This window comes from Tympanuchus pallidicinctus, unplaced genomic scaffold (assembly GCF_026119805.1).
Source record: "Tympanuchus pallidicinctus isolate F22 unplaced genomic scaffold, pur_lepc_1.0 scaffold10, whole genome shotgun sequence".
NCBI lineage: Eukaryota > Metazoa > Chordata > Aves > Galliformes > Phasianidae > Tympanuchus > Tympanuchus pallidicinctus.
This window is the reverse complement of record NW_026294619.1, coordinates 5,075,252-5,219,430: the sequence shown is the minus strand read 5'-3', so window position 1 is coordinate 5,219,430 and position 144,179 is coordinate 5,075,252. Positions and strand designations below refer to the sequence as shown.

At 42.6% G+C, this 144,179-nt stretch overlaps 2 protein-coding genes across 4 annotated transcripts; one reads left to right on the top strand and one right to left on the bottom strand.

The window, feature by feature from the left end:
* The first annotated feature begins 41,607 nt into the window (after nucleotides 1-41,607).
* Nucleotides 41,608-55,178, top strand: ATP1B1 (ATPase Na+/K+ transporting subunit beta 1). Its single transcript, XM_052665487.1, has 6 exons — nucleotides 41,608-41,916; nucleotides 43,843-43,971; nucleotides 50,254-50,409; nucleotides 51,187-51,371; nucleotides 53,069-53,149; nucleotides 53,783-55,178. Exons 1-6 carry the CDS (start codon nucleotides 41,817-41,819, stop codon nucleotides 54,047-54,049), a joined length of 918 nt encoding a protein of 305 aa, XP_052521447.1. The 5' UTR covers nucleotides 41,608-41,816; the 3' UTR covers nucleotides 54,050-55,178.
* On the bottom strand, nucleotides 54,813-142,307 carry NME7 (NME/NM23 family member 7). Of its 3 annotated transcripts, XM_052665375.1 has the most exons (12): nucleotides 142,144-142,306; nucleotides 129,171-129,278; nucleotides 125,965-126,131; nucleotides 120,565-120,675; nucleotides 116,402-116,452; nucleotides 115,679-115,886; nucleotides 112,501-112,606; nucleotides 98,900-98,964; nucleotides 97,982-98,050; nucleotides 94,473-94,574; nucleotides 71,769-71,876; nucleotides 54,813-55,249 (listed from the first exon to the last, which is right to left on the bottom strand). In XM_052665375.1, exons 1-12 carry the CDS (start codon nucleotides 142,171-142,173, stop codon nucleotides 55,217-55,219), a joined length of 1,158 nt encoding a protein of 385 aa, XP_052521335.1. In that variant the 5' UTR covers nucleotides 142,174-142,306; the 3' UTR covers nucleotides 54,813-55,216. The 3 variants fall into 3 exon arrangements, with proteins under 3 accessions (XP_052521335.1, XP_052521344.1, XP_052521353.1); XM_052665384.1 differs by lacking the exons at nucleotides 54,813-55,249; nucleotides 71,769-71,876 and adding an exon at nucleotides 92,045-94,410 and having other exon boundaries at nucleotides 94,456-94,574; nucleotides 142,144-142,307; XM_052665393.1 differs by lacking the exons at nucleotides 54,813-55,249; nucleotides 71,769-71,876 and adding an exon at nucleotides 97,018-97,051 and having other exon boundaries at nucleotides 142,144-142,307.
* Between the last annotated feature and the right edge of the window lie 1,872 nt (nucleotides 142,308-144,179).

Genomic DNA, 144,179 nt, shown 5'->3' with positions numbered 1-144,179 from the left:
CATTACAACAGTCCCATTAAGGCACTTTTTGTCTGGATGTATGTCACTTTTGAAACAGGTCTAGCTTTACAGGCAGGACCAGATTTTTTTTAAGCAATACAGCAATGTGAAGACATAGGCATTTAATAGGATTTTAATGCTACCAGGCACTGCAGGGGAGATAGATACCTTAGTGGCACTAATCCCTAAATTGGGATGTTGCGTAAACGTGATTGCAGTTTGGATTTGGTTCTCTCACTGCTCTGCCTTTATGTATTTTGAATGGATTCTATCGAGTGTTTCTTTAACATGCCAAAATACAGGTATACATTTAGAAGCTAGTATTCATTCCAGTAATATTCTTTATCATCTCATGGTATTTTAGTGTGCGCATACTTCATCAGATATGAATGACATCACAGAGAAAGCAGCTCTGCCATGTCCCATTTAGCAGGAGCACTCTTTTCCTCTGGATACACACCCTGCTGGAAGCCATCACTGCACCTCACTGCAATGTCTTCCTGACTCCGCACATGGACTGAAGCTATACAGACTGCTCGTGCCAAAGCAAAGGGCCAAGCTGAAAATGGGCAGAGGCTGTATACATATGGGGGAAACCTTTCAGGCATGACAGGAAGATTTGTATGTAGAAGATGCTGAATGGGCATCCATCAGTGTCCCAGTGAGAAGTGTGCTCGTATTTATTTTGTGTGTGTGGTTTTTAAACAGAACCAGAATGCTTTTACTGAGTTACCATTTTTCAAATGTATCGTTTAGATTCAGCTGGAGCATTCAGAGTGACTCAGGGTGCTTTTTCTTCTCGTTGTTGACCTTTAGCTTCATAGGAAGTTTAATAATGGAAAGTTCTCTCTTTCCATTGAAAGAACTGTCACTGCCATCAATGTCACTGCCATCAATGTAACCTAGTGAAGGCCTTCTGCTGAAGTGCGCTTGGGACTTTTCCTGGGAATGGTTTGTGCAAACGCTGTGAGGAGCTCAGAGGATGAAAGGAGCCTGCAGCAGCTCCTTATGTAAAGAGCAGTTTTTTGCACTGTGAATATTTCATGTGATTTAATTTACACTATTCTATCACTGGTTTCTATGTAAATACCCCTAAATAAAACTTACTGCTCAGAAGGGGTGGTTCATCCAGCACTGGAATACTCTGTGCAGCCCAAGCTATGTCACAGTGCTGATCTTCACAGACAGGCACTGACTAGACCCTGCCGCTGTTACAAAACTGGCAGAGTTCCTCAGCTATTCCCAAAACTTTACACCCCAGGGAGCATAGCCTGTCTTCTTTCACCAGAAAATGGTTTTCAACCTTTCTTTGATTTGCCAGTCACTAAAAATTCCTACAGAGGTATGGGCTTCTGTGGGTCAAGTAGATTTCCTTTTCTTGTTCTTTATCCATGGATTTTAAAATAATTCATGGACCCTTGGAATCTCACGTCCCGTGGCTTGAGAACTGCAGTACTAGGTCAGTCTCTTTAGATCATTTTAGATCTAGAGCGATTTCTTTACAGAAAGGGTTGTTAAGCACTTGAATAGGCTCCCCAGTGAGGTGGTTGAGTCACCATCCCTGGATGTGCTTAAAAGCCATTTGGATGTGGTGCTCAGGGACATGATTTAGTGGTGGGTTGTTGGAGTTAGGGTAGGATGGCTCGGTTGCAGTGGGTCTTGATGATCTTTAAGGTCTTTTCCAACCTGAGCAATTCTATGATTCACCGTGATGAAATGAACAAGTCTAAGACCAGATGCAAGTACAGTAGAAATAGGGTGCGCAGTTAATCCTGCTTTATTTGTTTATAGGTAGGTAATGCATTCCTACAGATAAAGCTCTGATGTAGCAGCCAAAAAACTGGGTAGCAAAACAGAACCTGTATTGTTGTGCAACGTGCTCTGCAAAGTAGAAAGTGTGGCTGATGGTTGTGGAGAAATGGGATGGGTATTTAGCTCAATATAGAAGCAGTACTGGATAGAAAGCTGGCTTCCAAAAAGGGCAAGTAAGCAAACATGGTAGTTGGTTGCAACAAGTTCTGAAAAAGACTTTTCCTGAGGTACTCTGTTACAACAGAGAGACTTTTTCTGGGACATTACTAGAAGCAGGTTTCCTACAGTGCTTAATGTTTCCCAGTGCTTAAAAGTTTGTGACAGAGAGAGTCTGTCCATGTCCTGGTGCCATGAGAAGGAATTTTCACTGTGTAGAAGACCCAGATCTTCTGCATGGCAGGACACAGTGGGAGTATAGTACTTCATTTAAAAGTTCAACACATCTCCAGTTAAGATGATGTGAGCTGGCTGCAATTCAGCTTCCTCTTTCAAATTGCTGTCATAATCTTTGAACTTTGTCAACAGGCTTCAGAAGACCATCACATTCAACTTATAAAGTACAAGGACTCAATCTTCCATTCTGCATCCAAATTGCTGTCTGATAGCAACCTGCTGGTAGGGCATCATGTAAGATACAGGGTCGTACACCTCCTCTATGAGTTAGTGGGGTGGTGAAGCAATCTGAGAGATGTCACATAAATTTTTGCCAGAGTTTGGTGGAGAACTGAATACAGGGGAACAGCAGAATGTCTTGTTTTCCTACTAAATGTGCCTTCAGCCTGTTGGGTAAAAATACAGGAACTGTCTAGATATTGCTTTTTCTAAGCTGGGTAAATGAGGTCTATACTCTTGCTGTTCGGATATGCCCCCAAATACTGAGGAGGCTGCTGCAAAACTGTGGCTAATTCTTCACGTTGTACAATACTAGAATGTTTTAAGTGGCTCTTGCTGCTGTTCTTGAAGCTGAATGTTTGGAACTACTGTGTTTGTTTTCAGTTATCAGTTTTAACCAAGACTAAATAGGAATTTGTCCCAAAAGGAGATGCAGTATAGGAAGTTGTTATTTTCATGATTGCAAATGAAAGCTTCCAAGTTTTTTCAGAATGCATCTTCTGAAAAGAAAATCTGTACAAGGAGGAGAAGACTACTCTATTTTCTCAAGGAGTCAGTCCTAATTTGGTGGATTAAGAGAACAGCATGCTTGAAATTTAGCCTGAGCAAGGTCCAGAAATAAGATGCAGGAGCATCCATCCCTTCTTTTGTAAGTACAAAAAGTATATTAAGCACGATGTCTGCATTTTGGTTTTCCTGTGCTAGAATAAATCTAGATGATTTCTACTGCAGACAGAGAGATAGAATATCTTGTGGCTTCAGAGTCAATTTGGGACAATCCTGGCCAACTGCCCATGACCCACTGCACTTGTATGCAGATTTTACTCTATATCTGACCTCTCATCCCCCCATCTATCTGCTAAACTCTGCAGATGTCACATGGATTCCTAGGACTTGCAAGGACAGAATACTTGTTCAATAATCTTGTTACTCCTGGAAAGCTTTTCAGGAGCAGAATGAATGTGTTGCTTTTCAGGTGTGCCACAGCCTTTAAGTGTCTGGCTCCCACCTCTCTTTAGTCACAGGTACTGCTACACCATTAGAAAGCTGCCTTAGAGCCACTCCTCTGCTTTCACTTTGGTATATGTCTTTGCCTTTTTTTTTGGTTCAGAGATCAAGTACAGTGACACTTGGCATTTGCAGAACACTGTAACCTATGCAGAGTGTTGCCTGGATAGAAAGCTGCTGACCCACATGCCATCTGTATGAATTAGGTCACACTGGCTGTGTTTTGTCTTCATGGTACAGATAAGAGATGTGATTTATCCTTCTGGAAAGTGGGCTGAAAGTCAGTACTCCCAGCAGTGCTTGTGGTGCTTGATTTACTAGCCCTAAGTAGGGATAATAAAAACAAAAGGCGAAAAAAATCAGAAAGTGCAAGGTGCATATTGTGTCCCAGCAAGAGCATGGCATGTGTGTGAGCCTGGGCACTGCCCAAAGGGGAGAATGTCTCTGCACTGACTCTGAATAGAAGTCTGTATTACTGTAGTGATAGTAGGAGATCCCAGTAAGAAGCAAGCCTTATTTTACTAATCTGCAAGCAAATGCACAGGAATATGCCATCCTTGCCCCACAGGCATTACAGTACATTTGCCGGGAGGGAAGCAGGAGAAGGATCCCGCTCACAGAGAACTGAGAGGAGGTATGATTTTTCCAATGTCATATTAAAACTAGTGGCAGAGCCAAGACGTAAACCCGTTTTCCCTCTCAGTGCTTTACCATCCTTTCTTCGATTGACCTTCTACCACTGTGCCTGCAAAGCTGTCACTCTGAAGAGCATTAGGATCTGCCTCCAAAGTGGCTTCGGCACGGTTTCTCTCTTCCTCACCCCCGCACCCCTTCTCATTAATTTCAAAACTCCTATTTATAAACCTGCTTAAGGCTGCTTGTTCAGGGAGGAGGAGCCGAAACACTCAGCACACAGCCTAGGAGACTCAACAGCGATGCAGGCAGAACTGCTTCTCACTCAAAGGGTAATAACCAGATGGAACAAGTCAGCAGGAAGAGTGCCTGAAATGTCACAGAAATGAGATCAAGCAACAGCTAGAGCTTTTTGTCTGCAGGCAGAAGGGGGAGAATCACAGCATACCAGGAAAGAGTAAAAAAGAAGGGTTGAGTGGAAAGAAAATATTTAAGTGGGTAAGCAGATCGCACTAAATGGGCTAATCATCTCCCCAGACCTTCATACTCCTGTTACACATTTTTGACACTCTGTCCCAGCCTCTCTAGCAGTGATGAACAGGAGGCCTGAGGAGCTGGCATGCTGCAAAAAATGTGTGCCATGCTGCTGACTGTGAGCGACTTGTCACCTCTGTTGTGAAACAGATCACTCCCTCCCTGCATCTCACTGAGACGCTGTTCTTAAACGCAACGCTTGTTTAGCTCAGGCCTGCTGCACCTGGTGACTTTGTGCGGGCAGGCTGGAGAACAGACTGATGACAATGTGAACTCCTGTGACGGGAGAAGGACCTAAATAGCTGTCCTACATTGTATGGCACTGTATGCAGCAACCTGACTTCCCTTAACTTTCCTCCTGATGGTGTTTCACAGTAATGATCCAGGCACGACCCAGCTATCTCTGCTGTGCCAGAGAACCATAGGACAGTTTTGAAAGACAAGTTCATCTCCTGTGAAGAAATTAAAAAAAAAACAACCTTGGTTCCTAAGGTTTATGTAAAGAATAAAGCAACTACAGTGAGCCATAAGGCGTCACATTCATGGGTAGAAACAGAACCACATTGTTCACAAAATCAGAGGAGAACAAAGAGGTTCAATGAGAATCCAAGAGCCATTTCTGCCAAGGGACTGGCATCAGTGTGCAGAACATAACCTCACCTCTTCCGCTTCCGGCTTATCAAGTGATTTCATGGGGCTGCTGTACAGGCATTTCCACAAGCTGCTCCTCTTTCCTGGGTTTGTGCCACGGAAGGCAAAGGACTTGCTGTCACCAGCTCTGCTCCACTGGATTCCTCTCCAGCCTGGATTCCTCCCATCAGTCTTGCTAATACCAGATTAACTCTCTTTGCTATCTATACTATTAGGTGATTTCTCATTTGATGCATTATTACATTACTTAAGAAAAACATTTTAATGCCCACAGTCTTGCCAAGCTAAAATCCCAATGGACTAAGTGACTTTTTATAGATCTACTGAAGGATAGTCATTCCTACAAGACATCCACAAGGTATCAGAGACACAACCAGGGGATGAAAAAGTCTGAGGTAATGAGACCAAGAGATAGAGTAACATAAGGAATATAATGTGCACAGTTACAGTTCATCTTGATGATTTTAATAATTGTGTACTGGACATATCAGGGTACTGAGATACTCTCATGATAATACCAGAAAGTTTCTAAAAGTTACTAAATTTACCTACATGTAATTGCTTCCTTTGCTGGAGGAAATCTAATCCAGTTTATGGTACATTCTGACATATCTCAGCAGAAACTCTCTGCTACTATCAGAGAAAAAACATCTCATCTTTAGCATTTCTGTGTATGAGGCACAAATGGAAATGGCATTATAAGTGAATAATGAAAATGGTCACAGATCTAGAAAACCTGGTGAAAATGGGAATGACTGAAGGAATTGGGTTTTCTGGGTTTAGGATAAAGAAGATTGAGAGGGAACATAGAAAACTGTCTTCTGATGATGTTCTGAAAGGAACGAGGATTAATCGCTCCCTGCTTTTGTGACTGAAGAGTTATACAACAAATAGTGGGCAGTTCTTTTTGTATAAACAAAAAATTTTGGTTAAGTATGGGAAGTAGATTTATACTGAAAATGAGAAGAGTGAAGCAGCGCTGGAGGCTGTGAGGTCTGTTCATGGAGTCTTTTAAAAACAAAGCTAGTCTAAGCATATTTTCTTTATTGTAAAGAAGGGATCAGTGAGGTTCTTATCAGTAAACGGTCATCTCCATTGGGTTCCCCTTCCCTCTGGAAAGGAAGACAAGAGGTTTGGGTAAAACAAATATAGCAAAAAAACCCTTTATATCTCTGTATGTGTAACTAGGCCCTTAAGTTTCAGAAGCATCTGTAAAGCGGGGCTTGGGTGGAATAGGCCACAGAGGTAACAAATGGGCTACTCCTCATCTTCAGGGATGTGAAGGGAAAGTAAGAACTGGAGGGAATGAGTTTGTTGTGTCACTAAATAGAAGGCTTCAGGGATGCCAATGGGATTCTGCCTGTATCTCAGTGACTGCGCTTACATATGGACAAATAAATAAACTCATAGTAATAAAAGATATTGATGGAAATATCCTGGCATAGCCAAAGGGGTTCACTATTTCAGAGGTTGAATAGGAGAGAAATTCTGTGAAACTCAGATGCCTCTATTCCTTGCCCAGTGCCCGGAGAGAAAAGCTCAACAGCACACAGGCAAAACAGATTTTAAAATGCATCATCAGTAACCTGTAGTATAAAGCAGTACATTTTTAAACAGCATCCACCAAGCTTGAGTTAAAACATTAGTTTTTCTCAAGTGTATGTTCTCTTAATAACACTACATGTGAGTTGCCACTGTATACATAGAAATATAGTATGTTTGCCTTGAACTGGGTTGATCTAACCTTGATTAGTTTTTTTCTCTTCATCCCAAGACACTTGCTGATAATTTATATTTCTGTTGTGTCAATGTTTTTGGTTTTGCCTTATTTTTTTAAGAGTTTTATTTTATCAAATATAGAGGTTCCTAAACAGTGATAGATCATGAGTCATGGCCCTACCTTAAACTTTTCAACATAACATGTAAAACTGTGGGCTTAACTCTGGAAGATGACAACAAACTGCACTCGTTCTGGACATAGTCTGATTCAGCTGAACTACTTGCATGCTCCAAGTTAAGCGCTAGGAGGGAGAATAATTAAATCAGAACCTGTTGGGATAAGGAGAAGCACTCTAGCACTGATCATAGCAATGGTAACCCCACTGACTTCAGTGCAGTTCCTCTGAAGGTAACTGAGATAACAGGTATTTATCACAGGTTTATGATAGTAAAACGTTGCTTCGGTTCTATAAAAATTATTTGAGTTAACAGAACCTAATTAATATGCCTCCTCCAAGAAGATTAAATTTGGAATAGTCCTGTCTAAAGTTCACCATGGTGACAGGAGCAGGCTGTCACACTGCCATTGTTAATGGCATGGAAGGATGAGCTGTTGGGACTAGGTTTGTGTGAACTGGCAAGACCTGGTCCAGCTCACAACAGATGTGGCTGAGCTCACAGCTGCTCCAGATGAACACCCTGGCTGAGGGAGGAACTCCTTCTGGAAACCTTTTTAGGTAGGGAGATGTAAAACTGAGGCTGTGTGTAAGGCTGCTGGCCTGCTAAGGATGGCAGCTTCAATTCCGGCTTCCCTGCACCCTGTGTTGTCTAATCTGTGATTAGACAGATAATCCTATTTTCTAAGAACCTCCTGAGATACAGCAGATTGATGTGACTTCTTACCTGCAAAGGCATAATGAGGAAAGTACTTCATAATGGAGATGTTATTAGCATAGACATGACTATGTAAGGATAAACTACACTATTTATAACTATGTTGTTTATAAACTGTGCTGTTTATCTTCAGATGCCATTTGTTGTTACTGTTGCTCCCTGCTACCTGGTTTCTCTTTTTTGTTTGTTTGTTTTTGTTTATTTTTTCCTGTTCCTTCCATCCCCATCCTGCTCAGATCTGAAAGCTGTACATTGTGACCCAGCAGTGCCTAAAAGAAGCCTTTCTGCAACCACATTCAAATCAAGTATGTCAGCACAGCAGCATGCTGCAATGATGTTCAGGAAGCCGTGGCTCAGCTCAGCACTAACATGAGCATCTTTATCCCATTTACAGCACAGAGATGCCCAAAACCTGATGGGAAATGCACAGACCAGAGTTAAATCCGTCCTACTGTCTAGATGTTCATCAGCACTTTCTGTCTTAGTGTGGCCCAGAGATGAATAATGCAAGAGACTAGTTGAGTCATGTGGCCTCTGTTTTCTCTCAAGTTCCTTGGATGAACAGAAGTTTCCCATAAAATGCTGTTGTGTCAGAAATGCATTTACGGCTATCTTTCATCCCTTTCTTGCTTCAAAGTAGCAGTGCTTGGACCACTAAACGTGATTAATGAAAATGAAGGGTAACATCAAATCCAGAGCTCCTGGCTTAGGGAAACAGACTTTTCATCCTGTCTTTCCTATGCAAACTGCAAACTCAGTCAGGAAGCTGCCCAGCCATCCTCCCAAACGACCTGCTCTTTGCAGTCACCAATCCAGAAAGACCGAGCTTGGTGCAGAGCTGCAGGCCCACGTTCAATTGTCTACTCAATGGTGCTTCTTGGAAGTTGACAGGAGAAGGCAAAAAAAAAAAAAAAATCCCCCAAAACCCTGACTAACACAGGGGTGTTGAAACTACAAAATAATAAGAAAAGCACTATTCTTTCACATACACTTCTGGTTTTCTGCAGTTTGCTCTCCTTGCCGTTCCCTGCCCCTTCTGTAGTCTCATAGTATGTAAAATATTCTTCATTGCATAACTTACAGTGTTGATGTCACTGTGAAATTCGGTGCTTGGCTGATGGATTTTTTTATTAGATGCAGTGATTAGAATCTAAGCAGTTATGATCACTGTAAAACTTCTATAAATCTGTACTTGTTTCCAGTGGGATTTTCTCTGTGTTTGTTAAATATCTGTCTGATTCAGAACATTTATCGTGACATGGGAGAATGAGTGTGTATGGAGAAGCGTGGGGGGAAGTTCTGGATTTTAAAAGCCTCATCAGATGACTTAGAAGTGGCAAATCTATATTGTAGAGTAAGGTGCTTTATTTTTTAGCATGCTGACAACCGCAAAACAGCTTGCAGAAGAAACATGCAGACTCAGAAATATTGGTAAGGAGGTACAAAGCGTATTTTCATTGCATTTGTGAATCAAATGTAGCCCAAGGCCGATGCAAACTACTCCTCTTGAGCATGCTGGGAACTCTAGGAGAAGGACTAAAAAATTCCAGTGCCTGGATTCCTAAATGCCAGGCCAATTGTAAAGGATCAGGGATCGGTATTCACCTGGAATGGTGAGGATGGGTCCATGAATCTCTTGTGCTGTCACATACAGTCAAGACATAAAGAGGAAAGGGGAAACTGCTCTTCAAGTGAACCCATGTCTGTACATCTTCTTTGTCTGCATATGTGATGACTAACTGGAGTGTCCTACTGAGAACGTATTTTCCATCAGATGAAGAGGGAATCCTGTCCTGCTGTATGCATCTGATTTGCTCAACTGAGTGATGGGCTCGCAGGAAGGGCAATCTTAAAGGAGGTGTTTTTTCCCATTAGGCTGAAACTAGTGTTTTTCTTGTTCTATTTTGGTGTTGTTTTTTTTTCTTGGCACATCTGAATGTACCTGCAGGTGTAGTTACTCCTGATAATGGAGTGCCGTCTTCTGGTTTCAGATAATCCACTTCTGCTCTAGATTGTAGGTGCTGCTCAGCGTTGCCTAGACTGTCCCTTCAGTACCATTTCCTTTCCTTTTTCATGGCCATCTTGTGTCCTCAGGTTGACAGTTTTTCTGTCTCCTGCTCTATGTCTCTACAGACCTTGGAAGAGCAGAGCCTCTTATCATAAAAAAAAAAAAAAAATTAGAAAATGAATGTTTTCAAGCACGTGTCCATGAGCACACGCAGTAAGTATGTCCTTGGGAGATACCAACTCAGATTCAATGTTTAAACATGTGTTCTGGGACACACTGTTCATTCTGGGGATGTCATCCATAGGTGTTTCTGAGGCACTACACCTCATTTATCAGTTCAATGTCATTTGGCATTTTCCCTCGCCCTTTCGCCAGAAGGAAAAAAAAAAAGCCATAGGGTCAATGTTTATAAAAGGTCAATAATTCCAGATTAAATGCAAACATAAGGCATACAAAAAAAAAAAAAAATTCTCCATTGAGCAATAAAGCACTTAAAGTTTGACTTTGTTATGCAAGAGAGAGACTTTCCAGTTGGCTGGCAGCTGTTCCTAAGGGTCTTTGCGGTTATTGATTAATTAAATCTATTGTTACTCACTTCTCTCATTAATCCAAGTGTTTTCTCTTCACTTGTGTCCCTGCACAACCTTGTTTTAAAGGCTTGGAATCTGTGAGAGGCAACTCCTCTAAATATCAGGTTGCTTATTTGAATTGCTAACTCTTCCTGTTCATAAATCTCTAGGTGTGGCATTTTATACCTCACAAGAATAAGAAAGCTGCTTAAAGGTGGCTCAGCCCCCATCTCATGTTCAGAGGTGGAACGCTGTGTCCGTGTGTAATGGAGAGGAGGATGCCAGAGGCTGGGCTGGATGCACAGCCCTGCTGTCTGCAGGGCTGCACTCATTTCCAGTGCCAGTTGTGAAGAGGACCGGAGAGCAGTATCAGCAAGCCATGTAATGGTTTGCTTCCACATAGCCTCCAACGGACCATCCTCTGGTTGTGTTCCCAGTTGTTAAAAGGCCTGAATGACACTACTGCCCCAGCACTGGAAGGCTATGTCTGAAAAACCAGTGAAGAGCCCAACTCTTGCTAAGCCACCCAGTCCCTGGCATCTCTGTTTGCTGTACTGAGGGTACTTTGTTCTCAGGTTGCTGGCCCCAAGCCATGATTCATGTCACACAGGAAGCTGAGCCACTGCCAGCTGGGAGCAGCTTCTGGTCACTGTCTCCAGTCATTGGTGCATGGCTGCAGCCTGTCAGCCTGGCTCCTGACTGCTCGCCTCGCAGGTCCAAGCGTTTGCTTTCCGTTTAGAGCCTTTGAGATAGCAGTCTGTGCTATGAGAATTAATGCAATTAGAAAACACCAAGACTGAACTAAGCACCTCTGGGTACCAGGAGCTTCAAGACATCACTGCAGGCTGGAAGCAGTCGTCAGAAACTAAGATGGACTGAGTTCAAGCCCAAGCACAGGACACTCTTCCTAGGCTATGCTTCTCCCCAGCATTAATGCTCATTACGAGATTATTTATCACAGCAGCCACAAGTCAGTCATGCTTCCTTCCTGCGTGATGCCAGTATTATTTCCAGTGAAATACAGGGATCGTGTCATAAGCGAAATGACAGCAAGCGGGTCAGGAAGGCACTGCTCCACCCCTCTGCAGCAGGGGAAGGGAGGAGACAGTCAGTTTGTGACCACTTGGCTGCTTTATAGTTGTGTTTGGGAAGACATGAAAGAGGCCTGGAAATTCCAGAGGGCTATTTTAGGAAATCGTTTGCAAGTGCCTCTAGGAAATGGGCTTTATCCCAACAATTCAATTAATTACAATTAATCAGTTGATACTGAAAGCAGAAGGAAATTGTATCTTGCATATTACAGGATTTACCTAAGTATTCTGGTTTTTAGCTCTTTGGCACCTGCTGTTTGTCCTTCTGACAGTACTTTCAGCTGGCAGCACCAATACCTTTGTACCAGAAAGGTGGGCTTCCTCTTCTGGGAATTTCACAATAGTGCCTGCTGGCGTCAGCAGCACCGCTGCAAGCTCAGTCCTTGTAAAGTGCAGGTACATACACACAGTGCATAGGCTGGTCTTCCAGCACACAGAGATACACGGAAATGTCCATTTTCTCCAGCTGCACTGAGGGAAGGTGCAGCCAAATTGATGTAGACAAAACAATATATTTAAACATAATTGCACCAATTATCCAAGGACACTGTTTTTAAATCAACAGCCTGTACCTTACTCTGATTGAATTAAATCATTACAAACCTCAGAGGCTGTTTAATACTCTCTCTTCCTGTCTTGTTTAAATCCCTTTTCCTATTGTCTGCTTTATCAATCAGTGAGTGTGCCTTGTTTGAGGTGCCTTCCTCTCTAAAGCCTTTCACACACACAGCGATTGTCCAGCAGAAGTTCCTCATGACCTCTCCCAGCCTCCAGAGGTACGTTTGCAGTTGTGTTAGAGGTGCCACAGCCAAAGCAGATGCTGGCAAACTCATTTTACTCTGTTTTTTAACAGAAGGATTGGACCCTTGAAGGCCACAGCAAGCGGTGGTGTGGGTGGGTCATCTTATCTGCACTCACCCTCTTTTTGTTTTCCTCACTTCGCTCTTCAAATATTTCTTTGTCAGTGTTTCAGATCATTTCAGTGAGGTGGGAAGAAAAACTGTTTTTAAAGAGCAAAGTGACAGCTGGATGGCCCGAACCTTGTGCGCTCTGTCTGCTCCTCCAGGTTCCCTGGAATGCAAGTGCCTGGCCCCATGCAAACTGTGGCCCCAAGCAGTTCTGCCTTTCTTTTGCTTTAAAGTTGCTGGAAATAGGTTGCCACAGGACCATAAGAAAAGAATCCTAAACATTTTAATTAGAAGGCATTTCTGAATTGGCAATACTCTTGACAGTGCACAGCAGAGTTTATAAATAGAGCTTCAAGTACCCATGATGTCACAGACCACAGGAGCTTCTGACTTGAGATTTACTACATCAGATCATGGCTTGCTCACAGGCTCGTAACTTGCAGCATATTTACAGTCAGTACACCCTGTATTATTCCTAAACCACCCCCGTGTTTAGTCCATACGTAAATGCTGCCTGGGATTGAAACACTAAACAACCAATTAAAAGTTTAACCTCATCCTTTCCAGTTTTGTCCTATATTATTAGCTGAGGATACTGTTGCCTAAATTAAGGTGTTTAAGATAATAGAAGTTATTTAATTTCCTGTGCGTGTTCAGATTGATTAAGTAACGTTCAGATTTTAAGTAATGTGTTCTCAGGAATGAGGGTAGGATCTCACTCACTTTGGCCATGTTTTGGAAGAGCTCACAGTCAAGGCTGAAAGATTTAAATACAGGCCACTGTAAACCTCAGCCATTAATGAATCCTGAATTTAACAACTTTAAGATTGGAAAAACCCATGTCCCTCTCATATCCCCTACTATTTCTGATTTCCAAGGACTTCAGGCTGAGTATTTGGAAAAAATTCCTCTCAGAAGGAGAGGTGAGGCAGTGGCATGGGCTGTTTAAGGAGATGGTGGAATAACCAACCATCCCTGGAGGTGTTCAAGAGCTGTGTAAATGTGGCACTGAGGGATATGGTTAGTGGGCATGGTGGGGATGGGCTGACAGCTGGACTAGATGATCTTAGTGATCTTTTTCAACCATAATGATGTTATGACTCTCTGACTCTATGGCTTGGTCTCCCATAGTCCAGAGAAAGGCATTCAGCAAGAAATCTACTGGAAGAGCCAAGAGACCTGTCAGCCTGTGCCTGTCCAGCTTGATACACTACAAAACAGACAAAGCTCACTCTAAGTAAAATGCTATGTGATGATATCCAGCTATCTAAAAACTGATATATGCAGGGATCTGAAAACAGACAGGAGATAACTGCATTATTCAAAAATGGCAAAATGGGAAATAATTTATGGGGCTGCTCTTGGATGAATGTCTGTAAATATCATTGGTACATTGGTATATGTTCTCTTTCAAAGCTTACTGTAAAGCACTCCTAAATCTATCATTGTGACTTACTCTTAAAGAAAATAATAATAATAATAATAATAATAATAATCAGAAGTCTAAGTCTACCAGAGAACAGAAGTAGTTAGTAGTACTAACAGCCTGTCAAACACTTCAGACTATGCTTTGGGGTTTCAAAGTCTGTGATCTTAAAAGCATAGCATAGCCTGTTCTGCTGGAAAGACTGCCACTGTCCTAGGATCAGAAGCTCCTTTTGTGTTCTTGTGGGACAAACTACCCAGAACAGCGAGTAGAGAAAGATCAAATACTACATGTCAATGTAATTTGCAAGGGAACACACGGGAAATTTTTCTCTAGCTAACTGGTTGTTTCTAAATGTTCATCTGTATTAATGGAAGGGCTTACAATGTTAGCAGCTCCTTGATGGAGTTGGGACCGAGTGCAGGTGCATGAGAAATCTAATTTACTGCAGTCTTCTCTGTGGAGAGTTTACATTTTGTTCATAACAATGTTTAGTAAATAGTGAGTTGGCTAGTTATTTGGTACTGGTGGCCATAAAAGAGATGTATACTGCACAGTATTTCAGCAATATTTCTTGTAGCAAGGTTCAGTAAGGTAGACTGGCTGACTGGTAGAGCTCAGAGGGTTATCATCAATGACACAGAGTCTGGTTGGAGGTCTTTAACTAGTGGTGTTCCCCAGGGGTCACTGCTGGGCCTGGTCTTGTTCAACATCTTCATCAGCAAACTGGATGAAAGGATGGAGTCCACCCTCAGTAAGTTTGCAGATAACACAAAACTGGGAGGAGTGACTGACGCACTAGAAGGCCATTCAAAAAGATTTGGACAGACAGGCAGGAAGGAACCTGATGAGGTTTTAAAAGAGTAAATGTAGAGTCTTGCACCTGGGGAGGTACAACCGCATGCATCAGTACAGGCTGGGGGCTGACCTGCTGGAGAGGAGCTCTGCAGAGAAGGACCTGGGTGTCCTGGTGGACAACAGGTTGGCCATGAGCCAGCAGTGTGTCCTTGTGGCCAAGAAGGCCAATGGTATCCTGAGGTGTATTACAAAGAGCGTGGCCAACAAGTTGAGGGAGGTGATCCTCCCCCTATGTTCTGCCTTTGTGAGGCCACATTTAGAATCCTGTGTCCAGTTCTGGGTTCCCCAGTTCAAAAAAGGGATCTTCTGGATGGAGTCCAGCAGAGGGCCATAAAGATGATAAAGAGCCTGGAGCATCTCCCAGGTGAGGAAAGCAGAGTAACCTGGGTCTGTTCAGCCTGGGGAAAAGAAGACTTGAGAGGGAATCTGATTAATGTTTATAAATACCTAAAGGGAGATGAGAGGCATATGGATGAGACCAGGCTCCTCTTGGTGGCGCGTAGAGATAGGACAAGGAGTAATAGCCTAAAACTTGAACATAGGAAGTTCTGTACTAATGTGAAGAAGAACTTCTTTACAGTAAATGTGGCAGAGCACTGGCGCAGATTGCCCAGAGAGGTTGTGCAGTCTCTCTCTATGGAGATATTCAAGACCTGTCTGGATGCCTACCTGTGCAACCTATTGTAAGGAACCTGCTTTAGCAGAGGGGTTGGACTTGATGACCTCTTGAGGTCCCTTCCAATGCCTGCAGTTCTGTCATTCTGTTTAGTAGATGGTCTCAAAGCTGATTTGTATGTTTTTACTTATGGGTCTGCTTTTCGATATCTGGTGTGTTCTCAGACTCTTGCTAATGATGTAGGCAGAGTGGAAGTTGTGGGAGTGCCAAATGCTTTCTTTCTCTAAAGAGTAGAACCAGGGTACTGTCAATGTCAAAAAAAGCACTGTCTTTGTACAAAGGAAAGTTACCTGTGAGCACTGCTACTGATCTCAGGTGTTTAATCATCAAGGAAGCGCCCCCCAACATTTAGAAATAAAGTATTACTAAATACACAGAAAGACCTCACTTTCTATGCCTCCTGGATATGGATGTCCTTAGTGTACAGGGCAGTTATGTCTCCAGGCTTTTTGCTGGTAGCCATGACAGCTCAAATCCCATTTTCCTTCAATCAAAGCACCTGTGCAATCCCTTGACACTGGAGACTGCATCTTTAAGGAGAACATCAAATATTGAAAAACTTCCCTTTATAAAAATACGCAGATTATTTGTAACATCCATCAACCAGACACTGACACATTGCCTCTGGTTCAGGGTAGTCCTGGAGGCTACCAGGGGACCTCCAAGAGGTGTCACTGTGTGCGTTCCTGTCCTACTACCACTCACAGCACTGATAGCAGTAGTGTGGACACTGAAGAGTTAATGACCATTCAGATTCATTTTTCTTCCTTTCTAATTAGATCCCAGAGGAAAAATGCCACAAACCTCAACCGTGTCCTTAATCTCCTGAACAAGAGAAGCAGTATTAAAAGAAAACAGCTCCTCCTGGGAGGGGTGGATACTCCTCATTGTTCCAGTGCCAGGTTCCTGGTGCAAGCCCTGTGGGCTGGCTGGGGCACACAGGTCCTGCTCACCTGGTCTGGGCTCCTGCCAGCATCGTGTGTGGCTCCAAAGCAGCCTGCACTGTGGAGGACAGTGGAGAAAGGGAAGGAGAAGCCCAGATATGTGGTGAGGACCATGCTCGCCTCTTCGATACAGCTTCTTTCCAGGCTGGCAGCACGGTGGCAGAGGGATAAGAGGACAGGTGTCTTGTGCTTGCTCAATGGAGCTTGGGAGTAGCGCCTTCCCTCACCAGCTCTGTTGGCTCCCTGGCACCATAAATACCCTATGAAGAGTGTGCTGTTCTGAATCCATGGTGTAGAAAGCTTTGGCCAGCCTGGCCAGTCTGCCAGTGGTTTCTGTGTGCATCGGGAAGACTGCATACAGCTGCCCAGACCATTATCAAAAGAATTGGGACACAGAAGTGCACTCACTAACCCACCCTCTCCTCCTCCTCCCTGTGACTCAACAAGTGGTGTAAGCTGCAAACAGCAACCTTATCCCAGCAAGCGAGTGCTTTACTTCCATAATGAATTGAGGTATTTTGAATTTTAAACCCTACATGTTTCTCTGAGTTATACAAACACAGAGGCATCTAGATGTTCATATACTGCATCGTTAGAGCAAGTGGGAAAATCCCTTCAATAGTATGTGCCTGCTCCATGGCTACATGGCTGAGCAGGGTTATTCAGAGTGTGCAGCAGGCTGACATAAAAGCCCAAAAAGAATGCAGAGAAAGGTGCAAAAGTTTCCCAGGTGAACCTTGGTAGAACTAGAATGTACTGGAGTCCTGGCTCCCAAATCAAAAGTCAAGTGCTTCTGTGAATGAACTGATGCAGAAAGCTATCTAGCAGGAGAAGAAGCAAAGAATATTGAAAGAAAGAGGGTGTAGCTAGACAGGTAAATATTGCATTCAGTGTTTTCCAGTGTACTATATTTCATTTTCCTCTTCCTGCTTCCTTGTTGAGACAGAAAGTTGTCATCTGGACACAAGGAGAAATTTCCCATTGATTTGTTATATTAAGGTATATAGGGGAAGTCTGGTGGTATATAGCTTTTTCCAGAAGATGTTCTACCTTTAGAACTGTCACAGACACCAAGACTAGCTGCTGGAGGTGTCCCTTGGTGGACTTAATTTATAGACTTCAGGTCTATAAATACCTAAGGTGTGGGGGGCAGAATGGCGAGGCCGGACTCTTTTCAGTGGTGAGTGGAAACAGGACAAGGGGAAACAGCCAGAAACTGGAGCATAGGAAGTTCTGCACAAATGTGCACAAGAACTTCTTTACAGTGAGGTGACGGAGCACTGGAACAGGCTGCCCAGGGAGGTGGTGGAGTCTCCTTCTCTGGAGATGTTCAAGACCTGCCTGGATGCCTACCTGTGCGACCTGCTATAGGGAACCTGCTTTGGCAGGGGGGTTGGACTCCATGATCCCTGGAGGTCTCTTCCAACCCCTACAATTCTGTGATTCTGTGACTTGAGATGTTGATGAGGAGGTCCCAGAGAAAGTGGCCATTTCCTTCCAATAGATTTGGTATTTTAATCAAAGAGGTGTTAATGAACTCAGTGTTAAAAGCAGCTGCTCATGCCTCATACTAGAGCTCACCTTCGTCATAATAGCTCTGCTGAAAAGAAAAGAGTGATTTCCTGGTATGGATTCAGACCTGCGTAGGCTTTGTCTCTCTGGTTTTCTTCTGTGAGGCTCTGCCCCTTCCATGGAATGGGCAGCCTGCATCTGTCTACTTCCCACCTACCTTGGGATGTCCAGAGTTACAGCAATCAATGACACGACCCAACCTTATCATCTACTTGGAAATTATAGAGCTATTAGGAATGCGGAAAATACATTTTCTCCCCCTCTTCTCCCTCTAGGCAACTGCAATCAGCAAAAGCTTTAATGTAAGTGCAGTGATTCAGGAAAAAGCAACAACAGGAGTTGTTTTGGTTTGGATGGGTTTTTTTATTTTTTTTAATTTTTTTCCTGGTATGGCTCATCTACTATCTGGGAAAATAAACTGTAAATGCAATACTGAGCTCTGCTAGCTACAACACTACACCGATAGCTGTGCTTTGTGTGAGGAAGACAGTGAGATCTGAAACTGTGCAACTGGTGAGGCAGTAAAATATTTTGTTAAAAACTGCAGCACCCTGAGAGTGAAGGAACTAAGCTGTAGGTAGATAGGAAAAGTATTTGACAACATTATGAGGACATTCACATGCACACATAGCCTTTCTAAGGAGAGCTTCCCAATACCACTATGTATGTGGCTCCTTGTCCCAGCTTGCGTAGGCTGGGATGCCAAAAGCAGCTTGGTATGAATATCACCAGGTCTTTCTGGCTGACAGGTATTGACCATAATACTAAGTGGCTGACTCAGTTTCAGCCTAGTGGCCTCCTAAATCTCTCAATTTGTGCCAGATATAAGGAGATCTCCATCACGCGGGTATCTCCAAAGCACCAGATTGAGGCCAGCACATCCGGGCACGCAGAGTACTAATCAGTCCTCCAAGGCTGAATCATCATCCGTTCTTACCAGGCCTGGTTTTGAATCAGGTCAGAGGATCAGCTGTTTATTGCAAAAATTCTTAAGCTCTCTATCCTTCCTTGCCAGTAAAGCTATTCAGCTTTCCACTGCTGTTTCACAGTTACTCTATGTGGCCTGTGCTTGACTTCTCCTTAATGCTGCTCTCCAGAGAGAAGCAAACATAGCGTCACCCTTGGTCAGGGCAAGGTGCCCTCTGTGCATGACCTTTACCATGTTAACCTGCCCTCATCTTGCCTGACAGTGTTAATTGCCTCTTAGGGCAGCTTTGTCTCCAACCCCGGGAGCTTAGGATAGACAGCTCATGCTTCCAATATTTAGTTAGGAACTAGTAATAGCCACTTGGGATTCCAGTATGAGAAAAGGAGAGGCTGATCATAGCCCTGTTTCAGAACTCCATTAGAGCAAAGGAATACCATGATGCACGTTAGTTTCAGCTGAACCCTCTCCCTTGCCAACACAGGCTCTTCCTCTTCTCCTGTCTCAGCTCTGCAGCACAACCCACGTGAGGAGGCCATGATGCAGTCTGTTCTTGTTTCTTCCTTCTCTGGGTTCTATCAGAAACACCACGCTGAATCAGAGGCAGGGGCTGTGACTGAAATGAGAAAACTCAGAAATGCACAGATTTTAGCCCCAGCTCTGCAGAGGAAAACTAGGCCTCAAAAATTTGTGAGATACTGAGCAAAATAGTGGCTACAGAAACACTGTATGAATTAGAAACTGCCTAGCAAGCAGCAAAAAAGGAAACCGGAAAGTGGCCAGCTTAACAGAGGTAACAAACAGGAGTCAGGGGTGCTACGTGACCTTCTATGCTCTTGGAATATCTGTTGTTTTTGTAAATTTGTTTGAGAAGAATCCCTGCAAGATCTCTCTTCTGTTCCATTGGGTGGTGATGGCTGGGTTTTCCAGCACAAACATAGCTGTTCTACAGTGAGAAGTTTCCAGCAGGGATACTCTTTTCACATGCATTTGGATGAGAAGTTATTTAAAAGCCCATGCTCCACATTTGGTAGTTAGAGACAGAGTACCACAAACCAGCAACACGTGTCGAAATATTCTAGTTCCAGACATGTAAATCTAGCTGCTGGCAATATGTTCCCATTGTATATTAAGCAGCACAGATCTGGAAGTATCTGGAAATACTTCCTGCATCCAGATCTCCCCAGCAAGAACCATGTCTTGGGCAGGCTGTGTTTTTATTGCCTTTACTGCCTTGCTCAGATGATAGCCCAGTGCTTAAAGTGAGCTGTGTGAGTAATGGGATTTCAGCATAATGGAGCCATTTGCATCTGCCCAAATGAAATGGTGTTTAATGGTCTGTACAGTTATATGACCTCTGGTTGCAATCTGATCAGATATTGCAAAATAAATGGAGTCTTACTGATAAAGGGAGAGGAATGGAGGATGGTATAGGGGGAAAGATTGAAATCTAGGGTATTGCCCCTGTAGGGGTGATCACTAGGTGGCAATCTTATATCTGAAGCAAGAAAGGCCCATGACAGTGCTAGAAAATTCCATGCTACCAGCCATTTTTTCCATGAGATGTGTAATCATGAGGTCTAGACTCTTTGGGTACCAGTTCTAATTGCACTGATTTATTTTTTCTGTGCAGTGTGTTAACCCTGCACCATTGCCAAGTTCCAGATATTATAACTAGGTTTCCTTTCCCTTGATTTTTCCATACCTGCGGGCTGCACGTCAGATAGGTCATATAGTCTTCTCCTCAGGTAGGGAGCAGTATGTGTAACCTTGCTATTTGCAGTTAGAAAGCTGCTATGAAATAGACACACTGTGCAAATATAAGTTGTAGATTATCATGAACCAAACCTGCCATTAAGACATATGAGAGGTGGAAAGCTTGGTGCTTACAGCAGTGTGTGGCCACCTTATAGATCTTGCTGGCCTGGTTTGTCTGTGCAAAGCCAGTCAATTGCTCCAGTTTGATCAACATTGCTTTTAACTCAACACTGCAATTTAGGCATCTTCGCTGAAACAGTGCTGACTTGAGAAATGCTTTCATTTGGAGCTTTTTAATATATACAGAAAAAGTACTGCAAACCATTTCCAGAGCATTTGACCTCATTTGCAACCTGTCATGTGGGAAAGAGGCCATGAAGCAGAAGGAGAGTGGTTGTGACAAGTCAGGAGAGCACAGCAATGGAAGCATTTGTGATATGTGTTGTCCTAACAACAGCAGCTTTCTCTAACCTAAGATTTCCTGTTTAACATCTTGAAGAATCTCTGGGTATGGCCTGTTACCTGAAAGGAACTTCAGGAGAGGGAGGAGGTGAGAAAAAAAACACACGCTGCTGCTTTAGGGTGAATTTAGCATCGATGAGAGAAATTGTTCACAGCCTGGAGCCTGAAGCTTTGCTTCATTCACACAGATGTGGAGGACAGGCAGAGCTGGAGCAAACACACCTGTCATACCTTTGCCATGAGTGTGCAGGTCCATGGTCTTTCATGGGGACCCTTCTGGGACCACAGTCACTTGACATGTCACCAAACTCTGTACAAGCCTCAGAACCAACCTGTGCCCTGATTCAGTGAAGCAAGGCGAGAGAGCTAAAAGGTGGCTTGGGCATGGTTACATATCAGGTTGTGGCAAGGCCAAAGCCTTCCAGATCCTTGTCCTTCCTCTCAGGTTAGAGTAGCCTCAGTTGCATGTTCAGATCTTAGCCTCACAGCTGAGCAGATAATTTGGGTCCATTGCAACCGAGATGTGAACCACTGAAGCCTAAAACTTGTTTCACTCAGCCTGCCAGCAACCACTGACTGGAATTTGACAGCTAAGCACTGCTAGTCTGTGTTTGATTTACACTGGCGGCCTTCTCACTGGGAGTCAAGGTCAACAGGAGCAGCACAAGGAGGTGAAGAGACTGTTACAGCACACAGAAGCCACCCAGACACTCACATGCAGCTTGATTTCTCACTCTTTTTCATTGCTTATTTTTCACAAAGCATACCCACAGATTTAGGTTGTAACCCCAGAGGTGTTGCAACAGCTCATGTCGCATTTCATCTTTGACGCTTGCACGGTCTGCTTTGCAAGCAGCCTGGGCTTTCCTGGGCACACCAGAAGGCAGTTGCACAACGGCCGATACTAGGTGAGCTGCACGCTGAGGCTGGCGCATTGCCACAGCAGTGTTGCCCCACATGTTGCAAGGATGAGCAAAGCATACTGGCATTTTGGGAAAAGTTCTCTCTTGTGTCTAAGCCAGAAGTCTCCCAACTTGAGGAGCCAGTTTGAGCTCACAGAATCACAAGCAGGAGTGGAGGAAAGGCTGGGATATATAGGAAGGCCTTGAGCCTTTCATGTGGCCTGGTCTATTTGTGCTTGTTCCTTCTCACCTTTGGTGAAACACTGTTTGCTTCTCTCTGAAGGCCGTTTCCTTCCCAATCACCTACTGTGTCAGTCCTCGAGAAAGCTTGCTCTGGAGTAAAATGCCTGTCAGTCAAGCTTCACATCTCCTCTTCTCTCTCTTGACCTTGTCCCCAGCTGTCTGCCCCATCCCCACCTCTCAGCTGCCTGGAGGCCTCCCCACGTCCCAAAGAACTTGGTATGGGGGCTGGGAGGACAGCAGTGCTGGTGTAACTGGTTTGGTCAGCACAGCAAGCTGCCCAGACTGCAGCAGGTGCTCCTCAGGGCACGACAACCATTTGTACTGGCATCCTGCACTGCCTTGTGCTCCTTGTCCAGGGAAGTAAGAGCCTCACAGGCCAGGGAGCAGGCTTCTGCTGATAAATGATCCTGTCTGACCTATGGGTGGTGGGAAGCCAGCAAAGAACATTCACTGGTGCTGGGTTCAGCAGCGGGGAGTTAGGGATCTCCATGAAGCTAAGAAAAAGGATAGAGATGCTCTACGTCCCCTTTAGCCCCGTGTGCACATCCAGGCACAATCAGGTGCTGCCTGCTGGTTTGCAAGGGAGCAGTGTCCTTGTAGAAAAATGACTCTCACCAGCACTCTTTTGCAGTCCTGAGTGGTTGCCCTGAGGGAAGTGGAAAAAGCCAAGGGGGGAGTCCTGTTCTGCAGCATTTTCTCCTTGAACTCCAGAAGGATAGGTAAAGTAATTGTAAATGGCCGTGGACTCTAGCAGCAACCATGTCTCTGTTGGGACATTTCTGCCTAGCTGGCGGGGATTTGCATGAATGTACAACAGGCAGCCCAGGGCAGCATGTTGGCTGGGCAAGTTGTGTTGTGGCATTTTGCTGGTACTGTTTGCCAGTGTCCAGATGTTCAGGAAGCTGGAGGTGTGCACTCCTGGCCTCAACAGGATTTTTTTCTGCTCCTCCTCCTCCAAGGGCTGATATCCAACAAGCAAAGAGCATAAGGCAAGGACAGCTAGCCCCTTTCTTCTGCCAGTTAAGTTTTCAGCAGGAGATTCTTGCTCTGGACTTCAAGCTTAAGCCAAAGAAACTTCACTGGAGCAAGCATAAGTATCAGATCCCAAGCCCTGAGTTGAGACTCGGTCTTCACTTCTGTCACATCGGAAGGGCAAAGCCAAAATGGGTTATTTCCCTTTCATTTTTTAGTTCCTTTTGCCTCAATGCTGTGGACAAGTGCAAAGAACTTCTGGATCTCCTTTCTTTGGACTTTTTCAGATACTGCTGGTATCCCTGGAACAAGTGATCTTCCCACTCTCTTACCAGTGAGTTTATTTTTTAACCCTATTCTCTGCAGTGAGTTCCAGTGAGAGAGGTGGCCTGTAAGCCTGAGATCACCCTGCTCTCAGCGAGCCAGGACTTGTGGAAAGGAAATCTTTTCAGGCCAGGAATGTGTTAACTGTTCGGCATTGGCTCTCCCATCTGTGTGTTGTACTGGGGATTTTCCACCGGTTCTGCCTGTTCCAAGTTCTCAGCTGGGTGCATTTTCCCACAAAGATGTGGCCTCAGAAATGCCATCTTCATTGTAAAGTCACGCAGGTAAAGAAAATGGTCAGAGCATGGTTCTCATACTCCCTCCTTGAGAAGGAGGCACTTTGCTTTATCTTGTATTATAACTGAGGCTGAGCCTTTGAAAAACTACATGTCAGGGCTGAATTATTTATAGTCATGTCAGACATTCCTGAGTATATGGGTAAAACCCAGGATAACGTATCCTGGTATGCAACTGATGAGAAAGGCGTGTTCTGCTGACAAAGATGGTGTTTGCCAATCAGAGATCTTTGTTGTTTTAGTAGCAACATCAAACAACATGTCGTATTTTATGATTACCTTAATAATCACATATATAATAATGCATTTTGTCAGCAGCAGACTTGCAGCAGGAGACAAAAGCCAAATTACATTTGTGAATTTGACTGGAGGAGGTCGCAGTCTGTTCTCAGGCCATGTTTGCACTGCTCGCCAGAACAAAATATTACTTAAATAGAAGGCTGGAGACACTACATTGTAGCTAATATATGACCCATTGGAAATGCTTGAGAAACCACAGTAAAAAAATCTAATTATTTCTAATAATTTCTCCCAAATAAAGCTGTGGGGAGGGGAGGCAGCTGTATCGATGAGTCAGTAGTGAATCTAGATCTTGATATGTAGCTGTTTATTTTCTTCATAGTCTATTTGCCCTTTTTAAAAATAACACAGGCTTTACACACGCGCGTGTTAACTATACAATGATACACTGTTGTCCTGCTTGTCCTTTAAATAATTTCCTACTTAAGAATATTCCAGCACTTGTAATGCTATGCCTTGTATTCAAAAAGTGCTTAGGTTTAGTGTCTGTGCTCACCTTTTCTTAGTGTAATAAAGACCTCCACATCTCTAGATTTCCATGTATGTGGGTATTCCCATTGCCCCCCATGAGAGGAAACTGTGGTAAATCATATCATTCATTAGAGAATGTCTGAACAAGGGCATTTGGGAATTCTTACTCCCTTCTTTCCTGTTGAAATGGGCTAGAAGGTTATTCAGACTGTTGAATCTGAGCAAGATCTGAAATGGTTTAAACGGAGTGTCCAAGAACAAATAAACCATTTTGGTCTTCTCAATCATACTGTACCAACATATGCTTTGCCTTCAAAAGCAGGTAGGCTTGCTAAAAAATTAGATCCTCTGATTTGCTCTATGCTTATGCAGAAACAATCTTGATTCCTGAAATACAGAAATATTTTGACTTCCACCTTTCAACTAAGGAATGGAGAGGACAAAGAGTAAAGCAAGTTTGCCTATAATAATGTAATGCTTTACGTTTCTGTTTAATAGACAGCTGCAGTGGAGAGAACAAGCTGTTTGATCTGTGTCTTCATCTTGACCACCAAGCCTGTCTCTCCTTGGGAATAAATGTATGCATCCCTGACAAGCCATTGTGCTGGGGAATCCAAGCACTTTGTATTGTGTTTTGAAGGCAGCTCAGGTTCTCTGCTGTCACACAGAGTATGCAGATTTGATTGTTATTTATTGATGGTTTTAGTTCAGGGGCATACATTTATTTTCTGGTAAATCTCAGACAGAGGTAGAAGCTTCCTGGCCATAAAGGAAGCATTGACATCCTCAGCGTATTGACATCTGCAAAGAGACGACTGAATGGAACAGTTCAATGAAGTGTGGGAGAAATTGAGTTAACTACTGTTGGCTCTTTGTCAGAGCTGTGTGACTTCTCATACTGGAGTGAATGTTTTTCCCTAGGTTTGTTTTTCTCTTAGTGACTTGGTAAAGTGTAATGGTGATACTGACAGTGTGCATGCAAATCACTCTGCCTTGAAAAGTTTTGCTGTCTGGTCCGAGATATACTAGTTGGGAGAATACACATCCAACTCATATCTGTGCTGGCCCTAGTATAATTTCATCTGTGCTTGCAAAAAATAAAAATAAAAATGCACAGCTTAGTCTATTTAGGTAGCTAAGAAAATAGCTCCTCCAGTGGTATGAATGGAATCTCTATTACTGAAATATTTTTGTCATGGCTCTAGCAACGTATATATGCTGAAAAATCCCCTCTAGTGTAGACACACCCAACAGGAACATATGTTCAGCTCTGTGGGAAAGTCAACTAGGTGGCTAACTCTCATAGACACATTTGAAATCAACACTGTCTAAAGCCTGTTGTATTTTTATTCTTTTTTTATCCGAGAGTTTATACTAACTATTTGTATTCCCAGTGGGAATGTGGCATCTGGCCAATGTGGCATCACCTTTCCTCAAACCCGAATCCAAGACCAACCTGCTGGTCACCCTGTCTTCAGCGTGGGCTTTCAGCCATCCCCAGGCAGCAAAGCCAGGCCTGGAAGCCTGGGCTGGGCTGTACTGGGATGGAGAGAAAGTGCCACAGGCACTTGGAAGGGATGACTGAGCTTGTCAACAGCAAGCAGCAAAGCCTATGTTAGCTTAGCCGTGGCCAATCAAGGCACATTCCCATCTAGTGAATTAGACCTGCCCCCATGATGCAAAAGAAGTGGAAGATTTGGAGTGTTACACCAGTGGGTGTAGGTTTCACTTGTTTTAAGATACACAAATCCAAAGCCTATTTTTCTTTTCTGCCTCTGGAGCTAATGCATTTAACTCTCAAAGAAGAGACAGCTGGTTGTTAGCTTCAGCTTGTCTTGATGTTCATTTTCTTTGTAAACGAGCTTGCATATTATTCTAGCTTAATGAGATCTTTCTACAGATAAAATCCTTGGAAGGGGTCCACAGCCCTCCCCCCACTCTGCTAGGTTTCTGGTTTGATTCCTTTCACATGTCCCTTCCCCAGTGAATTCATCTGAACGTTACGTGGCATTAATTAAGGATCTCAATTGCATATTCGCCTTTGCAAAGTCGTGACTGACTGACAGCATGAAGAACAATGGAGAAGCCTTAACAAGGCCTGGCAAGGCACGACATTGAAGGGCAATCAAAGGGGAAGAGCTTCAGCAGAGGCCTTCAGGTAAATCTCTGTCTGGCAACTGTTATTTCCTTAATCATCAACAGCAGGAAACCGTTCAACCCTGCTGCAGCTGGTGATAAAGTGCTCCCCCAAGGCCCACCACAAGATGAAATAACTGTGTGGCTTGAGGTAGAACAAGCTGTTCTGTAATACAGTTGTTTGGTTGTTCAGGGAAATCTTGAGAAACTGTTTCTTTCCAGCAGGGGAGTGAGACTGGGGCAGATTGGTGCTGGGCTCTATAGCTATGCCAAGATTAGATGCTTGTGACACTGATGCAAACAGTCTTCCAGATGGGAGGTTGAGTGTCTCCTCTTCTAGGCAAGGTCCTCGTCAATAGGCTAGAGTTCCACCAGGTCAGTCATCCCTTCTGCTGCCCTCCTGGGGTAAAGCTTGACAAAGCTTGCGTTTCCTCACACAGGAGGTCCATAGGGTCACTAAGATGTCACCTTTTTGGTTTCCTAAGCAATGTGAGAAGATCTTGAGGCAGAACAAGTAATTAAACTTGAGTTTCCCATTGGTATTCCTCAGGGAATTACTTCTGGGATTTCCTGCCTGCAGACAAGATCACCACAGCACGTAGCAAGAGGGCACAGTAGCAAAGCACTACAGCAACATGGTGGTCTGGGATCTGTTCAGTTTGGGAGCAGCAGCACAATACAGCAGCATTAAAGCCTTTCCCTCCATCTGTCATGCCTGAAATGGCATTTACGCAGGCAGATCTCTATGCCAAGGAGTCACATTACAGTGCAATTCTCTGTTAACCATGTTACTGCATGTTTTTTCCTCCAGTCCGTGCAAGTCCAGTCTGTGTTACAACTCAGGGGACAAATTCCTTGCTAAAACAGAGTTTGCCCTTACGTGTAATAACCAATACTGCAGTAGGATTCTCAGGCACCTTCACTTTGCAGCGTGGCGAGGACTCTCACACCAATGAAGGAAGACTTCCAAAATGAGGTGTGCACTATAAAATTTGTGGGGAATGATTTACAGATCTGTAGAGGTTGGCAATATCCTTTTAGGCAATGGTGCAATTATTATTTTTTTCTTTATTTCAGCATCTCCTCCCTATTGTATGCTAGTCTCCTGAGCTGAAAAGTATTACAGATTGGGTGTTTAGGTGCTGGCAGAGCTCTTGAGAGACCTGGAACCAGGATCATTGCCTACTGCAATCTTTTGCATCTGGGCTGGGAATGTCCCTGAGGATATGTTTGTATCAGGTGAATCAGGTGAACTAAGTGTCTGAGAAGCTCTTCCTTTTTGCAGGCCACAGCTGGCTAAATTAGCCCAGGGACAGCAAGGCATGACTATCTCCCCACTGATTTTATAGCTTTTCTCTTTAAGAGGCTGAATGGATTGCCAAGCTGGCTCAGCTGCTTATGAAGCAGTTACTGAAGCACTGTGGTTAACAACTCTCAGTATTGATGTATATTAAGACCAACATAAAAGGTTTCAGGTGAAAAATGGACGTACTGGCTCACTCTAAATGTTTATCTGTTCTAGTTTCCTCTCTCTGTTGATTGGTAGCAGATGCATAAAGCAAAGTGCATGAAAATGGTGAGTCTCTGGTACACTGTATGCACGAGGGTGCGGGTTCCTGGAAGCTTCCTAGAATCTTGCTGTTTAATAGCCCCTAATAGCTATACTAGTGACTTTGTCAAATCACTTTTAAAATGTCTTTTTGGCATCCACAGCACTATTGGCAGCAAGTGACAGAATTTAACTATGCATTTCATAAAGCATTTCCGCTTGTTAGCTTTGAATCTACCACCTTGAACCTTTGTTTTGTGCTGTGTAGTCCTGTCGTGTGACAGAAGTGCATGGCAGCCTTTCTGCAGTCACCAAGTGTGTCAAGAGCAGGTTGTTTTTCCCTTAGAACATAGCAGTATAACTCCCAGTTAAAATTCCCTTAGAGCAACCCCAGCAGGTCTGTCATTGACACGCCTCTTCTCTCTTCACTTTGCAGGCATGAAAGCTTTGCCCATGCAAAGCACCAGTGCACAAACATGACTATGCAGCAGCCCCACAGGCAGAAGGCAGGGCTGTGCTGCAAGAGGGAGGCGGGGAGGTAACGTGTGCCTGTGCTCCCATGAGCAGTTGGTAGGTCAACAGAGCAGCAGCTGTAGATTCAGCCCCTGGGGCTCAACCAACCTGACAGCACACAGAGCTGTCCCTCAAGTCATTTGAATGAAGAAGCATAAACATTATGAGGTCCCTTCCTATATTAAGGAGCTAGCTGTACTAGCTATTGTGGCTATAGCAATACTTATGACACAGCATTCACCAAAGGCCTATGCTTCTGATTTGCTTTCCAAAGCTATGTTCCCAAGTCCATATTTGACAATTTGATAAAAAACTTGATTCTTCAGGAACCCTTGAGTTTCTATTAAAAGCAGCGAGAGAGCAAATTTCTGCTCATTAGAAATTCAAGCCATCTACTGAGGAATCTAACTATGGAATTGGACTTTCATTTTATGATGTACTGTCCTCTGTCTTGGGTTGTCATAGAGCAAACATGATAAGCTAGCGACTGGCATAAAGTTTTCAGTCATTTGCTGAATGTTACAGCAGCACAAAATGAAGTAGAATTACCAAAGGGTCAAAGGCATAGATTAGAAGTGGCATTAAGAAATAGCAAGAATTGCTGATAAGTCTTAGTATCTTTGTTTTATTACTTCCCTGTCTCTGTCAAATCTGCAAACACATTGAATCATGTATAATTGAACAACAGCTTCATTGTGAAACCTGCCATTCTTAGCTCCAGTACAGAAAATATCTTTAAAAGCCACCCCCGCTTTCTGGCATTGTGCAAAGAATTACAGGTCGTCTGCCATAGGTATGCACCACATGCAGCATCATCTTCCTTCAGTCCTGCTCTTTGCCCTGCTGCCCTCCAGCTCTTTGTGCACCTTGCACGAGTCACCAGCAGTGTCCTCTGGGCTGGTGTCCCACAGCTGCAGGGCAGGGCAGGCAGCGCTGTGAGGACATGTGCCAAGGTGACCTTCAGGTTCCCGAAGCCCTGCCCACACTTGGCACGGCACGCAAGCAGACTTCCCTGAAAACACTTCACAACGAAGTGCGTTCTGCTTCCTTCTCCTGTGGGCTATTGAAAGTTGCATCTGCTACCTGTGATCAATCTTACATTGTTGATTGCTCTTACGTAAGGAAAAAGATTAGATGTCTTGGAGCATTTGCCCTACATTTCACTGTTTTGCTGGTCAAAGCTGAGCTGGGCAGGAGTGTGAAAAAAACAAAGCTTGTGAAAGCCCTGATGTTGACAAGAGTTATGTCACCAAAAAAGCATTTTTGTCCAGATAAGTGATTTCCTTTTGGAGAATGCATTCTGTCGCTGCTCTGAGCTGTGGCTGTACTGCGGTACTGGCAAGCCTCATCTGGAGCAGATCACAGAATCATCTAGGCTAGGCAAGAACTTCAAGAATCACGCAGTGCAGAGATGCCCAGCTACACAGTCCAGCTGGGTGGTGACTCAGTCTGTGTGGTTCTGGCAGATACTCAACCTACTCTGATGACCTTGGTGCACCTCCTCAGAATGGTATGCACCTATTGCAAAGTCTAGGCATGAGGAGGGTGTGCAAGAGCCTTCTGACCTGCCTCCGACTTACGATTTTTAATCGGTGAGATACTGCAGCTGTGGGCTCAGAGGTTGTTCACCTCTGCTTGTTTCAATTCCATCATACTGGACACTCTGCAGCAGAAGATGTAATGGTTTGGAGGAGGCTGGGTGATCCTTTAGGTCAGATGACAGATTCATGTACGTGAGATGCCCCATGCTATATAATACATCCCTCTGTCTTCCTTAGAACATGTAAGGGTTTGCAGTGCTGATGTTGCCATAATTTAAACTCGCTGGAGTGACCTAAACTGACCCAACCAAGGCTAAAAGGGACAGTTTCAGTTTAGATAAGCCCTTCATTGGGCTATTTACATGATATCAACCATGTGAGTAACAGTCTCAGACCTGAACAGCCCCTCAGACCTGAATAACCCGCTGTGTTACTTCAGTGGGGATTTCTTGGGCTCTTTTTTAAAAAAAAAAAAAATTATTTTTTGCTGTTTTAAAACTTCTCATGCAGTCAAGATCAGGCTGGAAATTTCTCTGCAGCAGTGGTGCATTCCCATTGCCTCTTACTCTCGGTTTTAACCTTTACTCATTTTGCTTTCAGCCAAAATTGCTGAAAGCCCCTTCCTTCTAATCTGCACACTAAAGATTATGAAAAGCTAATGAGAAAAGCTTAAACTCATTTGATCAGAAAGAATAATTCCATCTCTCTTCTGTGGCAAATGAGAAAATCAGGCAAACACAATGCATTTGTCAAAGACAATTGAGTATCCCGTGTTTTATTCAGCTTCATGTAAGGGCACTATAATAAAGGTGAGGGCTTAAATCCCTGACAGGTTGTCTGTATGACTGAATGACTCTAATGTTGTTTCTTCAGGGCTTGTTAGAGCTCTGTAGCTCTACACATAGAGGACTGAAAGCCTGAGGAAAGGGCTGGGCTCAAGAGATCCTGGTAGTACAGAGAGGGTAGATAGCATTGCTATAGCAGGTTGTGTCTGCAGATCTCAGCCTAGCCACTACATCCAGCTTTGCTGTTGTCCCTGTGAGCTCTGGCCAGATAGGTCTATGGATCAGGGTGCCAAACATGCAGTAACTATTACTTGACTTCTAAGCATTGCTCCAACTGCTCTAGAAAATATCTATCTATTGTCACCAAGGTAGAGTCACATTTCCACTCCTCTCAGTTTCTGCCTCAGGAAAAGGTAAGCTTTAGTGCTTCCTATCTTTACTACCATTATAAGATGCAGCACTGGAAAACTTCACATATAATTCTGAGCTTTACCAATGATCTCGGGATGCTGGCTCAGCTTACCAGTGCTGTGTGGCTACACCTAATCTGGCAAGATAAAAATATTTATAGGAGTGAATTATCTATTCTGTAGAGGCAATCCTATGTTTTTCTGCCTTGCTCAGTTTTATACTTTGTTCCACTGTGTATTTGAATCTTTCAGTACTGCTCCATCTCACCCCACTTTTGGGATAGGTAGAAAGATGAAATTTATGGCTCTCAGAACTGCCTTGAACTCCTGTGGAATGCCTGTGCCTGCAGCCACCTTGTAAAGCCTGAAGACGTTGATGTTTCTGTTTCAGCTGCACTGCTGACATGGGGAGGGAGACAAACTGAACCATTGTACATCCTCAAGAACTTAAATATAGCAGCAGTGTCATGAGAAAGGTGTTGAGACTCAGAGAAATCTGCATTCATGTTGGTGTAATAATTTCAGGCTGAAGAAAAGCAATGGCTTTCTGTCCTCCTTTTTCTTAAGCTGCTACAGACCAGAGCTGTGTTCCCAAGAAAGCAGTGACTACAGATTTGCAGAGAGAAGCATGTCTGTTAGAGGGGAAAATATTATTTAAAAAAAAAAAAAAAGTTTTAAAAAAAGTAGTTTACTAAAAGCAAAAATTGGTTTCAATGGAAAACATGCATCCAACAAAATGCCTGGAACAATCTGACTGCAGCAAATATCTGACTTCATGCTTCAGTCAAAGATAAGCTATCAGGCTGACTGAAGAAGTAACAGAATGAAATTATACTGTCTGTGTTACGCTGGAAGGGCAGAACAAATGATCCCCAGACTTTCCAGTCCTGAAGAACTGCAGCATTTTCATGAATTTTCTATGCAGTGTTACTTGCAGCCAGACAAGACTCTTGCTTGCTTGTGCTTCCTGCCTTGCCTCTGCCCTTTGGGTCTGCTGCAGAGCATGATGTGGTGGGGTAGGTAAAGAGTACAGTAGGGCTAGATCCACAGAAAACCTGTGGGCCATTCTGGCACTCTGGAATGATCCTAAACAGGGCCCTTCTACTCTGGGAGGGCTTCTTTACAAAGGATTGCTCAGGAAGAAGTCATCTCAGTGAACTAAAAGTGTGAATTTCAAATAGGTGAGTTAACCATATTAAAGTGGACACCTTCAGTAAGAGTTAAATGGTGGGTTAAATTAATTTGCTTCAATTTGCTTTGGAGGTGGAGTATACTGTAGAGAATAAACACACCTCTAAGTAAGAATGCCCACGTGGGGCTCTAATGTGATTTAATTATGTTTACAAGTTTTGTTAGCTTGCCAAAACTCCATTCAAATGAGGTTTCCAGACCACCTTCATGCAGTCATACCCGTAGCCTCTCCCGCTGATGAAACAGGCAGCTCTCTGCCTTAGAAAAGCAGTAGTGCTGGGCTCAGTTCATTAATATCTGGAAAGCATTTTGCTGTGTGGGAGGCACGAGGCAAGATGCACCTCATTCTCAATCACAGGTCCAGCACAGGCAGGCTGTGGGCAGCTGCCTGCTAGCTACAGGGATGTGACTGTCACCTGCATGGAGCTGTACCTGAGGCAACAAAACACTGGTTCTGTTTGCTCTTCTGCCCCCAGCTTCCTTCCAGATACCTCAGGTACCTGCTTGTTCTAACAGGGACCACAACAGCATCAGCATACTTTAAAGAGGAGAGGGGAGAGAAGAATTTGCAGGCCTATTGTGAGCACCTAATGCAGGTGACTTTTCCTGTGGCATTTTGTTACAGGAACTCGACTGCAGCAGATTCCTGGAAATCTGATCCCTGGGATAAATGTGGAAGAACCAAAACAGCAAAATCTGTCCAGAGCTTCGCACTTTCAATTCAGAGGCAGGTCAGAGGATCCCTGGCCTGAAACAGGGCTGTTGGCATAAAGATAGCCATCATCATCCATATGCATCCAGTGGGCTTAGGTGGAGGCAAAAGGTACACTGAACAGCTCCGCTGCTTTCAGAGTCACGGCCTGCTAGCATGCATTTTCTAAGAGACTGATGACATTTAAAGCTCTTTGAGTAAACTGTTTGCTTTCCATTTTAAACAGGAAACTCATTCTGCTGTTTGTCACAGAATGAAGCACAGCGATCACCGTTCCAATCAAGAAAATGTTTGCCATCTCACAAATGCTGTCTCAGAGAACAAATACACATCTTTGCTTTTAAATACAGTCTCATTAGTTATGCTGGGACAGATTCTCTTACAAAGGTATCAGATATAACAGAGCATCCATCTTGCTAACCTCACCAGCCTTTTTCCAGATGGTGTTTTGAGTACAGTATAGATGAGAGGCCTTGCTAACCAACCCATTATTCAATTAATTAGCACTTAGAAAGTAAGGATATGCCTAGCAGCATGTCATTCCGTGTGGCTTGCTTCTTGTAGTGCAGCCAGATAGGATGGAGAGCCACTGTGCCACCACAGGTAACATGCTGACCACTTCAACTGAAATACAAAAGGCAGAGTAGTTTGTATGTGCTGAGAGTCCAAAGAAGAAACTCAAAGATTCTTATGCTACAGGCTAGAGTGCTCTTTGAGGTTGTTGACATGTAGGTGACTGCTCAAACACAATTGTGAAAGTAAGATGAAGGTGCAGGTAGGCACCTCGCTCATCAGATACACTAGCACATATCTACAGTGTGCCTCTTACTGCTCAGTCTGCAGGAAGGCTGATCTCTGGGCACCCTGAGCTGATGATGGCTTATATAGTGACACCATGGACAGCTTTAAACACTTCTGCATGAGCTGTGATGATAGGTAACAGTGCAAAGCCCAGCAAAGGCCGTAGCTGCTCATGTGTAGCTGTGAGACCTGCTCTCACATCTACACAGCTGCTGGCCTCTCAAGTTTACACAGTTGAACAGAGAGGCTGCTGCCACATCACAGAGCTGGAGGGTGAGGTACAGTGTGCCAGATACAAACTGCTGCTCCAAAGTGAGAAACAGATGAGGTTTGTGACTATACCCATTTTTCTTAGCTGTTAATGTATTCCCTGGCTTGGGAAACCCTAAGCTGTTTACACCTGGGAGGTTGGTTGGTCACTCTGCATTTGCCCTGCTCTTAGGAGATTCTTTGAACTATTTGTTACTGGCCACAGCTGAGGAAGAAACTGGCCTAAGTGGACTTTGATGTGTTCCAGGTGTGTCCAGTCTTATGTCCTTAAAATTGACGTGACCAACTTGTGATAAAACTGCCTAGACGAGGCTGTTTTGGTAATGAGTGTTCATTTGTGAAGCACTTTGAACATACTCTGATAACAGCTGATCTTTGATTACCAGTAGAGACAATTTCAAAAGGAAATACAGATGTGAAGGAAAGGGAATTTGCATTAAATTCCCAACCCTGGTTGCCGGGGCAATACCTTAAGATACAGAGAACTACATACTACTTTGTATTTTGAGAATTTTTCCAGCAAGAAAATAGCGCGAGTCCAGGTCCTGGGGTCCTTTGTCTTTTCACAATCATGTGGATTTACATAGCAAAACGAAGATGTTGCCTCATGTCAGTAACAGCAGCAGCACATGTGCTGTCCTCCTCTACTTATCACTAGACCAGACATGATGGAGTGGCTTGTTTATGGTGTTCACTTCCTTCTGCGTGGAACTTGTGGTTTCATATTCAACAAGAAGTTCCTGAAGAAGAGCAGAGAGATCTGCAGACACGAGTGCCAGGTCCTACTCTGCCTTTGTAGAACAGATTAGCTTTGTTGTGGGCCAGGCACAAATGTCCATGTGAAAGGTAACTGAGCTAGATGAGCAGAAAGGCTGAACCACAGAAGTCAAAAGCAGATCTTCCAAGGTACACAAGCACCTAAAAATACAAACTGAGGTCCATCTGGCTTTTCCAGTGCTCTACGTAGATCTGGCCCTTCATCTTCACTGATTATAATGAGAAAGACTTCAGCACTTTTTAAAATCTTATTAGGTACATGTTTGCCTCCACTGACCTGTGTACTAATGACTCTCATATGGAGCCTTTCTCAACCAGAAATGAGGTTGTGTGACATGCTGTGGACTGTGTAGGACTAGTTAAAAGAGAAGATTTCAGATTCAAGTGTGGTTACAGCACTGAACTTAAGCCAGGGGAATGAAGACAGATCATTTCCATCACAGAACTGAAGTGTGTTCTGTCACAATAACTGGACGTCAAAGAAAACCTCAAGACAGATTCTCCAGTCAAAATGTGGTCATTTTTAACATGTATTAATTTACTGTGTTTCAGGTCAGGGTGCAGTGTTGTTATCGCAATATGCTGCAGTCATACCAAACAACCCAAACCAAAGGCCAACAAGAGTTCAACAGAGGACAGCAGGCTTTCCAGTTGCTAGAGTGAGCTACCTTCATATGGTAAGAACTTACAGTGTGAACAACACTGGAGCAATCTTTAAAATTATTAAAGACATTTGTCAGTTGTTTTAGGGAAAGGATCTCCCATGAGAAGGAGGAGAAAGGCCTCAGACAAGCACTGCAAATCACGCAGCATCCCACTGTGGCCCTGACAGAACAATTAAAACAAGTTGTTTAGGAACAAGTTGAACCCTAACTTTCCCATTCTGATTGCCAGTTCCTGTGTGGGGCTACTTAGATAAGTCTTGCTCCTGATGGCTAAAGATAGAAATGTTTTCCACTCAGATTTTTGTTTTACTTTTTAAACTGTGTTAGAGCAGTCCTCAGAATAGTTTTGGAGTTTGTTTAGTTCTCGTTCCCTGACTTGCTTTAGCGCTGGCAGTCCCAGAATGGCCAGTCCTGGAGTCAGCACAGGTCTCACTGGGGCAGCCAAGCAAGCTGGTGCCTAAATACAACTGCCATCAGAAAACCCTGTCGGGAGTGAGCAGGAACTGAAGCCTTATGATGTTGCTGCCAAGACAGAAAACTAACAATGGCCTGTTTCAATGGTGCGTATTGGAGCCAAACAGGAGCCATTTTGTGTCAGCCAGCAGGGGGTGAGGCTGAAGCAGACCTCTGGAGTTGCAGGCTCTGTATCTCCCCAAGCTGTGCAGACACTGAGCGAATCAGGAGCTGGTGTAGCTGTTGGAGCTCGGTGGACAGCTACCAGACAGCTGACTGCCGCTCCAGGAAGGGCTCCGGGTGCCCGTTGGCACAGGGTATGTGCTGTTCTTGCCAGCTTCATAGCTGGTTCCTGGGTAATACTTCTGCCCTGTGTGAAAACAGGGTGGATTTCCTGCAGGAAATTATTTTCATATTATCTTTACTGAAGAGATTAATTTTCTCCTCTTCAGCCAAAAGGAGAAATCCTGGCAATATGGCTTGACTTCTGCTGCCTTAACAAGTTGCTGTTGCATCCATCAGTACCATGTTGATAGCTGGCAGGTTCCGTTGCTAGTGGGTGTGCTCAGACAGGGTGACTCTGTACTGTCCACCACTGATATTTATCTCGGCTATCAAACACCAGGCACACAGCACGCTGTCTGTCACGCATCCCCCTTTCCTGTCTCCACTTTCCTGCCAGCCAGGCCACTCCAGAAACCACCTGGTGTCCTGCACCTGGTCTCCAGATCATCATGAAGTGAATGTTTTTTTCTCTGACTAAGCACACGAGCCTTTGCCTGCCAGGGTTGGTGAAAAACTTATACCAGTTGGTCATTGTTGCAGAAAAACAGCTCAACTTGCATGGGTTAAATCAAATCAAGACTGGGGTTGGTTTACTGATTTATTAAGGATATGTGATTAACTATCAGTGAACTATATATTCAAAACCAACACTAGCAATACGTCAGCTGACCCACAGCGTTAAGACAACTTAGGAAACACAAATAAATTCCTAGAAGCTCCTAGGCATACTTTTATAACCAGTCCCCAAAGGTTTTCATCCCTCACACACATACACCCACCCCAGTCTCTCCAGAAACGGGGTCATTTCTGGCAGTGCAGGTCCCTCCCACTCACATCCTGCTCCAGCTTCAGGGCTGCCCATGCTGCTCCCTACTGATGCACCCCATGATGCTGGGGAAGGCACCCCAGCAGGTTATTAATGTGCACTTAAAGTGTGGGACCCTGCCCGCAGGGTTAGGTTGCTGCCAGCATCCCAGACAGGATGCACCTAAGCTGGGAGAGTGTGATGCCAGCAGGGCAGCCAGGGTGGGTTTCCACTTCTTCTCTGTCCCTCTTTGAGGTTTCTCCCCACTCTGATACATGTTTTTGGGCTTCTTTTCTATATCTTTATGATGTCTTTCAGATGGATGTCTTGTCATCTCTTGCTTACCACTTAATTCAGCTGATGGTAATTCTCCCCTTTACCCTAGTGGCTGTTTCCCCCTCCAGCAAGATCATTTTGGTGTAAATGCCCTCTCAGAAACTTCTGGATTTTCCATTCACACGTGCTGTTTATGCTGACTTCTGTCTTAGCAGCTGTTGTTGTCCACACCATCTCGCCAAGGGTGAGCTGTGCAGGCACCCCCACAAATAACACTACACTGCCATAAAACTGGTATTAGAGAAAGGAACAGTGGCTTCACAGCTGAATTTTCTGTTCTATATTTACTTATTTTGCCAGTATCTACCAGTTCACAACATTTTAAACGTTGTTAACTCACATAGCTCTGTGTGTCAAATCCGTTCAAATGCATTTGTCACATTCATTGGACCAACCATGTGTGTCTATAAGCTAATCCCTCTTGATCCCACATCTGTGGGGAACAAGGAGGAAGACCTGGAAGCTATTTTTGCCATACCATGCTCTGGGACGCTACAGGTCCCACCTGAGCCAATGTGAGGCTGAAAATCAGAGGACAGTGCCATGCAGGACCAGGAAGCTGTGTGGGAACCGCACACTGGCACTCCCCTCCTGGGGAGACAGAGGGTGATTCTTGAAGGTCATTCCTCTTCCCTCAAGGCTCCATGCAGCTACCAGGGGGGTGTAAAAGGTTATAAAATGCCTGTGTGCCACCAGGTCCCTGCTTTCAGCAGGAGAGGCTAGGTTGTGTGCTGCAGGGCTCCACTGCCCATGCAGTTCCTCACCCCCTCTCACCTGCTGTGTGTGGCTGCAGGCCCTGTGCCAAGCTCTTGAGCAGCTGCCCTTTTCCAGCTCCAGGCACGCGAGCCTGAAGAGGCCTAGCCCTGTTTGTTGCTGGTGGCAGCCTATGAGCAGTAACTGTTTAATGTCATTTTGCCCACTTCTGACATCTTATAGTAGCTCTCAATCCCACAGCCTGTGAGCTCCTCCTCACAGCATGCCTTGCCTCTTCCTCCGTGGCATGTCATAGCACAGACTGCAGCTGCCTTCAGAGATGGTTCTCACACTTTACCTATACTTTCTGCCCGTGACCGTCAGCCACAGCGCCTCATTTCCTAAGTCACCACGCTAGACAAACCATGGCTTTGCTCTGCTCTATGCCATGTCCTTCTCTGTTGCTGCTGCATCAAATGTCTGCCCTCCATCTGACCTTCAGTGGGACACCTTTGCTTTCTTCCAGTCCCATAATGCAGGAAACTGCAAGGAATATCGTTGTTGGACAACTATGGCCAAACCCACTGGAGGAAACCAGAGTGCTCTTCACAAGCCAGCTCCAAAGGGTGGAAAGATAAACCCTAACAAAGTCCATCCCACGGGTTTTTCTTTCCTAGGTGCTACTGCACAGCTCTCCCCAGCCCCGTCCTTCCTCCCACAGCTAATCTGGATGTGGATGCCTTTGCACATTTTGTTCTTTGTTCTTGGCAGTTTCTAAGTTGCCTCAGGCTCTTATCACCTCGAAAGATCAGATCATATACTGGTGGCCTTAGAGACGGCCTGATTGATATCTGAGCAGTCAAACAAATGGTAAATCTGAATAAAATATGGCACCCTGTTGCCTATTAGTTCTGCTGATTCAGGGAGAATAATGTGCCGACATCAAGCAAAGCGCATGTTTTGAGCGTGCATGGGATGGCAGCTTCAGGAAAAGGTTTGCAGAAACCCTCATGGAATGCCTTCTGCCCATCCCGGACCCTGCATGCCCTGTCCTGTGCAGTTATGGGGATTTGGTGCTGCTGCCAACCTAAAAGGGATTCTGTGTTTGCCCAGAAATACAGACTCTTGCAGGAAGTTTCCCGATGATCCTTAAGCAAACAGCAATGAAGCCAGGCTCTCCTGCAGCTCAGCTTCCACAGGCACCATCAGTTCTGGTAGTGAGAGAACGTGCTCAGAGAAAGATCATGTTTCCGAGTGGCCGTTTATGCTGTAACCGTGATATGGCTACTCAGGTTAGATGGATCATTCATCTTAGTTGCTTTCTCCAGACTTACTCTCAATGGCCATAAACCTGCTGTTTTCACTTTGGGTGTCCCTGTTGCTTGGACAGAAGGCAAGGAGGGGAGGGCTGCATTAGTTGCTGCCATTCCACCAGCCCTAAGCCAACTTGTGTGGGATTTTCTTGGCTTGTAGACATGGCCAGGCACAGCGTAAGTGGACAGGCTGCCTCATGAACACATTTATGTGGCAACATCACACATCTGCACTCAGTTCCCAAAGTACTGGCTGAGGCAGGGCAGGGTACTGAGGCCATGAGGGACACCCAGGATATGAGAGGGAGCAGGTTTTGTTACCAGGCAGCCAGGCAGAGTGGGCGGCCCACAGCTGAGGATGTAGCCTTGCTGGCTACAATAGCTATAGCACTGGGATCTGTGCAGTGGACATGGGCAGCTATTCCTCCCACAGCGTCTTGTTTATTGGCTTGATTGTAATCACAGTCCTCTTAACTCGTAACCGATACTCCTCCCTACAAGGCACACGATGTTCACTGGGTATCAGATCCTGCTGTCTGTGTTTGCTCTTGTTATCGCCCACCATCAGCAGGTCTCTTTAAAGATGAGCTCTGACAAACACCACAGAGAAAAAGAGAGATGCCACTCATCCTCTTCCCCCTTGGAAGATCAGCTGTCTGAATGCCACTGGGAGCAAGTTCCCCTAACTTACCTAGGACAAAAGTCCATGTAGCTGGCTCCTTTCATCACCTATAAGGTGCCACAGAGCTGGCTTCCTCTGATACCCATGTTACGCCATGGATATCCATGGAGCATTCAGCAAAGCGGCTCTCCCACTTAAACACACTCAAACTCCCCATTCTCCTGCATGATGCTTCTAGCAGACGAGCCTGGGAGGCTTTGGGAAGCACCATCAGGGTGTCTGTCCCCACGCAGCCTCAGCAGGCCAAGGCCCCATAAACTATCTCAGTATTAGTTGCCTCAGGGGCTTTGGCTGTGCTTTGGCCACGGGACCTGTGAAGGAAGGCTGGGGGAGCTGGGTTTGTTCAACCTGGAGAAGGCTTCAGAGAGACCTCATTATGTGGCCTTCCAGCACTTGAGGGGAGCTGATTAACAGGAGGGAGTCTGACTTCTTACACGGGCAGATGGTGCTAAGACACGGGGGAGGCAGTCTTAAACTCAAAGAAGGGAGATTTAGGTTAGATTAGAAGAAATTTTTCACTCAGAGGGCGGTGAGAGGCTGCCACAGCCGCCCAGAGGAGCAGCGGTGCCCCATCCTTGGAGACGCACAAGGCCGGGTTGGATGGGGCCGTGGGCAGCTGAGCCGGTGCGGCTCACGTGGAAGGGGCACCCCGCTCACCGCTCTGCGCCGCACGGCCATCCCCGCGGCCTGAGCTCCCGCCCCGCCTCTCCCCCGCTCCCCGCGCCGCAGCCCCGCGCACACCGCCGCTTGCCGCAGCCCCCCCGCGGGTCACCTTGCCAGGGCGGCTGCGCCCCGCGCCCTCCCTCCCCCCAACGGGGAAACAAAAGAAGCTGCAGGCAGGTGCCGAGCGGCGGGGGCGGCGCCTGCATTGCACGGAGCGCCCCGCACGCGAGCGCGGCGCGAGGCCGCTACCCGTTCGCGGCGCCACACCTGCGCGCGCGCCCGCAAGCGCGGGCGCGAGCTCCGCACGAGCCCCTCACGAGCCCGACTCCGCCCGCCGGGCACCGCCCGGCCCGCCTCGTGCCCCGCCCTCGCGCCCCACCGCCGGCTCCCATTGGCCGCGCCGCCGGGGGGCGGGAGCCGGCGGCGTATATGAAGGGGCGCGGCGGGCGGGGAGCGCGGCCGCTCCGTGCCCGGTGGGCTCAGCTCGCTTCTCTTTCGCCCGTCGCCGCCGCAGCTCGCGGTAGCGTCCCCCGCCGGGCCAGCGCCGCCGGTCGCCCCTCAGCGCGGGCGGGAGCACCCACACCTCCTCGAGCCCGGGGCGCGGAGTACCGGCCGGGGCCCGTCCGATCCGACGTTCATTCTCTCCCGCCGCCCCCCGCCCGCTCACCATGGCCCGCGGGAAGGCCAAGGACGGCGACGGCAATTGGAAGAAGTTCATCTGGAACTCGGAGAAGAAGGAGCTGCTGGGCCGCACCGGGGGCAGCTGGTGTGAGTGCGGGGCTGGGGGCGGCGGGCACTGCAGCGCGGAGCGCCACGCCTCCCTCCCCTGCGGCGGGGCTGCGGCGGGGCCGGGGGCTGCGCGCCTACCGCGGCGGGGCGGGCGTGCAGGTGGGGCGGGGCGGGGTGGGCCGACCTTGGCGAGGGCGCCTCGTCCTTGGGGCGCCTTCCCCGGCATCGCCGCGGCGGGCGGGCGGCCTCCCGGCTGCGCCCCGCTTCTTCTGCTCTATCCTTCCCCGGAGAAAGGACGCCGAGCTGCCTGCGCCTCGCCGCGAGGAAGCGGCTGTCCGTTTCCGCGCCCGCGAGGACGGAGAGGCGGCTTCTTGCGGCGCCGCACGAATGGCCCATAAGACCCTTAAAGAGGGTTTTGCCGCTTTCCTGCGCACGCGACGCGGGTGCCGCAACCTGGCGGCGGCTGCGGACAGCGTGATGTTGGGTAGCGCTGCCCGTGCCTTCCCTGCGGCACGCCTGTGTAGCCCGCCAGGTGCCCGTGTCCGCTTCAGGGTCACTCCTTGAGCTGCTGGCCCTGTGCCCAGGGACCTGCCGACCTGTTGCGGGCCGCTTTCTCATACGGTGCCGTGTGCTTGGGCCCGGACCTGTGTGTTTTTTGAAAGCTTGACCTTTAAGGTGCCTTTGGTGCTAAGAGCATCCTGCCTGGGAAGCTGATTAAATGTGCTACCTCCCAGCACCGGCCTTTTGATGTTACAGTGCTCAAAGGCATCGTTACGCTGCAGACAACGGCGTTAGTGTTTGGTTTGTTACAACAGCACCTCCTATGACCGTGCTCTGGAAAAAATTTCCAAATGCTTCTGACGTCACAGCCACTGGCTTTACGCTGCCTGGATACCAAAGAGTGTTTTTTAACTCGTGGAGAACCGCGCTGTTGCACCGAGCTCTGCCCACCAGCACTGGCTGTGGTACGCACCAGGAGGACAAGAGAATGGAGTGCCTGCTCACCGCATCCCTCAGCCTCCATTGCTGGCAGTTCCCCCTGGTCCTGGTTCCTTAGCAGATGAGGAACAACCAGCCAGAGACAGCTGTGTTAATCAAGAGGCTTCTCAGCTGATGGAGGCTTTTGTGCTGGGGCCCAGGAGAGGAGGAATACTTTCACCTGCTGCATCCTCCCCTGCCCTTGTATCTGCTCACCTTGAGGCCTCCAAACAGGCCTCTCTTCTCCCTGGCCTGCAGCAAGGTCAGGGCACTGGGATCAAGTGCTCAGCGCCTGCTGCACTGCCTGGCTTGTCCCTGCGGCCCCATTAGCATACAGTTGCTTGGCATGGGCTGGCTTATCCTGGTGATGCCTAGTACAGCATGTTACCGTGCAGTTAATCAGTTGAGATAATCTCTGTAAACCAGTAACCGATACCCAGAGTATGAGCTGCGCTGTGTCCGAGGTTATTTTAGTCATCTCTGTTCAGACCAAAACTGAATTCAGTCATAATTAGAGAATTCTTTTTAATTGGAATTGGCAGTGCTGAACTGCCTTTATAGATGCAAGTGATTGGCAAATACGGAGTGCTTTGATGCACGTAAGTCCTTCCCTACAATTGAGATGGAGCATCAGTGATTATTTGTGCCCAATTCCTGCTCCTGTTCTTGGATAGAAGCCAGATTCTGTATTACTAGATAAGGTCAGACTTTACTGGTGCTCATAAACCAGAATCTAATAGCTCTTTAAGATTCCCTGGAAGCAGCTTTGAGGCTTGGAGAAATGTGGAATGAGCGTCCTTCAGAAACCTACTGTGTGCGGCATGTTTTCTCTGTGCTGGGCTTGCGCCCCACCAAAGCCTGTCACCTTGTGGTGGCATTGCTTAGCTGAGGGATCCATGGAAATAGAGAAGAACACAATTTAACCTTTGTGCTTTGGAGTACTGAGAGTCTTGGGGCTTGATTCATCTTTCTGTTCTTCTCTTGCAGTTAAGATCCTCCTCTTCTATGTCATCTTCTATGGCTGCCTGGCAGGGATTTTCATTGGGACCATCCAAGTGATGTTGCTTACCGTCAGTGAATTTGAACCCAAGTACCAGGACCGTGTGGCACCCCCAGGTAACTGGTTGGAGGAAAGTGATGGCTGGTGCAGACTGTTCTGGGGGCACTTCAATTACTCACCTCAGGGAGGAGGATGAAAACAGCATCTCCTTGCTGCAGTGCATATTGCTGGGGGTGGGTATGTTCCAGGCCTTCTGTGAGCAGCACTGGTGCTAGAAGATAGTCCTGTTAGAGCTCAGGCTTGCAGCACATTAGGCTTTCTTCCTGTCTGAGAGAAGCCTGAACCTGGATTAATGCTCTCCCTGTAAACTGAAGCAGTGGGATGAGGTTCAGACTTCACTTGGGAATGAGCTGCGCAAAGAGCGTGGGTTCAGATTCTTTCATAGCCACTATGTTCCCATGGGGAAAATGGGGGGACAAAAGTAAAATGCTTGTCAGTAAAAGTGGGGTGCACAAGGAGAAAGGGGAGAAAGTCCCAGTTCTGGATGTGCTTAGTGAATCGCATTGGTTAATGCTAAGTTGTGAGCTCCTCCTGCAGCAGCGAATGTGCAGTGGGAGGATCAGAGGTGAGTCTGGTGTCTCCCGATGCACAGCTTTTCTCTGCTAGATCAAGCAGGGATCTGCCAGAAATGCAGGTATCTGCTTGAGTTGTGCCCAGCCTGCCTTCTGTGCCCGCTGCCGCAGGGTCCCTGCTCTGCCTGCTGCCTCCTGCGGCAGCTCTGCACGTGGGGGGAGCTGCGCAACTGCTGCCTTCCTGTATCGCGGGTGACCTTGAGGCTGCTTGGCACTGGGTATGGTAACGATCTGTCTCCAGTTGCTCTGTAAAACAGCTTTTAATAACGGTGGTATTTAAGTGACAGTTGTGAGGCTGATGGCTTGTGGCTGCAGAAGCTGGCTCTGGTGTCACACAGCGTCTTACTGTGCTGCTGTCCGCAGAGCTGTTCCATAACTGTTCCCTGCTCCAACAACGCAGGGAGTGCTGCCTCACCAGATCGTGCCGGTATCTCGGCAGAGAATTGTCTCTTTTGGATAACTGCTTTTCCACCAACACTTTCAGAACAGAGAAAGGAACTGCTGTCAGCGTGTGGCAGTTCTTAAGGTACTGGAATGGCTGGGATAAGCACGGCCCTCAGTGCTGATGCTGGCTGTTCCCACCTCTGCATCAGGCTGTAATGCTGGCGGTAAGGACTCCATACTGCTGACACTGACCAGAGCTGTTGTCTGCATTTGAAAGACAAACATGGCTAATGGGGAATAGATATTTCTTAAATGTAGTTTTCCTCAGTTGAAGCCCAGGCGTGAAATAATGAGCAGAAAAGTGGATCTTGGGTCGCATCCAGACAGTCTTGCTGCTTAGTCCGGTGTCACCTAATTACTCATTCTAGGTAAACTGTTAGGATCACAAACTGCTGTTAGGCAGAGCTAATTGCAGAGCAACTCTGTAGTAAAATTTCTTTGCAAGATTTCAGCCTGCAGGATGTTATTTGTCTTTTAATTGCCTACCGCACCAGTGAGCTTTATCTTCTCGTAACAAAGGGAAATGAATTTCAGGATGCTGGCTTAATGTGTACTATAGAAATTGAAAAAGGAAGAAATAAAAAGGTTCTAAGGGATTTTCTGAGTTTGAAATGGGCTTTGGGACTGAAATCAAGCAGTATAAGAGAATCCAACAGTGAACAAATGGCAGCATGCAGCCCAATAGAGAAGGTTTAAAGAACAGCTGTAATGGCATATGCACACAACACAGCCCTTTGCAGGGCGTCACCTGATGTTTTTCTCCATGTGTGGACAGGTGAAGGGTGGCTCTTACTGTGATGTCTGTTCCTTGTTCTGTAGCATGACACCTCTTAGACCACAATATATCATAAAGCTTTCATAGAGACTGAGCTTGTAGTGGGGTGCAGGGGATGCTGTGGGCAGACAGTAATCACTGTGTTCCTGTAGTATGCAGAGGGCTCCCTGTACTGCTAACAGAACTGCACCTCTGGCAATTAGCACGTGTTCACTCACATGGTGAGCGTCTAACTCCTATTTTCCATGAACTGACAGCCCTGCAGCCTATGAACTATGTTTTAAAAAGTGTTATGCAATTCTAGTTCCTGGTTCTTGTAGGGGGAGTTGCAAGCAGAGTACGTATAGTGGCAGCTTGATAGGTCCCAGATGTCCTGGAAAGCTAGAAAACCTGATTTTGTGCCTATTAAATCCTTTGTCCTTGAGCAAGACCATTTTGTGATCCCATGTGGTTGGGAAGGGTGAATACTTGACCCTCCTTCAAGGTTTACAGGAGGAAGTGCTGTAGAGGCTGCTATAATGTCCTTCTAGTTCTGCAGTATGAAAGGTTCCAAACAGCAGCAGAAGATACAGGATGTTTCCTCAAGTTACTGATGTGGGAATATGGCCTTAAAGTGCTCTTTGTAGCCAAATGTCATTTGTATGCTAATTGATTTGTGTGCTGAGCACAACGGGGATGTGATGCAGCTTTAGGGCAGCTGACTGCCATACCTTCCATGGTGCTTTTTGCTCTTTCTCCCTGGGCTGGGAGAAAAGGGGCAGTGTGGTCACCTTTTGTCCAGCCTTGCTGCTGTAGCAGTAGGCACAGTAGGCTTCCATGCGTGCTGTGCCTCGGACTCTGCTCTAGCCACAGCACTCGCCCTGCTGGCAGGGAAGAGCCTCTTCAAAAAATGAAGGTTTAATATTCTGTGTTGAAGTCCATTTTTTCTTCTTCCCCGATGGAAATGGGGCTGTGTATCCTGCCATCTCGTGGCGCTCCTGCGGACCATGGTGTGCCTTGCAGACAGTGCTACGCGTGCTTTGAAGTGGTGGCAAAAAGGAGGTGGCCTTTTCTAATTGGGAGAGCTCATGTCTCTGCTGTGTTAAATGTTGCCTGGGCAGCATCTGCTGGGAAGGGCTGCTCTGCTGTGTGTTCTCCATTTGGTTTATTCAGCTCTGATAGCAGCAGGGAGATGGAAGCCAGGGTGATAGGAAAGCCCCAAGAGGCCTGTACCACCTCCTGTTGGGTCACACTTCTGCTTCTGTCTCTTATCTCAGCACCTAAGCATGAAAAACATCTGAATCTCAAGCTCTAGGGACACCGTCTGCGTCCTCCAAGCCAAGCAGATTTACTGCATTTCTAGAAAACTTGCACCTGCTTTCTTGTGCTTCTGGGACAAGATAGAGGGTGATTTAGAGTTTGGAAGGGCATCAGTTAGCATGGAGACTTTGAAAGCCCACCCTCACTTAGTGTGTGGGGTGTGAAGTAGGATTGGTGTAGTGGTTGCTAAATTTGTCATCTGTGTCACCCAAGTAGTGTTTAAACTTATTCTGAACCACGGTGCTGGGAAATGAGCACTGCATGATGAAGCAACTGTAGTTCCTGCAGGCTTGCACAACCTCTGCTACTAACAGCCCTGACCTACTGCTTCTAGTTTCTTCTCCTTCACCTTCAGGACAGTGCTTTTTCTCAAGTGGTGCTCCTGGAGCTTAGAATGCTAGAACACCGAAAGTTCAGTTGGAAATGAAATGGATTAAGTGCACTTGTAGTCTGCGGCAGTATTGTGGGAGTGGAACTGTGGCTGGAAAAAGAATTAGGGGCTTGTCAGACTTGTCTGGTTTGAGGTACTTGAGCACATTTGGAATTAGATACAACCTTTCAATGGTTTCTGTTACTGAGGTGAGGCACCATTTGTCTCTTGTGCAGACAGTGTCAGTCAAGTGAAAACAGTGATCTTACTGCCTAGCAATGCACTCTGCGAGGCAATTACAGAAATAGTATGTCAGAATCAAAAGTGGTTTTGTCTCTGTTTTCCTGGAAGTGAGTGCCTTGATTCTTCCACGTTATGAGCAGCATCACCAGATGTGACTGGTAATGACACGAGGTGACCTGTGGCACACGTAATTTGAAAATGGAGAGAGTTTTGTTTGGACTTCTGGCCGTGGGAACACGCGAGGCTTCATTTCCGTCTCCCAGTTTGTTGATGAATGGCTTCCTCATGAGCACGAGTCCCTGAGAGCCTTTATGCAGCCTTGAACTTCCTTATTGCCCACCAACCCCTGGCAGATAGCATTGGGACGATTCAGCCTGCACCCTGATGCTTGTTTCAGTTCTCCCTGTAGGGATGAGAAGCTTTCAGAAAGATCACAGTGTTTTAGAGAGGGTTCCCCCTCTTGTCTTAGCAAATCAGCATTAAACAAAGTTGCTCAGGAAAGGTTTACCTATGGTGCCACTCTGATAACAGTACTGAAGTTTTTGTTATTCCTTCTGTGCCATCTGTATGTTCATGCTCAAAACAAGGAAATAAATGATAGGCCTGTGCTTAGGGCTTGTGTGTGCAGTCAGTCACGTGCGTGTGAGTACGGAAGTTGTGGTGGAAACCACTGATAGGTTTTTCAATCGGCATCGAGCACCTTTTGTCTTCTCATAGGTTCACTTGTTTGTCTCTGAAGTGGAAAAGCTGATCCCTACTTTGTTCTTGTCTCGAACAAAGCGAGCCCCTGTGCCACCAAAGCATGTGCTGGGCTGAGGGCAGCCAAGCTTTGCTGTGGCTGGTGGCTGTGGTCAGGAAGAGCTTTCTCTTGGAGCAGCTGCACGAGGTGCTGCTTGGACTCTGGTGCTGCTCTGCAAAGGTTTGCAGGATGGACTGGGAGCCTGTTCTCCAGGTCTTGTGGGTGGCTGGAGGATTGGTGCTGGGCTCTCCTGGCAGCAAGCTCAGGGCTTTCATGGGGGCTGCAGGGCTCGCTCTGCCCTTCACCCTCACTGTGCCTGCCTGGGTGGCTGTGGGTGCGATAAAAAGCAAGTGGGGGCTTCCTTGCTGCTAGCAGGCCTGAGTGAGCTAACAGCCCAATGGCCTGAGCAAAACTTAGCAAGCCTGGCCAAGCTTTCCTCAGTATTATATTTACTCACTCAACTGATAACTGTAACTTGAACTCTGGAAGAGGCAGGCCCAGTGAGTCATTTTGAGTAACTCCACACTCACTGCTTCCTGGTGGATCAGTAACGTGAGGAGAGTTGCCGGGATAGGTTGAAGTCCTTTACTAAAACTAAACCCAACTTATTTTATGCATCTGTAACCATTGGTAGGACAGGAAAGCAAGGAGTTGCTTGAAAAGAGGTTGAAAGCTCCACTGACTTTGAAGGGTGCAACTTAATTCTGCTGATGGAATGGTGAATTGCTTCTGAATATGTAATGCTGAGCATGGGCAGTTTGTACCAAAGGGAGCTTGGAGTGGGCAAAGCTGCTTCTTGGAATAAAACCTGAAATTGCAAGCTGCTCTCCAGGTGTCTCACTATCTTCAGCCACCAGGAGCTGCCTTCAGAGGGAACAAAGCTCGTCTTTGTCCCAGGTTACAAATTCCATCTAGTGGGTAGGGGGAGCGGTGAGCTAGCCAAGCAGTGGCTGAGCAGAAGCACAAGAGTGGCCTTAGGAAAACAGCTGGAGTCACAAGCTGCTGCCAGCTGGGGCCAGTCTGCTGAGCTGCCTGAGCCTTGCTCTGAAGAAACTTGTTGGCAACAGACCTCTTCTGAGCTGTCAAAGGGAATACTGCTCTCCTGCTTGTTTGTTTTTGTTCTTGCTAAAGTGAAGATGGCAAACTGAACAAAAGTTGAGACCTGAGTAATTACAGTGGCAGCCACGAAGGCAGCATGAATTCCAGTTCCCATTGCTTTAAATTTAAGTGTTAGCCATGCATCAGCGCATTCAATTAAAACATGACCTAAACTTCACACAAGAGCAGCTATTTCCAAGTCCCATACTGACAGACAAAGGGCTTTGTGTTTTTCATCATCTACAGACACTGCTTCTATCTATTCCACGCATTCTTTTTCTACTTGTCCTCCTGAAGTCAAAACTGGAGCCAGTCAAACAGCCCAGGATATAGGGCGGCCTTGAAGCATCTCTCTTGGTGGAGTGGTGTTTCCCAACTCACAGCATTGCAGCTTTCCAGGTCACCCTGTGAGGTATGCATATGTAGGAGCCAGTGTCCCTAGGAGCTCACAGTGTGGCTGTTCTCAGGTGCAGTCAGCTTCCTGCTGTTGTTGGTGAGGAGGCAGGGGCCTGCAGTTGTCTGCTTTTCTGGAGGAAAACCTTGACTTGTAGCCTTCTTTCTGGAGCTGTGATTTTTATCTGTGCAGTGATGCAAACCTAATGACAAATATTCCAGACTCTTGGTGGAAACTGGAGATAAGAGCCCTTCAGAACCTCCCCTGTAGTGAGCTTAAGTTGTTTTCTGTGAGTCGTGAGGCCTGAAAAATACAGATTAGTAATACTGCTTAGTGCTTTCTGTGTGTAGTGCCCACAGGCCATGCAGCTCTTCATGTTTTCTTCCTGATTTTGTTTTCCTTAGGACTGACTCAAGTCCCTCAGGTACAAAAGACAGAAATTTCCTTTACTGTCTCCGATCCCAAAAGCTATGACCCATATGTGAAGAATCTGGAGGGGTTCTTAAGCAAGTACAGTGCTGGTGAGCAGACTGACAACATCGTATTTCAGGACTGTGGAGGTAAGTCCTGGTTATTTCCTACATTGAGGGTTCTGACCAGTGCCTTTGTTGGGTCTGTTGGCGCATGAGGGTCAGTAGTGGCATTTTCTGTCTTCATCTGTCCCTTTTCTCATACGGGCACCACATGGTAGACTTTAACTGGTGGGCTTTGGTTCCAGTTCTGTCAGCTGCTCATTTAAAGATGAGTTTGGACAGACTGGATCTGGCCGGGAGTGTACCAGAAGCTTATTGCAAAGGGTATGTGGCTGGGGACTTGCAGATTTCTCTTGGAGAAGATTGCAGCTGATTCTCCACAGCATATAGCACTGACCTTACAACTTCCATGAAAGCCGTGGGAGGTTTTACTGCTGACTTTGCTGGGGACTGTGTCAGTAGTGTTGATGCAGTTCTGCAAAACATCTGGAAGATTCTAGAGGGCAATGAGACAATAACCTGTTAACACATGCATGTAAAATCTGAGGGGATCCCTCGGTTACAAAAAGTTACCAAAAAAATCTCTGTGCTCTTGTATTGCCAACGTTTGCTCTCGTGTAGCCCATAAGAACTCTCAGTTAGGCAGACAGCCCACAGACGCACGGGGCCGTGATCAGTCTGTGTAGGGGGAGGAGCAGCTGGGCACAGGCCTGTGCCTCAGGCCCAGGAGGTGGTGTTGGAGGTGATATTGCCCATGTGGGCGAGTGGGAATCCTGAGGGCACAGGGATGCAGAAACAGGGCTGTCCCTGATGAGAAGAGGGTCGCACTGCATGTGATTGTTCTTCCGTTCCTCCCCATGGTAGACACTCCTGCGGATTACAAAGAGAGAGGACCATACAATGATGTCCAAGGTCAGAAGAAGGTCTGTAAGTTCAAACGTGAGTGGCTGGAGAACTGCTCTGGGCTACAGGATAACACCTTTGGGTACAAGGAGGGCAAACCATGCATTCTCGTCAAGCTCAACAGAATTATCGGCTTCAAACCTAAGGCAAGTACCTCCTCCCTTTCTAAATGAAGCTACTGATGAGGATGGGAAGCTGGCTGCGGATTAACTGTGGTTCTGGAAAAGTCTTTCAGCTTGTGCCTGCTTTTCTGTCTCTGTAGAGAGAGATCAGTATTAACCCCGTTCTGCAAAGGAGAGACTGTGGGTACCACTGTATGGCCAGCTTTAAAAATGGTTTCATTAAAAAGCAACAGAAAATGCATACAGCAGGTTCACAGCAAGTAGCCATGAGCGTCATAGTGCAGACTCCTGCTCAACTCTGGTGACTTACAGAGCCTGCTAACTGAATTACTCCAATGAGGTGTTTTCTTCAAATGATAAAAACCCATGTTACCTGTGTGCTGCTACATGACAGTCCCAGACCTATGGTGTCTGCAGTAGGATCAGCCAGTTGTGTTGTGCCTCAGACACCTTCCCCAGGTGCTGCAGAGCTGCCTGCCTTGCTAAAACCACTTAGTTCAGTGCAGTAGTGCTGTATGAGGCATTAGACTATGAACTGTAAACTACATCTGGGAGTTTGGTACAGCTCTCACAGCAAGGAAGACAAGATGAGCTCTGGGTTACTGAGTGCAGACTCAGAAAAACCATGAGTGTCTGCTGTTTTGCCCCGTGCTTGGTGCTGCCCTGAGAGACAGGTTTGTGGCAGCTGTTGAAGGAAGTTAATCTGGGCAGGAACTGCTTTTACTTTATTTTTTTCCCCAGCCCATTGAGATGCCAATAAATTCTACGAGAACTCAGAGGCAGAGTACAAGTTATTGAATGAGGCAAGGTTCTCAGCACACCGCTCCATTTCCTGGATGGAAAGCCACGCGCTGGTACATCAGGCAGCCTGCATCACCATCAGTAGGCGTAGTTGAGAGGAGGGGGAAAGGCTGGCTCACTAATGTGGTTGGAGGCAAACTTGTCTAGGAAAGGAAGGCTGTCCTGTGCTGCAGGAGATCAGTTGGATCTTGAATCATCTGATCCCAGGTGGAAACTGTGTGCAGGAATTTCCTGTGCTGTGGCAGTTGCAGGGTGCTGTGAAGATGCACGGCGTGATTGAGGAAGAGGAGGGTTTGGTGTGTATTGAAGAGCAGGGTCTGGGTGCAGTGTGACTTAAAGTGTGTGTATCTGAGGCGGTGTTCATTTGTTCCTCTATTCCATGCTTTGGCAGAAGCCCTACAGCTTGCAGTATAGGGAATGGTGTTTGCCAGGCTGATCTGAGCTCTGCACACAGAGCTGGCACTGCCAGCTTTTCTGGAGTCCTTCCACATGGGTGATGTCAAAGTTCAGCAACGTTGTCCAGACCACCTCTGTCGTTCTTTGCTGTGTGTTTCCAGTCCTGACTGCATTCACCTGGCGGTCGGGTTGGCAAATCTCCCAGCACTGCATCTCCTTCTGCCACTGGGTGACATTTGCACAAGCAAACAGGAGACGCTTTCTTCAGTGACTCCGTGAAATGAAAGTGTCTGTAGGAGTAGATAGCAGCTGTACCTGGGTGCACTGCAGTGCTCACAGCTGTGTCACTCTGCCTGCCTGTCCCAAGAACTGCCAGTGATGGCTGTGGCCTCAGGGGCTGAGCCAAAGGGATTCCTGTTGGCTGTGGTTTGGTGCCACTGAGCTCTGCTGCTGCGCAGGTACCCCAGTCTGTGCGGATGCATCATCCTGTGTGTTAACGTTGCACTCTTGTGGGTTTCTTCCAGGCACCAGAAAATGAGAGCCTCCCTGGAGGTCTTGCAGGAAAATACAACCCCTATCTCATCCCTGTCCACTGTGTTGCTAAGGTAAGTGAGATATAACAATGGAGAAGTGGGGAACTGCAGGCAGAGTCTTTGTCCAATAGTAACTGCCTCCTGCTGCCCTTCAGCAGGTGGTTGGGGTGGCTCTCTCGTGGGAGCTCTTTCCTCAGTAGAGGGAGCTTCTCAGGTGCCCTTGGTGATGAACAACAGCAGTGCCATCACCAAGAGGGTGAGGCCAGAAGTGGCTGTAGGGCTGCAGAGAGTTGTACTGCAGTTCTTAGCAAGGATGGCAGGGAAACTGCTCTGGTGAAGAGATATTTACTTAGGATGCTAAAGCTGCTGAAAAGGAGCAGAGGCTTTTTTGTTTTGTTTAACCGAAGACAGTGGTCACACAAGAAGCTGTGCTGACTTCTGAATGTACAAAGAAATGGTTGTGTGAAGTTTTTAAATAAACAAGTTGTGAAAAATGCTCTTCCTGGCTGCGCGTGCTGGGAGGCACAGCTTGGGAGCTGGTGGGTAGGCAGCTCCCTGGTGCCCTTCGCGGTCCTGGTGAGGCTGTGGGCGAGGAGCAGCGGTCACCAGAGAGGGGGCACAGTACTGATAAAATAAACCAGCCAGTGTGAGAGAGCACAGCTACAAAATGGGTGTTTTCATCATTTGCTCTTTTTCCCATCTCAGAGGGAAGAGGACTCGGACAAGGTCGGCGCGGTGGAGTACTACGGCATGGGTGGTTACCCGGGCTTTGCCCTGCAGTACTACCCGTACTACGGCAAGCTCCTGCAGCCGCACTACCTGCAGCCACTGGTGGCAGTGCAGTTCACCAACCTGACCTACGACGTGGAAGTGCGTGTGGAATGCAGGGCCTATGGGCAGAACATCCAGTACAGCGACAAAGACCGCTTCCAGGGACGCTTTGATATTAAATTTGACATAAGAAGCAGCTGATTGTAAGCACAACTCTCTCTCCCCCCCTCTTCCTCCTAGCCATTTAAAAAAGGTTTAAAAAAAAAAAAAAAGAACAAAAAAGAAAACCTACTAGTCTTGAACAAACTGTCATAAGTATGGGACCTACACGTAATCTATATGCTTTACACTAGCTTTCTGCATTTACTAGGTTAGAATGTAAACCAAGTGTAGCAATAGCGACAAATATTTATTCTACTGTAAATGACAAAAGAAAACAGAATTGAGCCTTGGGACATGCCCATTTTTACTGTAAATTATAATTCCATAACTGACTTGTAGTAAGCAGTGTTTCTGGCCCCTAAGTATTGCTGCCTTGTGTATTTTATTTAGTGTACAGTACTATAGGTGCATACTCTGGTCATTTTTCAAGCCATGTATCGTATCTGTTTTCTACTTCTTGTGAGCAAAGACTTCTGCTGTCCAAGGTGTAAATACTCAATGGGACTAGAACTGGCATGATACTTCTCATTATTTTGTTCCTTTGAAAAGAAAGGCCCACCTGCGAGACTCTATTCAACAGCACTCCATAAGGCTTCTGACTTTTCTGTGGTGTTAGGATGTTTTCTTTGGAGGGGTGGCAGGCTAAACTAACTTAAGTGAGATTAAAGAGAATAGATGACTGTGTACTGTGCTCTGTAGCGAATGCTGTCTCTCTCTCCACCTTTTCCCTCATCCTCCAGTGTGTCTGTGAGAGACCTGGGTCAGGCTATTGCTGTCCTCAGTGATAGGCACAACTCTTTGCTTTGTATATTTTCTTTTTTCTTTTTTTTTCCTTCTGGAGGCATCGCACACTGTGGTGCTAATGTCTTTATTGAATGTTTTAACCATTTTCATGGTGGATGAATTTTATATTTATGCAGTTGTACAATTTTATTTTTTCTGCAAGGAAGTGTAATGTATGAAATAAACCAAAGTCACATGTTTGAAAATAAATCTTTATTTTAAACTTTATAAAAGCAATGCAGTACCCCATAGAATGGTGTTAAATGTTGTCTAAAGTGCAAAACTCTATGTTCTAACATGTAATACTTGCCAGGAGTACAGTGCTCTTGTTGATCTTGTATTTCAGTCAGGTTGACATATTGGACAAATAAATGAATGAACACTGCTCTGTGCCCGTGCCTTCTGCTTTGAGGGTGGGAGCTCTCAGTTGTCCAGAATCTTGAAGAAGTACTGCACCTGTTTCAGAAATCAAAGGACATCATTCTCATTTCCAGCTGAGCTTGAGAGGGTTGACACATCCATAACATCCACTGTCAGTGTCATAAACTGCTGCTGCCACCTTTGACCAGATGTCACGCGTCTGCTCTAGAACAAAGTGACCTAGGATGAAGTGGCTTCCCTCTCTCAGCTAGTTGCTCCCTCAGAGGCTGCAGCAGTACCTGCAACCGTGCTGTTCCACAACCACTCAGTTGAAAGGTGCAGCACTTTTCACTTCACGCTCTCTGAGCCTGGGGTGCCAGCTACTGGCTAGTAATAGTGCATCCTTAGCGTGAAGCAGCCACCAGAGATGAGTGCTGTGGGAGCAGGGAGGGCATGAGTCACAGCAGCAGGAGAAGGGAGCTGCAGGGCTGAGAGCGGGGCTGGGTGCCGCGCTGAGCACAGGGTGCTCCTGGCAGGGCTGCCCAGAAACTTGATGAGGTTTGGCAGCCAGTGTCCTGCTGGAGCCACTATCATTTCATTCTGTGTGAAGCGAATTGCCAGGCAGAATTTCTTTGTGCTGAAGTAACAAAACATTGATATTCCAAAGCAACCTCTTGAAAAAGCCTTCATAATCGGAATGCAATATATTAGAAAAGCGGCCTGCTGAACTTTTTGCCATCTGCTAGGAGGACAAGCACAGCTATTGCACGCTACAGCATTTAGCGTAAGCATCTGATCATCTCCAAGCAGAGCAGGAACAGCCTGGAACACCACCTTCAGCTGTCTGATGTGCTGCTGGGGCTCAACAGAGACATGGTAATTGAAGCACTAAAATCCTCCCCTGCAGGCGGGCCAAATGCGCAGCGTTAAGAAGGAAGTGCAGCCATTTGCTCCTAGAAGTCAGTGGGCTGACACTGTGATCAATCACAGGGGTGCTTGGATCACAGTTGCCTTAGACACGGCCTCACCCCTACAATTCATGCCCTACGTGCATGGCATTAGAGAAACAAAAAGCTTTCATTTTCAGAGCACCAAGAGATCCAGATAATTTATCTCCTAACTTATCATGTGAGAGCAAAGTCCAAGCATGAACTACTAATAAAAATAAGGTCTTATTTCAGGGTTTGGTCTAACATCATAGAAACCTTACAGCACCTGTCGTCCTTCAGGAAGCACGTGTCACAGCGCACTCGTAGCATACGCCCTGATTAATACACTATAAAATAATACAACTCCAAGCTCCTATCCTCAGCTCACACCAACTCAGTGACCTCACGTCACCCATGGATGAGGTGCCCACACACCTGCCAGCCTCCCACCGTGGGGACCAGCAGGTGCCATGACAACCCCGCTATCAGCAGGCTGCTCCTGGCTCCAACCACAGTGGTCTGCAGCCTGTTGGACTTCTTGTTTTTTTTTTTCAGTTTGTGTTGCCTATGTAAAAGCTGTTCTCTTCAGGTTATCTCTGCCTTACTGCCCAGCAGTAAATCACCCTATAAACCAACCACCCACCTGAACACTTTGTTCCCTCTGCCAGGTTGGCTCAACACCGTTAAGTACAACTATAACCATTAACGTGAACTTTATCACCGTGTTGATACAGGGCACCTGTGTTTCTGGGTTACACAGAGATGCATAAAAATACTAATAAAATAAATGGCAGCGTAACACATTTAATGACAAGCATCTTTAAGCCTGTGCCAGCACTACCACTTGCACAAATACACAACAGCCATCGGTGTTAACAGTGCCAAATCTGAGAACTTTTGGACTGGTGCTGCCCACTTGGCCCCAAGCACCTGAGCTACCACGGCTAAAGCCTGGTGCCACAGACACTGGGCTAGGCCCCTAACAGAGATGCTCACAAAGCTGTGGGTAGCACAGGTCCCGTGGCTGTGAGAAGTGGGCAAACTTTGAGGCAAGGAAACTACCCACCACTCCTTTGGACAGCCCTGTCCCTCCACGCCATAAGATGCTGAGCAAGTGTCTCCTGCTCGCTATCTGTTGGCACCAGAATTGTTTGCTCTGACCCCTTGGGTTCTTCACTGCCACTGACTTTTGGCAGGCAATCCACCCAAGCCTGGCTGAAAGCGTCAGCTTACTTATGACCTACAGGTGACATGAGAACGAGCACAGCAGTTATGCATTGTATAACGCGAAAATGAGGGCCACTGTGTTCTCTTCGTATATAATTATGATGTGGGTCAGCCACCTCCCAGTGCCCATTAAAACCTATTAGCATCTGAGACGGCTGTGCTACACGGAAGGCTCTTCACCCCAAGAGCCTCACCCTTGGGAGAAGCTCCAGGCAGCAGGGTAACAGCTGTCCCGCTCACATGACAAAGCATGTGGCGCTTTGCAGAGATGAGAACCAAGGCCAAAGACTTCAGTACCACCAAGAGACAGGGGATGCCTTTCCAGTCACAGGTCACAGCTCCAAGAGCCCAGCTCTAGAAGCACCACGCCATGTCCCAAGGGGAGCCAGGGCTAGGACGTACCCATACTGAGCTCCGGCCAGGGTCAGGCTTTCCACAGTGCTCGACATTGCAGGAAATACAGCCACTCTCATTCCCAGAGTCCAAACAGCATAAACCACAGGAAAAGCAGCTGTGCGTGTATAAAGCCTCTCAGCACACCTCACGTTTGACCCAAGGCAAGGTCAGCTCCTATGAACCACACACGCCTCCGGTCTCTTCACAAGATGAAGGGGTGGTAGGGGAATTCACCTCTGCACACACCAGGGATGGGTCTGAAACCAACTGACTCCATCTCCTGACCTTCAAACAGTGCTGATATTCAGGCGTGCTCATTCTTTCCCAGGGATGGAAGAGGATTAAATTTAAGATCAGCACTCTCCTTGCAAATCCCAGAAACCATCTACCTGCTTTACAGCATGCCGCTATGCCCGCTCCAGTTCCTGCTCAGGGACTAATAACAATAACGTTCAGGAAGTAATAACAGGGATGAATAACCACGACTTTCTGGCTCTGACCTTACAAACTGCTTCAGCCGGGAGGAGCTGAGAGCTGCTTCAGTTCCCTGAAGATTTGCTTCCGTCACAAACACATCTTGCACAACTCACTGTGATGGGGTCGGCCGCTCCCGCTGGAAGCTTCCAAATGTTACCACAAAGTTTCAGTAGTTAATAAGGAAGGCGATAATGAATCCCAGTCTAATGCCATGGCAGAGCACAAGTAATTATCATTTGAACAACGTGTGCATGGAGCATGGAGAGACAGGAAAAATCAGGAAAAGAAGAAAAAAGGAAAGAAATCAAATGAGGCATCCAAGGGAGAGTAGCAGATCTTGGTAATAACCCAGGACCCAGAGTGGTCACCAAATGTCCTGAAGAATTCTAGCATAAGTGGTACAGACACCTACCATTTACTATTTTTACTCAGTAAACAAAGCAAAAAACAGTGCTGATGACAGGTGTTGGCCCAATGATGACATAGAATGGCAGAATGGTTTGGGTTGGAAGCAACCTCAAAGACTGTGTGGTTCTAACACCCTACTGCAGGCAGGGCTGCCACCCACCAGCTCAGGCTGCTCAGAGCCCCATCCAACCTGGCCTTGAACACCTCCAGGGATGGGCATCCACAGCCTCTCTGGGCAGCTGTGGCGGGGACTCACCACCAAGTAAGAAATGTCTTCCTTATGTCTAATAAAATCCTGCCCTCTTTTAGTTTAAAAATGTTACTCCTTGTCCTATCACTACAACCCCTGACAAAGAGTGCTTCATCTTTCCTGCAGCCCCCTTTGGGTACTGGAAGGCCACCAAGTCTCCCCACTAAAAAAGGAGAACAGCACAGCTCCCTCAGTCTGTATTCAACGAAGGGATGCTCCAGCCCCTTGATCATCTTCACATCTCTCCTCTGGGATGGGAGCAGGACCTCACAACTTGGCCTTGGTGAACCTCATTAGGTTCTCACAGGCCCACTTTGCAAGCCTGCCTCTGGATGGCATCCCTTCCCTCCAACACATCAACTGCACTCCGCTTGCTGTCACTTGCAAACTTGCTGGGTACCCTTGCCTGTGCTGCCAACAAAGTTGTTAAACAGCTCTGGTTCCACTATCAACTCCTGAGGCACATCACTCTCCCCCTGGACACTGAGCTGTTCACCACACTCTTCGTGCAGCCAACCAACCAATTTCTTATCTACTTTGTGGCCCATGCATCAGATTCATCTTTCTTCAATTCAGAGACAAAGATGTTGTGCAGCACTGCATCAAACGTACAAGTCCAGGCAGATGACATGAGCTGTTCTTCTGCTTTCCTCACTGTCCCTCCCAGCTCAGGGTATCCTATGATTTGCCATAGAGACAAAGCAAGGCACACATTGAACACGTCTCACAGCACTGTGAGACACGCAGCAATCATTATGTCTTGCCATAGAGAAAAATCCTGGCAATTAAAGAGTACCTTCGCAGTCATGGTCCATTCATACTGACCCTTGGGCTGGCAGTTCTGGACAAGTATTAGAATGATGAGGAGACACATCAGTAAAAAACACGCTGAGATCACAGATTCAATTCACATCCATCATTCAAAACATGCCAGCAGTTCCAGTCCTTCTTCATCACTGCCAAATCAGAACTGGCAGCCGTGAGATGGAAAGCTTTCATCCCTGTATTAATTTTGAGCCATCAGTCATCTCAGTGCCTTTCAAGCAGCCAGACACTCATCAGTACCTTCTCCGTGAAATCCCTGTGAAACTGCACCTTCTTGACTCAGTGCAGGTATCTAGCAACATGATCCAGAGGGATGTTTGCTAACCTCAATTTACAGCATCACTAACAAGTACCACTCTCCCAAAACACTGAAGTCTTATAATTTTTATAGTTCATCACACCTTGAGGTCACTAGTAGGAAACAAAGATCTTTTTGTTCATTAATTTTGTTTTGAACATCAACATGAATTTGGAGCCTTTAGTGCATGCCTGCAGGCTCTCAAGGCCAGGTTGGATTAGGCCCCTGAGCTGGCAGGTGGCAGGGCTGCCAGCCCTGCCCACAGCAACAGGGTTGGAACTGGGTGGGCTGTGAGGTCCCTTCCAACCCAATCATCTGTAATTCTATGATTTGCTAATGCCTAAAATGCCTTTCAGCCACACTTCACTCAGCACGTCACTAAATTGTTAGGTTAACACACCCAAAACACGTAGATTCCTACCATCTTTCCAGGCAAAAGCAGTGTAGAAATGAAAACTGTTGTCAAAGAAGAGCATCTAATTCACTGACCATAAAGAATTATTTTCACATACACACCTGAAGAGAATTTAATCCTAGCAAGTGTGTTTAAACTAAAAGTTACTCATTCTTGTCTCTCTCTAAGGCATCAAGCACTGTAAGAAATAAGGCTCCTCAGGCTGACTGAGACTGGACACACGTGCTTCAAGTGTCCAAATTAATGTCTAAAGTACAGCTGGGAAAAAAGACCCTATGCACACAAAAAAATCCCCACACCTTTGTAAGGAAAGGTTTTAATAAAGAAAGACTACTGAATAACATAGTGCATATCTCCTGCTTTATGCTGTGTGCTGAAAACAGCCACCTCAAACATCATGTATAGTTATGATCAATTCAGAAAATATGGTGAAAGGGCAATGGGAGATACACGTTTTGAAATTTTACTGTACATTAGAGAAATCTGGACTTTAAACAGGATGTAAAAGAATCACTACAAGACCACAACCAAAATACAAAGAAAGTGAGTTTTATGCTATTTGCTATGTAGCAGCACAAGAAAACAAGCAAAACAAAAACATGACAGCAAGCACTGCTTTCACAAGGATCCAAGGTAACTCACTGAGTCCCCAGAACCACTGCCTCTATGCATCATACACATCAGTAGGGTCACTTGCCTGCTGTAAAGGTGGAGACTCTTGTGCATCACAGAATCATAGAATTGTTCAGGTTGGAAAAGACCTTAAAGATCATCAAGTCCAACCACAACATACTACCCTAACTAACAACTCTCCACTAAGTCATGTCCTGAGCACCACATCCAAACGATTTTTAAACACACTCAGGGATGGTGACTCAACCACCTCCCTGGGGAGCCTATTCCAGTGCTTAACAACACTTTCTATAAAGAAGTGATTCCTAATATCCAATCTAAACTTACTGTGGCGCAACTTGAGGCCATTTCCCCTCGTCCTGTCACCAGTGAGAAGAGACCAACCCCGCTCTCATTGCAATCACCTTTCAGGTATTGGAAGAGAACAGTAAGGTCTCCCCTCAACCTCCTCTTCCCCAGACAAAACAGCCCCGAATGTGCCTACAATGCCCCAGAGCCAGGCAGCTCAGGTGCAGACAATACACAAGGCCCAGCATCACAGGTGTCGGTGCAAGTTGCAACCCTGAAAAAGCACCTGAGATTTCTCAGTAAAGCTGGGTGTGGATGTGTTCTCACAAGCCACAGGCGCCACTGGGGCTTCTTGCCAACAGTGAGTTATGGCTCTCCAGCCTACTCTCAGAGTATGGAAAGTCACAGTTCTTCTGATTAATGCAAACAGGGTGGAAGTTATCACAAAGAGAGGACAAGAATGTGTAAAGCAACAAGTATGTAACTGAAATAATGAATAAAAGCAGCCACCCATTTAAGCTCTTCCCGAGCAACACAGATGCTTTGCATTTGGCCAGGGGACCTAACAGGATGCCCCTGGCAGCAGGACAAGTCTTATGACACATAAGACAGTAACATAACATGCTGCAAAATAACAACAAAACAGAAACACCAGGCAGTCCACAAGCAGTGGTCTCCCAGGCACCGTCATAACTCCTGTGCAGACCGTAGCTCTGTGTTGATAGTGCAGCAGCCAAAAAAAAACCACCTTCCATGTAACGTCAGTAGATGTGGAAAGCTCCGTTCTCCTCTGAGACAGATCAGCGTTGGGAGCCCAAGAGCTCTTTTCAAGTCTCAGCAATCCTCACTTGTTACAGCACTTTTGCCATGGGCTGAGCCCTGAGCTGCCACATCAGGACCAGGCTCCTGGCACATGGATGACCATGCTCCTGTTCAACAGCTGAAATGTATGTGATAACTGCCACAGGAAGCCCTCAGTTCCTCAACACAAAGTCCCTCAACACAGTGTCCCTCCCCAACAGAACAGCAATAAATGCCACTGAGGTCAACACAGAGAAACTTGCCCACATAACCACGAGATAAACTTGTAGATAGGTCACTCCCCATCTATATGTCAATGCACTTAAGAGTCGAAGAGGAAGAGGGAGAATTTTACTCTGGCTGGTGACTTCAAGGAGCCCGTGACAACAGCCAATATCCTTATAGGTGATCACCACCATTTTGTTCATTCTGCTCTCTATTTGCACAGCTGCCAGCACAGGATTATCACACAGGCCCTGAGCCCTCAGTATTACCATAACAGAACACAAAATCAGTACACTTTGAAAAATTGGTTATTATTAACTGTGCAAGAAGAATTGGTTTATAGAGATTGATAACTCTTAAGATTGTCCATGTTGTTAGCATCTACGCTAGATAGAAAAACCATGTTTGCAGTCTAGTCTTCCGTCCAGATTAACACAATCTGGCTTTGTTCCCTACCCTCCATGCTTCAACATGATTTTCAACACATACACGTGTTGAATGACGAATGACTTCAATTCTTTTCTCATACATATACAGTGGTCAGTCACTGACAAAAAAAGGGGTTAACCCAATACAGAAAGTACAAATGCAGCTGATCATTTGCCTATCTAACCTCTGAGGCAAAGCTGGGAGGTGCAGCTAGTTGAGGACAGGAATAGGAATTCATGTTAAAATATATTTGCAATGTGCAGCCATGTGCCACAGGAAAACAGCGCTACTATTACAAGAAGAAAAGGTGAAGGACTCTGTGCTTAAGAAATGAAAGGAGATTCTGAGCTTCTACATAACAAAACCCACTTATTGCTTTTGCTGTAGAAGGCAAAGTTTTTTTCTGTTCTGGCTTTAGTCTGCCAAAGAGCTATTGAGTTGCAGCTTAATTGCTGTTGTGTTTCAAGTGGAGGAACATGGAGGGCAAGAGGAAGCAGGGCCGGGGATTTTGGGCTCAAAATGAGGGAACAAAGGTAGCAGTCGACTCAAAACCACAAAGTGGGCCTCAGATGAGTCACAAAGAAGCATCGTGCCTTCTCTCTGCCTTGACCTCCCCTCCACAAAACGACCTTGCTCAGTGCAACCTGGACAGGTGCCAAAAGCCAAGCACACACAAGTTACCAGGAGAAGGTGAGTCTCAAAGAGCTGCTTGATTGACACTCACTGGCTGCTCCTCTCTAGCACTCAGAGAGCTCCGGCCTGGCAGAAAGAGAAGGAACCAAACCTTGCATCTCACCCTCAAGAGGAAGTACAAGGGCTGAACTATTTCACTACTCTGTTTAAACAAGGTTCTAATTTGCCTGTCTAGCCCACAAGCACAGTAATTATACAACTGATGGTCAAAATTAGGCTGCAAGTGACCCAGTATCATCATTTAAAAAAAAGAAAGAAAAAAAAAAAAATCGATCATCAGCAACGTGTTCAAAATGCATCTACTGTTATTTTACATTTTCCTTTCTCTTCATGTAATGATCTAGTGGGCATGGTGGTGATGGGTCAGTGGTTGGACTACGTGATTTTAGAGATCTTTCCTCATTCTTTGATTCTATAAGCCTATGGAAAAAGCTTAATTTGCTGTACAGCTGCATATACAGCCTGGGGAAATGTTTGGAGACAGAATTCCAGCGCTAACATTCTCTGATATGCAAAACCATCACCAAATGAGAAGAAGTTTTCCTGCACTCCAGATTCTTTCCGCCTTGTTCCTGCGGCTGTTGGATAAAAAGTGTCAAGAAGTTAAAACAGAGAAGCACTTGGAATCATAATAAGCATTACCTGACAGTCCTCACTATAGAGCAGAGAGACTAAAATTTCCAACTGCAGCCAGAAAAAACTATTGCTTTGATGAAAACTTGCAAAAAAAGAAACAACAACCAAACCTTCATATTTTTCATTTCTGTTCACTGCAGATGATTAAAAGCACCTTACCATGGATTATGCAGCTCAGTGTGAGCCCCTAATAAAAGGCTTCATTGCAAAATTGCCGTATGACTGAGTGAAACAATGGCTGCTTTATTAATATTTTAAAGGCTCCCGAGGGAAATACTGTACAGCTGAAATGCCCTCAGTGAAAGGTTCATTGCCATGCTATGCACTTCTGCTGTGTAATGTTTTACAAGACACGCTGCCCTGTGAATGGAGAGAGTTAGTTCTCAGCTGGTAGGGGCAGCTTGCATAATGCCAGACAAGTTAATCGGTAACAAGCAATACAGGAGACCTTTGTTCAGAATGTGACACACACGAATTCCACACTAAGCACATTGACGCCTCTGAGAGTTACTCATTGACATGCTGTATTAAACCGTTTGGACTATACCTTGGTGCACCAAAAGATGAGTTTAACAGAACTTCATCCCTCCAGTGTCTTCTGTCCTAAACCGCTGTGTTACAACCTAAAGGCAGCGACCAGCTCGCGGTTGGTACAACAGCATTTCCACCCTGCAGCACACCCACACATAGAGATAGTGGCAGTGAGGAGGAAGGAAAGAAGCAAGCAGAAAGAAGGCAGGTTGGCAGGGAGCAAGGCTGCTCCTGTAATAGGACTCCGTTCTGATGGAAATGGTTATGGGAAGCATTTGTCATGTCTCCCTGCTGCAAGGTGAGTGCCTCCTCATTCACTCTGAATGGCACATGAGATCAGCTTGCTCCTCCTTGACCTCCTCAAATAAATGCAAAGGGAAAGCAGGAACAAGGCGTGCTTCTCATGGCACTGCTTGGAACACCAGACCAAGGTACAGCTAGCTTCTAGCAGGTGGAATGCATGCCGCATCAAAACCCAAGGGCAGCTCTTAACCCTTCAGAGCATTTAATTAACACAGAGCCTAAGGAAAGCAATACTGGTTTGCATCACCCACAGCACCGGTGTGGACTAAGCACAGCTGTGAACTGGCCCATCTTGTCACTGCTTATTGTCTGTCATTGCCTCCCACTGTCCTGAGGCTGGATTCAGCCAGCTGAACTTCCTAGTTTCAGAACGTGGGCAAGTCTGTTCTGCAGGTCTCTGCCAGTAGTTTGTACAGCTGGCTGATACCACGTGTGTGTTTAGAAACAGCAAGCCAGGAGAAAGAGCTTCCAGCAGTACAGACTACCTGCACAGCCAACATTTAAAGTAATAGGAGAAAACATCACACCACTATGGCACAGAATAATAGAATTGTAGGTTGCAAAGGACCTCAAAGCCCACCCGGTTCTAGCCCCTGCCATGGTTAGAGCTGCCATTCACCAGCTCAGGCTGCCCAGGGCCCCATCCCATCCAAGCTGGCCTTGAATGCTCCAGCAATGGGGCACCCACAGCTTCTTTGAGCAGCCTATTCAAAAAGAAACCATCAAACAATCAACCAACCAACCAAAAATCATCTCCCAGAAGACAAACACATCCCATTCTTCCTGATAACAGCAAAACCACCCCATCTAAAAGGTTATTGTCATATCTGCAGAAACCACAAATAGCTCAGAGGCAAGGGAGAAGGCCAGCAGATGATCCTGGAGGAGGCACTCACTACTGCCCGGCTGGAAGGCTGCCTGTGACACTAAAAGCTGACCCATCTGCCTCCACAGTCCCCCGAAGGAAGTGCCTGATGGCAACTGGCAGCCACATGGAAACATGCACATCCTCCAAGAGGAGTCAGTGGAAAGAGCATCCACAGATGCAGGCACAAGGCCAAAAAGAAAGCTGGCACATTCTCCATAAAAACTGGCTTGACACCTCAGTCCGCTCTACTGTTTCATACGTAGCCTAGAAGACACACACTCCCACAGCAAATGCAGTGTTATTGTCCACTAGAAGAATTAGTCATCTAATAACATATCTCCCTCAGCAAAAGCAAGGTTATCCCACCCAGATCTCACACACTACAGGACTTGGTTTAGTGGGGAAGTATTGGTGGCAGGTGGACAGCTGGACTAAATGATCTTGGAGGTCTTTTCCATGCTTGGTGATTTTATGGCTCTGTTTTGAATCATTTTATTATTTCTCTCACTTATAGCAGCATCCTCTACGTGTACACATAGACACACATGCCTATTAGGCATTCTTCACTAATGCAAAGAAGCTGCAGGAAACCGACCCTACCCAAACACCATGACATGGGAACACAGAGCTTGTGGGGACAGCCTGGACATGGCAGGTTGCACCTCAGTGGAGAGACCTTTCAGACAGCCCACAAAGGAGTAACCTATAGTCCTTAGTGTCTGGCTACAGTGCAAATGCCCTTAAGGAACCACTCACAAAAATACCTTGAACTGCATGGTATGGGTAAAAATTTACAGGCAGAGCATGATAAAACCCAGAAATACTTGTTCTGTAACAACTGCAGGTTTAGGATAGCAGATTTTTAATGGCTGCAGATGAGTGGATTCCTGCATAATCTGCAAGGTGTTCTGCTTGGTGGAGCTGCAAGGAACTGAGGTGTGCGCACAGCACCACCTCCTGTGGAAAGTTGTACTCATTGGACTTCAGCAATGTGAGATTTTCACAGACTGATTTTTAATTTTCTTTCATTCTGTAAGGGGGCACATCAATTGTGAAGCCCAGGAGCCACAACACGTTCCAGAGTACTTCAACTAAACACAAACCAGGAATAACTAATTTCAAGGAACCTTGTTTGTCCAGGGAATGCTGATTCATTGGATCTGATAGTTTGCCAACACACCTATTTCAACAGCACTTTTTACCAGAAATGATTCTCAGGTCCAAGACGGTGAGTGGAGCCAGAGCAACCTTTTCACTGCATGCACATGAAAGAAACAGATGCAACACTGTCTCTGGTGTATCGCTCAGATTCAGAAAAAAATGTGAATCCAGGTGAGCACTGTAACTGTCTGAATGGTTGAAATAGTGCCTGCTGTTTAAAACAGAAAAAAATTGCCAAGATGTAGACTGGCACCTGCTTTGCATATGGAAAACAAATACAAACGCCTGCTCTGAATGAATATCCTAAGCAACATTATCAGTTCACCTGAAAAATAAAGAAATTGAGGTTTTAGCCATTACCTGTGAAACGCCAATATTTCATGAACACTCCACGTCTCACAGATTTTTTTCCTTACTTCCTCCTTTCTCTGCCCATTCAAATGGAAGATTTACAGGAGAGCTGTGAAAACGGACTGTGCTGAGCTATTTGCATCTATATGTTGTCACTTATGACAATACATTTTGTACTGATACAAGGACACACAAGTACACGAAATCAATAAAAAAGTGCCTGGCCCAGTAAGTCAAAGTGCTCATCTAAGTGGCTTCAGGGCTCACTCCTCCTGTATCAGCATACTAATAAAAACATTAGCTGCTAGAGCTTTACAACTGAAAATACACTGGTTTTTCCACATGGCCAGTTGTATTTTAGACTCACTGCATCATTCCTCATCTGCGGAGCCCAAGCAAGTTATTCATTAACTCTCTGATATGTTTCAGTCACTGCCCAAAACGTGGAGTAGAACGTAGAACAAAGATAGGACTGAAGGGTCAAACTAGTGGGAGCAAGTGCTGGTGTTTGATTTTTAGGGTTTGGCTTGTTTGTTTGTTTGTTTTTTAGATTAAAAAGTGAATGTTCCTTTTTCCAGGTCCATGGAAAAGAGGACCAACAGAAAACACTGGAAAACTACTGCACTACATTAATTACATATAGTGTTCTAAAACTACGCAGGTAAGCTGACCCTTCCTTAGCTAATCAGCCCTTGTTCCTGAGAGTGCTGCTCCCTTTCCTCCCCAAGCATATGCCTTTCTTGATCATGATTCTGGGGAGAAAGTTCACTGCCTTCCCTTTCTACTAACCACTGAGTATATGAACCACCAAGGACATAAAGAATCTGACTATTAACATCAGAAAGCATCTGATCTTCAGGTACCTCTCGCACCTCCCTGAACAGTTAAAGGACATCACTCCATTTATGGGCAATCAGCCAGCACTATAAGCACCTTTAAAACCTCAGCTAGATCTTCAGCCATGGTTGATAAAAACTGCATAGGGTGGTGGGAAAATATTAAAATATGCAGTATCTGGCACTGAGGATACCTGAGTCCTCAAGAAAGCACTGGTATGTTCCCTTCTACACAGGAATGCATCTTTATTGTGCTTTAATACGCACTTCAGGTACACAACAGGATAGTGAGTTAGCCAGGCATCTCCCCTTTCCATACTCATTTTGTTCTGGAAGATCAGAAGTTCCCAGAAGAATTAACATACACACATCAACCTCTTCACCTTCCCAGCGACAAAGCAGCAAGAGCAGCAGTCCCTTTTGACCATTTTGCCCTCAAACTCTTATGGGCAATGCTGATCCTGTGGATGTGTGCACAGAACATGTGACCACGACGGAGTCTGGATTGTGGCAGGGACCCCCAAAACACTGCATTAACATTAGCAGTGTAAGTACTCTGTGCTGGCTAGCTCTTTGTACAAACCCACAGGGCTCTCTGCAAACTCAGAGTTGAGGAAAATCCACTCTGCAGGCCCTTCAGCCTGTAAGATGAGGCAGTACTGGAAATGGGAGCATCTGGAAAACGGTGATTCAGCCATAAAACATGGTCAAGGTTGCACAGAAGCTCTGAAACAAATGTAGCAAACACTATTATTCACTGTCTATCAGACTGACTCCGTCTGCTTTTGGGGCTGCAACAGTTGGGTAAGGCCCTCCTCTCTGGCTGACCAAGAGTTTCGGAAAGATTACATCACAGCATCCTCTTTCCAAAAATACTTATCGGGTTTAGGGGTGGTGCAAAACCTGACAGGATTCAGAAGAGAAATTACACCATTTCCTGTTCTGCAAATTAAAATAGAATATAGAAGGTGTATGTGGTAGGAGACAGAGAAAAAAGGGTTTTAACAACTTAATGTCATTATTTGCAATAATGATTCTGCAATTTGCTTTCTAAAACTAGTTGCACTTATTTTTGCCTCCTCCAAAATGGAATACTAAGTCAGCACATCTACATACAGAATAGGAGAGTCAAATAGTTTCATGTCAAAATTTGAAAAGGGGTTTGGCCAAACTCACATAAAATCAGCACCAGAGTTAAAAATGAAACTCTGAAGTTCCTAGCTCTTGTGCCTGACTTCAGGTTGCCAAATTTACCTTTTAAAACAGCAAAAAGGAGTGCAATTATTTGCGTGTAGTCTGGGGTTTTGAACTACACTGGATGATAGCTGTAACAGAGTAGTAATCTGGTACAAAAAAAAAATGCCACCTGAAGAAATGCTAGCAATTATATGCTTTCCTTTGGGATTTTTAAAAGGTTTGTTCATCTTTGTACTGTACACCTAGTAGGATGGATTTCTTTCTGCCATTTCAGTCAATGAAGTAACAGCAGTACGTTTACTCCAATCTCCCCCTCTACTAATCAGTTGTCCTACAAGGATACTATAAAGTTTTTATCAGAACAGCAGCATTAACATCTCAGTAACAGTTACATCTTCCAGGACACAGACGTAACAAATGCACACAACTACACTGAAAGAAGCAAATCCCCACTGCTACATTTGGCCAGGGAGCCAAGGTAAGACTGCCAAGCTCATTCTCCTCTACAAGTGTTTTATCTATTTCTGGGTTCTCTCCCTCCGAGGCTAATCACTCTGTTCAGTTCAATATATTAAAACATTCAGTTATTCATTACAGAATGAAAATATTCTCCACCATTCATTGAAAACAGCATATTTCCTATAAATGTTAGCCTGGCCTGGTGCCTTTGGCTGAAGTTTTCTTCTGTAGTTGTCCTCCACGCCACAGCATCATTTTGCCCAGGACATACAGCACCATTACAGTTAAAGGGGATGGGCAAGGGGAAAGCCTGGCTTCTGCTTGCCAAGTAAGTGAGACCTCCGTGACTGATTTTAAGTACAAAAAGCTTTTTCCCCAAGAATCACCTCTGAGCACACTGGATCATTTATTTTTCATAATTCGTGACAAGCTTAAACAAATTCAGATGCTTACCTACATTTTCAGGCACCTCCATTTCTTACAAAACACAAAAAACAAGATCTGAGGAAACACCATAAAGTACAGTTCTGACAGTAAAAGGCTTCCATATAATGCTCATTTGTCAATCAAATTTAAGCATTCACTCAACTGATGTCCTTTACAACTGCTGTAGCCTTGACTATATAGAAGAAACTAGAAACATGAAGAACCACATTCTGTACACAATTAAGCCTATATTAGCTGTAAACTCAATTTAAAACATCAGCAAAATGGAGTTATAGCGCCCTGCACCACCAAACAGCGTACACGAGACCAACAGTGAATATGAAAGAGAGAATTCTGCTGAAGTACTAAAATGCTGTATCAGTGTTGGTGAGATTCTCTTCTTTCTTGTGGATTACGTCTTTTTTTCTACTGCCATTTAAAAGAAATAACTGATAGATCTTAGGCACATGATGACAAATACCTGCTTGCTTGTTTAAATCCAGACCCATTGCACAGAAATTAAAAGTTGACAACTTTCAGTGGCAGCTTGGAAATGGTTTAAAAAGCTGTGACTTTGTTGATGTTGGCTGCAATTTTCAATTAACACTATACTATTTTTTAAGTTAGATGCAATTTCCTGTCAAACAGCACTTTTAACCCACACATCTAATTTTACCTCACATTGGGAGATCATGACGCAGTTAGCTTCCTCCCTCAATGAAAACACTTTTGGCCATATAAAGTTATCCAAGCTAGGAGAACTCTCACTGCTTCATCATGTTGCTATAGTTTGACAGCAAACCACTCATAAATGCTTGTAGAAAGTACAGTAGAAGCTATGTACACACTGAAGAAAGGCATGCATTGATAAAAAGATCCATCCAAGATACACTGACACACTACTTCAACATCTCTTGTCCAGACCTCATTTTTGGGCATGGCATAAGGTGACTGAGCTTGTTCTGCCTTTACAAATTCCTTTAATTCACTATTTTCCATTTTATTGGACTTAATGAAAGCATACGAAGCCAAACTCTCAGTAAGTTACTATAAAACATGGTAAATTCCATACGATATGCATAATTATGCCCATGTATCAATAAAGCTGGTACCTATGCAAAGAATTTGAACCTTTAGTGCCTGAAACATCGCAGGCCTGTTACAAGCTCTCTGCTGGGACATACCAGATTGGGTGTTATAGTGGCCATTCAAGTAGAGGCCATGAAGGTGGCCTTGCAGAAGCACTGCTAGATGTTGGTGTCCAGTTCAAAAGATACATTCAGCCAAACAAAAGACTCAATTTTCATTTCACTAAGTATTCTAGCATACTTTGTGTTCAAGAAAAGAGCACAGATCAAGTTTTTACGGTATCTGAATTAAATGAGTTTATTGCTCTTTATAAACTTTTTGCTTTTGCTTCTCAGTGATCACTGGAATCCAGCAAAGTTACTCTACAAATAAAACACTTCAACAGCTTAAAATAGCGTCAAGTGCTGTTTTTCACCTTAAATTTCCTACGATATAAAAGCATATGTTTATCTAACAAGTCTTACCTCCAGAAGTCCATCTTCTGGTAGATCTGTGCAGTGGACAGCATTCTGAATCTTGTTCTTCCCAAAGATAGCACGCAGAGTTCCAGGTCGGAGATAACGGGCTATCTCCTATTAAACACAAGAAAATCAAAAGACCTTGTGAACTACATGGTGCAGTAGAATCTTATAATGCAAAACATTACTGTGTTATACTAGCATATGTGGTGCGCTAGAAAAGAAAACAAAGAGGGTAATTTCAGTTTGAACTACGCAGGGACAACTGCTAACAAGTCAAGATCAAAATCTTGAATGTCTGCTTGAAACTGGGCCAATTGAGGCAGCTTAGTTGGAATGTAGGATTCTCCACATTACAGATACTCCTTCCTAGCATTTGTATTATTATAGTTAACTTGTGTTAACAATTTTGCAGCTCCTGAGCACAGAATGTGCTAGTACTTAGTGAGCAGACACCAGCACAGAGCCTGTAGACTGCCTCCATGAGCAATGCACTCTTCCTCAGAACCTGACATTGGTGACAATGAACTACTGAGCAGCGTTTCAGCTATCCAATGCTGCTGTGCTTCTATGACCCTGTGACTACCACCAGTATGGTTCTCAGCTACGGAAAGATGTTGTATTTGGTTTGATCCTTCTCAGTATCACTCCAGATTCTTTACATCTCTCTGTTCTTCGTATTGACATTTCAACCCTCTTTCTTTATCTATAGTACCAAACTTTTTCTTGGCCTTCAAGAGTACGTTTGATTATTGTAGCAGATACCGCTCAGATCTTGAGACAACAATCCTCTCTCATCTCTACTATGGTGAATTTCTCACCTGATACATCACAGGACTGCTTTCGTTGGCTCTTACTCCCACTATCCTCCTCCTTTCAAGGCATACTTCAACCCTGCTGTACTTCTCTGCACTATCACCTTGCAGACTTACCTTTTGACCTTTTTCCTATGCTAACCACACCAAAACTTGTTGATCTGTCCTCCCTGCATTATTAGAGAGTAATCACTTTGGAAGTGGCTAGCATAGTTTTACTGTGCCCCTCCCAGGTGATTGCTTTGATGTCTCAGCTGGTCATTCCTGACCCTACAGCCAAATCGCCACACTGGATTGTCCAAGCGTTCCTTAACTTTTTGGGTCAAGGGGTTTCAAAGCAACTTCAGTAATGGCTCCTGGCTAACGTGGAAATCTGTGCACAGGTACAGATGAGAACCACCTGCATGACGCATGCTTTCCTCTGGGAAGAAATGAGTCCCACAAGAACTCAGAAGAGCGTATCTGCCAGCACTCTTCAGCCACTTTCCAACTTCTTTCATCTGTCACATCTCCTTCCTAAACTAAGACAACTGGACTTTAAAGGCAAGATTTTCTCTTAGCCCAGCAAGCCCTAGCTGTTTTCCTGTAATAATAATTAATAATTATTTCCTGTAATAATAATCTCTTACCTAATAAATCTATCTCTGTTTCCAATGCTGATCTGATATACACCTAAAAGACAGAATGCTTTAACACTTGAAGCATGTCTAACATGGTAAAAGTTTCAGTTCCCCACTGCTACATTACTGATCATTCAACATCTTTGAATATGGATGCTGAGGATATTTAATAAAATACTCTTGACATCAAGCAAGTTTTTCTTTAAAGGTTCATAGTTTTATATTAAAAAAACAAATAAATGAACAAAAAACCTCCTTACACTCCTCACTAAAGCCATGCGATGAGAAAATCTGCTGGAGAAATGGAAGTCATACCAGCTATGTAACACCTCAATCAATCACTTCCTTAAAACAACTGCTGATTCCAGTAAGAACTAACATGTCAGAAAGCTGGCAATAAGCTTGGGAATATTACAAAAAAATGTTTGTGGCCAAGGAACGTTTGGAAATACTTCAGTAAAAGATAGCTTAGATCTCAAAAGCTAAACAGAGCACGAAACACCTAACTTTATCTCCTATCTATCAAACTCTTTGGCTGAAACTGTTCCCTCCTCCTACGGGTCCAAAAATGATAGTTCTTAAGAAACTTTCCCAAGTTTTTCCTCTTTTCTCACAAGACTCATTTTCGCTTTTTTTTTTTTTTTTTTTCTTTAAAAGCAGCAATGGCCATTTCATTTACCATTTGCCCTTAGCTCCCATTTCTTTACAACTTCACGCCAGAAGACTTTGCTTTTGTTCTTCACTTGGACTCAGCTCACTCTCACTTGGACTGGCAAAAGCTCCCACTTTTTGAAGTATATGACCTATTCTTCCTCCAGTTTTCCTACATGGGATATGACACATTCTCCTGCTCCCTTGAAATTCATGAACCTTCCTGCACAAACAGGGACTGATTCTGTTCTGTCTGCCATCGGATTAGATTAGGAGGAGCAAAAGGTAGGTGTTGCAGCTCTTTACGTTGTTAGCACTTGATTAAAAAGAATGTAACAAACCTTTCTGGCCATCAGTTAATAAGCAGAACGAGAGGTAGGACATTCTCCATTTACAATTACATAGCCAGAAGAAGAAAACAAGCATCAATTCCAAAGTGTTATTAATCTATCTCTTATAACACACTGAAAAACCTCCAGTAAACAAAGTAGCAGTAAAGGACAGGGATACAAACACCTGTATAGGACCCATGTACAGGTATTTGCATGTATGTATAGTTGGAAATCTTGGGAATGTTTCTGAGAGGTGGGAAGAAAGTTCCTTAGAGAATTTAGTCCTCACAGCACATCTTAATATACACTCTTCAGCTCTATGACAGGATACTTGCTGAGTACTTTATTTATAGTGCCTTATATGCAACAACAGAGACACAAATATAATAGTTGTGGGTTTTTTATGTTTTTTCTTTTAACCATTTTTATAAGTTTGCTGCTGAGCCTAGTTTTAGGAATGCATTTTGCATAGTAGCCATTTTCAAAAACTTTCTCAAAGGCTTAGCTAAGGCAATAGCTTCAAGTTGTGCCAAAGGAAGTTTGGTCTGGAGGTCAGAAAGAATTTCTTTACGGAGAGGGTGGTCAGGCATTGGAACGGGCTGCCCAGGGAGGTGGTGGAGCCACCATCCCTGGAGGTATTTGAGATGTGGTGCTTAGGTTTAGCAATAGACTTGTAGTGTTAGGTGAATGGTTAGACTTAACAATCTTCAAAGTCTTTTCTAACCTAAATGATTTTATGATTCTGTGAGGGTAGAATGATGGAAGAGTTAAGAGCAACTCCAGTTGTTCTACCATATGCCTAAGAGAGGAAGAACGTGTGTGCGGGAACTTCATGCATGTGTGCAAATGAGAATGCTACAAACTCACTTCTCCCATGAAAATTACGCTATGTCTGCAGCAGAGCCAGCCATGCTAGGCTACATCTTCTTGGATCTCATGCAGCAGGTTATTTCATCACACTTTACAGACTGGGTGTTGTCAGCAACGGGCGCGTACTGCAACAACTGGGCTTTGATTTACAGCCCTTTGAACAGCCTTATCCTCTTACACAAGCTACAGTCACCTATATTTCATGTTTCTATCCGACTTTGCCCTATGAAAATACTGCTTGTATGAAATACAACATGCTAAAATCTATCTCTATATGAGCGGAAGGAAAAAAAATCACCAGTGATATTGGTAGAGTAATATGTCAAAATCAGACTGAAAAATCATAAACTGAAAAATCATGAGCAAGGCTTGTGAACCACTTGTCTTTCAAACAACTGATTTTTCATGTGCTGGAGAGAAAGTTATTATTTGAACTGTTAAAACATATTCCAGCCAAAACTGCAGATTTCAAGTAAATTAGCCAGATTGTTTTTTAAAGCATCTACTTTATTTGGATGTCTGGAAGGGCAGAAAGGTCTGTACCATGCTTTACTGTTGTTTAAATAGCATTCAAGCTAAAACCAAAGCTGCAGTCACTGGCTCTGTGTAGCAACCCTTTCCTCCTTCCTCACCCAAAAACCACACAAACCTTGAATGTATCAAAAGCACACTCAAAATTTCATAGCCTAGAACTGTGTTCCACTTAAACATCAACTGGAACAAGGGAACCTTGACAATCTGTTGCTAGTTCTGTAGAGTGAAGCAAAATAAAAGTAAGAGAACTCATGATCCATTCCTCACCTATTACAGTGTGCTGCCAGAGCAGGTTCATTCTTTTAGGTTTGCTTTCAGGACAGCAGCATTGAGAGGACTTCTTGTGCTGCAAGAAACCCTGCACAGTCCCCTCTAAGCTTCAGCAAAACATCCTGTTTGCCTTCTTCTGAGCCCTAGCTATGCATTGGCTCCTTGCTGCTCTCAGCACTCCTCATTCATCACTCTTCCTAAAAGCTTTATGATGACCTAGTCTCCCACTCTGTATACTCTGGGAGTTTCTTCCTTCTCTGCTTCTCTATGCTCAGCCACGGTCATGAAAGTGATGGCCTGTGAGGGTGCTGTATGATCCAGAAGGCAGGAGGCAGAGCCACGCAAATAAAATAGATGCTTTTCTCTTTCTACTGACCAGCTATGCCTTTTTTCAAGCGAACAGAATTCATATTAACAAGGAATAAGGCAAATTTCAGTACTTGCAGTGGAATTTGTCTGATCTAGCCTTAATCACCTGAAAGCTGATGGCAACTGAGCTTCCGCTATACTGAGTGAAGGGTGATAAGCCCCTTCAGAAAAAGATTCCTTCACAGCACAGTTTGCAAGGCAGGTAGGATAACTGTCTTCTCTTCCCATCAACACAGCTTTTCAGTGGGCTCTCCTCAAGGGAGATTTTAGCACCAGCCACACAGCACAGGTTGCAGCAGGGAGCTGCAGAGAACAGTCATTCTGACACAAAAAGTAAAATAAAAAAGCTAAACAACCTCTGCTATGCAGAATGCAATGCTAGACCAGTGTTTCCTGTAATGGTTATTCAAGTGGAGGAACACCAGAAAAATACTGTTACAGTGGGAGCAGGTTCACTTGATCGGTCTGCAGGTATCCTTCAGCTTTCATTTTATAAAGCTAATCAGAATGCAAGTCCCTTGACACATTGATTCATTTTCTTTTTCTTCAGGAGCTGCAGCAATGTCATGTACATATATGGACTCAGTATCTGAGGCCGTACACACACAACTGGGGGAGTCAGTGTTATCAGAAACTCTTTTGTATATTCTGTGTATCATAAAAAAAGTTAAACCAAAACAATCCTCTCTGAACACACATACATACCCTTCACCTCCTAATGTTTTTCAAAAAATGAACTGATGTACAGATCCTCAGGAGTCTAGAAAGACAACACTGAAATTCTTAATAAAATTTAGCTTAACCTTCTATCATCTGAGCACTACACATATGACCTAGACATCCAAGCTGTCTTCTCCTGATGGATGATAAAATATTTACATTCCCGATCACTTACTGGATGTCATCATTAATTGAGCAAAGTCTGTATGCATACAGTTACATTTTTGAAGTAGTATGGTTGTAAAGGTTTGTTCAGCAAACTCAATGTTCAGAGCCAGTCAACAGGAATGTTTTCAGTTGCAAGGCTATAGAAAGTGCGTCAGAGACTCGTCTTCTGAAATCAAATAGTTTTGCAATGATAACAGCAAGTAATCAAATCATAGTTTATTTTGTTACAAAAGCCCACACTAGCTTGGGTAAAAAAAATCCATCTGCTCTTCTGTTTACTTTAAAGTCAGCCTACCTCTGAACTAAGCGCTCTGCAGCCCAGTATCTTCTGGAGGTTTTGTTAACAGCCCTAAAATTATGTTCTGTACTCCAGTGTTGGCAGGTTTTTCTGAAGCTCACAAGTCTGCAGAAGTTGTTATACTGTCTGCTTCTCACCCTGCATCCCCTTGAGGCACTATCACTCTCTCCACTTCACTCCCACACACCCTCCCTGCGGAGCCTCCTCACTGGTGGCCCAAAGGTGCCACACCAACTCTCCACAGACTTCTCTGTGGGCAGCAAACGTGGCACATTTGCCAGCCTGAGACAGCATTTTTGCTGGTCTTAGCATTACCGATTGATGTATGAGCAATTCGAATGATAACCGCCCTGCTCAAATTTATTTACTGTTGTATTTATGTGCATATCTGACACAGCTTACGGGCTTAATTTAGATAAGAGTAAGAAGCCACACTTTGGAGTTAAGTCTGAGCTAGATTTGATGATGTTTTGAGGATAACTGACGTACCAAGTGTTAGTTGGCCACAAATTAAAGATAAAATACCTAGTTATCTTACTTTACTGCCGGGGTGGAATAAAATATTACACACATTACTCAACAAGCTGGAAAAAGCATTTAGTAACGAAAAAGCAACTAACTCCACAAGACATCAGAAAATATAGTATAACTGTAAACTGAGTTATTAGTTACATTACTTCAGGCTTTAAAGATGAAAGGTTGGTCCTACTGATCCTTTTCCATCACCTTCAATGCATCCAGAATTTCATCCATTTATTAACTCACATGTAAAACAAGGATAAAAAAAAAATACTAGGCTGCAGGAGATATTCTAGAATATTAATCCATGTTAGCAAAACATACAGAGAGTCTCCAGTGAAAGTCACTATGAAATTGCAAGACATTTTTAGCCTGCAGATATCTTGGCTAAGTTTTCCCCCCCCCTAAGAATAACTGCAAAATACCTTTTTTCAGAAATTAAAGAGACAATTTCACATTGCAAAAGCAGTCCAGACATCTGACTGAGAAAACTGCTTCTAAGCTTCTACCAAGATTTCCCAACTTGAACCATCCACTTCAACAGAACACGGAGACCTTTATCACTTGGAGCTTAGCAACAGAGAGTGATTTCCCTTCCACTCTGCGCCCTGAAGACTCTCCTAGCCAATAGCCAGCTTTTCCTTGGATGCAGTAGTGCTGTCATTTCTTCCCACACAGTTGTGAACAGTCCTGTTCAGATGGAAGAAGCAGTCATTATTTTGTGTAACAACTACATTCTCTAAAGCTCCTGCTGTGTTCAGGACAAGTTGTACTAGTGAGCGTTCCTATACATATCAAGACCAAGTTGGATTAGATGGGATTAGAGTTGGATTAGACCAAGTCTGAAAACCCTGCCATATGAACAGACATGAAGAAGAACAGAAAATATGAGGAAAACAGAACAGGAAGGCAGAGAGACAGCAATTTCCTAGAAGCACAAAGAAATACGTACTTCACAAGCATCATAAGCTCTATGTCTAGTTCTTAGCTCAGATTTTCCCAATCCAGTTACTCAACTATTCTCTCCTTGACTTAATGCTGCTTTAATTGCAGTGTAGCACACTGTTGATAAGTCACGGTCTGCAAAATCCAGACCATTCAGGTCACCAAAGGAAAACAGAGAGTTACACAGGAATACAGCATTGTTCAATTGGAAGGGACCTTGAGAGATCATCTAATCCAACTGCCAGATCAATTTAGGGCTAATTAAAAGTTAAAGCACATCACTGAGAACATGATTCATAATGACTCTTGAACACTGACAGGCGGGGCATCCACCAGCTGTCTAGAATGGTTTCCAGTGTTTGACCACCTTAAGAGTAAGTAAATCTTTTCTGGCTCTTCCCCCAGCACAGTTCTGTGCTGCTCCTATCCTGTCACCAGTGACCAGGAGCAGAGCTCAGCACCACCCTCTGCTTCTCCTCCTCAGGGAGATGCAGAGAATGAGGGCCTCTTCTCTAGACTGGGCAACTTGAATGCCCTCATGTCTCCCAGCCGTGCTACCAGCTTATGGCCCTTAGTGAATGCTTTCAAGTACCTTAACATCCTTTTCATATTGCGAAGCCCAGAATACGCACAGTATTCAAGGTGAAGCAGCACTGATGCAAAATATAGTGCAAGAATCACCTGTATTGATTGGCTGGGTGTGCTATGCATCTCAAAACTTGATTTGTCCAGAAAGATGTTGTGAGGGACAGTATCAAAAACCATACTACGTTCTGGAAAGATTACATGCTGTGCCTTTTCTTTCATCTACCAAGCAAGTGACCTTATCTTAGGAGATCAGATTACTAAAGCAAGACTTCTCCTTCATGAGCCCACGATGATCTGATACCAGCTTTGTTCTTCAAACGTCTTTCAGTAACACCTGAGATAATATAACTTGAGGACTAAGGTTAGACTAGCAGAACTGTAATCTTTCCTGGGTCTTCCTTTGTGCCCTTCTTGTAATTAGCATCCTCCATGGCCTTCCAAGACCATCAGTAAATTGCTGGAAGGGGTCTACTTCAAACATCTCCCAGAAAGATGAGGGCACATGATCAGACATTTCTCCTAATTGCCTATAGAGTGACTCTTCAGTGTCGGTGATCTATAGACGCCCATGACAACATCTGCTTTGTCATCCATCCCTTTAATTTTCATCCAGAGGTTCTCTACTGAATCATCCCTAACAACAATGCCAGCACAGTTTAAACTATCCCTTACATACAGTGAAACAACTTCACTTTGTATGCCCTGCTCACCCCTCCTGGACATTAGATAGTTTTCCAGCACTCCGGTCATGAGACTCATTGCACTCACTCTAACTAATTTCCATGTCAGAGCTCTGGGAAAGGATCAGAGCTTCCAGTTTATCCTATCTGTTCCTCCTACTGCACAAGTTGGTAAATAAGCATTTCAGATGTGCTCCTGAGGCCTCAAGGCTCCCTAGAGCAGCGCAAGTGCTCCTACGACCCTTGCTGTTTTCAGATGCTATCGTTCCACCCCAAGGCTTAGCTTCAGTGTTCCTAACAGTATCCTACTTTCTCCATCACTCCTAGTTCAAAGCTTTCTCAATTAGTCCTGCCAAGTTACAAGCCAAGAAACATGACCTTCATCAAGATGACTGGATTCTGTACCTAAATGATCTAAGTCCTAAGGAGGCAGAAAACTTTTCTGAAAAGAGGGTCTGATCTGCAGATGGGATATTTCAGGAGGGAGTCACCTCTGACTATAACGTGCTGTTGTTTCTTTGCAGCACTGTCTTGATATTACACTGGCTATGTGGGGTATTGGTTCATCTGACCTTAGTGGGAGAACACACATAGATTCCTCTTTTTCTATCTTTTCACATCACTTGCCAACCATACCCAGAGCCTCATGGTTATCCCACAAATATGAAGAACTCTTGCTCATGCATCATCTATCCCAACCTCATTATACCCTTCAGACCAGTAAGTACAATAGGTGCAGAGAAAGGGAAATCTAGATAGATATTCAAGAGAATTTGTACATGGACATCAGATGCATGCCATCACATTGTAAATGAAGCTGCTAAAAATTCTGCACAGGTGGCTCTGTGTAGTAAAACAGAGTCAGCCTAGATCAAACAGACCAGCAAACATAGCCCTAAATTCTTCAGGTTCTCTGCATTTGAATTACTCATTTTATATCCAATTTTCTTAAATACCTTTGTTAATAACGCACAGAGACAATAAGACCAGCTAAACACTGAAAACTCTGACTGCAGCTGTTTTCAAAGCTGTCAGCAATTGCAGAGAGGAGAATTTAAAGAAAAGTAATAAAAAAAATAAAATATCCATCATCATCAGAAAAGTCAATCCAGACTACCTATTTATTTCTGTTACAGAAGGGAAGACTGAGATCCCAGATTTACTTTTGCCCAGTTTAAAGCCATCATAATATAGCTCAAGCAGAAAGTAAATTCAAATGCTTTCTGGTCACAGCATGCACATCTCACAATAATTTAATGGCATACAAAGCACCTACAGAATTTCAGTCCATATATACCTTGCTGAAATGACTTACGCCACCTACAAAGCCAACCAATCCATTTTAGGGGAATTTCACCTGAGAAACTGATACATCTCCTTCCAGCAGTGATCAGTCTCCCACAGATCAATTTATTTTGCGTACTCTAAGATCACTTTATCACCAAATTTAAGACCAAATTATCACAAGAGCACATAAAATACACTATGATTTGCATTTCTTTTTCTGTTTCGTTATGATTAGGTCTACCACCTATTTATTAACCAAGCAGAGCTTGAATAAGCATTCCTCTGGGATAAGAGCTTTGACAGACCTGATCTTCCTCTCCAGCTGTCTATTCCAAGTGCTCTTAATAAAAGAAAAAAGAAAAGTGATGGTCATCCAGGAATTGCCTGCTCCTAAGTTGCCAGCTGAAAGACATGAAATCTTTTGGGACAGCTACCGTCAACTCCAGGATACACAGGCTCACACCATTATCATGGTGATATGGAAAAGCAAGGGTACTACTGCCTTTTTCTTGCACTTTTGTAGTTTGCTCTGCTGTGCATTTTCAATGAGCACCTGTGTGCACTAACCATAACTGCCTTCTATAGTATTCCAGAAAAAAAAGCCCTTGCAGCGTGGCAAAATTCCAGCTTGGTGTATGATTTTCTTACATTGTTTTTTACTGAAGATAAAATTCATATTACTTCATAAATTGGAGTATACATAACAGTAGTACAAAACTACCGTGTTCCAACCTTCAGTTCCCTTGAACTCAGGAAGAGTTCAAGGGAAGGACAAGCCTATCTACAGTCAACAAAAGCCTGAATCAGGCATGTGAGGCAAATGCTTTTAATCTATTCAAATCAAAGATTCTGCAAAAACACAAGGTCACTGTGACCAGGACGTATATCTGTTCTACGCTATGAAACTAGAGAAGGAAAAAACTGTTGTTCAGTGCATAACAATAACATATCCTTCCCCACACAGAGTGACGTCAGCATTTCCCACGTCTTCTGAAAATACTGCTCCTTTTTTCCAAGAAAGGACTAAGGTTATATGGAATTTTATTGTTATTATTATTATTTATTTCAGTCCCTCTTTTCAGAGATTAGCTTTGTATATTCAAAAATATTGCTGTTCAACATAAAAGAATGATTTGCTGCCTACTATAACCAAACAGAACACAAGGGAAACAAAGGAAACAACAGCTTAAGACTGAAACTAACCCAGAACCAAGCACATTTTCAAGGAGGCTCTTACCTTGTGCTTTCATGGACTGAATATTTCAATAAATCTATTCTCAGAAACATCAGGAACTAGGGAAGAAACCATCACAGAGTATTTCAAAGGAAGAAGTTTAAAAAAAAAAAAAAAAAAGCAATCACTAAAGAAGTTGGATCTCCCATGACTGCAAGAGAAGACTGTAGCCTGTGGCTTCTGATGGCTAGATTTGATAGAATCATAGAATCAAATCACAAGGTTGGAAATGACCTAAGATCATCCAGTCCAACCGTCTCCTCATCACCATTGCCACCACAAGCACTAAACCACATCACGCAGCACGTCGTCCAGACACCTCTTGAACACCGCCAGGGACGGCGACTCCACCACCTCCCTGGGCAGCCATTCCAGTGCCTGACCACTCTCTGAGAGAAACAGTTCTTCCTCATGTCTAATATGTGTCTTATTGTCAAAGACTGTATATGGACGAGGGGAAAGAATGTTCTCATTTTTAGAACAGAGTATTTTAACCCTCCTGTTGGCATGGTAATCACATTTTAACCCTGTCTAGCAGGGAGAAACAAGCCCTGGAGAGAGAATTCTATAGGTCACCTTTGATCAGTCTGCCTGTGATAAAAGTACATTGTGTATTTGTTGGCATCAGGCTGGTGTCACACAATCATCTGGCATGTTAAAAGCCTACCTCTTTTTCTACAGCAGTGAGAAACAAAACATTTCTCCCCAGTCCATCTACAATACGCAAGGAATGAGAGACAACTAAGATTCTGCATTTTGAAAGAGCTTTTTTCCTTAAAAAAAAAAAAAAGCAAAAACAAATGCTAAATGAAACTAGATAAGAGAAGCATTTTAAAAAAGTTACTTGCTTTCAGAAGTAATATATAGTCCATCTACATTACATAGGTTGCTCCAAAAATAATGTCTCCTATTTATTCCCATGGAAACTACAACAGACACAAAGAACACAATAACACTATTTGACAGAGCGAATTCTCAGTTACAAAACACTTATTTCAACATAGTCACTACCATTAGCTCTGCATTTTCACCAGCGATGAACAAGAATCTGCATGCTGGACTCATCAAAATCTGCCACAGTGGCGGTGACCCACTGCTTCACATGGTTACTATTCACATCACTATTACAACGTCATTTCTATGAAAACTTTGCCTACGCAGTCCGTCCATCTTTCGTTGGTCCAAACAGATGGAAGCCAGAAGGCACCAAATTCAGACTATACAGTGGGTGTGGTGGGTGGGACAGTCAGCCAAGATTGGCAGTGACTTCCAACTGGTGTGGGCCTCAGCGATACCATGTTGCAGAAAAAAGGCTGTCTTCTTCTCTGGCCTGACTCTGGAAGATCAAGCCTTCAGCTTAGTCAGTGTTGTGATGCAGTGGTCAAAGTTGACTGTCCAAGCTCCAGGAAATGCAGCAAGATCCGAAAGGACAGCACACATCACTTCACCTGTTCAGGGCCTTATAGCCCTGAACTTAAATTTTTTTCTTTATAGAAAATTCATGCCGTTAGTCCATGGACTGCCATTGACACCAGATCATAGTGGTAACACCAGATCTCATTACCAGTAATGATGTGACCCAGGAAAACATCACCTGTAGTTTCATATTATTCAATAGATCCTGACAATATTCAATAGATCCTGTCTGTTCCTGTGTGAGAATTTCGGGGAGTCACCTGGTGCAAACTTTGTGATAATTCAACATTGCCACTATCATTTCCAACATACTGAAGATGATATTCAGCTCTGTACACAGTTCCAAGGTCACAATCCATTGATATGCACCTGATTGAGACACTCTTCATTTTGTGATGTGACAGCTGTGCACAGCCATCCAGAACGCAATTTGTCTTTCATGTCGCTGTTGCCATGCTGAAATGCACCACCCACTGCTTCATTGTGCTTACATCCACTGTTTGATCTCTCTAAATATTCAGCAAGCATTGATGAATATCAAGGGGAGCCATTTTTTCTTCACAGAGAAATTCAATTCCACATCTATGCTTCATATACACTTCCGTGCCAGATGCCATTTTGTCAGACTGCCTCTCTACTGCCATCTGTGACATGACAGCAATATGTAATGAGATACTGGTGGGATGGTTCAGCCTCTACTGCCATACCAACAACATCCGCCTTTGAGATTGTGGGCCAACATCATAAAATAGGAGGCATTACTTTCAGAGTAGCCTTGGTATATACTCAATCCATATTATTCTCTGAAACATAGCGTACAGTGAAAACTTACTGAGACTCTAAACAGACAAATAAAATACAAAAAGGTGGTGGAAAAAATAATTTTCTAAAAAAGACCTACAGATGGAGAGTTAGAATCAAAATCCCCCATGATTGAAAAAAAATTAGATCTTAAAGGCTGAGTAGACAAATTTATATGACTCACAACATTTGTAAGAATCTTGTGTTCATCACAGAAGCCTAAAATACCATATTTTTAATAACACCCACCTATTGCTTTGAGACGCACACAGTCTGAGTGTAAAGGGAGCCTTTACAATCCCTAAGACAAGCTTTAAGACTTCCTTCACACTGATAGACACAATTAGTCTGTGCGATTTCAGATCAACCTGAATGTCTTTACCTTCGTCTGTGAAACATCTATTGAACGGCACAAAAGTTCTTAAGCAAGAAATAAAGTTTTCTTAAAAGTAAATATTCTAAGTATAGTTTAATTCTTTATAAAAGGGTTAGGCCTAAGATGTGTTGTAAGGAAAAGTCTAGAAAACCTAGCTTCAGCATTCTTTCAGAATGTTACACATACTGGGGCATAGCTAGGAAGTCTCTGTGGCAGCACAGCAAGCCAATGAAGATGGAACTGAACTTGGCAAGGTATTCCATAGGTATGTAGGTCAGAAGAGACAGGCCAAAGAGAGCACACCTCCTCTGCTAAGTAGCCAGTCCTTCTTTCCTACAAAAGATACAGAGAAGGCTGAAGTCCTCAGTGAGTGTTTTACCTCTGTCTTCACTAGCAGCCAGGATTCTCACATCCCTGAACTTCACATCCCTGAACCTGAACCTCTGTGTGGGAACTGGGGGAACAAAATCCACCTCACTGTAGGGTCAGAGCAAGACCGAGACAGACTCATGAGACTGAATGCGTATACAAGTCCACAGGGCCAGATGACATGCATCCTGGAGTCTTAAGGGAGCTGGCTGATGTGACTGCCAAACTGCTCTCCATCATGTTTGAAAAGTCATGGCAAAGTCCTCCAGGACTGGAAAAATGGAAGATATCACTCCCATTTACAAGAAAAGGAGGAAGGAGGACGCAGGGAACTACAGGCTGATGACTCTTACCTCTGTGCCCAGGAAGATCAAGGGACAAATCCCAGAAGATGCGTTAAGGCACATGCAGGACAAGCGGGTGATCTGAGATAGTCAGCATGGTTTCACCAAGGGAAGGGTGTGCCTGACCAATCCGTGGCCTTCTATGACAGAGTGATGGCATCAGCGGACAAAGGGAAGGCAAGTGATGTCATCTACCTGGATTTCTGCAAGGCCTTTGACATGGTTCCCCACCACATCCTTATCTCTAAATCGGAAAGAGATTGATTTCAAGGATGGATTGTTCAGTACATAAGGAATTGGTTGGAGTTTCGTAGCCAGAGGGTTGTGGTCAATGGCTCTATATCTAAGTGGAGGCCAGTAACAAGCAGTGTCCCCTAGGGTTCTGTTTTGGGTCTGGTATTCTTTAATTCTTTAACATCTAATGACACAGATGATAGGATTGAGTGCACCCTCAGCAAGCTTGCTGATGACACCACACTGAGTGGTGCTGTTGATATAGCAGAAGGAAAGTATGGCATCCAGAGGGACCTTGATAAACTCAAAAGATGGGCCTGTGTGAATCTAATGAGCTTCAACAAAGCCAAATGCAAGATTTTGCAGTTGGGTCAAGGTAATCCCAGATATGTTTATAAACTTGAGTAGCCCTGCTGAGGACTTAAGGGTTGATGAAAAACTGAATGTGAGCCGCAAGTGTGAGCCTGCAGCCTGGAAGGCCAATGGCATCCTGGGCTTCATCAGAAGAAGAATGACCAGCAGGGTAAAGGAGGTAACTGTCCCCCTCTTTTCTGCCCTTGTGGGGTCCCAGCTGGAATACTGCATTTAAGCCTGGGGACCCCAACATAAGAAGGATGCTGAGCTACTGGACTGGATATGGGGAAGGGCCACAAAGATAATTCAAGGGCTGGAGCACCTATCCTATGAAGACAGGCTGAAGGAACTGGGCTTGTTCAGTCTGAAAAAGAGAAGCCTGTGGGCACACCTCACTGCAGCCTTTCAGTTTTTAAAGGGAGCTTATAAATATGAGGAAAATCAACCTTTTACATGGGGAGATAGTGACATGACAAGGGGAAATGGTTTTAAATGAAAAGGAGATTTAGATTGGACTTCAGGGGGAATTTTTTTTTTTCTTACTGAGTGGTGAGGTGCCCAGAGAGGCTGTGGATGCCCCATCCCTGGAGGCATTTAAGGCCAGGTTGGATGGGGCCCTGAGCAGCCTGATCTAGTAGCTGGCAACACTGCCTGTGGCACAGGAGTTGGAACCTGACGATCCTTGAGGTCCCTTCCAACCAAATGCATTTAATGATTCTATCAGGATCAATAATCAATGCTGTTAAAGCCTTGTGGCACATCCTTGTTTTCCTTCAGTCTCTGGCCTTATGTTCAGCTTCCTCTTGCTAAATGCAAGCCATTTATTCCAGCCTGGGACCATGCACAAGGAGCCCAGAGCAAAGTCTGATATAAGGGAAATACAGGGATGCAGATGTGTTTGAGGCTTCTAAAGCTGATGCTGATTTCTGAGAGGTCATACAGAACCTTTGATAAAATGTTGGTAGCTTCCTCAAAGTGTCCAGAAATTTCAGTTAAGGGGCCTTCATTGTCATGGGATACAAAAACATTGTCTCCCAGAACCTTCTCTCCAGTGGATGCAAGCAGCAGACTGCCCCCCAGTCATGCCTCTGTGGTGCTGGTGGGCTTGATATCAAACCAGACAATACTTTTTATTATCTACTATTATCTATTTTATCAAGTGACTGCAATTTTTGACGACTAACACTAAGTCCAACAACTTCTGATCTAGCATTTATTTAGGCAGAAAATGTCACACTGTTGACACTGTCAAGTCTTGTAGTTCTGGAGCATCAAATGAGGAGTGTCAGATCTGCAACCTTACCAACACAGCTCAGTCACACCGGATTAAAGGCAGAGCTCAGTCTTGAGAACTTTCAGCATTTAGTCTCCTGATGATGACTGCCAATCATGACTAAAAATAGCAATTTTTTAAATATATCCATTTACTTACTGAGAATCAGTGTGCGCCTACAAACTCCTTTTCCACACTAAATGGTCATCATATGACAGTGATCTTTGGGCAATAATAAGTAACATTTAAAGCAGCATCTAAAAGCAACAGTCTCTGCCACCACTCTAGTTTTCTGATTTCCCCGCAAAGATGTATTTCAGTGAGGCTGAAGTCCCTTTCCCTGTCAGAGGACCATCACCATTAAAGGTGATTTTCAGAAGTCAGTATGTAATAAACAAGAGCTGAGTCATCTCAAAACTGTAACCAGATTGTGCATCCTGCAGCTGTAAAACATACATACATATGAAAAAGCCAGGTGTCAGGGGGTTGGCAGACTTTGTGATACCCTTGCAGAAGCAAGAGGACACACCGGGAACACTCTGAACACTGCACTCATACCTGTAAAATTTTTTAATCAGATTCTTAATTCTCAGCTGCTCCTATGTCTACGACACAGCTTTGAACAGAAGAACAAACATGACATTTATGAATGGCTGTTTTCCAGTACAACCAGTGCAGACTCTGTCCATTTTAAACAAAGGAAAGCAAACCGCTACCACAGATGTGGAGTTTGACATCCACAGAACCACAAGACCTAAATGACAGCAAGCTGTAACACTTTTGGAGGCAAATGTCACACCATACGCCAGTGTATCTGACATAGTCTAAAGCAGCAATGGCAGCTCATTACTACAGCCACATTATAGCCATGGTCCATTAGCATACAGCAGTCTTAACACTTCCTTTCTTCTAGACAGGGTCTTAATAGGTCCCCTGCTCCCCCTGAAGGTAGAAGCCCTAAACTTACTTTGAGCTGTGTGAACCAGCAGCATCAGCTCAGCCAAAACACCACAGGGAAGAATCTCTCTCCGTGGCCTCTTTCTCAGAAAAAAATCACCAACTAGCAGGCCTCAGCACTGTCTGTATTACATTTTCATTAGACCTGCAGAGTTTGATGGGGAAATTAAAAACTGAAAGGACAGAGTCAGATGACTGACCCTGGATAACATCTAAGCAATTCAATCATGTCTTTCCCATTGCAGGCTTAGACAGCAGGATATCGTAACTCAAATCGATCTGTTTGCTGCTCTAGCTGATAATGGTCTGGCGCTGAATGAAAAATTTTATTATTACTACATGACTCAGACTCTCTGAGCAGGCAGTTTAAGATATGAGAGTCTTCATTAGAGAATTAGATTAATAAATCGTATTTCTCTTGAGACACATTGTGTATTTGATTGTCAACACCCTGATTGAGGCTCACCAGGATACAGGGAGATCTACGCTGAAACAGGTCTGAAGGTATCACCAGAAGACACATACTTGGCAGCTTGAAAATAACCTTTATATTTCTTTATACTTTTCTCTGAACTCATGTGTTGTAATAAAAAATACTGTGCTTCTAATACACGGCTGAACATAAACATTTTTTAGCCTTGCATGTAGATCATTTCCAGTGCTAGATGTTCACAGGAGGGCTATCCAGATAAAAATCTTACAGCAATAATGCTCTTTGGCTCATACTGTTATCTCTATTTAACTGATGTGATAACTGAGGCAGAAACATATTGAACCTTTTGTCCAAGGTCGCACAGTGAGGTCAGGAATGGAGCTAAAGCAGACTCCCACTCTTCCAGTTCACTGCTTTGCTTTAAACCAGCCAATCTCTCTTTCAGCTCTTTGTCACTGATGCAAAATTACAAAAGAATATTAATACGCTGTTACAATTAAAATTGCAAATCCCTTATGTAAAAAGAACGCAGGTTAGGATCAAAACCAAATATATGAAAACCCCCCAGCAGATCCAGCCCATCAGATGCAGAAATACTGCACCACATCATCCCATCACGTTAAAAATATTTCACAGCATAAGGTACTTGAATAACTTTCAGTGTACTGCCACTCCTAACTAAAAGGAGTTAAGATTACTATAAATTACACAATCAGCCAGAAGCATGTAGCTTACACAAATTCCTTCAATCACGTTACAACCAACCTTTTCATTTGTGCATGAAGTTCAAAAGAACAAAAAAAGCAATAGATCCAATTTCTACAGTATTTTTCAAGTGTTTTATGAATAGAAAGTAATCACCTCAACAATTCCATGACAAAACATTACAAGCAGCTAATTCAACACAAGATGATGTGAAATGAAAGCTGTATCTTCAGATCTAAGTATTAGCAAAAGGCTTTTACATGCTTCAGAGGCCAAAAAACCACACAAACACCCATCAGTTGAAACATCCATCCAACTGAACTCAAGCAGTAACAGAATCCAAAAGGCCAATGGCTTACTGGGATGCATTAAAAAGAGCATGTCCAGCAGGTCGAGGGAGGTGACCCCCCCCCCTCTACTCTGCCCTGGTAAGACCTCATCTGGAGTACTGCATCCAGTTCTGGGCTCCCCAGTACAAAAAAGACAGGGATCTCTTGGAAAGAGTCCAGTGGAGGGCCACGAAGATGGTGAGGGGCCTGGAGCATCTCTCCTATGAGAAAAGGCTGAGTGAACTGGGTCTGTTCAGCCTTGAGAAAAGAAGACTGAGAGGGGACCTGACCAGGTCTATAAATATCTAAGGTGTGGGGGGCAGAATGGCGAGGCCAGACTGTTTTCAGCGGTGAGTGGAGACAGGACAAGGGGAAACGGCTGGAAACTGCAGCATAGGAAGTTCTGCACAAATGTGCACAAGAACTTCTTTACAGTGAGGTGACGGAGCACTGGAACAGGCTGCCCAGGGAGGTGGTGGAGTCTCCTTCTCTGGAGATGTTCAAGACCTGCCTGGATGCCTACCTGTGCGACCTGCTGTAGGGAACCTGCTTTGGCAGGGGGGTTGGACTCCATGATCTCTGGAGGTCCCTTCCAACCCCTACAATTCTGTGATTCTGTGATCCCCTGGACTATTTATCCTTGCTATGAAGCTGAGGTTTTCAGTGCTAACCTTTGCTTCCAGTTACATGTGAGACAACAAACACCTAAAGGCTCTTCACTATTTGCAGCAGTCCCACCCACATTTTCTTCCCTGTCCTCAACTCAGCATGGAATAATCTTTGGTGTTTTTGGATAAGACACGCTGTGCTACATTTACCCCATGGTGCACTCCCATTTCTCAAGAAGAAACACAACTTCTTTTCTATTTAACTTTGGTTACAGTTAGCAACTCTTATTTCCAAGAGAGTGTGCACTGAAGTTCAAGTTAATTGACTTATCAAGTCCTCCTACCAGCTTTCTAGATCAGCTGCCTTTTTACCACAGGTGTATTTTTTTTTTTTCTCTCAACTTCAGAACCACACCAGTGAAGAGAATGAGATAACAGCACCCAGCATGAAATATACGGTTTGATAATCTACTTAACAAGATTTGATAAGGTGGCATGATTTTGAAAAAGGGCTTAGTTAATTCAGAAACCATAGAAAATCTGTGGAACTCGGTCATTTCAGAAATCCCATTCCTACTCAGAATTCAAATATCTAAATAGAAGTGTTCCACTGCTCATAGGATCTTGATATCTCACACCTCCTCACTTTTGGGTCTTAGGAGAGACTGGGGCTTCCCTGAGAAGTTTAAGACTGGTGTGAAACTGAGACTTTTTTTTTTTTTTTTTAACAGCACATGATAATTTTGTAAAGAGCAGTATTTTCAAGATAGGCATCAGAACAGCCTGTTAACTTTTTATAGAGTTGCTGCAACAATATGTAAAGCATGAATACTTATTTATAATAGCAGATGTGGAGGGTCTTCCATTTCTGTGCCCTCCACACCAACTACCAAGAAGCCTTCCAGAAAAGAGAGATAAGGTGCAGAGGGATGTTGAGAGTAAGCTACATGATCCGTCTGAGGTCTGGCTGCAAAAATAAACTACAGGCCTGCAACCAGAAGACAAGACAACCACCACAGCTGATCTGAGAGTACAGAGAGGCCTCAGTTGAGGCCAGCATAACCAGAAAAAGTCTGGCTGTGCTGCAGAAGGCTAAGCTATGTATGATGAAAGATTCTGACAGTTCACCAAGAGTGCAACAGCCCAGACAGCCATTCATCAGCAATGTACCACTGTAAAATGAGAATACAGGAAGCAGCAGGATCTGCAGAAAAACATTTCTCATTGTCCATTCACTATCCAACAGGGACACACACACATACACACACCAAGACCACGAACTGTGACACCGATCCGCTCAATCAAGTCAGGGACAGTAATTTCGAGAGTAAGAACAGCTAGCACAGCTCATTACAGACAAATATCTTTACCCAACTTTCCAGATTTCTTAGGTTATTCATATTCTCCTACAAAGAAGCTCAGAACAGGTTTTTGGTTAGCAGCCTTCCCCTAATACCACCCAAGACGTTTTAATAAAGAATTTAAAAGCTGTATTATAACGAAGGATATTTTTGGCAGAGAGCCTTACTGACCTGCGGTGCTAACAAAATATTACCCAGTTGTAGAAAATAGCACAAAGTTCCACTTCATTTTTAGCATTGTACACTTGGTATAAATTGCTAGCTTATTAAAGTCTAGTGCTCAAAACGGAACAACTCTGATTCTTTTTTCAGCCTTAATGAGAGACTTGGACAAAAAACTGAATTTATTTCTAATCAACATCTTGCTTTGATTTAGCAAAATATGGATCACATCTCTTTGGATGCCTTTTATAAAAGAAGCGTGTCCCAGCCATCTCCCTGCAAAACCAAGAACAGACTTAGAGTGCTGCTGACAATCAGATCCAATTGCAACACATGACTTGCCACAGAGTGGTTATTACATTTGCTACGTAGCTGAGATATAATTCACAGCACACGTGACTGAGAGCAATTCATTACGTAAGTCAAATTCCAGTTCCTTTACTAACTTTAAACAGGACTTTGCTTTGAAAGTAATCACTGTGATCTCAATACTACTAAATGGAAAATACTTAACAGGAGCCAGAATGACTCAGATACATTCTGTACTATAGCTACAAACTTTTCTTCACTTGTATTTCTAAATAGGTTGTACACACACCAGGACTTAGCATATATAAACAGGTGAAAAAAAATACAGATAGATCCAGATCTCCTAGTCACAATACATTATTTGCATGACACTTACATTTACTTTAACCACTAGAACATCAAGTGCACTGTATCTTAAAGGTCCCTCCATCACGGTCTTTTTCAACCTCGGTGATTTTATGATTCTATGATAACCTTGCTTCATAATGCAACTCCAATGTGGCTTCTGATACCTTTATTTGAGACAGATATTTTCACTGTAAGTTCATTGGGGAGTTTCACTGACTACACAGGTTATGAATGACAGAAGGCCACTGAAATACTCAGTCACTTCTTCCTCAAAGACAAGCCAGTAACACAGTCTGAAGAGACACACATTTCAGGCAAAGATCACTCTTGAAAACAGGCACAGTCACTGCACATGCACTTTACATGCTTGAAGAGTCAATTAGCTTGAAATTCTGATAGAAAACAGCATACAGAAATACTAAACACAGCTGCCTATCTTCCAAACATACATTAGTGCAACTGCTGTGAAGATGGTGTCCAAAAGTTGCAGGTTATACTCTGTTTACAAGATGCTAACTGAACAGAGGAACATTTGTAACATTCAGTGTGATCAAACAGAAGGGGAAGACAGGTTTGGACAATGCCTTTAGCTTATACTTCTCCAGATCTGAAGAGAAATATATCAAATTACAGTACCAGTAAAAATCTTCATGATTCCCCCCCCCCTCCCATATGGAAACTGTTAAACTCACCCAGCCTGCAACTAAAACATGAAATGATGATATCTATTTATAATTATAATATCTAATTTCATTGCCTCCATCTTGATATTTCTGCTTGTGGCTTCTGTGTGGTACGTTAGCATTTGCTATTTAACAAAAAATGGCAAACCCTTTGAGACAGCGTTTATGCTTGTTTTATGCTCATCTCCAGACTGCTTACAGTATCATGCATATCCAATTACATACCTCAAGAAATTAAAAATAAAAGCTGGAACGATTAGCATAACAAACAGCTACAGTAAGATTTGCATTTTTTTGTTTCCTTACAAAAGCCACAGAAACTGTTTCTTCTTTTGTAGTTTTGTCTTAGAACAATGCTACAGACTGCAGTGCACTAACAACTGATTTACACTGGCATACAACAATAATAACCGTTTGTTCCAGCTTTCAAGACTTGTGCTAGAATACTTACACATCTCTAACCGTGATTTATGGATAACTTTATTTTCACATAAATATCATCATAGTATTTTATCATCTGGTTTAGGTAAGACTGAAGAAATCACTAGAGAATTTGCAAACTGATCTGAAGTCTAGCATTTCACTTCCATAATAATGTGACGCTCCCATGTTTTGAGGAAATGCAGCAGGTATATGGCAGTCATACCACACTGTAATATTTCAGTTCACATAGATTTCAATTCATAGACACTGCATTATTATTATTTATTTATTTTTAGCATTCCTTATCACTCAAGCAAGTACTTACAGGATCAGAAGGACCACAAAAGTCTCTGAACACTTTTGGAAGTTCAGGCTGTATAATCTCCATTGCTATGCAAGGGCCTGAACACAACTCTGTAACCATCTCCTGGAAAAGAAAAAAGACCAAAACAAATCTGAGCTTTCAGCACGATGGAAGGTTGCATTCCCCCAAAAAACTTGATCCAATCATACCAGATAGGAAATTAGAAAAGAAATACTGGTTGATTTAGGCAAGCAAAGACGTGAAGCAAAGATATCATTAGTATTCATAAATACATACATATATATACATATATATATAGCACATTTTGTAACTTAGTTTACATGGTGGAGATGGAGATAAATTGAACATTCTATCTCTGGGATACTGAACAACAGGCAACAGTATCCACAATACCTTAAATTCTTTTACAGGTGCATTATTACTAATCTTGACTTGTATTTCACAGAACTGCCTCCTAACTTGTCAGTCTAAACTGAATCAATACTACACTTTGCAAGGCGTAAGTCTGAAAAATGACACCATGTTGAGCAAGTTCCACAGACATCATGTTTAACAACATTCCCTATAGGAAGCACAGGACACAGCCTATATTTGATGGCTTAAAGTCAAGAAAACATCTCTTGGGCTTTTGGTTCTGTCATTTCTTTGTATATTATGGAAGCTGAAACACACAGGACAATAAAACCAGGAATTTAAATTGAAAGGAGTGCATGGCACATCATTTCAGGAAAAAGATCCTTGATCTAGCAGTATTTCTTGTGTATGCTCTTACCAGAATCTTGGTTACACTGAAATAAACCTTTTTGCTGGAGCCTCCTGAAGTGTAAAGAGATATCCTCGAGTCCTCAGTAGATGATAAATACAGGTTTTTAGTTTTTGCAAGCTTAGGCTATCTCCAGACATTAGTGCCAATTTAGAGTTTGTCAATTAGAGGCATAGATTTCAGAAGCAGAAATATGCCACCTTAGTCTAAATTGATTTAAAAAAACAAAAACAAACAAACAAACAAACAAAAAAAACAAAAAAAACCCTGCCTTTGTAATTTCGTTCTTGTCCACCAGAAATTTGGGCAGGCAAGTTTTAAAGAAATAAGGGCAACTAAAAGAACTAAAGTCACTGAGGAAAGAGAAAAGAAGAAAACACTCACGAGAAATCAGAGAGAATAGGGAATAATGCACAAGGTGCTGCAACCAAGCTCACCAGCTCTGCACAGGTCAAGGATGAGCAGAGAACAAGAAGAGAAGCAGAGAACAAGAGCATCAAGAGCAGGCAAAAAGCACTAGGAAAACAATGGAGTCCACTTCTGCATTTTATGAAATATGACAGAAATGAAATACTCAAAAGAATCCAAGTCAAGCAACACTGTTCCGAAGAGTTGCTATCTTTATAATAAATACCATGTTAAGAGCACGTGCTTCATCTTAGCACTGTGATATGAATAGACAGAATTTTAGCCAAGTGTCTCTATCATTAACCTGCTCCTAGCAAATGTAGGTAGAAATATTCTTGAGGGCACATGAGTAGAGTGCAGGCTAGTTTCATGCTTTACAACAAAATAATACATATTTCCCTTCCAAAAAAGGCCTCATCACCTTTTCCTCTTTGGTAGGACTTGGTAATTACAGCTAAATTAATTTTTCTTTAGCAAATGATTTATTCATCAGATAATGTGGCTAGTGGTCAACCAAGACCATTCTTGAAACTGGATGAAATTCAAGCATTTTTTATTAATAAGGTGAATTTGGAGCTAGCACAGAATCTTCCTCCTTTTTATCAGTAAGCAAAATCCTATGTAGGATCTATTGATTAGAAGAGATACCAACAAACGTGTTTTTTTTTCAACTTAGCAACTGTTCAGCATTTTCTTCTAACAGATATATGTTTTACGTACAATACATCAAGCCTTCATCTGACTGTAGAAGTGTAACCAGAAGAAATGAGAATACGTTTTCTGAAGAAGACTTCTGGGTGATGAGTATCTTCCTCTTCTGCACCGACTTATTTTAAAATGATAAATAAAATTCAGATCAAAACAGACGGTTCTGAGTTACAGATGTAAGAGGTCATATTCTTTCTTTAGTTCCTTATTTCAAAATGTACTTCTTCCTATTTGGCCTGCACTGACAATACCTACTGCTGTTTCCATACGTGTCTTTTCTGGAGGTCTTTACCATCACAATCAGCTTTCCCACATTATCCTGTTTCACAAATAAGCCGAGCGCGTGAAGATATCCCCTTAATTTCAACTAAGTGTGTCAAGCACATATGGCTTTCAGGACGAAGCCCCAGATTCTCACTTGAAATCCCATCTGAAACAGATTTCCTTATTTACTTATCCAGCTTAAATGTCACGTTCCCTTCTGAGTAACTTTTCAGACAAAGTATGTAACTTTACCACTTATCTGAGGGTCAGAGCATATACCAAACAGCAGAAAATGATAGAGACTATCAAATTTGGTTCAATTTGTATTTTTATAATACCAGAGGATTCTCTGGGTCTTGAAATCCCAGTCAGGAACTACCACATTTGAGTTCTGTAACTCACCTTCAAGTCTGTCTGTCCAGTCTTATATGAGTTCCTGGCACAAAGGATGTTAGTAGAGGAAATTTTGTAAGTATTCATCAATCTGACAGCAAACAAACAGTGTCCCTAAACTATATGAAGAGGAATCTATAAACCCTGTTGAAGTTGACTAAACAATCATAAAGGAAAGAAAAAGTCACATTGTCGGAGTACTATTAGTAATTGTCTGGAACAATAGAAGTAACTGAGTAGAAATCTTTTAATAATTTAACCATTTATAAATTAAGGATAATTTGCATGGTACATATCATGGCAGTGAAAAGAAAATCATTACTAATTGTAAAATGAATAAAGGTTATAGGGAAACACCAAGTTGTCTTCCTGATTCCTGTTGTTCTATCTGCCATTAGGAGGCTTTATATTGCAATACAACAAACCATAGTAATATCATGTGATCTTAGATGCCCCTAGGATTACACTATATCTTAAATTTCTTAAATTTTCTGAAGGTCCACAGAAGCCAGATCAATAAACTGAAGAACAGCTCAGAACATCACTAGGAAACATTCCAGTATAGCAGCCCCACTGTAAACAAAACAATACATGCTTATTCTGGTACAAGCTACAAGCAATATCAAACTGACCAAAGATGTATATGCTATATATAAATATGTATATATACATAAAATGTGTGTGTGATACATAGTTCTACCACAATAAAATAATTTACCTGAGGGCTTCTTTCTCTCTGTTGTATTTTACAAATTACTTAGCTCAGTAATTCCCACAAAGGATACTTCTTTCTTACAAGATAGGCAGCACAATTTTGGATATGACATACATTTTATTTCAGAACAAGTTAGAATTGGACAAAAACAAGTTCCTAGAGGAAGTATTATCACAGTTTCAAGATGGGCAGATGTGACCACTTCCTTGTTTAATCACGTTTTATTTATAAATAGAGACTTTTCAAATTTATGCTTACCATATATTCAGCAACAACACCTTTGTAAATCTCATAAAATTCTTCCACATTTGCACGCTCCATGTTGAACTACGAAAATAAAAAGTGTTAGTCATTCACATTAAATGGAAAAAAATAGATAGCCCTTCATAACCAGCAAGAATTCAGAATACTATTCTAAGTTCCACCCAGTAAAAGAAATGGCTTTACAATTGTAATATGTTTATCATCCTTTTAGCCAATGGTCCCACACACAAAAGCATAAAGTACCTTCTTCTACCTTAAACATCAGTAGACAATGTACTTCATTTGTAGTGTTGGCTAATGCCACTAAGATCTACAAGAGGATCTGTTTGTTGCATAGGAAAGAGAAGAAACCAGTCTTCATTTCTGGAGTATTTGAATCACAAGGAAATTTCAGATCTGAAGACTTTCAGAAAACACAAAAGGCAGTTCTTATAGGGCTACTCTCCGGAACAATCTCTGTCCAATTCCCTTTAAATTCTGCTGGTGATGAGGATGTCAAACTTTGAAGTGTCTTCAAAAACTCTCCTATAAGTTCACACTAACTGTAAGTTTAAAGACTTGTAGGATGTTAGCAATCTTTTCCCTAATCCTAACTAGTTCAGTTTTCAAAAGATATCTTCAGTGTTCCAGAAAACATCAGCATCACCATGCCCTTTCTAGCCATGTGAAACTGAAACACAGAGATGAAGTCTCTCCAGTCATGGTTGAACAGCAAGGGGAAACAGATCAGCTGATCAACCAAACAATAAAATACAAATATAACAAAGGCAGTACTGATCCTAAAACATAACTACACAGCTGGTACGAGGGTTTTGTATTTCAGGAAGACTGAATCTCTGAATTGCTGTCAAGTGCATATAGCACAGTTCCAGCCTCTGTTTATAAAAAAGATAAAGACAAAAGAAAACCTACCATCTGCAAAGCCGAGATCTGAAATCCTTCATTGATGATGGCTTTTATAATCTTTCCAGCTAGTCCTGAAAAAACACACAAAGTACAGTACTCAAACAAAAGAAGTTAGAATTCCAAAGTATTTATGCTGCCATAACAGTTAAGCCAGTGTCTATGCAAAGCTATGAAAAGAAGCAGGGGGCAAAGCTCCCTATCTAAATACTCTATATTTATGAAATTATAATATTTTTATTGTCTATCTAAAATGATGCAGTAATGATTTTGAACAACTAAATTCTATTCAACTGCTGAAAAATGATTAATTAGGCTCTAGCCAAAAAGGTTGCTGGTGAAGTCTTTTTTTTTCTGAGATACCCAGTAACTTCAAAATCAAGATTTACATCCATACTGAAGTTCCAATACCAATATTTGTAGCTTAAGCAGTAATCAATTCAGGGCATAGGCTACCTATTTTGCAGTCTTACACAGTGTTCACCAGAGCTGGATCCAAGTTTGAACTAGAAACAACGCAGAACAATAATAAACATCAGCACAGAAGTTCATGTCACTATGTGAAAAGCACAGTGAAAAACAGCCCACTGCTTCTGAGGTTCTAACTCACAAATATGTTACTGCTGATCATACTATTTTATGCTATGAATATATGCTCAAAGACTCAATGACACTGAAAAGGAACAAAATTAATTTAATAAAATATTAATATAGGAGAACAAGAACCACTGATTTTCCACTGAATGCGCGTTTCAGATTGCCTGCACTTATACTAATCATGCCATTTGAAAGATCGTGGCAGCTAAGCACAGTACTCTGCTATTTGAGAATTGTAGAGCATTCCTGTTTTTACATAACAAAACTGTCTGCCCTCTAGTACAAACTGTGAGCAACTACAAATTTCTGGACATTGATTCAGAGCAGAGTATTCTGTAATGAATTACAACAGCAAAATTTGACTCTTAATCTTTGAATCCTTTTATTAACTAGTCTCTAAGCTGAAAGTTTTGTTTTTTTTTTTTAATAACATTGCATAAATTCAGTAAATGAAAATAAAATAAAGCTGATATCTAAGTCCTAGCACACTCAAGACCTGAATTGTATACTGTCTGCTAATACCTGCAGCACACAATTGTAAGCTTCCTACATATTAAAAGGTCAGAAGAAGTTCTGAATAAATAAAATAGATACCTGGAAAGAATCATAGAATGACCTGGGTTGAAAAGGACCACAATGATTACATAAGTTTCAACCCCCCTGCTATGTGCAGGGTCGCCAACCAGCAGCCCAGACTGCCCAGAGCCACATCCAGCCTGGCCTTGAATGCCTCCAGGGATGGAGCATCCACAGCCTCCTTGGGCAACCTGTTCAGTGCGTCACCACCTCTGTGTGAAAAACTTCCTCTTAATATCTAAGCTAAACCTCCCTTGTCTCAGTTTAAAACCATTCCCCCTTGTCTTACCACTATCCACTCAACAAACAAACATTTGTTCCCCCTCCTTTTCATATGCTCCCTTCAAGTACTGGAAGCCATAATGAGGTCTCCCCAGAGCCTTCTCCAAGCTAAACAAGCCCAGTTCCATCAACCTTTCCTCATAGGAGAGGTGCTCCAGCCTCTGATCATCTTAGCTTTTAAAGAAGTGTTTTTTACAAATGAAAAAACTTGTGCCTGAAGTATTCATCACAGCATTTTTTAAATCAAGGCTCATGTAAAACCACCTTCCCCCTATAAAATGGCACAATTTTTTTTTTTTTTTAAATATTTAAACTGCTAAAGGGAGTGCCTGAGATTTGGGTATGTATTCAGTGCACGCAGCTCTTGGGGCTTACAGAACAAGTGGAGGTGAGTGCAATTCCTGTTGTCAAAACATACTGTTACATCATGGCCCACTTGCACTGATAAAAATTTCCTTTCAACGCTCACGTAAAGCTAGAAAAATATGTTTTCCCTACTTTTCAAAGGAAGTTTTTAAAAAATGCAGCAGCAAAATGAAGAGACTAAGAAATTTACACAGTAAGCACAAGACTATATAAAAAAGGAAAAACACCTCTAGTTTCTTTTTGTCCACGCTACAGAAAAGGTTGACCAACCCAGTGCATCTACACAAAGGTCTCAGGAAAGCAGCAAGCCTATAACTGTGAACTCAGAAATGAAAGGCCAGCTTGGGAATCCTCCAGGAAATAAAGATATAAATAAGTAATCTGCAACAGAGCATGAAAACTTCCTCATTCTCAGTTTTCAGATACAATATTCCAGTTAACAGCCACTGGCTTATGAGAAATCAAAGACGGAAGAAGGGACAGTGCCAGGCAAAGGGCACTCAAGGTTACGTTGATATGAGAAAGCTGCTTGGCCCAACAGCTGCCCTTCTCCATTGTACACTCTATCAGTAAAGAACAGCCCGCTTGCACAGGCCTTCACAGCTGGCAAGAACACTAAAATACTCATCAAGTATCAGGTTCTGAGGTACCAGGGGGATCTGCTTTTTTAGAATTTTATCCTCAGCCATTTTACACACTGTAAGCAAAATTCCTCTTTTAGACTTAAACATTCAGTTTTCTGGGCTGCTCCTCCACTGAAGTGTTAAGATTTTTCTTCTCTGTAGAGATGGGACAGGCTCCTTTAGTGATAGAAGTCAAATAAAGTAAGAACGTTATTTGCAAAATGGTCTTTAATACAAGATTAGTTTAATATTTAACTGTGATAAACCTATTGAGATTGTCCAGTACCTTGATTTCTGACTTCACTCTCACTCAAAGACACAAAGCGCCAGAACTGCTTAGAACTGCAGCATTAAAAAAGCTTAACCACAAAAATCACTGTCACCATTGCTCACAGACAGATGTCTCTCTCTCTCTCTATAGAGATATGTAAAGGGGGAATGGCTGTTAACATACTACCTATATTATATACTACAAATATTAAAATACATAAAATATAAATACAATAGCATACATAATGATATATATTATATATAATACATAATTATATAATGTATACTTTTAATATATATTTTACATAATTTTTTTATCTATCTATTTACAGGGGTGAATGGTTTTAAATTGAGACGGGAAGTTTAGGCTAGATATTAAGAGAAAGTTTTTCCACACAGAGGGTGTTAACACACTGGAACAGGTTACCCAAGGAGGTTGTAGATGCCCCATCCCTGGAGGCATCCAAGGCCAGGCTGGATGTCGCTCTGGGCAACTTGGTCCAGTGGTTAGAGACCCTGCATGAAGCAGGGGTTTGAAACTAGATGATCATTTTAGTCCTTTTCAGCCCAGTCCATTCTATGATTCTATATGAATATGTATATACCATATAATCTCCTTGAGAGAGTCATGAGATTTCATTTATGCTTGCAAAACAAGATGTTAGCTCCACTTCCCAAAGGCAGGAATCAAGGCACAGGAGGATATATGAGCTGTGAGCCTCCACTTGGCCTCCACTGTCTCAATCTAGGCAACACATGCATCACTTCTCCCAGTGACACCTTCTTTTTAAATTCTATCCCCCAAATAGGAACAAAAAAAAACAAAGGCCATCCTGAAGCAGATGAAACGCACAAGCTCAAGGTTCAGCCTGAGATGTTTCTGGGTTTCAGCCAATTACATGACTGAACTGGGACGTATGCTCTCCTTTGTGGGCAGATAAGGCCAAGGAAAAGAAGAACTAATTAGACAAAGTGTTATTTCAGCAGCTTTTCACAACGTGTTTTCAACTTTAAAATCCAGATATGTCATGGAAAAACAACTTTTTCAACTTTTTAAGGACCCTCCAAAAAGGGCCAGCGCATGTTTAAAATGCGATTACAGTAAGAACCCAAATCAAAGCTGCAGATTAGGCACTAATTATGATGAATTTTTAATCACAACACACCAAAGAATCACAAGTATTACTAAATACAACTAGGGAATTTAATACTAATCCTTACAAATGACAGAAAGAGAGAGAGAGCACTAAGTCTCCTAGAAAGCATTGTTGCTACGCAAATTACACTGGACAAATAATCTTCCAACAGAGTTTAATCAGATGAAATGATAAGGTCTCATCAGTGACAGTTTTCTGCAACACAACATTTGAAAATTGCACTCCATTAAGGAACAGAAAATAGCAGAGAAGACATCAGACTGAAAAAAAGCTACAACTTCTTGCAGAATTATGGATCGGAATAAAAATAAAACAGTTCACAAAAGTCACCTAACAGCACTTTAATTAATGGGATGTAGCAGCTGTGTTCCTGGGATCTGCCAGTCCCAGGCACTACCAACCACCAGCCCTATGACTAAGAACATTACATTCTCTTCCCTTTGTTCTTGGCCCATTTCCCAATGTAACCACTCCACTGTTAAAAGCTTATTAAGGAAGACAGTCTGCCTTCAAAGCAAGTCAGGCATCTCAGTCTCGATGCTTCATTTACTTATTACCCTTCCAATAATTGAAAATAATTCCTCAGGAACAATAGAAGATTTTTCACAGGAATACATAACCTGCCATCAGCAATGATATCAATGATCTACCTAATCCAATAACGTATTTCCAGAGGCAACCAATACAACACACTTAAATTAGCACCAAGTAGCTACTCATTTTGTGTCTGGTTTTTTTTTTTGTTTTTTTTTTTTTTGACATTTTGAAATGCGTTTCTGCTTCACATTATAATGAAAAGAAAAAGGTTATCTTATTCTTTGCTGCGAAGGTTTAAGCTTCTATCCCAGAGGATCATCAGGTTTGGCTCTAAAATCTTTTTTTTCCCCTCCATTTCAAAAGAAGAGAAAGAGGGACTCAGAGCTGGGCCTTCTTGAAATGTATCTCAGCCATAGGTCAACAGTGCTTCAGAGAACAAATTTTATTGGTCCCTTCTCTTATTTTCTACTGACAAATAATGCAGCTCTAAGCATTCTTATTAAGCAGTGTGGATACAATTTCTAAACACCCCAAACCATAATCACAGTGATAGCCCACAGCTTCTGATCTTCCAGCCTCACTGTGTACTGTATGAAAAAGGATTTCCAGATGTTTTTTATTTGCTTTATTCTGGAGCAGCAAAAAGCGGACTACAAGGGGAAAGATGATCTTATGAGTGACCCACATCAGGCAAACGGAAGGAAACTAAAGCATCACACTTTCCCTTGAAAATCACACATTCAACCATGCCACCTAGAAGAATGTTTCCACGGTTATCATGACTTCCATTTACTTCTTTCCTGAGCATAAACAAAACTAAACACAATATTTGAATTGAGATTGCACCACTGATTTATACGACAGGATCTAGCATCATCATTCAAACCACTCACGTGCTTATTAACATATTTTTGTTATTTCTCACTGAACACTGTGCACAAGACTGTTCGTGAATGGTTATAATTACAAAGAGGAAGTGGTTAAAACTATTCCTTGCAGTTTGCGTTAGCAAATTATTAATAGCAATTTTAATCTATTGTTGCAGTTATCAATAAACACAACTCTAGAGGTTAAAGCCCTCAAGAGATTCTCTAGAATCTGTTCCTGAATATACTAATTTTCTATTTTACTCCCTGCAGAAAGTTTGCCAACTCTGCCCAAGATCAATAGTAAACGTACTGTAAGTTCTATCATTTATTTTTGCCTTGGCAAAAGACCATCTCATACCTCTGCATTCTGTATTTTTGACTCATACCATTCTTGCTGCTCGTTATGTTATTTGTGAAACAAAGTGCCTAGAAACAGGAGGTGGTGCACAGGTTGCAGCCTTAGAGCACTGAGTAGAACTTCACTGTGTCCAACATTAACAGTGCTGATTGTGCATATGATACATCGCTGTTCTGACCACTTCTCTGCAGGCTTTTCACCAACACCCAGCCTGTTCTTATTTTACACTTGTGCTTCCTCTATTTTACACTTGTAGCTTTAATTTTCCTTCCTCCACTGTAACGCTATGAAGTTGTTTACATTTTCATCTTCACATTCCGCAGTTTATCAGGAACATTTTGAATTCTCATCACATCCTCCAAAACTACCATAGGTGCATGGTACCAAGTGGGCTCTGTTCTTCCCCATCCCAGTCATTAGTAAAAATATTGACAAGAACCAAGGATGGATGCCACGACCTCACTTGTAGAACCCCTTTAGTTTCACAAGCTCACGTCTCCAATTCAGTGTTAGGAAAAAATGATTTAAAGCTAATCAGATGCTTATTTTGCACAGCTCTAAACATACATATTATTTCTGGATGTTGTGTTGAGGGACATGGTTTAGTGGGAGCTATTGGGAATAGTTTGAACGGTTGGACTGGATGATCTTTTAGGTCTTTTCCAACCTTGGTGATTCTATGATTCATTAAAGGAAAACTTTGGTTTCCTAACACCAAGGGGCCCTAATGAAAGCCACAGTATTCAAGTGAATTAAACTATCTGGATCTGATTTATCTTTCTTTATATACAGTGTACTTAAAGAACTCACAGACCAGTAAAGCACGTTATCCTTTATAGAAGACATGCTGGTAAATTTCCATCATATCATCATTATCTAAGTGGTTTAAATTAATTTATAGACTCTTGACTCATCAGCTTTCCTTGTATCAAAGCAGCGTAATTAGCCTGAAATTCCCTGGACCACTCTTAGAAACTATTAAATCTAACTACAGCATTAACTTTTCACTAACACATTACGAAAGAAAATTCCCAAATGCAGTAATAAATGCTCCTTCTTAATGTCTTTCTTACAAAACATTAAGTCTGCCTTCTGTACACAGAAGGATGTTCAAGTTTTCCCAGTAGTATGAGATGCGAGCTTCAGCAAAGATTAGCAGTGCCATTTTGATCTTTTTTTTTCCCCCCCCATATGACGTATTGCTCTTTCTCTTCCCTTCTGTCTCAAAGATTGAATTTGGAAATCCTTTCTATCTTCCCCTCTACCTCATTAATATAAATTTATTTTTCATAATTGGAAAAATAAATGACATTTCCCCACTAGTCACTGAAATCACAGAATGGGCCGGGTTGAAAGGGACCTCAAGGATCATGAATCTCCAACCCCCTGCCACAGGCAGGACCACCAGCCTCCCCATTTAATACTAGACCAGGCTGCCCAGGGCCCCATCCAATCTGGCCTTGAACACCTCCAGGGAAATCCAAAAATCAGACTAAGCTGGGAAGCCAGTGCCAAGCTGTAAAAGCATGCAGAAAATAACTGAAAAACAACGTAGGCTTAGTTTCAAAAGACAAACATCCCAAAATCAGAATATTTATCATTACAACTTCACAGTATTTACATTTATACATTTATCATTTACAGTAAAGAAAGTGAAAAAAAGACAAAAGTGGATGGACTGATATTTTAGTGGAGGCTAAAATTTTCTCAATTTTAAAGTGGAAAAGAAGGTTGTTTTTAAGTGATTCTTCATTTCTCTGTAAGAAAAGAAAATTACCACTAGACCAACACTTCAGAACACCTCAACACTCTAACATCTCCAAGAAATATGTTAATGCCTTTAATTTTACATAAATGCTTCTTCTTTCAGCGTAAACCCTCCTGCAAAGAGATGTCTGCATCTGAAAGCATGGTGCATTACTGGGTAGTTTTCATTTGACTGCAGCATTAAGACTGATTGCATGTGAGACTATCCAGAGGTCACACTCAAATCATCTATTGTACATCTCTCAAGTTCCTGCAAAGATTTGTGTTCATCCTGCTTATCACTGATGCCTTTCTGCACTCAAACTTGTAGAAGAAGTTCACAGCATCTACCTTTCACCTTTCTATAATACATACTTAGAGACAGAAAATATGCTTTTAGATTACTTAAAAGAAAATGGCATTCCTATTTCTTTCTCAATTATAAGAAAACAGCTTTCTGAAAAGCCTGTTCTATTTCTGAAGTTTCCTGGAAATAAAAATGAATTACTCAGACTCTGTCTGTTTAAAAACCTCAGGGTGAGAATATATGATTTCCAGAGCTTGTTTACAATTTTTCAAAACCTGACATAATGTATACAGATTATCTTCCTAAAAGGCAAGACAGATGCTGTTATCTGAGAACGATGACAGATTTGCACCTCTCCTATTACACTCTCTCTTCTTTCCCAGTTTATTTACATTCCTAACCACATACACGTAATTACACTTATCACACTACAGAAGTGAATTGGACATTTACACAGTGATGTATTCCCATTCAAAGGGCAATAAGGCTGTTGTAGATCAGGAACGGTTCTCCTGTTTGCAGTCAGACACATAATCTACTGCAACGCTGGATTTTAGTTCTCTCTCCAGTCTGCCTTAGAAAGTAACTTCATTTGAGGTCTTATGTGGGTGCACTCTTTTTCTGCCTTAGACTCAACTGCTGTCTTAGCTACTCTTTTCTTTGACAAAGTAAAACTTGTCTTATGAGTGAATAACTACTCTCAGTTATGATTTTCCCTAGACTGTATAAATAAGGAAACATGATTCTTACACTGAGCTTTCGTGTAGCATTTTGCTAATCAATACAAAACTCTGTGATTTGCTAAGGCAGTCCAGTAAGTATTAAGAGAGCTGGTGATAGCTCCCAAAGATTTACTATCCATTCAAAACAGAGTTAAAATGATATTCGTACTGAATATCTTTTACTGAATATCTTTTGGAAAAAAAAAAAAAAAACAAACTGTCCTGCTCCTTTTGTTTTCTATGAGATTTAAATCTTAGTTGAACAATTATGTGGAAGACAGCACTGTAATTACTGTATTTTTTTTTTTATTTTAATTACAAAAAAGCATAAGATTTTAGTAGTAATGTTAGAAGAAAAAATTTAGCTTAACACATCCCAGAAGAACAAACCTGCCTGCGTAGGCAGTCATGCACCTAGCAGTTCTTGAGGCCACAGAGGCTTCTGTGTCTTTAGGCAAGCTTTTCAGTTTGCATCAGATCCAATGAAGTCCCAATTACAGTTTTGTTTTTCAAGTTCATGTCACAGTTTTAGCCTCAAATCTATTTTCAAGAAAACTCTGACTTCAGAACTCGTGTCTCAAACTTGGGAGTGCAGAAACAGAGGGCAGGATTTCAACTCTTGAGCTCTGTGCTGTAAACTACGGATGTGAAAATGTGAAATGTAACACTTCTGAACCCAGCCTTTACATCCTGATCATTGCTATTTCCATTTTTTTTCCCCCTGCTCATTTTACAAGGAAATAAAATAAAAGCCATATTAAAGAAACTTTACAATCAAAGTCATGAAATACCAAGCTCTAATCCCTACAGCAAATATGACTAAACTAGTACAGATAATAAATTAAAGTTAATTCCATCCAGTGATTTACAAAGCACTGTTTCTACTGACAAAACAGTTGTGTCGTAACTGTCACACACAGAATCACAGAATCACCCGGGTTGGAAGGGACCTCAAGGATCATGTAGTTCCAACCCCCCTGCCCAGCAGGGCCACCAAATGTGCACATTCAGATCAGGTTGCCCAGGACCCCGTCCAACCTGGCCTTGAACACGTCCAAGGACGGGGCATCCACAACCTCCCTGGGCAGCCCGTTCCAGGGCCTAACTACTCTCCTTGTGAAGAACTTCCCCCTAACATCCAACCTAAATCTTTCCTCCTTCAACTTTGATCCATTTCCCCTAGTCCTGCTGTTGTCAGCCCTTCTGAAGAGTTGACTCCCCTCCTGGGTGTAGGTTCCCTTCAGGTATTGATAGGCTGCAATGAGGTCACCCCGCAGCCTTCTTTTCTCCAGGCCCAACTCCCTCAGCCTGTCCTCATAGGGGAGGTGCTCCAGCCCCCTGATCATCTTAGTCGCCCTCCTCTGGACCCTTTCCAAGATCTCTATGTCTTTCTTGTACTGAGGGCTCCACACCTGGACACAGTACTCCAGATGGGGCCTCACAAGAGCAGAGTAGAGAGGGACAATCACCTCCCTCTCCCTGCTGACCACCCCTCTCCTGATGGAGCCCAGGATCCCATTTGCCTTTCGAGCTGCCAGAGCGCACTGCTGGCTCAACTGTCAGAGCATTAGATTGAAGTTCATATATTTTGGTGTATTTATAATTTTGCCTTCTGAGCACTACTGGTAATACCTCTGGACCTAATAACATGAAGGGAGTTACAAAAAGAATGTCTGACTGGTTGCAGCTGTGACCTTGTATACCTGAGTTATCAGAAGCTCCTAACACAGGAAGCAAGTGGGAAACAGAGCAACACTAAAACTCTCCAGTTGTTAACAGATCAAGCCCTAAAATTCTAGTTAATGTACTGAAGATGCATGCTCACTAGTTGTCATCCTTCTTGGCTGAAAACCGGCACCAAGACAAGTGAAGGAGGTAACCAGAAGACACTGAAAAGTAAAGCAGACTCCAGAGGGGTCAAATCAGGCTGTGATTCTCAGATATACTTCTGGTCAGATCAAGTACGCAACTCCATGCAGCAGATTGGTTTTTTCAACAAAGAGGAACTGGAATGCTTTTGCAAACCCTCTTCAGAGTTCACAGGCAGAGCCCTGCACTGTGTACTGGGCTGCTTAGCAACTGGCGTTTCTGTGCACCGGTCAGGATCAGGTCAGCAAGGCCAGAGATTAAACTCATGGTGACTTTCCACTGCTTTGGCACTGGACAGGAATCTGTAAACGCTCTATGGTAATCAAAGCCAGCTTCTAAGAATGATTCTGTCCTTGAATTAACCAACATAAACTAAAGATTAGATCCAGCCTTCTGATAGCAAGGGAAGCTAACTAAAAAGCTTTTTTGCTTATCTACGGCTAAGCAAACTCTTTCCTGGATCTAAAAAGTTGCAGATTTTTTCCTTCTAAGAACTACTCACGCAATGGACTCTGCAGGAAAAAAAGAAAAACACTGGAAAAAGAAATAAAATTCAAATCAGAATCCAGTTAAACATTCCTATAGAAATAAAGACTAAGCTCTAAGTAAGCTCAAATGTGTAAGAGAAACTTCATGTAATTGTACGCATGTAATGAGCAGATTACATTCATGGTAATTAGATAAGTTCAAGCTCAGCAGTGCATAGGAAATTACAGAAAGGTTTATTTTTAGATACTCAATAGTGAAAATTTGTGGAGCACAAATCAAATCTGCAGCGCATAAGAGACTCTCCTGCATTGACCCACATGACTTTCCTCACTGGGCCTCAGACAGACCACCTCCTGGCACTGATGGCTGCACGGGATTTTCTCTCTCCCCAGATGCCTTATTTTACCTTACATTTTACCAGCCAGAAAAAAAAAAATCAGGAGTGGACAACTGCAGCAGGGAGTGCTGTTTTGTTTGGAGGGGGTGGGGAGGAGGGAAAAGTTGCTTATTTTTTATACCACACAGTCTCCTACCAGCAATTGCGCCTGAGGGGAAGCTCATTAGTTGCTATAGCACCTACTCTAATTGAGATACAGGAGACATCTCAGGTATCACCAAACACAGTTATTAATAGCTGTTAGAAGAGAGATGAGCAGGGCCTCCCTCTTCTGTTGCAGACCGCTGAGCCTGAAGGGGTCTCCCAGACTCCAAAATAATCTCTATGGGGAAGGAGGACCAATCATACCAGAAGAGCTGCCACTCTGCAACAGACTAGAGAGAAGTACAAGAGTAAGGAATACAGAAGAAGGCAGGCTAAGATAACCAAACCCTCCCTGGGACACTCCTGGACCATTGGGAGGAGAGTTCCCACAGCCTCTGGGAAGAAGGATTCCTCTCGTATCTAACCAGTCCAGCTGCAATATAAAGCTAAAGCAGTGCTCTCTACCAAAGGGGGAAGTTGCTGCCCAGCCACAGTGACTCTTCCCTTCCTTAAGATTCATTCCCTGTCAGAAGTCAGGCTTCTGAAAAGATTAACAAGACTGTCATAGAATCATTATCTCTACAAAGTGCAGGACATGTGGCTATGGAAATAGTCAAAGTAATGGCAGAAAGAACAGATAGAAACAACTAAATTTAATAAGATAAAAGCACAGCCAGCCTCTGAGTTCCATCACTCTTGATAATCATTTCAAATTGATAAGAAGTTTTATTAGCTTAGAAAATGCAGTGTTGCTTCCTTCATTCTGTTGAAAGAACTATTCAAAGCAGTGTGGATGGAGAACATGCACACAAGGTATACTATTTTGCAAATTTTCATTGTTCGAAAGCAGTGGTCTACCTTTCCTGTTCCCTATGGTGTGAGATAGGACTATAGTAGTGGAACCTAAGCTTCACTTCTGACCAGTCTTTCCAGCTCTCACTCTACAAAGCAGGGTGTGAATTCGTATTTTCTGCTTATCTGCATCTCTAATTCTTTCTCCAACACACACACACACATACAGCCAGGGCCAGAATTTGACCTCTGGCAATTCAGAAAAATCCAGAGAAGTTCAAGAAAAATGAAAATAATGGACAAGGCACTATGAAATCTACACAAGCGAAGATGATTAAAATTAGGGACAACTTTTGCTCACTAAGAGTCTGAGCCCCCATATATGACACAAATTGCACCTTAAGTATGAGAGCACACTTCAAGCCATCCACTTTGCAATTTTGAAAAATTAAGGACATTAACAATCCTACCACAATAAAGTCTGCCTTTTGCAAGTGTTTAAATAGTTAAGTTCACAGTTTTAGCTGCTGCCTATATTTTCTTAAGAGGAACATCTTTCTGTCTGTGCTGCAAGGCAGATGTATCAGGAGCAGATGACTTCAAAGGCCTCCAAAAGACAACAGGCGTTTTTATCAATGCTGAGTGCAAGACTCTTCATTGTAAAAGCTTTTTTTTTTGTGTGTGTGTTTTTTTTTTTTGTTTTTGTTTTTTGTTTGTTTGTTTTTTGTGTGTTTTTTTTTTTTGCCAAGTCCTCCAGATATCCCATTTGAGATATGAAAGGTCTGGAAATTGCCACGGCCATTTCTGCTGTCTCTATTTTAGCTGTCCATGGAGAAATAACTACTGTGCTGCCTCTTACCAAGAAAAATCTAAACGTGCTCACATGACAACATTCATTTTGCACTCAAATATTGTTGAAATGCCAGAACTGAAATATTTTACGGCACTTACTGCTCTTACACATGCTCCTGTATCTAAGTACATGACACGAAAGTGAGATTATTCCAGCACGGTAACACTTCAGCATTAAACTTTTCTGATGCTCATGTAGTAAATTTACAAGATATGCTCCAGAACAGAAAGAACCATGGAGTCCTACAAATATTTGCTACTTCCCATCCCCACAGTGCAAGATTCACATCTGAAAAAAATTCCCTTTGTGAGAAGTTTTAATGTAATATGTTACTGTGTAAATGGAAGATGCTGTAATATAACCAGGTGTCCTGCTTTCATGAGGAAGCTAACCTCCACTGGAGTGGTAGACAGATAGGAATAAGGATATGGTTAAGTTATCACAGCTTAAATGAGATTCATTGACTCATTTTTTTTTCCCCTCCAATCTCTCAGTGTTTATTCTGAAATAAACAAGTATCCACACAGCACACAACCCATGACAGTAAACTGAAGAAATACTAAAGGCGTATGAAAAAGGCTTTGCATACACTTTCAAGTACAATGAAATACTCCGCGTTCCTGCAGTTTCACACTGTCACAAGAAGTGGCACAGGAATGATCATGAGATAAAACAAAGCGTAATTTGCTTTCACCTCCACTATTTATATTGCTTACCTTCATTAACTGCATGAGGCTTAATAATGCAACAAGTAGAGTTTGTGAATTTTGCACTGTTGGCTGGTCCATGGCCTCCACTGGAGGGAAAGAACAACTCCAGCTCCTGAAAACAATTGCAATTGAATTCACTTTAGTTTTATCTAATGTAGCTGCATGCATGAGCTTTCATCATAAGTAACAACATCCAAAGTACTCATAGTCACAGAAAATTATTGATCTTTGCACTACAAATGTAGGTTATTGTAGGGGAGAAGTATATCTTTCACTCACTGGCAACATTATGATTGCTACAATCATAAAAACATCATTTGAATGTTTCTTGTAGTTTTTTCTTCCCTTTCTGCTTCCACAATACAATCTATTTCCACTCAGAACATCTAAAGTGCTGCTACTGCTGCCACAATCATTTGGCAGATGAAGCATTCCCAGATCTCTAAATTCTTTCCTCAGAATTTTTTGCAGATCTACTCCCATATACAGATTTTAGCTTCCCTCTTTTCATGAGGCATTTTCCTCCACTTAAGCAATAACACTATGAGCACCCAATTTTTCCTTATACAAAACCAATCTCCATCCTACCTGCTTACAGCTATTTTTTTTCCTTTTGTATTAAAAAAAATCTTCACCTAAAATTGTTGGCTCCACTCTCATGACTTACAGACTCTTATCCCTCTTCTCCTCCCCCCCCCCGCCTCAGTCTTAGTGAATGGAAGATGAACTCAATCTCTGATTTCTGTGAAGAATCAAAAGAACCTCTTTTTTCCTATTACTTTCCTCCTGCCATCATTATTCAGTCTTAGACTACAGCAAGCTTGACACCCAAGCTTATTTCCTCAGTGATTTTTAGTTGGTTTTTTTTTTTTTTTTTTATTAAACTGTTCACTGCCAGCTTCATGCTTTTTCCATACCATTTATTCACATAGCTTACACAATCTGCCAATAAATATTAGTCAAATGCTTGAAACACAGATTCCATTTAAGACCTACTGGTCAAGTTAAGTAAGAGAATTGATGAATTTCTATTTAAGGGAAATAATATCCTGGAGATACTACTACCAAATCCATCTAATTTTTTTGTGTGTAACACTAAGAGCGCCAAAGGCCATTTCCTGGAAATGTCTCATTTAATTTACTAGCTCAATTCAGATAGAATAAACTTAACTATTTCTCAATCTTCTCCTCATGTTACTATGGCAATTCCTGTAATCCTAACTTGAACAATTACACAGTTTTCACTGATGGATCTTTCAACAGGAAGGAAGGTGAAGTGTTTTTATTTTCTAGGTTTTTCTTTTTTGTTTTTTTTTCCCCCTCCCCCCCCCCCAGCAAGCAATGCCCATTTTGAGTGTCCATAAGGGTTAGTTTCCTACATCCTTATTTTGGTGACATGCTGCAACCCTCCAAGACCTTGTGCCATTCTGTTAACTAATGTTCGCTCTAAAAGCAGCAGCGAGAAAGAAACAACAAAATACTTCAAATATTTAACACTTTCTTTGGTCCATTAAATGCCAGAAGAGAAAAGTATCTAAATAATGCTGAAGAGTAGGATAACGAAGTGACAAACAAAATCCAAGTGATGCCTTAAAAAAGAAAGTTTTTTATTCATGCCTAATATGAAAAAAAAAAAAATTGTCCTACAGAAAGAAAAATAACCTTAAAGTACACCAGGGGCCTATTTTCATTTGTCATTGCACTGTTCTACTCTAACTCTCAGTGTATAATACATCCATTAGATGTAGTTGGGACTTCGGTTTTCTTTCCAAAAAAATTTCATTTAGGTCCCTCTATTTTCTATTTCTTTTCAGGAAAGCTTCTGCAAACTGCAACCAACTAGTTTCCATGGCAGCTGCTATACAAGCAGATAGTTCTGCACCTACAATGTAAAAATATGTAGAGGCCTATTAAATTCACAAGTTCAGTTGTTTTATCAGAGAGTGGTATCAGCAACACCACAAGGATGCCTACATCTGCAAGAGTTCAGCAATACAATAATTTTAGTCATAAAAATACTACACATGAGCAGGGCCTCCAAACTGTTGAAATGTAAAAGAGAACTGCAAACTTAAGCCAAATCACATAGCATAAGATTCTGATTGGAAATTTAATACATACACTCTTAGGTAAAAAGCTGGCACAGCAGGTCACTGCTGCACATAGAAACAAAGAGAAACTTTTCCCTTTGTGCATGAAGACATCAGTCTACTTAACCAGAATTACAAAGACTTGTCTAAAGATTCTCCTTTATAAGAATTCAACTTCATCCACACTCTTTCTGGATATGTATCATTTCCACCAGACTTGCCACCACAAGAAGTATTTCACGTCCAAAACATGACTTGTCAAAACCAAAAGGTGTGCAGAGAGGCCCCACAGGCCATGCACCATGCAGACACCTGAGCATGGTGCTTCAAGCAATGCCCAGGCCTCACAGTGAGTTTCCCATGCCCTGCAAACCCACAGCAGCTGCAGCTACGCTCACCACTAGCACATCATTGCTACACATTTTCTAGTACATAAAGTGCCAACTACTATGAGGCATCCCTCAAAAGAGCAGATCTTTTTCAAATTTGTTCTACTGCAGCTGTTTCAGGGTAATAAAGAGGAAAGACTGGGATCCCAGAAGCAACAATTATCTTTTCCCTGCTAGTTTAGAGCTAAGATAACAGCACAGTACTGAAAAACTGTTCAGTAAACTTTACTCTAGCCATTGCTTATCAGCAGATCTACCCAACATCAGTGTTCACAAACACCTCTGTTCTATGGAAATGCAAGTAATATTTAATCACCCAGTCCTAGGGCTTTTTCTTAATACTTTAAGAAAATACAGACTACAAGGAGAAGGGGAACTCTTAGAAGCCAAGCCCACTGTATTACCTTCCAGAACACAAAGCAATACAAAATGGTTTGTCTTCATGAATATTTGATATGCACAATGGGAGCAGAGTTTTTAGAGGACTAGGCACGTTGTCCTGATCAAAATGTCCAAGACTTCCATTTAGGGCAAATATAAACAAGATTCCTGTTTCCAGACAGTTTATTCTTCCATGCTAAAAAAGAGAATACCTATTCATTCAGAACTCAAATGGGAAAAAAAGAAGTGAGAAATCCCTGACCACTTGCATTATCGAATTAAATTAATAAGAAAACTAGTTAAGAAACAAAGTCAAAAACTTACCCGAGCAGCTGAGGCAACTGAATCTGGGCCATGAGCTGCATTTCTTATGCCATCATGTCCAAAGTTCGCTCTAATGCTGTCTGGTTCATCAGTACGAGCCACTGCAGAATTTGCAGGCCCCAGTAATGTTTTCCATTTACAAACTGCATCATCCCGTAAGATTTCCATAGCAACAACAGGACCACTTGTTATAAACTGGAGAAGCTCACTGCAAAATGGAAACAACATATGGTGATCCGGGCTGTAAATTAAAGCCAGCGAAAATACGTGACCCAGCAGAGAGGTTCAGAACTCAACTTAGCAAAGACCTGAGCAACCTAACTTTGTAGCTCTGCTTTGAGGAAGATTTTTCTTCTCATTGTTTTGAAATGATTTATAATTATTTGTTTCTAAATTTGAGAAAATTCCTATATAGAAGATGTAGTGAATAAGACTGTAGTAGGGAAGACCAAGCAAATAAGGACAAAAGCTTAAGGTTCCTCAGATAACTATCATTAGCACAGACAGACATCTGTGAAATAACACCACAGGCAAAACTCTTGCTTTTTATCAACATACTCAATTACTCAGCAAAAAAAAAAAAAAGTTCTAGATCATCTGATCTCCATCATGGTCAGATATAGCCTGTACTCAGTCTCACTGAAGGGCTTGAGTTTGGACCCACAGTAAATCAGTTGCTGTTGCAGAACAATAACTATGTCAAGCTAAAAGTGATGTACCTACTTATAAAAAGGTTTTGATTGATGGTCTACGTAGAAATCAACTGCTTCTTTTCTGGAAAAGTAAAAAGATGCAGCTTTATATAGATATACACAAACTGTATATATGCGTACACATATATATACACACACTCACACGTATATATAAACTCTGAGAACCACAAACTATCATTCATCAACATTTTTCTATTGATAACGTCTTCCCGATAATGTCTTGGAAAATTTATGGGGCATTCATACCCTGTAAAAGAAACTACACAGATTGCTCCAGAAGTAATGCCTCCTATTTATTTCCATGGAAACTAAAATAGATACAAAGAGTACAATAGCATTATTTGACACAGAAAAATCTCAGCTACAAACAGTATTTTTCAGCAGTTACTTCCATTAGCTGTGCATTTTCACCAATGATGAACCAGAGCCTGCATGGTACTCTTATCAAAACTCGTGCCAGCAGAGGTGACCTACTATTGCTGTCAGTGTTGAAATGCACCACCCACTGTCAAACAGTGAATGTGGGCACTGTGAGATCTCCAGAAATGTTCAGCAAGCAACAGTGAATGTTAATGGGCATCATGCTTTCCTCATGGAAAAATTCAGTGACACACCTTTGCTTCATCTGTATTCTCATGTCAGGTGCCACTTTGTCAGACTGCCCCTCCGCTGCCACCTGTCACACAGCAACGTGTAAGGGAATACTGGTATGAAGGTTCTGTCTCCACCATAGTAAAACAGGAGGCATTACTTTTGGAGCAGCACTCTCACATTTAACTTTGTCATATTTAGCATGGTTAGAGGTGTAACTGACTCCTGTTCACAATCCTCATCTGGGAAGGAAGTCATCACTAAAACTAAGATTTCCCAAGTCACTGATGAGCTCCACATTCTTAGCTTGGGAAACAAACACAGCAGAAACACCCTCCTGACAAGCTATTCACTGTTACATTGCTTTGATCTTTCAGTTCAATTTGAGCGTATACGTCGGGTAATGAAATCTGGTTTTAAAGCATAAACAAACAATTCATCCGCTTCAGTGAAACCTATTTCCTTATTGGGGCTAGTGTTTGATGACAGTGAACAACAGCATATTGCATAATCTGGTTTCCACTCAGTATCCACAAATGTTACAATTCCAATAGGTAGCACAACCCCTCCAGATTAGAACATGCTTTCTCATATGCTTTTCCCTTTTATAACTGAGTTTGGTCACGCACTTCCCTCAGGGAAAAATCCAGTTACTACACACTGTCTGCTCCCATAGCAAGAGATTTCCACGAGGAGAGCTCAGTACTTTTTCAGGTAAAAAAAGGCAAGCAAGCATACAAAGTATACCTGTACTGCAGCTGTTATTTAGTCTCAGTACCTGAGTACAAAAATAGCACATCAGATGCTGCAGGCTAAATGCCAGAATATCATCACTAACACAGCATGACGGCCCTCCCCAAGCTCTGCACTCCCACAGCCATGCCTCTAGTAGCCCTGTGCTCAGTTTCAGGGTCCATAGTGCAGACCCTTCTTCCATCCACCTGTGAAACATCATTCTTTGGCTTTTCACCTTGCCACTTCCTGAGCTAGACAGCCCACCCCCACCCTCCTACGTCCTTTTTCTTGAATGGCTCCTCATGCAAACTCTTGCTACCTTCACTGCTTTTTCTGCATGACAACAGCTAGAAGAATCCATGAGAGTTTTCAAGTTTAGCCGTTATCTTGCAACTGCAGCTTCAAAACTCCAGTTCAGAGGTGCAGGTTTGGACTTGCTTGCTTTCAAATCCCACCATGTACCATGTTCTGAAGCTGGAATTTGCCGAGATGGATAAAATCTTGAAGCAGACTAGCAGCTGAAAGCAAGCAGTAATGCTGATCCCCCAGTCTGTGTACAAAGCTCATAATCAAAGCAGAGATGCATAGAAACTGAAAGATCCCCATCTGAAAAATTCCTTCTGAAGGCAAAAAATGTCTCCTGAAATTTTCTGGTCTCCACAATTTTACTCACTTCAAGCAGCTCTCTTTACTGAAAGACACCACCTGAATATATTTCAACTAACATGCTGCAAGTCAGAACCAAGTCACAGTAACTGTCATCTGCAATGCAACTTCTTACATCTTTCTTCATTTGCAGTCCAGACTTAGGTCTGATATTGCCAGAGGCAAGAAATAACCTCAAGAAGTACCTAAAGATAATTTAATTTCCCTAACAAAGATTTTAACAATCACAAATTTCTTCTTTGAGGAATCAGAACAGCTATCTGCCCATTGGAACCAAACAGTTCCTGGTTGGTTGCTTCAAAACCAATGCTAGTCACAGGAATACTTGCACTCTCAAGCTCCAAGTTTTTGCTTACAATTCACTATTTCATCAGAACATCCCTTGCTGAAATTAATTCACCAAATAATTTTGGAAAGCAAATGGGGAAAAAGTACACAAACAGATTCCATACTGTCATTTCTGAATATGAAGAAATATTTCTGGAATATTTTTTCTGTATCAAGTTGAACTCTACTACTCAGTTAAGAATTCCTATTGCAAGAAATACAGAACTATGGTTGTGCTGTATAACTTAGCTCCTTTTTCCATTTCATCTCTTGTTACTGTTCTGCTTTTAAAGAAAGGAAAACAGTGTTCACCAGGAAATAACAGACTCAACTCACATGCGATTAACTTCTGTGTCTAGATAGCTGACCTATCAAAGCAGGTATCTGTCCTCACTTTTGTATCTTGGCTATAGCTTTTTTTTTTTTTAAAAAAAAAAAACAGAGGCATAAACCAAGCTAACAGGGATTGCCAGATGAATGTCAGTAATATTTTCTTCACTGAAAGCAACAGATGACAATGCTTGCTTAAGTATGCCAGATCTAGTAGAAAATTTTGGCAAAGCCACTGTTCCAGCATTTTAAAATGGCAATAGCAAGAAACAGTGTATATGTTATGCAGAGCAACTACAAATACTCATACATCCTTTAACTAGATTTAGTACTGAGGCTCAATTTCACACTTAATAATCATTTTCAATTTTACAAGACAAGCAGGGAGTTTTATATAGGCAGTAGGCAATAAAAGTTTAATTCCCAGTTTCCATTTCCTTCAAATCACAGAACTTGGCTCAATAGTTCTCCAAGTTCACTGACACTGAAATAAAGAACCACTCAACACTTGAGAATCAAATATCTCAGACTGCAGGAAAGCAAGCCAAAAAAAAAAAAAAAAAAAACACTGGCTTGAAAAACACTGAATTGTAAGCCAGCATTGCAAACCTGACTAAACTCACAAAGTGGAGTTGTTTGAGAGAGCACCTGGGACCAGTCTCATCAAACACTGTAGTAAGTGAATACAGATATAAGAGGAGGTGCTCACTTTTTTTTTTTTTTAATTAGTATTTCAGAAAGCCAAAAAGAACTTCAAGGTAGGATAAAATTGTTCTTGACCTCACAGAAAAAAATCCCAAGGAACCATGAAAATTGTACTATTTAATACGGATAGCTTTTCTTGTCAAAAAGATGTTGCATATCAAAAGGCTTGGCAATGCAGTAACTGAGAAATACCATAATAATCTTGGAAAACTCTTGTAGGATAAATTAATCATCTTTATGGGAAAGCATTTTGCAGAGGAAACCATAATCTTGTGGTTGAATGAGACAGGTGGAGAGCAGCAAAGGGTGCAGGGGGAGCATTCAGGGAGATGCACCTGTTCAACCCTGCAACGTGATCAAAAGATCACCTGCTTTGCCTGTGTTGCCTAGTTATTAAAAAGCAAACATGTTCAGGCTTAGGGAGTACAAATTAAGACAATGAATTTACAGAGAGTGAAGAAACCAAGTACTTTTAAGACAACTGTGTTATAATCTGTAATATGGCTTATATCAGGAAGTTACAAGGTGAGCACATGCAGAGAAGTCATTGGTAAATGTTATTGAATTGCTGAAGTAATGCTAGTCACCTTGGATTCACACAAATTGTTTAATCACCCATACTCATTTGCACAAAGCTTTGTAATACTTTATTTTCTATATGTATTTAGAAACCTACACGCTGTTATGAAACAGATGAGCCTTCCCTTTATTACTCACTGGAATGGATTTAATGTGTAGAACAACATGGGATAAACTTCAGAGAATGGCCTGAACTGCACAAATAGTACATACAATAGAGCTGACCTTATAATTTCTTACCTTGAAAGCACCATCATTTTGGCCTTAGTTATTGTAAAACCTGCATTAATAATGATATCTACTAGTTCTCCAATCTTTGGTGTTGCATCAGGTTTAATCAAAGCCAATGTTCTGAAAGAAAAGGGAGAGAGATACAGCCAACATTACTTTTCTTAAAGAATTTAGTGTGCATGTCGAGTTTACGCTCAGATGAAAAAGCACCACAGAAAGACATTCTGCCACAGTCAAGCATTCTAGTCCCACTGTCTCACCAATTCCTATGCTAGTCTTCAATGTCTGTGCAAGGCATTATTCCAATGAGAATAAGCTTTACTCATTACAGTTTCCTCAGCTTTCTAAAGCCAAGTCAGCCCATAGCGTTCCATCAGTCGCCATTTACCAGCTTCTTCCCTCACTCTGAGAGCAAATAATCTGATCACTTCTTGAAGTGATGCGTACCTCTACCCACAGTAATGGCTACCTTTCCTAACCCAAACCTCATAGCAACTGTTCACAGCCTGCTCCTGAAGTTTGGTTCTTCTCTTTCACACATGAAATTCCTTGTATTCTCAACACTTGCCTGTTTCCTGATATTCTCAAACTGATATTCTACCCACAGAATCCATCCAATTTAAAACTTACACTTTTTAAGCAGTTTGTCCACGAGATTTTATTCAGTGATTTCAGTTTTAAATATTCAAGAACGATAACCTCATAGTCACACAATTGTGCCTTTAGCAAGACAGAAAAGAACACTTTCCTAAGCACGAAAGCTATGAGGAATATTCAGTCACAAGGAATTATGAGATACGTATTAAATTTTTTTGAAGTACATTTCTCTCATGCTGCAAAGATAGATAGCTTCTCTATGCTCCTCACTCCCTGCTTTGAGTTAGAACATCACTCATTTGTTTCCTTCTCCCTTCTATGCTCTTTCCTTAGGTAACCATTATATACATAAAAACCAAGCTGATCAACTTCTGTATTCAGAAATATTACTTAAAAACATGCCTCCCACAAAAATCAAAGTGAAATGATTATTGTATTATTACTTTAAAAGTTTAGGAGGCCCCAGTGACAAGAGGGTCCAGTTTTCCTTCATACAGTACAAACACTTCACAGTGTATGAGTTGTGTGCCACAGTAGCTGACACTGATAATGGACACAATAAAACGTTGTGAGATAAGGTATTAGTTACTGACTGACATCTGTATTCTAAGAGAGACCAAAAAAATCTCAATGCTCTCCCTCACATTTTTGTTTTCAAGTACATCCTATCTTTTCAACAATTATCTTTTTATACTGTACATCCCCAAGGCCAGGACAGTTTTATTAGCGTGCTTTGCATCAGACCAAGTACACCAAGCACTGAATATATTATTAATCAAAAGTAACAAGCAAAAAGGAAGGTCTGTAAAATGGCATTTTCTATTTGCATTCATCTTGTGGTGAGTCAGCTTCAAATGTGCTCAGCTTACAAATCAACAGATGATTTATTCAACCCTGTATCTCTGAAACTGTCTCTGTGACAATCCTGAAGAGCTCTTTCACTCTTTCCATCTTTTTACACTGTTTCTAATAACAAAGGCTTCTCAAGATAGATTTTTTTAAAGCAGCACCCCCATAAATGACAGGTAAATAATGACAAACTTCTCTTTTTATTTAGCAGCATAAAAATGAAAAGCAACCCATAGGTTTGCAGCAGTATATTCCAATGAGAGCAAATATGCTGAGGATACAGGAGATGGATGAATTTCTACTACCTTTATTACCTTACCTTAGGCAACCAGAGATTACCAGATGCTTTGGAAATGAACAGGCTACCTATTTTACAGCAAACATTAAGGAAGAGAGGTGTCAGAGCGGAAAACAAAGAGGGAAATTTGAATGCATGCAACATAACATGTGAAATTAAGAGAGAGACATAGATGACATTCACGGCTCAGATACCAACGCAGATTTCCACAAGCATCAGAAGGCTTCCATACACAGATCAGCGGGGAAACATAACACAGGAAGACTTGTTGGCTAAAGGTAGAGGCAAGCAATTATAAGAAATTGCATTTGAATAGTCAGCTGAGCCTATGCTTCAGTACGTCGCAGTCCAAACCAAAAGTGATTTAACCCTGTCTTCAGGCCAGAGAAGGCTGACCTCAGGAAAGCGTGCTAGCATAATCCATGTGGCCATAGCCTGACAACACTTCCCAAGGATTTAATAGCTCCAATTTATTTTGTGGTATTATTTATCATATGACAGAATGTGCCATGTGCATCAAGGCACATGAAGGTGAGCAGTTGTGTGCTAGGCCAGGCATACCTTCACACAATGCATGATGTACACCCTGGCTCAAGAAGCTCTCAACTTGCTCATCTACCGTGATCACCAAGGATCAAATCATTGCATAAAATCGCCAGTGAAGTTGACGTTTCCCTCCAGAATTATTATTATTTTTTTAATCTATGCTATTACACAGGCTGTTCAGCACAAAGCACAATCCCTTACACTTCCAATTTCAAGCTTTCCAGTAAAACTCTAATTCCCAGCAGAGTACAATGAAACATTGCTTTAAGTAGTAATTCACCTGGAAGACACTAACAAAAACCACAATGAGCAAATCTAACAAAACCTTTTAGCTAACATCAGCGTATAAAGTGTGTAACATCTCAGTATGAGCTTTTCAGAAGCAAGCAGGGCAAGAAAAAGTATAATTCAAGATGCTGAAGCCTGTTCCTGAGATTCTATTGAAAATGTCTTATTTTTAGCTTTAATTAGCAATATATTTTTGTAGTCTTACATGATGCAGTCTGCAGAGTACTTTTTGAAACAATTTTAGGTTTAGGAACAAAGAATGAAAACTCATCCTGGTTGCTTACATTTTCAGAAGGATTGTTTGACAGTACTCCAACGAGTGCTAAAAAAAAAAAAAAAAAAAAAAAAAAAAAACAACCAGGAGATGGGAGCTGATCAAAGAAATGGTGCACAATTCATGTTGTAGCTATGCTTGTGAAACCTAATTATTAAGAATAAGCTACAGTACATGCAAAAGTCCTATGTCATGTAGGGGAAGAGATACTGATTATGTCAATGACACAGCCAATTTGAAGAGATTGAGTATTTCTGCTCGAGACACAAGTTTTCTCATACCATTTTCAAAATCATGGATATTAACTGACGTTGAGTACAGACAACTTAGAAAGTACACACTGCTCAGACAAGTGTTTACTTCAGGTTACAACTGCCCAGGATCACAAATGGAGAACTACACAACAGAAGTCACTTTCTTAAAGAAGTGTTTCTTTACACCGTGTGCTCTAAGTAAATACATGCTTACCTACCTGTCTTATTTCCTTACACTGGCCTCTTACCATGTGTTTCACACCTCATGTAATTAGAGTGACATTTGCTGGCTCTCCTGACAAGAACAAAGGCCCCTAATTCAAAACATTCACTTTTTTCTTCTTATGTATATTGCTTACTTTCCCTCACAGGTTTTTTCTGAGCTTTGTCTGCACGCATATTCAGCAGCCAGAGAATGTACCTCCAAAGCTGAGATAAACAACAGATTATCCTGTACAGTATAAAGGCAAGGAAAGGCAGGAATATTTTTGCCCTCATACAACATCCACAAAATTATTAGCAACATTCCAACTAGAAATTATTTTTAGGAATTAAGTGCTGCAGAAATCTTACTAATAATAATGTTTAACTAATAACTGCTTTAAATGCTGCGAGGACCAGGCCAAAAAGACAAACAGTCCACATGCAGCCATTTTGCACAAGGATTCCTTTACTATGACCCTGTTTACCCAGTGAAAGCCAGCTTCTGTGAAGGAACTGGATTTTGAGGATATCTTGCCTGTTTAAGACACCTTTCACTATGTTCCCCAAGGCCATTCTGAATATGTAACATCACTTGCATATTTATGTTATCTTTCAGCTGACATTCCTAAAATGTTTTCCAAATAGCTTACGTCATAAATTCTCTCCTTCCTTTTGTAGAGCACCCCCCTCTCCAAGGACCACCTCACTGACAAATCTGTGGTGTTGCTGGCTATACAGTGTTGCTGTACAAACATACAGCTACACTTATGAGAAAAATGTTCCACTTTATCACAAGCCACCTTTTCTTATTATAAATCCATCAGTACCAGGGCTTATGCAAGTTTAGGCAGAGCATGAAACATGAAGCAATAAAAAAATTACACCGAGATAAAACCCATAAACAAGACAGATGTAATCTACTCAACACTCCAATGAGAAACAGAGAGCAGTGTCATACACAAAAGTCCTTCTCTGCTATTCTCCACCCTCTTTGCTACTCTTCCACCATTTGCAACTCCAGACTGAAGAAAAAGCACCAGAAATCATCCTTCTGGAAGCTTCTTATGAAAAATTATGGCAGTCATTTCCAAGGCAATGTTTTTGTGAGGTTAGGACAAAGATACATGCCAAAACTTGCAGCTGTTCCAAAGTGTCCAGTTATGCTTCTTCAAAAAGAGTTCAAACTAACACCAGACAGTGAAAGAGAGCAATAGAACTGAACAGGGCTCACTGCAACACCATGCCTATGAAAATACTCTATGAACTTCTTTAAAAAAAAAAAACAAAAAACAAAAACCTGGAGCAAATGATCCAAATTCACTAATTCCTGAATTCAGAAATTACATGCAGTGCAGGCAAATTAGATTTAAATTTCTCTTAGAGTAACCTTATTGTCATTCTAAGTTTCTCCTACTACTTTTGTTCTTGGATAGGTTTTTTCCTATTGTCTTAACATACAACCACGTAGGTTTTATTGACATTCCCACTCCACACTTCTCATCCTCATGCATGCATAATTTATGAAATGCTGAAAGCATTCTGAAATGAAAAACCTCCACAGTGAGAAAAGCAATAGAGGATAGGAATGGCCACTCTCACTCCAGTCCCTACTGTTCTGTTACTACTGATAATACAGGATAGACGTGTTTGGTAAGGTACTAGTTTTCTGCACTGATTGCAGAGAGGCAGTTTGCAAGATTGTGGCCCAGTGTCCATTAAGGTTACTACATCAATACTGCCCTGAGAGAATCCACAAATCACAAGAATGCTACTCCTACCAGCCCTGCAAGGAGTAAAAAGCTGAGTTGGAGCTCATGTTTTCCTCCTCCACCTCTCCTCTTCAGAGAGATCTGGAGAATGCAGCATCAGACACCGTGGATAAACTGGCCTTGAAGATGTATCAGGTGGGAGGGATAACGGTGGGTTTGCCTACAAGCAGGGAACTTCTTCCCTCCAGCTATCAGTATGCCAGATGACTGCAGACCTCATGCAGACTTGTGACTAATTCCTCCTTTTCCCACAGTACAGAAATCTTATTTTCAGCAAAGAACAATTACCCCAGTCATAAAGGAGGATTTCAAACAAACAGGTTTTCTTACCTTTCTTTGCGGCTCCCTAGCTTGCGTGCTGTATATTGATCTCCATAGTCCACTAAGGAAAGATGACGAGAAAACACAGTAATTTTGTTGCCCACAAACAGATCCTCAAGGTGTAAGCTCTCATACTTGGTGCGCTTTAAAAAGGTACGATGGTTCTTCACATCATACTGCAGACAAAAGAAGAACAGAACCATAGAACCTTCTACAGCAAGAGATCTAAGCTGTTGGCAAACTCAACATAATTTTTACTTTTCCTTCAGAAATTTCCATAGCTCTGTGGGATTGAATCTGATCATTAAATTGATTTTATTCTTAACCCTTTGAACTTGCACATGCACCAGGAATGCTTAGAAGATAAACGGAACAAATGTGTAGTTTTAAGTGGTCTCAGGGGGATGGCTGTCTTCGCAGTTTTTATTTTATTACTTGCTTGTGCTAATTCCAACTATGGTAAATGGTTCTCGTTCCTAGTGGTAACTCTGCTCAATCAGAATTCCCCCTAGCTGGTCTGTGCTGTTTCACAGGCCAATGGCTTGAAGCGGTAGCAACCATAATACATGCTGTGGCAGGTCTTGTCTTCAGGGGACTGTTCCAGTGATATTATGCTTTATTTGGCTGTATATAACTCTGAATTAGGAATGGATGGATGGCTGCAGCACTACGTTCAGAAGTTCTCACTGCCTAGAGCTGCAAGCTGAAATGCCTGTCAAGACGATTCAGCTTCTGAGCAAGAAGGAAGACATTAATGCGCAGTTTTCTGGGTGGACTGCTAAAGCACAAAATACAACCTCATTAACAGTTTCTTCTCTACTACACATGAATATTACAGATCGCTTCAGTCTCTTAGAGAAACAGAATCTCAGGAAAGGAAAAGTTTTGTCCTCTTCAGGCCAAACTTCTTTTTTTTTTTTTTTTTGATACCTCCTTCTATAAGCAGGATTCCGTAATAAAAACATCCTTAGCCCTCACCTATACGCTCTCAGTGTTCTTCAGTTTCAAGAAGAGTCCTATTAATTGAATCAAGTATTAAAATTCTTAATATCTCAACTAAAAGCTTGATCATACCTTCACTGAAGCACAAACAGATCCTAGAAAGGCACACCCCCTTCTGCTTCTCTCTTCTCAAGCAAAAGATGAAGAACGAAGAAAAAAGCAGCATCTATCTGTATTAACAAATCCTTTAGAGTGGAATTTCGTATCTGCCTAAAATATCTTCTTATAATACAAATGAAAAGTCACAGCAGAAGAAATGTAAGATGGCTTTGATTTTTTGTTTGTTTTCTATCTTCCTTCCCTTATGTATATGTAAACAGGCAAATTGTCCACAATAATTCTCTCTAGGAATGTGTCGTTTTCAAAGATTTCTTCTTTATTTTAGGAAATCTCCTCTAGAAAGAGAAGTTTGGATTTAAAAATTCTGCATGAAAGTTAACTGTGGAAAACTTGGATAGTTGGGGATGTCTCTCAACATAGTCAGTCTGATCAGAAACAGTTGCTTGCTGTCCTTGGACAAAAACCTGTGCTGCTTTCTAATGTCTGCAAAGCAAGCTGGAAACTTGTCATGTTATTTCCACTGTATTTTTCCTTCACGGGAAGAAGCAAAATATGAAGGAGTAAAAAACAAATGGAAACCTGAGAACCTCATAACATAAGCACTGAACAGCTCTATTCCACCCTCAGCTGGAGCATTACAAAAGAAAGCTACCATTGCAGAGATGGGAAGGGTGATTGACAGCTCTCTCATAAGCAGAGAGAAGCTGACTCGTGTCCATTACCTCTCTTCTCCAAGAATGCTTTAGAGGCAAAGTGAGCAGCTGCCATCTCCTTGAGAAGATACAAAAGATCCAGAAGAATTTTGCAGTAACGAAAAAAGAATCACCAGACTCCAGGTAAGTTTTAGAAACCATAAGTAAATCCAGAAAATCATCTTAAATGTAATTTCTGTCTGCAAACTCACCCCCAAACTGAACTTGCAGAAGATACTGCTTTTCTAGCAGTTATACTGATCTCACAAAGTCCATGCAAACTCATGACTGCATACACGCAATACTGTCTCAACCCTGAGAACACACTGGCAAAGTGTAGGAACGTACCAAGTCATAGGTGTTTGATGCATAAAGCCCAAGAACACCTTGAAAGCTATGGTTTTAAGATATCTAGGAGAAATGAACAACAATTTTGTCAGCCTCCACATGGTTGTGTAGGAAGATTATTACGGCTCCTGACTGATTAGCTCTGATGTCTCACGGAAAAAAAACCCTCACGTTTTGACAACTGTGCACACACATATCATACAAATAACTAAGTTAAAAGGGACAGCATCACAGTAGAGTTTATTTCAAGAGATTATCAGTAAAAAGTGCACAGTGCATCTCCTCACAGGTGGGTACCATGGTTTCAGTAAATAACAGTTTGGATAAGAAAAAGGTAGATTCCGATAGTTCTGTTATTTCTGTGTTTGATATTTAAGGCAAGAAAAAATTTAAAAATATATTGAAATTAATACATGTGAATATTCAAATTTAGGCTATTCTCAGACCTTTAGATCCTCATTAAAATCTAGCAAACTCTAGTAAAAAAAAAAATCACTAATTCATTCCTAAACGGAAGCACAAAGCACTGGCTATTTTACTGGATTATCAGTACAGGATTATCTGCACTATATTTCTTGCTTTAACCTACTATCAATTAAAAATGAGGATTAGTTGAATGTGGCACAAGTCAGAAAAGTCTATGCAAGAACCAATAATGGAAAAATTTGGATTCCACTCGCAGAAACATCCTTCCCTGCTTTAAAACCAACTTAGTTCACTGTTTCCTCCACTTCGATAGAAGTTGTTTACAGCTAACGCTTCAGAGACTTCTAGAATTCTAACTGAAAATTGTTCTTGTTAAGGATCACTTTCAATTTGTGCTTCTCATGCAGTAGGTTCATGCTGCTGAGTTCCAAACTTAAATCCAATAAAAGATTAAATGAAAACAGATCTGTGAAAATGAAACTCTCCAAGCTTAAGACAAAAATCATTAATATGGAAGCTCTTGCACAAGCTCCACTGTGAACTACCACGCTTTTCTCTATTTCTCAAACTAGAAGAAAAGCATGTCTTCAGCTACAACATAATTACCTGGAAAAATAATTGGCAGTGGTTTTCCATTTTATAAGCAGTTTAATTATTATATTTAAAATTACTGTTTTTTACTCTTACCATTTCAACTGATCCATCTTTTGGATAATACAGAAGCTCATAACGCCGAAAGAGTGAAGCATTTGGGTCATACCACTCAGCAGTGAAAGCATATCTGTCATCTTGACTCTGCAAAAACAAAAGGGAGGGCTACTGAAGTAATCATACGTGTAATAAATAAGATGCACAATTTCATTGCATTTGTTATCAGAAAAGCAAAAATTGTTATTGGATGCACTTGCACAGCCTGCATATCGTCATTTGATAAATACAGCTGGTGACATCTTTTCACTTGTTACACATCACCTTTTAAGTGATGATAAAAAACAGTATGGCAGTTTTCCAGGAAGTCTCAAAACTTATTCTGATTCCACCAGCCATGAAATCTGGACTTTTGTAGTAGGTCTTGTGAGACTTAACTTTGTTACATTGAGTCAGGGATTAGACTTACTTTCATTTGTTGAAAAAAAGCGTGCTTGTTCCCAATTAAAATACTGAATTTTGTCATGTTTCCCACACAGATTACAGGAAAAATCACTTTCTTTCTGAGCTGTGATATCTGAACTTCTGTTAATGTTGAGAAAAACAGAACTAAGGACAGTAAAGTGATTCAGGAGTTAACTTCCTGAAATGTATATAAAGCATAAACAACCTGAATGCATTTACAACTTATTTCCTGCTCCTAAGAAGCATGCTTTTAAAGGCAGACTGCAGTAATTCTAGATCTGTAGCTACACGCTTTGTTCCCCCTCACTCACCCTTGAGGGAAGCAAGCACAAAGGTGATGCAATCCATGTGGATGTGCAGCTCTAGCACCTCTTAGTGGCATATGTTAGCTATTCTGCAATATCAGCTATTAGATAGCTGTTAGGTGGAGTTGCAGCCAACTAGGCCTTTTTGTCATCATATTTTAGAGAACAACAACATTTTAATTGCTTCAAAGACTTCCCACTAAGAAATGGGACAGAAAGACTTCATGTGGGCTTCCATGACTATGGAAGTAGGTGTAAAAAAAAAAAAAAAAAAAAAAAAAAAAAATCACTTTTGTGGTGAGTGAAAGCCTAAAGAAAGAAAAAGATAATGAGTCCACAAATCTGTAATCTTGCTTTTGTTGTCAAGTGCATTTTTGCTTCAACATCTTCAGCTTAAAACTGACTTAAGAGTTTTTGCAGGTTACAGTCTGAGCACAAGCAACAATGAGAAAGAATGAGATAACAAATCATTTCAGAATTTCACAGTGTGATGGATAATTAGGTGTAGGCAGTTAAAAGCATCATGCCTTACTGTCAGCCTCTGTGGTGCCACTCTGCTGCAAAACAAATACAGGATCCTATCAGGAAAACCTCACCCAGTGCCATGTGAAGGCTGCAAAACTCTTATTTCGAAATGCAGAAGTTCATACAGCAATGAACTCAACATTTGTGCAAGTTACTTTAGAAGTAACTTGCGTTATCTCTACAGCAGACACTACAGCCTTTGACGTTATTTAAGCACATCTTTTAGGCACAGAATGATGCACAAAAGTTGCCTGCAGACTTACCCTAGTTTCTGATCCTTAGTTAAGTTAGTCGTGCTTGTGTTTTCATTGCTACTGCCATCATTCGAGATAAATGTAAGCCAGAATAAACACCTTCCTATGGCAAATCTCACACTTCGTTTTCCATATAGGCCTGTTCTTGACAATAATGAGGGCTAACAGATAATGACTAATTTCAGCCTTGTTCTTAAATGCACTCATACTGCTGAAAGACAAGACAAAACATTGACTGATGAATTTGACCACCATCTTATAAAGGATGCATGTTATATAGAACCACAGTGAACCGATAGTCTGCTGAAGAGGTTGTCTGAAAAGAAAAGCAGTTCTTGTTCCTGGAGTACTAACTACAGAAGAGGACTTCTGCAGAAGGCTGCATCAAAGTTCATTTTCTGAGATCTTACTCAATGCCTGAGCTTATTCATTTCTGTTATTCAGCAAGTTCTACTGCTTGCTTTGTATTTATATACTTTATATTATAGCTGAATGACCATTCTGTGTTATCTTCTTTTAGGATGGTAAGCAAACCCAAGGCAAAAAGACTACTTAGTCTTGGAAAGTGCCACAGAGACTACACTCTCAATGTACAGCAATGGAATCAGTAGGAAAGTTTGAATTGATTGCTATTTTATACCTGAAAAACATGTAGAGCTAGTAGTTTTCTAAAATGATCATAGCAAAGAAGTCTGTACATCATTCCAGGAAATGGCTGAAGCATGTCAATTGCTAGTAAAATCCCATCAGTGTGAACAGTTTGATTAATAACAGAACAAGGCAATCTATGCATATCGTAACAAGAACTTCTCCCTTTGAAACAGTTTCCATTCATTTCATCTCTCTACTCATCACAATCACACACAGTCTCTTCCTTCATGGCTATGCTACTACACAAGCAATAAAACTTAATTTTCTTTAGTCTTCACATCAGTGGAAAAAATACTGACATCAGAAAACCCAGAAGTAACTGCCTGCTTTATATTTAGGTACCAATGGTTTTAAAGTTGCTGAATTCAAGTTCAGTTTTTACAGGCTCTTTTCATTGTGAAAACCAGCGCATAAGAAATCAGTGACATCAGAAATTCACCTAATGTGAAGATGAAAAAAAATAATCTTCTTTCATGGGCTGCAGAGAAAAACGTTTTGATACACATCAGGTTTAGCTAGCTTGGTTTTTCTTACTTTATATTTCTATGTATGAATATGCAGTAGAAGTATGGTTTCTATGGTTCCGTACTTATGAGAAACATTTACTGAAATACAGCTGAACTTTTTTTAAAAAAATCAAATATTGTATGTACATAGTACTGAAAGTGATGTAAGTAGCAGCAGCTCTCAGCTAGCGTGGGGCTACATTCTGGAAGCCAAAGCACTCATAAAAAACTCATGCTGTAGAGGGAAATGGTTTGTCTGGAACATAGCTGCCAATGAAGCCCATAACCAGAAGGGAGAATGCATAGTAAGCTGGGCAGGAAAACATGTCTTGCTGTATAAAACTCTTAAATTTCCACAGGGCTTCTGTTCAACAGTAAAACAAAAGTGGAGCTTTCAGAGATTCTCAGATGAAGGAATGTGATGGAACAGTGGATGGAACAGCAGAGTTCAGGCACTAAGGAACTTGCATGCAAAAGTGGAGAAATAACATCCCTCCAATTCAAAGTAGGCAGAATATATTCTGATGTTTCCGACTGCCACATCACTTCATTCTTATGGGATGCACACTTTTATACTCTTCCTCTGGTTTTGACTAGAAATTTCATTGTGGAGCTTTTCTTATAATGGAGAAAACAGGAAATAAGTGCTTAAGTAGTCCATTTTCTACTGAACATATGTACTTTCTGGCTCATCACAGCCTAAGAGAAGGGCAGTTGAAATGATCCCCTGTGTTGGTATACAAGTAACTTTTTTTTTTTTTCCACTCCACAAGGGTATTGCCTTTCATATGACCTTTTATTATACAGATAATTCTGTTTCATCAGTAAGCCTGATAATAATATCAGTTATTAATATTTTTAATATTTTCTACCTGTTTGCCAATTCATGATCTCCAGCTGTAATCGCTCTGATCTCTAATCGAATGGAAGCAACCACCCACACATACAATAGTTACCAGCCTGCAACGTTTCATAACCTCTACAGCTTAATACTCAAGAAAATTTCACATGGAACTATCGAAATAGTCCTCAGAACTAAAGGAGACCTAAGATATCTAGGAAGTCCACCTTTACATGCTATCATAATCTATTGGGGCTTACATGTGCTATCAGAAACTTCAACGCGCATGAAATATGTGATGTGGACTCACAGACTGCTGCCTGCACATTTAAAAGTTTGGGAGTCACAAATAATATCACTGTTCTAAGTCAGTAGATTTACGTCTGCTGCTCCTTCGATTTTCCCAGTAACTCTGAAATCAGATCAGAAGGAGAACAAAAGCACATGAATCAACTCCCAGAGAAGCAATAAAAAGACTGCAAAAACCTCAGTAGAAGCTGAATCGGAGCCAGAAAGATCCATCTTGGTCTCAGCATTCTGTATTTTGTAAAACTCTGTGCTGTCACAGGGAAAGGTGTGCTTGAGCATGGATTTTAATGGTAAAGCTGCTTGTACAAAAATTAATGGGAACACACTGGGTTAGCACAAGAATGATTCTCACATCAAATGGGTACTTCTCATAATTCAGAAAGAAAACTTTCCAGAAAGCCTGCCCTGAATCTTCCTAACTATAGCTTATATAGTTCTTATAGAAAAATGCAATAATTTTTCCCTTCTATGTCAACCTGTTGATACTGTCTGACATGTTTTGGGTGAGCAGGAATATTTTTAATAAAAAAAATATGGTATCAAAAGTCAAATATAGAAATTATTTCAAAGTTTTCAGGTGACAATATGAGGCTGAATCCAACATAAAGAAGTCTACTTATGCACCTGCCTAGAGAGCTGCATGTCCAATAGGACACCTGGCTTTACAAGTAGCACCGTGTGCTTCTGAATCCAGACAAAATGTGTCACTTTAATTAGCTTTAAAGGTGGTCTCTGCCAGTGGGCTTGGAGTGCTTTTCTTTTACGTAAGGACATCTCAAATGTGACAGCCCCCTGAGGATAAATTCATGAACCTGAAGGACCAAAAAAAAAAAAAAGAAAAAAAAAAAAAACCAAAACCATTTTAAACAATCTGAACCTCTACAAAAGTGTTACATAAAACAATGAACTTGAAACATCACACAAGGCGTGGCAAGCTAAATGAGATTAGAAGATGGCAAAAATACTTAATGAGTTGCCCAGCTCCATTTGCACAAGTTTTTATCCAAGAGAATAGGAAAACATCATGAAATGTCTTCTGGATTGTTAAGCGAAGGTTGATGGAAGACAGGAAACAGAACTGGGATTTCTCTGCTCCAGCTCTTCATGGACTTCCTGTGCTACCTCGGGCAAGCCCACTTAACCTTGTGTGCCTCTTTTCCTCCAAGAAAATCCTTACTCTAGAAGGGCATGCCCTTCCCTGGGCACTGGTAAATAGAGGATATTCATAACAGAAGAACTGTAAAGCCATTTTAGTTTACATAACACAGGGTATAGCTTCCTATAATGCAGTCTACACCTGAACTGCTACAGCAAGATGCTCCTCAGAGAGCAAAGGAAAAGTCAGCAAAATGGATAGAGTCACTTTATCACAGACTTGCTGTTTCATTATGTAAACCTGCCTTCATACCTTCCACATTCTCTATGTTCTTCAGCTTGATTAAGTAAGAAGGTCTGTACACTTCACTTCAATAGGCGACAAGATTAAGCAAATACACTTTTATATCACTACACTCTGCCTTACTTTAAGGCCACCTGACATTAATAAATAGCAAGAAATCATAAGAACGAGGCCTGGTTTTCTGCACTGGTCTTTCTCAACCCTGACCATTCTGAATGCAACTTTTTTTCAGCTCAAGTATTAGAACAGGCTCAAACTCACCTGGATTCTCTGAAGTGTCACTAGGGCTGCACTCAGTGAAGTCTTCCTTTAGAAATGCCTTGGAAGGTTCCCTCCCATTCCCAAGACACCCAGAGGAACATCCTTATACCTCTATCAAACCTACCTGACATCTGCCAGTAAACCTCAAACTTACCAGGGGAAAAGCAAGGGAAGAAGATGGGAGTCAGACACGCATACTGCGATGACACAAGCTTTGTTTTGTGAGGCAAACAGGTTGAAAGCAGCTATGTGAAAAAATTCTATTTATGCAGGACAAGTAATTTTTCATCATCAATACTTCATTAAAATAGATATATCAATTTGTGAAAGAAAAAGGTGCAAAAAAGTAAAAAGAAAGTGCAGAAGTAGCTAAGCCATTAAATGCTAGCAACCATTTTGCAAGAAATGAGAGGTTTCAGACATACCGGTGGTATTTAGCAAATAGCATACTGAGTGGCAGAAAGTGTTCTCATTTTCAGCATTGTAATCGCCCTTAAATCCCAAAATAAATCCTCAGCAACGCACGCTTATTAAGTTCTGTTATTCAACCCATCTCTGTCTTCCACAGTTCCAGTACAGGATATCTTCCAGGTAAAACTTAAAACCACAACACTGCGTAGATAGAGCTCTCAATTAGCTCTGTCTCTTAAACCTCATTTTCCTCCTCCTCTTTGTTCATGTTTCTGACATTGGCACCAGCATAATTTTTAGAACTGGTATAATTTTTTAGAACATCCCCCCCTCACTGCTCTTGCACCTCCCCCCACTTTCTCAACAGGCTTTTCTTCAGAGAGCCAAAAAGATCACTTTCAAATTGAGAAACACCTGGAAACTGCAGATTCCATGACAGTGCCTTGACTACAAGCAGTTCTCACTCAGAATGAGAAATTCAGAAGTTCACTGGTGAATTTTGAAAGCATCTCCTTTCCCCTCCTCAGCATAAAGCAAATCCTACCTATTCAAAATTTTACATGAATTCTTCTAGATTACTTTATGAAACTGTTGGTTTGTCATTAAATACTTAATATTAATATATGAATCAAACACAGCTGCAAGTACAACATTCACCCTACCATAAACAGCTGCTATTTTCTTTAGTTCCAGTTTCCTAACTCCCAATATCACAGGTGTCCAGCTTCTCAGATGCCTTTAGAACTGCCTGCTTATATGACTTGCTGCTTGGGCCGTCTGCTGCGAAGCAATGGTTATTTCTGCCTCTGTTTTGACCAAGCAAATCATCTTCGACTGGGATTTTGGCACAACAAAATGATTCCATATGTACACAAGTCTTGATGAGCACAGCTCTAGAAGGCTGAAGACAAAATTCTCTTCTCAGATTCAGGAATGTGCACAGCTACCTCGCAAAGTTATCTGGCCATTCTGTCAATTTACTAAGAAGTCCTCTTACTAGACTATGCGAACCCTGCAGGCTTTGCATGAAGCATGTAGGCATGATTAGTGGAAGACACTCCCTATTTTTTTTCCCTGTCCCTCACATAAGAGAGTCAAGAACTGAAATCCTCAACGTTTAATTCTAACCCTCTGTAATCACATGTAATTAAGTACTTAAAGGATTCATGTCATCTAATGATGTTGCAATGCAGTCCCTCTAAAACAGCTACAGGATCCTGTATTGCCATTCTAACTTTAGAAGTCCAGCCAAACACAGTCTGTCGTGGAATAGCTCCTCATTTAATGCATGAGCCACGATGCAGTCATATGTACATAGGTCACTCTAAAAACAATGCCTCCTATTTATTTCCATGGAAACTACAACACATACAAAGAGCACCATAACACTGTTTGACAGAGCAAATTCTCAGCTACAAAACACTTTTCAACACAGTCACCACCATTAACCATGCATTCTCACCAGCGATGAACAAGAATCTGCACTGGACTCATCAAAATTTGCGACCCACTGTTTCACACCTGCTTTGACATCATCATTGCTAGTGAAACGTTTCCCATCGGGTCTATGGAGCAAAAAGCTGTTACATACAATGGTTGTGATAGGACAGTTCAGACAAGATCACAGTGTGTTCCACCATCTTCCAACTGGCATGGGGGCCAGAAACATGGTGTTACAGGAGAAAAGTAGTCTTCTCTGGCCTAACTCCACAAGTCAGAGCCTTCAGCTTAGTGAGCATTACAATGAAGTGGTCAGAATTGATGGTAGGGGTTCCAGGAAACCCAGGATTGCCCCCTTCCTATCCCAAAAGGCAGTGCATATCACTTTATCTGCTGAGTGCTCCATCTTTAACTTTTTCTGTCATGAGGAATTTGCCATGTTGCCACTCCACGGACTGCTATTTTGACTGTGACATGTACTGGAGATACTACATCTCACCACTGGTAATGATTAGATGTAGGAAACTGTCCCCTACCATTGGTTCACTAGATCCTGAGGAACAGACAGAACAGCATATGCAAGTTTCTGTGCAAGCATTCATTATACTCATCCATTCATTTGGACTCAGCTTCACAATATTCTAACATTGCCACCATCACTTCCAGTGCACTGAAACCAAGTTCCCTCTTGTAATCTGCCAATCTGCATTGATTAACTGATCAAGACACTCTTCATTTTGTGGTGTAACAGCTGTGCATGTCTACCCAGAACATCACTTGTCTTTCACATTGCTGTTGCCACTGCTGAAATGCATCACCCAACACCTCACTGTGCTCACATCCACTGTCTGATCTCCACAAATACTCAGCAAGCATCAGTGAAGGGCAACAGGTACCTTTTTTTCTCCCCCCCCCCCCACGGGGGAATTCAGTTCCACACCCCTGCTTCACCCACACTTCCATGTAAGGCATTCTGTCAGACTGCCTCTCTGCTGCCATCTGTGGCATAGCAACAAAATGTAAGGGAATACTAGTGGGAACGTTCACCTTCTCCAGCTCTACCACAACCATTTGAAGTCAGGGGCCAACATAATAAAATAGAACGCATTACTTCTGGAGCAGCTCTCACAACTGCTCTTAGAGACATTAGTGCTCTGCAGCACACTGCCTCCACCAACTCAGGAAGAGTGCGACATTGACTGTAGTGAAAGCAGAGCACTTCCCTGACTCAGAAAAGCATCCATTACATAATAACCTATGTCACAGACCTGGAAGATTTGCATACAGACTCGGAATATTTCAGCATACAGCTTAGGTACTTAGAAAAATTTATCACAAGAGGCAGAACCACAGAATGACCCAGGCTGGAAGGGACCTCAAGGATCATGAATCTCCAAACCCCCCCTCCCACAGGCAGGGCCACCAACCTCCCCATTTAATGCCAGACCAGGCTGCCCAGGGCCCCATCCAACCTGGCCTTGAACACCTCCAGGGATGGGGCATCCACAACCTCTCTGGGCAGCCTGTTCCAGCACCTCACCACTCTCATAGTAAAGAACTTCCCCCAACATCCAACCTGAATCTTCCCTCCCTCAACTTCAAACCATTTCTCCTTGTTCTGTTGTTTTCTATCCTTTCAAAGAGTTGATTCCCCTCCTGTTTACAGGCTCCCTTTAGGTACTTAAAGGCTACAATTAGATCACCCTGTAGCCTTCTTCTCTCCAGGCTGAAACCTGCACTGAACCAACACTGCCCTGATCAGCTACCGAATGCTGGGTCTCTGACACTGGAGTGAGGTCAGTATCTGCATGTGACCCCAGAGGGCTATATATGCTTTGAGGTGCTTGTGTGCATTGCATTACATGCTCTCATCCACACTGTATGTATACTTTTGAAAGACAAAGCTTGGCCAAACATTAATGTTGACAGCAATACTCAAAGGTAGTCTTCCTTTACAATGACTATTTCTCTGTTAAAAGCTCTTGGAAGAAGACCTGCTTACTCACTTATTTGTTGGGACTGACAAATTTTTTCAATTTGTTTCCCACAAATCCTTATTCCATTAAATTTGCAACCCCCAGTAGAAGCTATCTGGAAAATTTCAAGCAGAATAATTAAAACCTGCAGAAAGCTACAAGCAACTGGAAGTAAAGGTTTGAAGGAAAACACCTACAAATTTTGAATGAAAGTTTTCAACAGCACTTCAGCCTAACCTAATACCTACAGCATCCTTAGATTATCTCAGCTCATAATAATCCTCTGAAAATCATTTTTAACAAGAACTGACTGTTTGCCTTGGAATCACAGCTAAGGAAGTTTGTGTCCTTCAGCCCACTGACACCATCAAGCACTAACACCCAGGAGTTTGTGTGAACGTTCCAAAGACCACACATGCTGCATCTACCTCGAATGTTCAGGGCACATAACAGTGTAGTAAAGATTTATGATCCACTGAAGTAAGCAAACAACTCTGCTGACAGGTTTCTTACTTACTACAGTGGGCACTTAAAGCAAGTACTTTGTCTACACCACTGTTTAACCAACTGTTGAAGTTAAAACACTATTTTTCTCCTTAATTGTGTCAAGTATTAACTCTAATGTAACTGGACTAAATCCAGGTTTCAGCTAGCACAGATGTCATGCCCATTTACTCTATACTCTGCTGTTGATCTAATGACAGTTAACATGAACAGAATTTGTCATAAAAAAAGAAAACCATTCAGCAGCTTCCCATTAGTGAAGTTGTCAAAAAGTAAAAACCTCTGTGGGGTATTCTATGCCTTCTCACCAGTGAGCTGTGAATGTTCAGGCTGAGCAGCCACAGCCCAATCAATTAAGAAACGTGCCGTAATAGAGAACAAACGCATTAAGGCCAGCATTGTAATTGGGTAACTAGAAAACACACTGCTTTACTTAGTCCTGCTCCACAACCACAACTGCAGAAAGTGAATAAATATACAGAAAGGATAAAAACAGAAGGGTTACTAAATTTAGTGAAAGACCTAAATACGCATGGCATTGATATAAAAGAATCTGCACATAGCCTCAAGTATGCATGCACACATTTCCTACCTCCCATTTCTATACCTCTGTATACCTTCTCTTTATAAGCATGCTAGAATACTCTGCAGGAAAAAAAGATGACTTTTCTTTTTTAAATGAATAAGGCAGTTAAAGAATCCCACGCAAATAGAGAGCCTGTTATATTCTCAAGAATACATTTCCAAGAGCCGCTTATTTGCAAGTGTAGGAGCACCATCTAGCGTTCAAAGGAAGAAAAAAATGGTAAAAAGCAAATGGTATCCTGCGCTCCATCAGAAGAGGGGTGGCCGGCCGAGAGAGGGAAGTGATTGCCCCTCTCTGCTCTGCTCTTGTGAGGCCCCATCTGGAATACTGTGCCCAGGTCTGGAGCCTCAGTACAAGAAAGACAGGGAGCTGTTGGAGAGGGTCCAGAGAAGAGCCACAAAGATGATCAGGGGACTGGAGCACCTCCCCTACGAGGACAGGCTGAGGGAGCTGGGCTTGTGCAGCCTGCAGAAGAGGCAGCTGTGGGGTGACCTCATTGCAGCTTTTCAGTACCTAAAGGGAGCCTACAAACAGGAGGGGAATCAACTGTTTGAAAGGGTAGGTAACTGCAGGATGAGGGGAAATGGTTTTCATTTGAGGGAGGGAAGATTTAGGTTGGACGTTGGGGGAAGTTCTTTACTATGAGAGTGGTGAGGTGCTGGAACAGGCTGCCCAGAGAGGTTGTGGATGCCCCGTCCCTGGAGGTGTTCAAGGCCAGGTTGGATGGGGCCCTGGGCAGCCTGGTCTAGGATTAAATGGGGAGGTTGGTGGTCCTGCCTGTGGCAGGGCGTTGGAGATTCATGATCCTTGAGGTCCCTTCCAACCCTGGCCGTTCTGTGAATTCTGTGGTTAGGCCAAGCACAGTTCTTACACCCATGAAATAGTACTTTAAATGATTATTCAGTGGCCACAGCTGTAGTAAAGTCAGTAAATAGAAGTCAGTGTTCATGGAAAAAGCCTCAGGGTTCCAAGCTCACAGCAACAGGTGATCCTTACAACCTCCATTTTTCAGCAGTCAGCTAATCATTAACAGAGTATCCCACCTGGATGCAATAGATCCCTGCAATTTTTATTTATTTTTAGGAACTTAGTTAAAACATTTAACCGAGCAGCCAAAAGTCCTTTTCAAAGATTCACTATTCTCACAGATTAAATGCATAGAAAAAGGCAAAACCTTCTGCTTCTCAGAATTTTGCCACTGGCCAGCAAAACCACTACAGTCTGTAGAACAAGACATGCAAGATGGAGCTGAGAGAGCAGGACCTGCTCAGCCAGGGAGGAAGAAAAGTGGGAAAGACCGCAGCCCTCAGCTCCCTGACTGCAAGATGGGGCCAGCCTTTTCAGTGTGAAAGCAAAAAAGCAAAGGACACAAGCTGAAACACAGGATTTCCAGTAAGGATTTATCTGATTATTCCTTTCTTTAACCAAGAGGGTGGGAACACCAGGACAGGTTGCCCAGGGGAGCAGAATCTCCATCTTTTGATATGTTCAGGATGCACCCAGGTGTCCTAAAGCAACCTGTGCTGATCAGAACCATTTTTGAAAGGTGGGTCAGACTGGGTTACCCCAGCAAGTCCCTCCCAGCCTAAACAATGTTTTAATTGACAGTTTGGCTGCTTCTTGCCTAAGGGTCACATCCATCAGAACTTCTGAGTTTCTCCAGATCCTACACAGATGTGTGGACTTCTTACGGTAACCTGAGGTGCTTTGAAAAATAACAGAGCTCAAATACAACATTCTTAAGTATCAATTTTAGCCATATGAAATCTGCTTGGAAAAACGCTTTAAATAACCACTGACTCTGTCAATAAATCTCTTTTTTTAATCATAAACTTTCAACTGGCAACTTCTCCTTATGCTCCTGGCAATGCTTCACTGAATAATTCCCGAATTTCTTCACTTTCTAACAATATTGAAAGAAGAAAAAAAGTCAAATCCATACAATTAGAATAGATGTGCCAAGTTATTAAAAACTGCAGCTATAATCTGAAGAATCCTGAGTGACAATTCTGGGTAATAAAGGGAGATTAAAATGGAATTTATCATTATGTAATTCTAGATAACTTCGCCTTTCATACCATCAGCTACTTCAGACACATCAGTCAGAAGAGCTATCATTGCATCTAAAATTGCTTTTAGGGATGGCAGCTCCTGCAAGCCACAGCTCAGAGTTGGCTAGAGTAGGAGGCAATTTATCCCATAGATTTCGAATCTGTCAGCTTTATATATGTAGAGTGGTATTTTATATAGCGAGTCATATCATAAAGATGGCAGTATCAAACCCAAAATGAGTTCCTGGAACACAGTTTTCCACTGCTGAATCAGATACATCTCACAGGAAAGTTATATTCTTTTAGCAGTTTTCATTCGGCTCATACAGGGCCAAAGATTCTGTTATTTTATCAGATATACCTTCTGCTGCATTCACAGCCCACCTGCCCAAGAGAAAACTAGCATTACTAGGAAACATTAGTTCAAGAAGAAACCATATCATAATTGTGATGCTTATAAGATTCAACATGCAACACAAACACGTTTGTGCCATGCCAGCTTATATTGGAAAGGCTTGGACCACTTACTCCGCAGAGGAAAAAAATCAGGGTGGTCATCTGCAGTGAAATGCAGCCTTGGTTTCTGGGCCACAAAAGCAAGTCTTCACAACTATTAAGAAAGCTGTTCTCAAGGGAAGGTTTTGCATCTTTTTCAGGAAGAGTTTAAAAAAAAAAAAAAAAAACTTTTTTTTTTAAGTACAAGAGTTTTGCAACAAAAGGTACAGAATTTATGAAATAACTTCTAGTCATTTGCAAACGTGCACTTGTTCAGCTCTATGAAGTGGGAAAGTTTTGCCTCTCTATATGATCATACCTGAATGAGAGTTTTCTTCACACAAAACATCCCATTTTGCCAGCTAATCCACTATGGCTGAAATTACTGGTTCCCAAATGAAACTGCAGTCTGCAGCTGCCTGTGAGCTGTACTGCCTCTATAATGCCTGCAGCTGAAAATCTGATCACAGCAAGATACCCTGGCCATGAGCAACCCAGGGTTCTGCAGCTGTGCTGTAAGAATGGCTGATGTACCACTTATTTTCTAACATCCATTCCCAAAACACAAGGTAAATCTCTTCCACTGATGAATCAAAGCTGTTTTTCAAAAAGTACTGATTTTAAATAATTACTCATTTCACAAGAAAATTACTTATTTTTCTTCCCTGTCTTAACTAAGCACTTCTGTATTAGAATTCACTGAGCCGGGCTTTGGGGATTTACCAATGAACTGAGGATAACAACAAACATATAACACAGTTGTTAGAAAAATCTTTGTTGGAGTGTGCTGAACTGCTTATCTCCAGTTATACTCAAGATCCTGGTCAACATGGCATGATTGCAAGCTCGGGCAACCTAGCCCAGGAAAGTCTACTTCATAGATGTTTTTCTGATTTTGTAGAAAGAACTAAGGAAGCTGAAAGCTCAAATTCCACTGCGTGCTTCCACACCCATAAAATCAAACCCAGATGACATCTTATTAGATCAAGCCACCTGTTCTTTACGTGCAAGATGGAAAAAGATGCTTTTTAATGTTCTCTACAGTTATCGGAGCTGTGGTGACAAGAACGCTTGCATTAATGAACAGAGGAAGAGAAACATGGAACGGCACCTATAGACAGCCTGAGTGCAATAAGACTCTGTACCTGTCTGGCAAGGTGCTTGCACACAAAAGCTATTTTTCCCAGGTAAATGGTGGATTTCCACATCTGGAATGCTTTTAAGTGACAGCGTACAACAAACTCATGAATAAATAACAACTAACGTTTTCAAGATGATGCTCTAATACATTACTACATTTTTATTTCCATGGCCATAGCATGACTTGTAACAGGATTATTGTTGTGGTTTTTTTTGGATTTTTTTTCCCCTTGAGTAGATACATACACTATAACTAACACAGTCACAGTTTACACTGACTATAAACAACACAGTGCTATAAGCATGCTAAACATCCTACCAGAAAATTTGTTACTTACAGAATGTTATTAGGTTCCTGATGTTTAATCCTGACTTACAGGAAGAAATTGAATACGTAGGAAGGAGTCATTTATTTTTTAACTCCATCTTTCTGAGAAAAAGATGTTTTAAAAAAAACACGAGTTGGATCAAATGCTTTAAGTCACAGGATCAAACCCCTAGAAAAAAAAAATCCATAGCAAAATGGAAAGCACAGCAATGACAACAGAATAGCAAGACCCTAAGCTACAACAAGCAAGGATCAGCTCAAACACAACTGCTGCAGACACAGAAACAAAAGAAAGATGCTTACCTTTATAAGGCCTCACAAATACAGGGACCTCCAGAAAGATATCCTTACCCCCACTGCCAACCCTTATATGAGGTCTGGGAAAGAGTGGATACTGCTCCACCCCCTCTGGTCAATCAGGAGCATTGCTTGCACCTGAGCTCCCCTGAGTTGGCCCTGCCTTCCTACCAGGTGTTCAATCACTGCTTCAAGCTGTGACTTAGCATTTTCACTACAGTATACCACTTCTAGGATGAAACTGAAATACAGAGTTTCTTCTTACTGCAGCACTCACAGAAGCAAATAAGTGGGTTACAACTGG

Coding starts and splice junctions, on each gene's coding strand:
- ATP1B1 (XM_052665487.1), top strand. CDS start 41,817: ATGGCCCGCGGGAAGGCCAAGGACGGCGACGGCAATTGGAAGAAGTTC. Junction 50,410..51,186: donor CGTATTTCAGGACTGTGGAG/GTAAGTCCTGGT, acceptor TCCCCATGGTAG/ACACTCCTGCGGATTACAAA. Junction 51,372..53,068: donor TTATCGGCTTCAAACCTAAG/GCAAGTACCTCC, acceptor GGTTTCTTCCAG/GCACCAGAAAATGAGAGCCT.
- NME7 (XM_052665375.1), bottom strand. CDS start 142,173: ATGACCACCCTGATTTTTTTCCTCTGCGGA. Junction 129,279..142,143: donor TGATTTTTTTCCTCTGCGGA/GTAAGTGGTCCA, acceptor TTGTTTTTGCAG/AGTCAAGATGACAGATATGC. Junction 98,051..98,899: donor AGATCTCGGCTTTGCAGATG/GTAGGTTTTCTT, acceptor TTATTTTCGTAG/TTCAACATGGAGCGTGCAAA.